General features: G+C 44.3%; 1 long non-coding RNA gene across 1 annotated transcript; it reads right to left on the reverse strand.

Annotated features, from left to right (window-relative positions):
* Nucleotides 1–5,186: 5,186 nt before the first annotated feature.
* LOC144682997 (uncharacterized) lies at nt 5,187–79,123 on the reverse strand. Its single transcript, XR_013577155.1, has 5 exons — nt 79,079–79,123; nt 32,029–32,146; nt 31,448–31,518; nt 28,356–28,525; nt 5,187–7,763 (listed from the first exon to the last, which is right to left on the reverse strand). It is a non-coding gene; the product is annotated as an uncharacterized LOC144682997 (long non-coding RNA).
* Nucleotides 79,124–144,179: the final 65,056 nt, after the last annotated feature.

Below are 144,179 nucleotides of genomic sequence, written 5' to 3' on the forward strand. Positions count from 1 at the left end.
GATTACAATCTGAGCCATCAGCAAATTAGCATAGGATAAATAAGGTTAGTGAATTGAATGCATGGTTCAAAGATTGGTGTAGGAAAAATGAGTTTTGATTCTTGGGGCACTGGCACCAACACTGGAGAAAGAGGGAGCTACCATTTGGGCAGCCTTCACCTAAATCATGCTGGGACCACTGTACTGGTAAATCGTACGACTAGAGCTGCAGAGAGGGTTTTAACTAAATAGTCGGAGGGAGGGGGGGGATTCACGTGAGGAGAGATTTCAAATGCTAAAGGGAAAGGATAAAGCAATTGTGAAGGATAGAGATGTGCGTATTGATAAGCAAAATGTGACAGGTGGGGACAGAGCATACACGCATAAGAGTGCGCCAGCAAATAAGGTCACAGTGGAGAAAATGGTAAAAAGACAAAATTAAAGGCTATTTATATGAATGCAAGTGTCATCCATAATGAGATGGATGAATGGATAGAACAAAGAGAAATAAGTGAATATGATATGATAGCCATAACAGTGACATGGTTGCAAAGTGGTCGCGGCTTAGACCTGAATATTCAAGGATATTTGACATTTCAGGAAGACAGGAAGAAAGGAAAAGAGGTGGGGTAGCTTGGTTAATAAAGGATGAGATCAAGACAATAGTGAGAAATGATCTTGGTTTGGTAGATCAAAATGTAGAATCAGTTTGGCCAGAGATAAGAAATATTAAAGGAAAGAAGTCACCGGTGGGAATGATTTATAGGCCCCCTTACAGTAGCTACACTTTAGGACAGAGTATAAGTCAAAAAACATAATGGGAGGCTTGTAAGGAAGGTGTTGTAATAATCATGGAAGATTTTAATTTCATATTGATTAGACGCATAAAATTGGCAAAAGTAGCCTTGAGTTTGAGTTCTGAGTGTGTACTCAGAACAGTTTCTTAGAACAATATGTTCTGGGACCAAACAGGGAAAAGCTATTTTAGACCTAGTAATGTGTAATTAGACAGGATTAATTAATGACCTCATTGTAAAGGATCCTCTATATACGAGTGATCATAACATGATAAAATTTCACATTAAGTTTGAGGGTGTGAAATTTGGGTCTGAAACTAGTGTCTTAAACTTAAGTAAAATAATTAATGGTATGAAGATAGAGTTGACTAAAATGGAATGGAAAATAGGCTAAAAGGTATTATAGCAGAGCAGTGGCAGACATTTAAGGAGATATTTCATCCTAACAAAGATATATTCCATTGAGAAAAAATACATTATGGGCGGGTTTTCCAGCCCCACCCACCGCCAGGATCGTCTTGTCCCGCCAAAACTCGATGGACTTTTGGCTGGGTTGCCGAACCTCCCGCGGCAGGTCCTGCCATGACAGGGCCGGAAAATCTCAGCCTATGAGAAGGATGCGCAATCCATGACTAACTAAGGAAGTTAAGGATGGTAACAAATTAAAAGAAAAAGTACACAATTAAATGGCTGCAGAAATAATGGATGCATTGGTTGTAATCTTGCAAAATTTCCAAGACTCTGGAAGGTCCTACCAGATTGGAAAACCGCAAAAAGCAGGTAGACAGAAAGCAGGATGCTTTCTACCATCTGTCATTGGGAAAATGCTCAAATCCATTATTTAGGAGGTAGTAGCAGAACACTGAGAATCATAATACAATCAGGCAGATTCACCATGGTTTTGTGAAAGGGAAATCATGTTTGACAAATTTGTTAGTGTTCTTTGAGGATGTAACAAACAGGGTGGATAAAGAGGAACCAGTAGATGTAGTGTATTTCGATTTCCAAAAGGCATTCGATAAAGTGGCACATAAAAGGTTACTGCACAAGGTAAGAGCTCATGATGTTGGGGGTAATATATTAGTATGGATAGAGGATTGGCTAACAAACAGGTAACAGCAAGTGGGGATAAATGTGTCTTTTTCAGGTTGGCAAACTGTAACGAGTGGAGTGTCACAGGGATCAGTGATGGAGCCTTAATTATTTACAATCTATGTTAATGATTTAGGTAAAGGCTGTATTGTAGCCACATTTGCTGATGATAACAAGATAGGTAGGAAAGCAAATTGTGAGGAGGATACAAAGAGCCTGCAAAGGGATATAGAGAGGTAAGTGAGTGGGCAAAAAATTGGCTGATGGAGTACAATGTGGGAAAATGTCAGGCTGTCCATTTTGGCAGGAAGAATAGAGAAGCAGAACACTATTTAAATGGAGGGAGACTGCAGAATGCTGCTGTACAGAGGGAATTGGGTATCCTTGTACATGAATCACAAGAAGTTAGCATGCAGGTACAGCAAGTAATTAGGAAGACAAATGGAATGTTCATCTTTATTTCAAGGGGGGTGGAGTACAAAAGTAGGAAAGTCTCGCTGCAGTTGTATGGGGCATTGATGGGGCCATACCAGGAGTACTGTATACAGTTTTAGTCTCCTTATTAAGGAGGGATATTGGAAGCAGTTCAGAGAAGTGTCACTAGGCTGGTTCTTGGGATGAGGGGTTTGAAGTTCTGAGGAAGGATTGAACAAATTGGGCCTATACTCATTGGAATTTAGAAGAATGAACAGATCTTATTGAAACACCAGATGCAATATGTTGCAATGTCAAAAATATTGCCTTTCTCGTGAGACATAAGACCAAGGCTATATCTGCCCCCTCAGGTAGATGTGAAAGATCCTATGGCACTACTTCAACAACCAGCGTCACTAAAACAGATTATCTGGTCGCTATCACATTGCAGATTTTGAGTATTTGCTATGTGAAAATTGGCTTCCGGGTTTCAGCAGTGAATACATTGCATAAGCATTTCATTGGCTGTAAAGTGTTTTGAGATTTCCTGAGGCCATAAAAAATGCTATGCAAAACCATTCTTTCTTATTCCAAATGTGTTATTTGTATTTGTTTTAATATCAACAGAAATGAATTCCTGATCTGTGGCTTAGCACATTCCAATGTGTTTACTCATGAAGCTCCTCATGTCCTAGTGGGTGAATGCAAAACCTCTACGATTCTGAGCCATGAAGATCAGGGAGGATGCGGGTTTGATCCCCAGTACATGCTGCAATAGCTGATTACAGCCAATACAATGGTGGGGCCGCAAAGATGGGCTTCAGCTCCCTCAGGTCAGCGAGGGAAAAAAAAGTCACCCAGGATCCCTGCTCTTGATTGTTATCCCATGACCTCTGCTGGAAAGATGTGTGTGGGGATGATTGGCTGTGACACATTCCAGTAGCCTGCTGAAACGAGTGCCTCGGCCTACACAAAGAATGGTCACTTTGACAAGGCACTGGAGTGCTGCCAGCACCGTGCAACTGTGCGCCTTCATAAGGAGAGAAGGGGAAGAAAATAAAACTGTCAACTCCCAGTTATATAACACTTTGTGAATGCCAACCTCTTTGTACAGAAGCTAAGTTCTCAGAGCAGATGAGGTATTCCCTCGATATTCAAGGACCTGAGCCCATTCTGGGAACATTGTCCCTTTAAGCTGCAGCTCATAAAAACCCACATAAAAATATTAGAAGTTTTTTCTTTAACAATGAAGAGTTTTAAAATAACAAAGTTTGCTGCATGCTCCAAGCGACTGACTTCAGTGCCTTCTGAAGCACACAGCACTGCTGGATTTGGAGGATTTCAGGGTCCATTTTGAAAACTGTGTTCATCTTGTGCCAAAATGGACTCAGTGTGCTAAAATCAACCATAGCAGCACAACCTTTTGTTCATTCATGATGACGCAATCTCTTCACGCATGTGGGGGGGCTCAGTGCAGAAAGGACATAATTCAGAGGTTTGGAGGAAGCGGTAGTGTGACGCATGATGTAATTCAGCAGGCATTTTGTTCAAGAGTTTCTCACAATCAATCAAGTCCAGATTAAATCTTGACAGGCACCAATAAAAGAAAAAGAACTGAAAAGCTTAAACCCTTATTATGAAGGTTGAGGTTGAAGTAGGTTAGTGTGAAAATTTAAACAGCAACAGCAAAGAAGGTTTTCCTTTGTTTTGTTTGCTGTAAGCTTTATTTTTGGTTACGATCAAACACCTGTGCAGCCCTGAGATTTAGGTTCCACCCAATTACGTGCTGACATTCAGTGCACGCTGTAACCCTAGCTACTCACCTCTTGAGCCCCCATCAGCCAGTCAATCGGCCGTAATTGTGAGTTGCGAGCTTTGGAGAAGTGGCAGGTGGCGGCAATCAGTCTGATGGGGATAAAGTTGTTGCAGAAACAGAGCCCAGTGTCCAGGTACCCAGGTGGCCTCTGAATGCCTGCTGGGCTTTTGTTCATTCGAGCACCAGGCTACATCTGTTTGGGAGGTGAAGGTTGTCCTATTTTTTTTTTGAATAGAAAGGCAAACTGAGTAAATCTGTGTTAAAATATACTTCAGAGGTCACGAGTATCTTGCAAAAGTAAAGCCTAATTACTTGATTGCATTTCCTCCCTCTGCTCTGATGTATTTGAGTGGAGGAAGATTCCCTAGCGTTTAACACCTGGATGTGTATAATAATCAGTCTGTAATTATCCATACAACAACAAATTGTGTAATTCCATTCTAATTTATAAGGGCTAATTAAAAATAATTGGCAAAGGGAAAGCAGAGCACATTTTTAAAAATCCTTCTTTTAATGCATCCCCTTCCAGCCTCTTTTTCTAGGGATATCAGTGACAGAATTCGATGTAACCTTACGTCACTATAAGGACCAGAAAGTAGGTCAGCCGCTGAATAATATGGCAAGTCCAAATGAAAGGGCTCCGTGGTGCTATGTAAGGTGCAGAGCCCTGCCTTCATCCTTCAAAGCCAGTGGTACTTGCGGGGGGCATGGGGTGAGAGACCATTCCACTTTCCCAGCTTTCCATGTGGAGGATCATGGACTTGGCCCCCAGAGATTTTAAGGTCACGAATTACTCTATTTGTAAAGGTGAGGGGCCTATTGAAGTATCTCACTGGGGGTGGGGGTTAGGGGTGAAATTTTGCAGGGCCTGGAATGGAAATCTCAGCTGAATAATCCAAATTGCACCTTGGCCTTGCAGCTTTTTAACCCCAGTGAATATTAATCAAAATCCTCAGGATATGTTCTGAAACTTTAAAATATCCTGAAACTTTTGATTTTTTATCAGGATCTTTGAAGAGTAAAGGTGTAGCTTTATATAGTACTGGTCTAGCAGTGTGAAGCTTAATTCGAATAATCTAAAACGTTATACTTTAGAATCTTTATTTTGTGCATAAACATCGTCCCAACTGACAAATTAAAGGGTGTAATTAAACCTACACAATGTCTTGAGAGGAGGCAGTTAAAGATAATTTAAGCCAAACATCACCCTTTCCAGACACAGTAAAGAAGCAGGTACCAGCATTACCGAGAGAGAAGAAAATGGTGTTTATGTTACCTGTAGAGTATAGTTTACTGCTGTCCTTTAAAGCAATGTGGTATCCTTCAGTGGTTTTTTCCATTAAAATGTCTTTACATTCAGTGCACACTGGTAAGGCAAATTGGCTTTCCAATGGCAACGGACAGGTCTAAGTTTCAGGTTACCACAAATCCTGTCCCTGCTTCTGACAAAAAGACAGCAGTGGTGTAAACTAACTGATAAAAAAGTCTGACAAAACCACAGAGAATATAAAAATCTATTGAGCTCCATACAGATTTAATGATAGATGTGTCTCTTCCTTCGAACAAGAGAAAATAATTCATCTTCTTCCCATAAGAGTACTTAAAAGGCTGTAATATGAAAAAGACCCTGGTTTGCTCTGTGCTAATTAACATGACTCCCCAAAGAATGCTTTTGCAGAAATATTACTGTGTTTAAAAAATGGTGAGCGGACTGCAGTTACAGTGTAATTTGATTAATGAGCACATATAATCAGGCATCGTTTTTTTTTAGTTAAATAACAGAGGGGCCCTGTTCCCACTGATTTTTTTTAAGGAGTACTTAGCGAATCTGGTCTCAAATAGGAAGCAAATAACAAGAGAAGAGACAGGTGGGGTTAGGAGACAGGTGAAGATTGCTCTGTTTGATATGCCAGTGCTTGGGTATGGCTGTGACACAGTGCCTGGGACATCACCTATTGGCTCCCCTTCCACTTTTCCCTTGAATCAACACATGACATGCAAGCTTCATGTTACTGCTATAATAGCATGTTTTGTAATAATTCTGATTTTACAAGGAACATAACTCTGAATGGATTTGCAGCAAGGGGAAGATTGGAGTAAAGACGTGCACTTTACAGATAAACTAGTTATCCTGTTCATATGGAATTATTGCAGTCGTCAATAGGCTTTAGATAAATTAACCTCGTAGTTCTGCAAATGGCACAGTGCTTCATTGAGGTAATTAGATTACCTGTCGATGTGCTCCGCTAATGTTGAATGGGGAATCCCCACAAAAGCAGCTCAGCAGCAGAGCATCACGATTCGTAGGCCCCTTGCCTGTGACTGCCAGTCAGTCACTGCTGGTTCATGGTTGATGGATAAAATTTACTGGTTAAGAACTAGGCTGCATTGGGTCACTGTGACTGGCATCAGTGAAGGTTGTACTCATGGACCCAAGATTAAAGCCCTTGAGAGATTACTAAATTATTCTGCTGACCAAGAAACTGAAGAAATGAGTTGGAGCCTTTAAGCAAGTGTACAACTGTGGGTTTTTTAAATTTTAATTCTGCCATTATGGAGGTACAGAAACCCAAATTTATACCAATATCCTGTAAGCAAGTTAGTCAAAGTAAGGTTTGACTGTGTATTGTAGCAGACTCAATTTACCTCTGTGTGCATCCCTCATTTCCTTTACTCAACCATCGCGGCCATACATTCAGCTGCCTAGACCCTAAGCTCTCCCTCTTAAATCTCACTACTTCCCTAACTCTCTCACCCCTTTTAAAAAACTGCTTAAAGCAGAATGCTTTGACCAAGCTTTTAGTCACCAGGGGCTGGATTTTCCAGTCCTGAAATTTCTGCCTGAAGTCAATGGGCCTTTTGCTGGTCCCGTTAAATTTACCATCACTCCTGCGATGATTCCTGCAACAGGCAGGACTGGAAAGTTTAAGCCCATGTCTCCATATATAGCCCAGTGTTAAATTCTGTTTGATAATGCTCCTGCGAAGAACCTTGGGACCTTTTACTGCATTAAAGGCCCTAAATAAATACAAATTGTGATAGTATTTTTCAATAGAGATTCTTAACCCTAAGAGGATCCTTTAAAACCACCTATAATTGATTTCAAAGGAATAATGGAGAGCTGGAAGAGATGATACTGGAATAAAGTCATAAAAAATAAAACCCTACGTTGTGGTGATTAACCAGCAAGTTTCATTAATGCAGTTTGAAAAAATACATTTAGATATGACATAATTGTCAGCTGCTTTTTCAGCATTCCATTTCTTAACAAGAAAATACCAAAAGCAGTAAAGTCGTCATCAACCTTTTATACCTTTCAGTACTTTAACACAGATCCAAGTAGTGAAGAAATCTGAAAAGGCTGCATTGAAAACATTGTTACACTGCATAGTAATGCAGTTAAATGTATTGCAATTGATAGGCGTTGGGAGAACACAGCTCAGTTACTCTGGAGACCCAAATGCATGCAGGAAAAGGCTTAGCCATTGATTGATACAGACAGTCAATTAGTACTTCAAAGGGAACCTGGTTTCTTGTTTTTCCACACAGAAGATAGGATAAAGGATTCTGGTTTGATGTCTTGTAATCCCTGTTGCTTCTGTAGTCACTGAGACAGCATGATATCAGCAGATTTCTGGGTAGTTGAAAGAACCCCGCATTGCTTCCTAATGGATAGGAAGCATTCAAACATTGATACTCCTCTTGGATTTGTAACATACTATTACACTAGGCTGTCCTCAGAGACCAGGACATCATTCGGCTTTATCAAAGAAGGCCTCTATGAAAGGAATAATCTATGGTATTTCAGCTTAAGCACATTTTATTCAATCAATGTATTTTGAAATAAAGCTTTGAAAAAATTGATGGCTGCAGACTATATCATAGCTTCTGATTAAATATCTGTAGACACTGACTTTATCACTATACTCTTTGAGTGCTGAGTGTGGATTCCAATACCAAACAGCAAATAAAGCACAGATTTTTCTCTTGGTTGTTTTGAGAGTTTTAGTTAGTAAGCAACGGCTACTGTATAAAATGATTTTCACATTACTTCATTGTCAAATGAGTGAAATAGTTGTTCAGACTTGCCCACTTCCATGGAAAGATCAGCTAACATGGACTGGAACTTGATCTTATTTCTGCAGTTTTGTTTTAAATTTTTGGAACATCTAACCCCCTCTTTTAAAACACAACTTGGAGGTGCGGGGCTGCATAATTTTGGGAGCATTTAGCGGCTCTTTGGCTGGATCACCTCCTCGCACTTGGCCATTGCTGCCTGTGAACCGACGGTGGTATATTCTCATCACAAACTGTCGCAAAGCGCCAAAGGGCAGTCATTCCCGGGTATTAATCTGGCAGGTCCCACCTTTAGCAGAAAACACAGGAAGTATATCTAAGCCAGAGAATGTAATGTGCTTGCTTATACCGGGAATCCTGTAAATGTGAACTTCAGCCAATTCTAATTTACAATAACAAGAAATGAATTCATGTGGAAAAGAATCCTAGTATAAAAGGACAGACGCTAATCACAACCTGTTCTTTCCAATGTGAGTAATAGCAACTACAATATAGAAGAAGAACCCGTTGTGATTATCACAATCATACTGAAAGCTCAAATTTTTGCCATTCCACTCAGTACAGGGAGTCCAGTCATGTTTTACAAATTCTTCTGTAAATGGAAGACTTCTTTGGTAGGCAATAGCTGGCTTCTCAGTTCAGTTCAATATTGTTTCCAAGCTGGCATTGACATGGTGATTTAAATATATAGATATCCAGGAACCATTAGTTATTGCGGAAGACTTTTTTCCCTTCAATTCTTGCTGGCAGAGTAGAAGATGGAAAGCCTGGGCCAGTTTTGAAATTTGAAAGGAATTCTGGCCTTCAAGGATTCCAGTCAAAACATATGGCTGGAGGCCTAGTCCTTAAGAGCACAATGCCAATGTTTTTAATAGACAAGGCACTATGATTCATATTTCATAACCTTAATATAAGCTATCTGCCTCCTCCAATATAACTTTGAGACTGACAGGTCCAAGCAGCGATCTCAAATCTTCAGTCCCGTAGCAGTCTCTGAAGTCCAACTTAAATTCTCCCTCTTCATTGTCTAGTGCCTTTATCACTCTTGCTGTTTCTGATCTTACTTTATTTTTTCAATGCCACGTTCTCCATTATCATGTCTTTCCTCTCCCTAACTGACCCCATGTTTGCATATGGATATCCGTGCTGCTATTCTGTGATTGTTTGCACCCCATCCTCAATTACTACAAGTGCAACATACACACAAGCCGGCAGTTGATCAATTGGTCACAAGTTATAACCTTAAAATACAATTCTATTATGCGTAATGAGGTATTTTTGCTCATGAAGCATTCCATGAGTTATGAACAGATTTGTTGCTTTTCAGGTTTCAGGCAGGCTTGACGTGTGCAGAAAAGAAAATCAAAGTTCATATTCAGACCTGTTATTTACTCCGTATCTTCTCTTTAAACTACCAGAGAATGAGGTTTGGGAAAAGGCAAGCTTGCAACTCATCGTGTTCTGTCCATTAATTTAATAGAGAGTCATGGGCCACAAGCTTGCGATTTACTAATTTTCACAGCCTAGCTTTACTCCATGCTGGCAAAACCTAGTGGATGATTTTACATTATGTAGCACACACCTGAGGGATAAGTTCACCACAAACATATTGGCCCAAATTAAAGAAGCTATCTAGAAGCTAGCATAGAAATCCACAGCAAAAGATCCTGTGATCCTGTAAACTGTGGTTAAGAGCCTGCCTGTTATAGTATTCAGCTCTCAGACACCAATCTCAACAATGGGTAAAGCAATTGTAAATTCAAGTTATGATGCAATGGGGGCAGGTTGACTTCATTGGAACATGGCTTCCACCTTTCCGTTAGGGTCCCTCTTGACTGGTTGGGGTTGAATGGGAAGGGCCAGGAAGGGTGCGGAAACTGGCCTTGGACATAATTTTAACCTCCCACCCACCCAGATCCTGCCAGGTGTTCAGGTTCAAACCTGTCCATTCAAAATGTTCCATTTCCTTCTAACACCTCTAACTTTGATGAGTGCAAAAAAAATCACCCAATAGTATATCATTAACAAGGTCAAATGAAAAGAGCCATCTGTGAAGTCAACAAGCATACAGCAATGCTGTTATAATGTTCCTCGTGCTACGCTAAGCAGGTCCTCAGTATTACCAAGATATACCAGTCAGGATTGCCTTAACCCTGTTTATTTTTTAGCAGTGCAACTTTACTAGAGTGATTCCTCTCAACGTTACTGATTTAGAAACTTTTCCATTTCTTTCCTACACATAAGCTGAGGGATTTTGAACAATATTTTAATTTCTCTTGGAAAGCTTAAACCAACTCATGACTGCGAACTATATCACTGTTCCTTCACTGTTGCTGGGTCAAAATCCTGGAATTCCCTCCCTATCAACACTGAGTGTACAGCACACGAGCTGTATCAATGCTCACCACCACCTTTTCAAGACAATTAAGGATGGGCAATGAAAGCTGGCCTTGCCAATCACACCCAAAATTTTAACGAATAATTTTTTAAAATGTCCTTGTTCTCTTCAAGAAAGTCACCTCACATGACTGATCACTGCAAAGGTTGAATTTGACTCCAGCACCGTTCATACCAAATAATTCTTTAAAACAACCAATATATTTAATTGTTGCATGCAGCCAGATAATGAACTGAGATGATTTACATGTGAAAACATAATGCTAATTTCTGGGCCTTGGTGTGCAGCCTTGAAACCTTTGCTTTCTTTGCCTCAGGTTACCAAGAGTTAAGGAAAAGGACCATAGACTTTGATAACCTAGAAATATTTTTACTGATTAATAGCTTTTAATATATACACAGATACCTTAATGATCGCAAAAAAAACCTTCTATTAGCAAGGTACAGTCAGCTAACCACCAACAACAAAAGCTTGCATTTATATACCACCTTTAACATAGTATTATATTCCATTGTAGTTCACAAGAGCGTTAGAAAATAAAATTTGACATTGAGCCACATAGGAGATATTAAGGTAGATGACTGAAGGTTTGATCAAAGAGGTAGGTTTTAAAGGAAGAAAATGGTTTAGGGAATTCCAAATATAGGGCCTTGGAAACTCAAGGCTTGCCCAGCAGTGATGGGTTGATTAAAATGCTTCAGAGGCCAGGATTGGATAAGTGCAGATGTCTCGGAGAGTTGAGGAATTGGAGGAGATTACAGGGATAGGGAGGGATGAGGCCATGGACAGATTTGGAGACAAGGGTAACAAGTTTCAAATCGAGACATTGTTTAACTGGGGGCTAGTGCAAACCAGCATGCACAAGGATGAGAGGTGAATGGGACTTGGTGCGAGTTAGGATAGAGGCGGCAGAACTTTGGATAACATCAAATTTATGGAGGGTGGAGGATGGATGCCAGTCTGAAGTGCATTGGAATTAATCAGGTCTAGAGGTAAGGAATACATGGGGCGGAATTATGCCAGATTTGCACTAAGTGCAGTAATGGGCGGGTAAAATTACGTTTTACCCGCTGGCCGCAGTGGCGGCTTTTCACGGCGTATCGTTCCAAGCCTGCCTCATTAATTATGTATTGCTGGGAAACATGCTGTTTCCATGGCGGGCGGGCTCTCATTCGCCCGCCACGCCATCACCTCGCTGCTTCATTGTGCTGGACGCCATATTTAAAGTTCAGCCACTCGAACACCTCTCAGCGCTTCCAGCCCACGACTGCTGCACAGATGACAATTTGGCCCCGAAAGGCAAAAAGACTGCAGCCCTCAGGTTTAGCAACGCATCCCTCGAGCGCCTTTTGGTTGTTGTGGAGGCCTGTCATGATGTCTTTTACCCCCACTTTGGCCGCAGGAGGGACAGCGGCATCACCAATCCAGCATGAGAGGCAGTGGCAGCGGTGGTCAGCGCCAAAGCCCTGCAAAAGAGGACAGCCACCCAGTGCCGCTACAGGATGAATGGTCTCATCCGTTCTGCCAGGGTAACTCACTCTTCTCATCACTCTAATCTCACACACTCACAAACCCATCACACATCCTCAGGGATCCCACAACTCAAGGGACAACACTCCTAACTCTCACACACGCCCTCACATTTCTGTCAGGCTCATATCTTGTCGAGCTCGCATCCTCATTCCGTCCATGTCTCCGCTCACCACACAAACATTCCACATGGTGCCATGTGTCCTGCTCACACTCTCTCCATCTGTTTCCATGCAGAAGAAGCCTGCTCACATCAGCAGGGAAAGGTCCCAGACCAGGGGTGGAGTGGCCCACATTAGGCCTCTCACTCTCTTTGAGGACCGTGCCATCATGCTGACTGGCGAGGACGTGGGCCGTGCCTGCGGTGACAGTGAGGCCAGCGGCAAACACCCTCATAAGGATTCTGCTCCACATCATCCCTCTCTCAATGCAAATGTGAGCGCTCTCTCCCCTGCTTTTGATTCTGCTGCCATGCACGAATTATCTCTACTTTGGTTCACAGGGAGTTTTGTCAAGATCACTTTGCTGGCACTTTTATTCCCCCCCTCCCCACCTCACCCCCACGACACTTCTTCCTCTCCCAGTCAATCCTGGACCTTCCTCTCCACCCCCTCGACCATTATCCGTTGTGAGCGGTGACTTTCAACGATGACTTTCCGACTTCCGTGAGCTGCTTTGCAGCAGATCCATGTCCATGAGAATCCACCCAGCATGCCATGGGTGTTCCTCCAGTGTGCCATTGCTGTCAGGCTCCAGCATCTTCTGCTCCTCGGAAGTCTGCAAGGTGAGCAAGGCCCTGGCAGTAAGTCCCAACTTCTGCATGTCACGGTTGTCAAGACGCGTTCTGCGCCAGCTTGTTTTCCTGCCAACGTGGGCGGACAATCCAGTGGCGGGGTAGCGGGGGAGGGTGATTCTGGTGGGCTGGCCTTATAATGATATGCTGATGTATTACAATGAGGTTCCCGACGTCCGATAGCAGGGAACCCGGCCCTCCATCAATGGGCTGAGCAGACGATCGCAAACTGGTTTCACGATGTTGTGAAACCAATTTTTGGCCCTCTTGCCATGTTGTCCGCTCACTCTGCCGAACACACTCAACGCCAGTGGGCACGGACGATTCCGCCCATGGATGAGGGTTTCAGCAATAGATGAGCTAAGGCAAGGGTGAAGTTGGGCTATGTTACAGAGATAGAAATAGGCAGACTTTGTGATCCTTCACATATGTGGTTGGAAGCTTATCGCAGAATCAGATATGACATCAAGGTTCCGAACAGTCTGATTTAGCCTCATAATTTCCAGGGAGCGGGATGAATAGGGAACAGAGTTTGTAACGGGGACAGAAGACAATGGCTTCAGTCCAGTGCAGTGCTTTGAGAGTTCTGCACTGTTGGAGGTACCATCTTTTGTACGAGACATTAACTTGAGGCCCATCTGCCTCTCAGGTGGAAGTAAAAGGCAGTATTTCAAAGAAGAGTAGATTTATATCCCCAGGGTCCTGCCAATATTTATTCCTCAATCAGCATCACGAAAACAGATTACCTGGTCATTATCACATTGCACTTTGTGGGAGTTTGCTGTCTGCAAATTGGCTGTTGTATTTCCTACATTACAACAGTAACTACACTTCATTGGCTGTATAGCACTTTGAGATGTCCAGTGGTTGTGAAAAGTGCTACATAAATACAAATCTTTCTTTCTCTTCCAAATATTTGGTGACAGGAAATTTCTGCTTATCCAGTACTGGATGTTGGACAGGCAGCTTTACAATTTAGCAACAGTAGATGGGACGAAAGAGCTAGATGTCATTGAAGAATAAGAGGTGACTTGATCGAAACCTTTAAGATCCTGAGGGGTCTTGACAGGGTGGATGTAGAGAGGATGTTACCTCTTGTGAGAGAATCTAGAACTAGGGCTCACGGTTCAAAAATAAGGGGGTTGCTCATTTAAGACAGAGATGAGGAGAAATGTTTCCTCTCAGAGGGTCATGAGTCTTTGGAACCCTCTTCCTCAAAAGACAGTGGAAGCAGGGTCTTTGAATATTTTTAAGGCAGTGCTAGATGTATTCTTGACTAACAAGGGGGTGAAAGGTTATCGGGGGTAGACGGGAAGTTACAATCAGATCAGCCATGATCTTACTGAATCGCCGAGCAGGCTTGAAGGGCTGAGTGGCCTACTCCTGCTCCTAGTTTGCATGCTCATATGTATCAGTGAGTTATGGAACTTGATGCTGTGTTTTCAGATGATATTATTGAGTAGGAGCCCTTGGGGGACACCAGAAGTTACGGTGTAGGAGCAGGAGTAGGAGCAGATGTCATTGCAGATGATGGTCTGGCTAACATTAGATAGATAAGAATAGGACCAGTTGAGTGCAGTCCCATACAGCTGGATGAAACTCTTTCGAGTTATCAACAGTCACAGATTGCAACTCTTTCGAGTACAATCACAGTTCTTGGTTTCCAGGAGTGGGACATGAACCCACAACCCTCTGATTCAAAGGCGAGGGTGCTATGAACTGAGCCACAGAGGTGGAAAGGCATTGGAGGAGGATAATGTGATCAAAGGTATGACAGTAATACAAGAAATAAAAAAAAGTTAAAGTTACCTATTGAAGCTTAATGCCCAGATCAACAATAGTGTAAAAGACATAAGATCAGAATAAATAAAATATATGAAACTATGTGAAACAATTTGCAGTGACAGAGGCTATTACCTTCTTTCCTTTATGACAGGCAATGAGTACCTGGGTATATTAATTGACATATAATACATCAATGTCACACTGAAATAAAATCCTATTTGAAAATATGACCTGCTAGCATTTCATCCATCTGCAATTTTGTCAATTTAGGTTGCGGTCATTTACTATTCTACAGGAACTTAAAAGATTAATTTGTTACCGTTCTTGAAAAATAATTTGGGAGATATATGGCTAACATCTGGAACATGTTTAACAGATGCAATAGCATATTCATTTTAGTCACGTTAACCCAACGCATAAGAGACAAAGGTAGTAATGGCCGGTTATCTGGGCTGTTATAAGTTTTATGTTACATTGCATCCAACCCAGTGATAAATGGTTTATTTAGATTCAGTTGCAGTGTGGGTGACAAATGGACTGCACTGCAAATATTATAACTTGTTTTAAGCATTTGAAAATCATGAGCTAAGTGTAATGCGTCTTATCGAAATGGGTACATGTTGAAAGAGAATTTAACTATGGCATGAATTACTGCGTGATGTTGAACCAGAATTTTCAAATTAGGGAAGAGCAGCTTAGTTACTGCAAGTGCTCTGTTGAATGTAAAATTCAGAATGGGAGAACATTAGTCTTAGTTAGAAAGTAATTAGCTCTCTCTTCAAATCCATCATTCTATCTATTCTTCCTGTGACGTGGGGCAGAATTTTCCCGTTGGTGTGCGGGGACGGGCCCCACACGCACACACGTAAAATGATGCGCGGTGACATATGGCGAGTGTCCCGACATCACCGCGCACCATTGCGATATTTCGTTGGGCAGGCGCGCAATGCGCTCTGATGTGCACCCGCCATTAATTAACGGGCCACTTAAGGCTCTTGAGGCACCAATCGATCGTGATTTTTTGGCGCCCGTGCAATAATCGAGTTGGTGCACAGGCGCAACGGGCAGGCGGGTAGGACACGTTTGTATAAACCTCATCTACGGGCGGGATAAGAGGGCTCAGTGGGGTCACGAGTATGCACTGTCAAGTATTGATTTTTCAAAATTACTGATACTTGCCTGTGTGATCTGCAATACTTCAAAATGCATACCAGCTGCTTGGTCTGAACTCACCACCTTCAGGTCAGCACTCTGCAACAAGGAATCTTTTCTGGGCCTGCAGGTTTCAGGAAGCCTTCCCTTAGCCTGGGAATGGGAGGTGAACTCTCCACTGGAGACACCTCCCCTGAGGAGGAAGAGAGGGCTAAAAGGGGGAGGAGGCCAGGAGTGCACATTCAGCCTCTAGGGGAGCCACCTTTGGGAAGTCAGGTGCAGGCACAAGGGGCGCAGGACCGGAAGGTAGTCCTAGGTGGAAGGGGCCACAGAAGAAGCCACTATCCTGCTGCCAGGGCATACAGGCGGCGAAGCAGCTACCTCAATATGTCTGAGGTGCAGTGCCGAAGGAGGGTCTGTCTCTCAAGGGAGACAGTCAACTCTATCTGTAAGGTGATTGAGCCTGAGATCTCCGCTAACTGTGTGAGTGGACACCCCATGCCAGTGGCTCTAAAGGTCACAGTTGCCCTCAACTTCTATGCCTCTGGCTCCTTCCAGGGGTCAGTGGGTGAGCTTTGCAGTGTCTCCCAATCAGCTGTCCACACTTGTGTCAAGCAGGTTACAAATGCTCTGTTCAGGTGTGCATTGACCTTCATCCACTACCGCTGGGACCAGGCAAGCCAGACACAGCAAACCAGAGGCTTTGCGGCCATTGCTGACTTCCCCCATGTCCAGGGTGCAATAGACTGTACACATGTGGCCATCAAGGCACCAGCAGGTGAGCCCGGTGCCTTCGTCAACAGGAAGGGCTTCCACTCCATGAACGTGCAGATAGTGTGTGATCACAGGATGCTGATTCTATGAAGTCTGTGCAAGGTACCCAGGCAGCTCCCACAATGCCTACATCCTCAGACACTCCCAGGTGCCGGGGCTCTTCAGTGCTCCAGCCCGGCTGGATGGATGGCTGCTGGGTGACAAGGGCTATCCCCTCAAAAGGTGGCTCATGACACCTCTCTGCCATCCAAGAACAGAAGCTGAGCAGTGGTACAATAGGAGCCACGCCTCCATAAGGGCTGTGATAGAGAGAACCATTGTTCTTCTCAAGATGCACTTCTGATGCCTAGACCGCTCAGGGGGCGCACTCCAGTAACCCCCAGATTGTGTGTCACTGATAAAGGTTGCATGCTGCGCTGTCCACAATCTTGTACTGGAAAGGGGGTACGCTGTGGATGAGGAAGGCATAGACGCATTGGCTGCAGCTGCACACGATAAGTCCAGCAGTGAGTCCGAGGATGAGCATGCACAGGGAAACACTGAGAGGGTAGACACTGACCCAGGCATACTGCAGTGAGGCAGGGACACCTGGGATGCTTTAATCCAATGAACCTTCAGCTAGTACACCACATATGGACCTCCAGGACAAGCCTGGACTGTATGCTCCATATTTGAGACCTAAGTGCAAAATCTGCCTGATTAGGAACATTAACTAATGGTCCTTGTTAATAAAGCTGAATGTCCCACAAATCACTCATTACGTTATTGGAAACCATCTGCCTGCAGAACATAAGGGTCACCCTCAGCCATGGTGACATGTCTGAATTTAATATTGTAACCAAAGAAACTGAATGAAACAAAATGAAAAAGGTGTTAAAATTCACACCAACTCATAAAGACCTCATTGCGGTCCAACACAAAAGCATCAGTGATGAACCCGCGGTCTGCCTAAGGTGCCTTATGTTTACGTTTCCGGGTGCTACATCTTGGTGCTGCCCCATCCCTTGGAGTGGCATCTGAGACAGCCTGCTCACTGCGCTGTCCTGTTGACCTCGATGAACTTGGCGGTCGTGCTGTGGCCCGTGGAGCCAGTGCTGGGAGGGAGCTGCCAGTTCCACAGCTGGCATCTCCCCAGTCATCGCAGCCTCATCGGATGCTACGGTCACTGGGAGAGGGATGGAGAAGCTGCCGCCCTCATCCGGAGTGCCCTGAGAGGAGCTCGCAGAGATGACAGGCAGCTGCTACGCCAACATGAGGTCACTTGGGACCTCCCTGCTCGCCCTGGATGGATGGGCAATGAGCTGGGAAGCTTGGTGCCCAGACTATCTCCCACACTGGCACTGGCCATCTGTGGTCAATGCCGATGTGAGGGCTTGCTGGTCCGAGTGCATCCCCAGGAAGCCCTGATGGGTCTCCTGGAGGAGCCTCTCCACGAGAGTCGCCACTCTCTCCATGGAGGACACATGGCGCTCGGCCATGAGGCTCGTTGCTTCGGGGATAGTCCGCGTAGACTCCTCCACCATGGAACCAAGCCAAGCATAGCCTCATGCATCTCCCCCAGATGCTCCCACACACCCGGCCGCATTTCCTGCATTTGCTGCATCGCGGACGACTCCAGAGGGACATCATCAGACACCGACTGAGCATGTGCCTGGTCCCCTGTAGTCCTCCGACTGCTAGCGCCAGCTCCTCCAACGACTGTGAAGTGCCCTCACCTCACCTGGGACACTAGCCGACATTCGATTTCCCATCGAGGTGCTAATATCTGCGCTGGTGCCTGCCTGGCAGAGATGGTGTGACGCTGGTGAGACTTCAGGGGCCTCAGGTGTGAGAGGGGGTCTCTGCCACTTGTCCTGGCTCTGTGCAGCTGATGCTGAAAGCAAGAAGGACATTGGATCAGTTAACGTGAGACAATGTCAATGTGCATCCCTGTCCCCCGGATCATGACGCACTCATCCTTCCATAAGTAATGGTCAAGCCATGTTGCAAACTTCAATCACTGAACATTCTGCACTGCCATGGCTGTTGGGAGAACAATGGTGACCTCACTGCTGGGCAAACATACCTGCCCGAGGCACCCCAGCCTCACTGACACTGGCGGACCTGGGTGCATGGAGCCTCTCCAAATCTAGGGCCTCCTGCTTGACATGGCTGAGAATCGCTAACTGTGCTAGCCGTCCGCCAGACCTCACCTGCTCCATTACATTATGTGCATATTCTTCTCCTGAAAAGGAGAGAAGCGCATTGATTAGTGCAAATTGTACCTGGACTCTCTTCACAGATGGCCCACCCCAACCAGAATGGGACATTGCAGGGATCCAGTGTCTTCTCACCCCGCTGCTGCCGAACACTCACACAAAGATGCTAGGCCTGTTTGGGGGGGTGGGGGGGGGGGGGGGGGGGGGAGAGGGGTGTTGTGGCGGGGGCAGGGGTGTCACCAGGGGGGAAAGCTGACCTGCTGGGTTCAGTGACCGATGCCAACATTGTCCTCACCCTTCCTGAGCGCAACAGGTTGTCGAAGCACTTGTGACACTGGACCCTGGTGTGTTGCACCACGTCGCGGGAGCTCACCACCTCCACCACCTCCTCCCAGACACGTTTGGTCATGCTGGGGGGTGGTGGGGGGGGGGGTGGTGGTGGGGGGGGGCTTCTCCCGTCCTGGGGTACTAGCACCTCCCACTGTGCTGCCACCCCCTCGAGGAGGGCAGCAAGGCAATCATCGGAAAAATGAGGGGCACAGTGCCCCCCTGCCCTACTCTCCTGCCTGGCCTGCTCACCAGCAACGCTCTGGGGAACCCTTCCACTGACAATTATTCACAGCCTTTGAAAGGCTGCAGCAGCTTTTTTAAAACAGGCCGTCGGGTCACCACTGGACCCACTGGTCATTGCAGACCCACCACCGCCCACCCACTCCCGCTGTCCTCGGGAGCCGCGATTCACACTGGGTGGGCCTTAATTGGCCCGCCTATGTAAAATGGCAGTGCGGACCTGATCGCGGGCGACGTTCAGGTCCGCGCCCGCACATGCCCACTCCCACTCCGCCCCCCCCACCAGCCAGAAAATTCAGCCCATTATTTTGTACATTGCTGTAAACTACAAATCATTTTGTCATTCTGAACTAATTATATAATAAGGAATAATAGATATCTAATATATGAATAGAAATCACAGGTGGCACATACTTTCACACCACACAAGTGCCAGGCAATGACCATCTCCAATAAGAGAGAACCTAGCCATCTCCCCTTGACATTCAATGGCATTCCCATCGCTGACCCCACCATCAACATCCTGGTGGCTGGAATGACCAGAAACTGAACTGGACTAGCCATATCAACACCGTGGCTACAAGAGTAGGTCAGAGGCTAGGAATCCTGTGGTGAGTAACTCACCTCCTGACTCCCCAAAGCCTCTCCACCAACTACAAGGCACAAGTCAGAAGTGTGATGGAATATTCACCACTTGACTGGATTAGTGCAGCTCCAACAACACTCAGGAAGCTGGACACCATCCAGGACAAAGCAGCCTGCTTAACTGGAACCCCATCCACCACCTTAAACATTCACTCCTTCCACCACAGATGCATAGAAGCAGCAGTGTGTAACATCGACAAGATACACTGCATCAGCTCACCTAGGCCTCTTCGGCAGCACCTCCCCAAATCCACAACCTCTATTGCCTAGAAGGACAAGGGCAGCAGATGCATGGGAACGCCACCACCTGCAAGCTCCATACCATCGTAATTTGGAACTATATTGCTGCTCTATATCGCCATTCCTTCTCCGTCATTGGGCCAAAATCCTAGAACTCTCTTCCTGACAGCACCATGGGTGTACCTACACCACATGGAATGCAACCATTCACCGCCACTTTCCCAAGGGCAATTTGGATGACCATAAGACCATAAGACATAGGAGGCCATTTGACCCATTAAGTCTGCTCCGCCATTCAATGACATTATGGCTGATAACCCTCAACTCCTCTTTCCTGCCTTTTCCCCATAACCCTTGATTCCCTTACTGATTAAAAATCTATCTATCTCAGCCTTGAATATATTCAATGACCCAACCTCTACAGCCCTCTGCGGTAAAGAATTCAACAGATACACTACCCTCTGAGAGAAGAAATCCCTCCTCACCTCTGTCTTAAATGGGCGACCCCTTACTTTGAGATTATGCCCTCTGGTCCTAGACTCTCCCACAAGGCGAAACAATCTCTCGGCATCTACCCTGTCAAGCCCCCTAAGAATCTTATGTTTCAATAAGGTCGCCGCTCATGGATGGGCAATAAATGCTGGTCTAGTCAGCGATGCCCACGTCCCGTGAAAGAATTTGAAAGAACTTTGTAATCTGTTTCAAAGAAGTAACACATCCAAGAGTTGAGATGATCTCATGAACATCACCACCTGGAAGTTCCCCTCCAAGTCACACACCATCCTGACTTGGAAATATATCGCTGTTCCTTCACTGTCGCTGGGCCTAAATCCTGGAACTCCCTTCCTAACAGCACTGTGGGTGTACCTACACCGCATGGACTGCAGTGGTTCAAGAAGGCAGCTCACCACCACCTTCTCAAGGGGCAACTAGGGATGGACAATAAATGCTGGCCCAGCCAGTGAAGCCCATATCCCGTGGATGAACAATAAAAAAAGAACTGTGAGCATGAAGCCTTAGCAATTTATCAACTTTGTTTCAACCTGACAGACTTTGCTCCCTAGAAAACTCTCTAGATTATAAAAAGGAGCTTGCATCGAATTAACATTATTCACCTTTCTTTACCAGTATATTGATTCTTGCAGGGAAAAGGCTGGCAGGGATATATGGACAATGCCCACAATTAAATTGTAACTTGAACAGAAGAGATATTATATGATGTGATGTCAATGGAAGTCATACTGAGATTTACTTTGCAGGCACTTTTACAATACAACAGCCTTCATGCACTATACAAAGAAAGACAGAACTGAAATTCTGCTCCTTTACACTGCAAGGGCCACACACACAGAGTGGAAGGAATGGAATTCCATTTCTATGCTGAGCTTTGCATTGAATCTGTACAGAGGATGCATCACCGCATGGCATAACTCTGTTCAAAGTTTACATTAGGGGTGTATGCCAGAGTGCCCAATCAGTTGCAGAAATGACCATTTTTACATCATTGGCGCTGTGCCGTTTCGGATCACCAAACGCTGAAACAGAAGATTGGCATGGCATTACTGTGACCGTGGAATCTCTAAAAAGAATGAAAGAATGGTCTTTGCATCCAACTGTGATGAGCTTGTTGCCAATTCTTTGTTGCGCCAGGTTTTATTTCCTGCAATTTTTCTGCTTGTGAACACTTTTTATTAATGTATAGACGGGTAACCATTTATGGAGAAATGTTTGGGAACTTGACTTTCTCACCTCAAAGCATTCAGCCACCTTGACTGGTCAAAACACCTCTGTAAAGATTCCGCAAACTGTTTTTTGAGATGCAAGATGAGGCAGTAATGTACCAACAGCAAAACGACTGGGCTGCAGATCACTCAGAACCGGAGACTCAACAAGTAGGCAAAGCAGTAAAACCCCCATGGCTTGAGGCAATAATTAATCCAAACCCACGTCACCTCCAAGAACTTAAAAAATTTCCTGGATCAGATCTTCCCGGTCAAACACACCAAGACAATCTCTGTTGAACCCCTGAGTCCCCAGCAGTGAGCAAGTTGGGATATAAAGCAATATTGCCATGCTCCAGTATATGATGGACTTTCAGTCACTAGTTAACATTTTTAAAAACTATACAGAAGGCTGCACAAGATGGCCACCGAGGGACGCCTGACTTCTTTTGTGGATGAAACCATTCCCATCTCAAGAGGGAACAAAAGGAGCCTTCCAGACTGATGTTGTATCGGTGGGCAGAATCATCCCAGATTTGCAAAAAGTGCAGTAGCAGACGGGATAAAGGACGTTTTACCCACCGGCCGCAATGGCGACTTTTCGCAAGGTATTGTCCCATTCCTGGCACATCCTATCTCATTAATAATGCATTCTCGGGAAACAAACTGGATCACTGGCAGGGCAGCCTCTGATTCGCCCACCCCGCTGTCATCCTAGGCCTTCAGTAATCTGAGCACCATGTATAAAGTGCGCCCCTGTACAGACCTGACACTCTCTAAGGGATCGGAAGCTGCTGCAAAGTCATGGCTGCCAAAGGGAGGAGACACACTGCCCCCAAATTTAGCGATGCCTGTCTCAGACACCTATTGGACACAGTGAAGGCCTGCCATGAAGTCCTCTACCCCCACTGTGGCCGAAGACCAGCAAGTAAGGTCACCAATCCAGCATGGGAGGCAGTGGCAGCGGTGGTCAGTGCCAACGCCCTGCTAAAGAGGACAGCCACCCAGTGCCAAAAGAGGACAAATGAACTCCTCCATTCCACCAAGGTGAGTCACTCTTCTCATCACTCTCCACTCACAAACCCATCACACATCCTCAGGGATCTCACTCACTGCCAGTTCAAGGGCCATCACCATTTACTCTCTCACACACGCCTTCATCTGCCCTGCGGATCATGTCCTCATCCCGTCCATGACACCACTCACAACTCACACATGCCAGGCATCCTTCTCATCTGGCCTGGCAGGCTTCCTGCTTACAGTTTATTCACCTGTAGTCATGCAGGTCAAGCTGGCACACAACAAAAGTGAGAGATCACAGACTGATGGAGGAATGCCTGAAATCAAGGTCCTCACAAACTTTGAAAATAGAGTCATCCAGCTGGCTGGTGATCATCTGGCGAGTTCCCCTGTTCCGCAGCCCACTGCCATGCACTAGTTATCTCTTCTTGCTTTCGCAGGCATAGCTGCTAAGCAGCCGAGGGGGTCCACGAGCCAAGTCCTTGACTCAAGCCCAGGAGACACCTCGGAAGAAGAATTTGCTGACATCCTAATTGAAGTCCTATCACAGCGCTCACCCACACCCTCTACCAGTGCAGAGACACACACCTTGGTGGGACCTAGTTCTGGAGTAGCCTCGGGGTCGCAATCTGGTGAGCACATCGCACTGTCTGATCCACAGCAGGCTACAGCAGGTTATTCCCAAGTTTCCGCCATTTGGAGGACTGCTGAAGGCCAGAAATCTGCTGAGTCTGAATTAGATGAGGAGCCTCTGGATTTGGTCATACCTCAGTTGCTGGAGCTGCAAAGGCAAGCTCGGGAACATCAGGAAGGGAAGTCAGGTGTTCTCCTCAGATTGTAAGCACGCCTTCAGTCTGAGGTGATAGCATCAGCGTGCCAATGCACCAAGGTCAACACTGGAAGGAGGGCAGCCGCCATGGAGACCTTGGTCCAGAACATCAGTCTTGCACTGCTGCATGGGCTGAACTCCATCACTGATGCCATAGTTAGCCTCCAACATGTAAACGGGAGAGGGGTGTGGGCCAGCTCGATCTCACTCCAGCTTCCCCTTCTCCTCAAGGAGTCAGCCAGGGGTCCTTGGGCAGCCATAGGGAGGAGGATCAGCAGGTGCACACCCTGGGGCCATCCATCCAGGCGACTCCGAGAGTGTCTGGCACGTCTGAATCCCCACTTCCTGTAAACCCCAGCAGATCCAGCTCCATAGATCGAGGAGGGTGCCACTGCCACACAGCAAGGCCCCGAAAGCAGGCCGGGGCCCTCCGAGTCTCAGTCCTCCAAGGTCATCATAGACTTGGCATAGCAGTCAGCAGGCTGGCACCACCTCCACTGTGGATGTCGGGGGAGTGCCAAGCTGAAGCGGCAGTGTTAGGAAGGTTAAGAAGACGTAGTTGCACAGCCTTGGCACAGGTGTTAATCACTTGCACACACAATGTTCATTATTGTAAATAAACTCCCAAGAATGTCTCCTTGCCTATGGCTTCTTGTTATTACGAGCAGTGTTCATGTCACTCAGCTGTGAAACCTTGCTTCCTGCACAAGATAAGGGCAGATATCTCAGTCCACTTCCCTGTGCAGTAACCTTCGGACCAAAGTGATGGTCTGGTTTCCCATTCACTGCACACATTACTGATGTTTGCACCTTGAGGTGCTTGTCATTGCGGCCAGAATGTCATGGGCAGGTGTCACAGAGTTCCGTCACTCTCCCTGTGTGCTCTCAGCACCATTGTGGTGGGGCTGAGACCCCTTCCCCCCCACCCCCGCCACCTCTCCAGTATCTGTGACCGGTGACTGTGCTCATGAAGGGGTCAGATGCTGAAGACTGACAAAGGATCAGGCACATTTAAAGTTTCACGTCTGTATATACTTGATATGATCCTGATCACAGAGTGCAAGCGAGCTGCCCTCAGCCAGACAGGAGTCAAACATTCACAGAGCATATGTGAAGATCTATGGAGTGTCCTCAATGTATGTCGTCATCATCTCCCTGAAATCTAGTGACTATTAGGACATTTGCTGTGTTTCCATGATATGAGTATGATCACTGAGGGTATGTGCACTGCCATCAACCACACAGGAGTCAAACGTTCATAGATGCAAAGTGAGGATGTCAGGACTGTCCTCACTGCATCTCCTCATCACTCCCCATGAATGTTGCAGCTATTTGACCTCCTGAGCACGCCTGCCCTGTTTGGCCAGTGCGATGGCCTCATCACCGGCATTCTCACCTTCGAGGACCTCATCACCTACATCCCCTTCAATGTCCTCCTCATTGGAGGAGACGTGCAGCTCTTCCATCTCCTCCTCAGCCAGTTTCTCCCCACATTGCAGTGCCAGATTGTGTAGCGTGCAGCAAGTGACAATGATACTTGACCCCCTTGGTGGATTGCATTGCAGCGCTCCAGCAGACTTGTCAAGGCACTGGAACCTCATTTTCAAAATGCCTATCACTTGCTCCACCAAAATCTGGATCACGGCATGAGCCTTGTTATACTGTCGCTTCGCTGCAGTCTGAGGCTGCCACGTGGGTGCCATCAGCCACATCCTCTGTGGGTAGCCCCTGTTCCCGAGGAGCCAACCCTGCAGTCTCTGTGCACCCTGGAAGATGTCAGCGATCTGAGACCTGCTAAGGATGTAGGAGTCGTGGACAGTCCCTGGGAAATGTGCACCGACCTGTAGGGTGTGTTTGTGGTGGTCGCAAACCAGCTGAACATTCAGTGAGTGGAAGCCCTTCTGGTTGATATAGTTGACTGCTTGTTGTCATGGAGATCTAAGCACCACATGAGTGCAGTTGAAGGCACCCTGACCCTGTGGAAAAACCAGAGATCTGCGCAAATCCCAGCGCGCTTGATTCCTGGCTTCCCTGATCCCGGGCGAAATGCACAATGTTTTGAGCCTTCATGAAGAAGGAGTCCGTGACCTCTGGATATACTTGTGTGTGGAGGCTTGCAAGATCCTGAACAGGTCACCTGTGGAGCCCTGGAAGAAACCGCTGGTATAAAAATTGAGCACCACGGTCACTTTCATGGCCACTGGCAGTGGATGCCCTCCGTGTCCCCATGGCGCCAAATCCTGCAACAGGTGGCACATGTGACCAATTACTTCCCTAGACATGCGCAGTCTTCAGCAACACTGGTTCTCTGTCATCTGCAGGAATGACAGGTGCTTTCTATAGACTCTTGTTCTAGCGAGGCACTTACCAGTGACAGCTCTCTGTAGATCTTCAGCTGTGTGCACAGCAGACTCTGCAGCCTCTTCATCTTGAGGGAGGTGCTCCTCCCTTTGCCAAGCCAGGTGCCTCCGCCACTCTCTTCTCTACGTCTACAGGTTTACAAGAATGCTGCCAGGGTTAGAAAAGTGTAGCTACGATGAGAGATTGGATAGGTTGGGGTTATTTTCCTTGGAACAAAGAAGGCTGAAAGGTGACTTGATTGAGGTGTACAAAATCATGAGGGGAATAGATAGAGTGGACAGGATAAAATTGTTTACCTTGATGGAGAATTCTAGAACCAGGGGACATAGATTCAAGATAAGTGGCAGAAGGTGTAGGCGGGACATGAGGAAGAACTTTTTTATGCAGAGGGTAGTGGGTGTCTGGGATTCGCTGCCCAAGTTGGTGGTAGAGGCAGAAACTTTAAACTTCTTTAAAAAACACCTGGATCTGCACCTAAAGTGCTGTAAACTGCAGGGCTATAGGCCGGGTGCAGGGAGGTGGGATTAGAAAGGGCACCTGGGTATCCTTGGGCTGGCATGGACAAGATGGGCTGAATGGCTTCCTTCTGTGTTGTTACTTTTCTATGGTTCTATGATTCTGTGGGTCTCTGCTCTCTGTAAGCCATGAGACATACCGCAAAATCACTAGCCTCCATTATCCTGATGTTCTCTTCCTGCAGGGTCAAAGAGAGAGACACATGGGTTAGCATACGTATCCTAAGAACATCTCTTGGGTAAGCCTGAAGGCCCCTTCAAGCATGCCAGAGAGTGCTGGTCGTCATTTGGATGGCGAGTGTGTAGTGTGCTCATTGGCTGTCTGAAACCCCACCCACCTCCACCCCACTCCATCTTACCAATTAGCGACAGCTTCGGCCATTGGACTACATGCTGTGCTCTCAGCTCAGGTGCAGGCATTCTCCTAACCCGCACTGCAAGGCTGTGCTGTTAGCTTGAACCATGGTGGATACTGGTCCAAACCTTAATAAAGACATTGCAAGGGGCTGTGAGCAGCCTCACCAGAGACTGCACCTTGGCCACCTTTCGCAAGGGGATTCTACAATTTGCCCAGTCGGCCAATTGTGCTGCTGCCTCCTAAAACACACATTGATTTGCAGTCTGTGCCCGAGGGGTGAAAAGTTCTGGAGCATTTGATGGCACTCTCATACTTTTGCATTGCTTTGAGTGGGCAGAAATGCTTCAGAGGCCCGACTCCAAGCATGTCAATGGAGCTGCTGCTGAACATCCTCAGCTGCGGAAGAATGCTCACCTTTGACAAGCTTTTCCAAGTGCTTGGCCACTTCCCTCACCCGCTCCACCCCATCCCCCCCCACCCCGACATACGCTTGTGTACTTCCTTCAGTCTGCACTGCCTAGCCTCTACCTCCCGGCCTGAACCGCACTGGAGCCCTTGCCCTGGCACCGCACTGAAAGCCAGCTAGGAAAATGTGCCCCCCGAGTGCGTGGTGCCTCTTCTTTGATGTTCTATGGGCGATGCTTGTGAGCGCTGCGCAAGGTTGTGTGCACTCAACTCCGAGTTCCCCTCAAAGCTCAGCTCGTCAGATGCGTGTCACTTATGTGCAGTTGTGAAACACATCAGCGTGATTCCTGGATGATCCAGCATGGAGTGGGTGGGGGGATGATTCCGGCGAGCAGGGCTTATAATTAGATGTGAATGTATTAAAGTGACATTCCTGACCTGTAGCGGCGTGAAACATGGCCCACCATTGACGGGTGGAGTGGATGATCGCAAGTTGGTTTCACGATGGAGTATAACTGATTTTTGGCTTTCTCGCTACATTGCCCCTCCCACCCGCCCGCCATGACACCCGACGCCAACAGAACCGGAAAATTCCAGCTGATGCCTTTTCCTGAAACTAATTTAAAAGGGTAATTTCAAACATAGAGACAATGGTTGTCTCAAACTCTCAAGTTGTCAAATAACAACACGGATGATCGGAATAAACAGACACATCAGATATGAGAAAAAGGACTTTGAACTTGTGGAAGCTAGATGATGAGGAAATCATTTCGAGCTTCTGCTTTAAAATCAGCAGAAACTGATGGCAGGAAGATAGAAAATCCCACCGAAAGCCATCAAACCAGCTGCAGGTCAGTTAAGCAGCCAAGATGATAAACAGCAATACCTTGAAAGTGGGGGATGGACTCCCTGCAACATGTTCCGAGTCCGAGTTCACGTGAGAACCAACCACATGGGAATTCGGCCACAAGAAACTTCACAGCTCAGGGAGGATCCTTTGTTTTACCAGATTTTCACTTCAACTAAAGCATCACCATCATCTAAGAAACTATAGGCCTGTCACAAAAGAGATTGAGATAATTATAAGTCATAAACGTATTGTTTTACCTTCATCTATATCTAATCGTTGTGTGTGAGAATGTTTGTGGGATGAGTGAGTGAATGTTGGGACAAGCAGCATGCAAAAGCCTGGTAAGGGAGTATTTAGTAGACTCCTTAAAAGCACCTTCCAAACCAGTGACGTCTACTATCTAGAAGAACAAGGCAGCAGCTAAAACCTGCAACTTCCCCTCTAAGTCACACACCATCCTGACTTGGGAATATATTACGGTTCCTAATTTGTCACAAAATCCTGAACATCCTGCCTAACAGCAATGTGGGTGTACCTACACCATAAGGTTCAAGAAGGTGGCTGTGCACCACCTTCTCAAGGGCAATTAAGGATGGACAATAAATGTTGGCCTTGCCATTGATGCCCACATCCTATGAATATATAATAATTATATTGCAGACCACTGCAAACAGATAAATAAAAGACCTATGTGTTTTGGTAAGTTTTTATTTACATTTTCTTTGCCATCGAGAAGGCTGACCTTTTAATTTCAGAGATTACATTCACATGCGCCCCCCACTCCCCAATACTTCTTTCTAAAGAATCATCAATGCTTTTTGTTGAAGGTGGCATGCCTCCGTGCTTGCACCTTGCCCAACATGATTTCTAAGTTTTGCTTAGCAAAGCAGCAATCCTGCCTACACAAGATAGTGTTAAATACATTGAGTGTGATGTTTAATGCCCTCTGAGATTATAGGGATATTGAAGTAGGCCATTTGTCCTTCAAACCCATTCTGCCATTCAATGGCTGATCTCAATCCAACTTCATTACCCTCTTTTTCCCAATATCACTGAATACAAATCCTTATTGCTGGTTTCAACATACTTCAGAGTGCCTTATTCTTTATAATACCACACAAACTTTATGTAACATTTATTTGGATTTCCAGTTTTGTTTGCATATCAAATTGAACCTTACCATTGGCAACAGTAGACGGAAGACTCTCCTACGTGGACCACGTGATTCATTAATTTATGCTACTATAGCATCTGGCCAGCAACTGCAACAGAATTTGTGTGATGGCTCAAAAATTGGTGGTGATGACACAAAAATTGGTGGGGTGGTAAATAATGAGGAGGATAGCCTTAGATTACAGGAGGATATAGATGGGCTGGTCAAACGGGCTGATCAGTGGCAAATGGAATTTAATCCGGATAAGTGTGAGGTGATGCACTTGGGCAGGACAAACAAGGCACGGGAATACACGATGAATGGTAGGACTCTGGGAAGTACCGAGGATCAGGGGGACCTTGGTGTGCATGTCCACCGGTCCCTTAAGGTAGTGGGACAGGTAGATAAGGTGGTTGAGAAGGCATATGGGATACTTGCCTTTATTAGCCGAGGCATAGAATATAAGAGCACGGAGGTTATGCTGGAACTGTATAAAACGTTGGTTAGGCCACAGCTAGAGTGTTGCACGCAGTTCTGGAATCTGCATCATAGGAAGGATGTGATTGCACCAGAGAGAGTGCAGAGGAGATTTACCAGGATGTTGCCTGGGCTGGACAGTTTTAGTTATGAGGAGAGATTGGATCGACTGGAGTTATTTTCCCTAGAGCAGAGGAGATTGAAGGGGGACATGATTGAGGTGTATAAAATCATGAGGGGCATAGATAGGTTAGACAGAGAGGAACTTTTCCCTTTGGTGGAGGGATCAATAACCAGGGGACATAGATTTAAGGTAAGGGGCAGGAGGTTTAGAGGGGATGTGAGGAAGAATTTTTTCACCCAGAGGGTGGTGGGAATCTGGAACTCACTGCCTGAAAGGGTGGTAGAGGCAGAAACCCTCATAACATTTAAGAAGTATTTGGATGTGCACTTGCGATTCTGTGGCACACAAGGCTATGGGCCTAGTGCTGGAAAATGGGATTAGAATAGTTAGGTACTTGTTTGACCAGTGCAGACTCAATGGGCTGAAGGGCCTTTTCCTGTGCTGTAGACCTCTATATCTAATTTGTTTCACTACATGTCACTGGGGAGTTTTGTATCTTGTAATATTCTTTAAGTGATTCTTGAAATTCAGATATTAATGTAGGACTCAAACTTGGCTTCCTTGATGGCTTTGAAATGTATGTAGATGCCCAGCATTGTGGGATACGGAGCCATGTAGACCATAAAGTCCCATGGTTGCTCCTCAGTCTGCTTGAGTTAGCTGATCTCAGCCAGCACAGAAGTTTGGATACTTCCAAACAAAAAGTAACTAGATTGCCATCCAGTGACTCTTGCAGGAAAGCGTGTGTGCATGGGCATCAGGTAAGGGCACAACTAGAATTGGTTGTTGTATCATCAGTAATCAAATAGCTTGTACTCACAGTCTCGACTCACATGCAGTGAATCATCAATTGGATTAGGTGTTTGAGGGAATGTGACCCAATTTGAATATTACCCCAGAGGAATCAAAATCTCCTTGAAAGGAGGGAGAACATGAGAGAAAACTACACTTGTTTGAATGTCGTTTAAAGACCAAGCTGAGATTACAACTTTAAAGTCACTTCATAGTGCAAAGCCTATAAGATACTGTCAATGAATACTTTACAAGCCCTTATGGCCTTTTCTCTATCTGCTTTACAATTGGAATTGTTCATCCTTTGTAAGTCTTCATTAAAATAGTGGACAGAGGAATAGTATACCTGTGCTTTATGCTTCTGTCTGATAATATCATTCATGGCAATTTCTAAGTTAAATGTTCTTTTTAGACTACAATCTTTACAAAGTTACTTCATTCAATTTTGGGTCAGTTCTTTCTGCTTTCAGTAGCTTTCAGTGACTGTGCTCAGTGATGCTTAATGTGTGAAATACCCAGTGAAATATTGGTTAAATAATAATACCAAGATCATCCGTGCTGATTTTGGTTCCATTGGCTTACCTTTACCTGTGCCCTTAATCCAAGGTTTACAGCTGGTAATATTATTGATGAAAATCGGTGACAAAACTAGTCTGCAAATCAAAAGCACAAAAATAGCATCGGCAACGCAGAGGAGAGGTTTTGATTCCATTCTCTGGTGAGAGTAAATCACTGTGAACTGCATGGAGGACACAGTTCGAGCTGAAAAGTTGCTGGAAATGCTAATTTGCTTCAGCCATAAGGAGGACCACGGTCTTTAGAAATTTTCTGCAGCATTCAGAGACACCATCTGTAGAGCCCAGTACTTGTCACTTTGCAACTCCTTTGGGTAATATGTAAGTGCCATTATTTCCCTTGACTGTAGTCATTGTTTCAAGAATATAACGCTGGCCATGGCGCACATTTAAATATCTTAACTGTGTCTCACAGCATTAAATAAATTTTGATGTAGAACAAAACAGAAGTGTGAAATTTCTCACCAGATTAACATTCAAGTTATCAGACATAATCCCTTCTCAAACAACAGGTTTATTGATTATTGGGTCCCCAGCAGCGCTCTTGCCAATGTCTGTCATTCCACAAAGAGGGAAAAAAATACTAACTTGGAAATTTGCCATCTTTACTTTAAGAGTTTTCAGTCAGCAAGTTGTCTAGGCAACTGAGGTCCTTCTTGCTGTCTAGTAGAAGGCAGCTTACTTTGGTTCAATTGCAAATGTGCAGCTGAATGAAGGAAGAGCAAGACATGAAATAAAACATAATGTTCCTTTATTTGTATGTTTTCAATTGACCTGTATTGGAACAGAACAACAGGCCTGAGACACTTTATCCTTCAGTGCCAATTCAAACCTTTAATGATTCTATTTCAATATGTTAATTACCTATCACTTCATGCAAATGCTGATGGCCAAATCTGATATCTTCATTCACTTGTGATATTTTGACAAAGTTTTGGCATTTACAAGCAAGTACAAAATTCCTACTGCAGCAAGAACTGAATCTTCGCAGCTACCGACTTATTTGAAATGTGTCTTTAAGCCTTAGTAGGATTTACATTCTTGATCATTTGTCAGTTCAAACTCATGCTGTCACAGACAATTTTAAGGTGTTACATTTTATTTCCTGTGATCAAATATATTTGTGTGTGGATGTTTGTATTTTCTTACCCCTGGAGTGATTGTCAATTTAAGTGATCAAGCAGCAAGCTTTTGTATTTTTAAAAATGAAGAAAGTTACTTTATTTCTCACACACACTTGCCCTGAAGGTTAAACAATCGGATTGGCTGGCAGATCTTGAAGGTAGGGCCTCTTCCCACTGAGGGGTGGAAATCCCACTCTCTGGCTGTTTTGCCTGCTGGCAGCGTGTTATGGCTGCAAGGCTGGTTCTTTTTAAGTGGGTCGGCTGCTGTCCGACTCTTGCAATGGGGGGAGCGAGCAATATGCTACCCGCCCCGTGAAATCCAGCCCATTATGGGTATATTCAATGGACATTAGAATACAATGGAATCGAGGTCAAGACTGTGCTTTTCTGTCTCAGAATTCTTGGTATATTCATAGACTCATAGGATTATATAGCACCGAAAGAGACCATTCAACCCATTGAGCCTGTTCTAGCTCTTTGAAAGAGCTATTCAATCAGTCCGAATCACCTGCTCTTTCCCCATAGCCTTGCAATATTTTTTCCCTTCAAGTATTTGTCCAATTCCCTCTTGAAAGGTATAATTGAATTTGCCTTTCACCACCCTCTTAGGCAGTGCATTCCAGATCACAACAACTCAAATGGTTTCCCACATCATTACCTCTTGTTCTTTTGCCATTCATTAAAAACAGTAGGGTGGAAATAAAGAGGTAGGTTTTCCAAGCACACACCTGCAGTATAAAAGTGGCAATGTAATTCTGCAGCGGTGTGAGACTTCCTCAGAGAGGCCATTTCAAACTACTTAGGCTTGGTACCATATGGAATATAACTCTGGTGCAACTGCCACTGTCATTTCAGAGTATATAGGGGGATTTTTTGAGCATTTCTACAAAAGCTTTTTTGCAGCTGTTGGTACAACATGCTAATTTTCAACTTTTCAGATCATTCAACTTTGCAGTTAATTGCTTCGTGCACCTTTCAACTTTAAAACAATAGACTGAGTTTTACTTAGATAAGTGTAGACTAGAGATTTACTTCATAGAATCACAGAATCACAGAATTTTAATGGCACAGAAGGAGGCCATTCAGTCCATCGTGTCTGCACCGGGTCTCCAAGTGAGCATTATGACCTAGTGCCATTGCCCTGCCTTTTCCTCATACCCCTGCACATTGTTTCTATTCAAAGAATCATCTCATGCCCTCTTGAAAGCCTCGATTGATCCTGCCTCCACCACACTTCCAGGCAGTGCATTCCAGATCCGAACCACTCAGTGTGTGAAAAAGTTTTTTTCCCACGTCATATTTGCTTCTTTTGCAAATCACTTTAAGTCTTTGCCCTCTCGTTCTTGATCCTTTTACAAGCGAGAACAGCTTCTCCCTTATCTGCTCTGTCAAGACCTCTCATGATTTTGAACACCTCTATCAAATCTCCTCTTAGCCTTCCCACCAAGGAGAACAGTACCAACTTCTCCAATCTATCTTCGTAACTGATGTTTCTCATCCCTGAAATGTGAAAACACAATAGATAGTAAAGCCTGATATCCATATAGCTTTCTTTCCATTATTGACGAACTTGCCACCTTTAATTAAAATTGCTGGATGAAATATCATGAAGTGCATGCCTGAATTCTTGATAGCACGTGCCTGGTGGGCAAGGCTCAGCATCGGGATGTTATGGAGGAAGATCAAACCTTTATCTTATTATTTCTTGGGATGGCCAGTATTTATTGCCCTTTCCTAGTTCCCCTATGAAGGTGATGTTTTTCTTAAGCTTGAACTGCTGTAGTCCATGTGGTGAAGACACTGCTACAAAACTGTTTGTTATTGTTCTTTGTAGATGACTGATGCCAGTGAGTTGGCCATTTCAGAGGTCAGTTTAAGAATCAGCCGCATTGGCGTGGGACTGGAGTCATACCTAGACGAGGCCAAGTAAAGACAGCAGATTTACTTTCCTAAGGGACATTAGTGAGCCAGTTGGGTTTGTAAGGCAATCCAGCAGTTTCATTGTCAGTCCACCCATGCCAGCTTGTTATTTTGAGGTTTTGTGTTGTAGAATTCAAGTCAAATTTTCAACGGCCATGGTGGGATTTGAACTCATGGGCCGTGATTTTAGAGAGCACCTGGTGATGGTGGGCTTTACAAATCGTGGTACCGGAATCACGGCGGCATCCTGAGGACTCCAGGACAGTTTCAAATTTACAATGGGCTGGCAGTGGAGAGGGAGCAGGGAAGTCACTTGCCTCCAATTAACGACCACTTAAGCTCCTTAAGGAACTTGTTAAGAGGCCTGTCCAGAACGGAATTACATTTCCAACATTTTTTCCTGGCAAGCCCGAGCAGTCTAGTGCACGTCAGTGCAAGCTGTTGAGTTCACTGCGGGGCCTGAATAAATTTCTTTGGAAATGGTATTGAGAGGCATTTGTGTGGCCAACTAGCACTGCGACAAGCCCTGGCCCTTACCTTGTCATGCGAGGCCGATATCCACGTCGTTTGACCTCCTGGCCTTCTGAGGAGCTGCCTGCTTAAGTTGGCAAAGCAGCGGCAACCATCGACAAGGCTGAGGCCTGCCTTTCCTGCTGGTGCCGGTTAGGCAGTGCCTGCCTCTCAAGGTGCTTGACACCGAGCTTGCCTCCTGGCCAATTGGGCCATTTGAATTTGAAGATCCGGTCACGAGCACAGCACAGCTTGGGCGCGGAGTCGAGACCTGGAATTCACATGTGTGTCAAGTTCTGACCCTACAATGAAAATCCAGTCCGTGTTCTCTGGTTATTAGCAGCATAGCCTCCAAAGCTTCTTGATCTAATAAAGCAGCTCTCACTCATTCTCTTTCTCTAGCTATTTTATTACTCCTTTATAAGTAGGCCAGCTTTCAGGGCAACTGAAGGCCCTTTAAAAGTTGCTGGTGCTGGGTAACCCATTTCCTGCCCCCTGTTCCCAAGTGCGTCATGCACTGACAATTTTTTAAGTGAGTTGATGATGTTTTATAATTGTACTATTCGGCGTGTGGAACACCCAAGCAGTGGAGCTTCTTTGGTTAATACGCCAATAATCAGCCCCTACATCACAGACTGTGACATGCTGCCTCTGACTTTCTGATCATAGCCTATTGTCCTTGGGTAATGCACACAGTTTTATCTCTGTCAGCGATAATAAAATTAAATGACTGTTGTGTAAAGCAAAAACAGCTCGCAAAACTAAATAAGAAGTGCTTAAAGTTTTTGTGGTTACCCTGCAGATAATAAACAAAACTGATGCGGTAATGATACAGACCTTCACCTATACTGGTGATTCTGGAAATGCCAGAGTTGTGGATCCATTCACTGTGAGGAAAATTCTGCAGTACAGGTGCAGTGTCTCAAAACCAACAGCCTCGGGACTGGGTCTGTGCCGGATCTCAGACCTTGCCGGTTTTCGATCGGGCGGTTCGGGCCAGGTTGGGTGGGGTCAAGGGTTGCTCGGACCACTTGGAGCACAGGAAAAGACAGACATGCGAAGCCAATAACTAGCCAGCGTGTCACCGCGCCAATGCAGCACCTAACCGAACAAGCTGGTAAGTTATTTACTCATCCAATAATAATTAGAATTCATGCATGGCAGCTTAAAAAGTTGTCCAGTTTTCAGATATTGTCAGTTTTTGGATAGTCTGATCTGAGACACTGCACCTGTACTATGCAAGCCGTAGTATTTTCTGGCTGTGGGTCTGTGTGTATGGTGGTAAAGATCCCAATTGTTCAGCAAGAAGGAAATGCGTTTCTGGGCATTAGGGGGGAAATGTAGCATTGAGCATGTTTGCTTTCAGACAACATGGCAGTCAGCACTACGTAAGCTGCTTTTCCTCTGAGGTTCCTGATATAGGGGTTAAAAAAATGTCTTAAAGAGGAACTCCAGTTCTCATCAATATTCACTGATTTAGTTTGCTTGCAGCCGTGATTCCAAAGCTGCCACTCTTTGGCCTTGTAGTACTATAAATTAAATGTGGCTTAGGCCTGACTTAAGGTGTCACGTATACCTTAAGTACACATGCAGCTAAAGCAGGCAGAGTACTTTCTTCAACCTTGATTGCTGTCCACCAATGCCCTCTACAAGAGTGCAGGTATGGACATTGTGCAAGGATAGGGCTGGGTTCAGTTGTGAAATGCATCATTAACTGTCAGGCTCCCATAACAACGGTATTCTGGTGAGATGCCAGAGGGTGATTGCCACCCATACAGCCAAGCCCAGGCAATAACACCTTCAGGAGAGAAGGACAAACAAGAAAATTAACAGAAAAGGAGGAAAGTAAAATAAACAATCGCTTCACTATTTTTCATTTTTGGGATGTGAGCATGTGATCATCATTTATTGTTCATCCCTCGATGCCCTACAGAAGGTGTTGTTGATATTTGTGCTTCTTGAACCACTGCAGTCCATATGTTGAAGGTGTTCCCACAATGTTGTTAGCTAGAGAGTGTCAATATTTTTACCAAGTGACAGTGAAGGCAGAACTTCTTACTGATATAAAATCTGTACTTACAATAAGTTAACACAGTTCATGGGTTAAAGAATTGGCAATGGTTGGTGATTAATGGCACGGTACTGAGCTATACAGGCTAAGAAACTGATGGCTTTAATCCCTGCTGTGTGCAGTTAGATGATCTCAGCTAATTAAGGCAATGGCAGTGAAACTAAAATCGGCCTCTGGCCCTGGACTCAGTCGGAGAAAAAATTGGCACTGGTTTGCCATCCTTGATCAGCTAGCCGGTGACCTCTACAAGGAGGGTCTATGGGATGCAAGATGAAAACATAACTTCAGTGGTAGCGCTCTCAGCTCTAACTCAGATGATTGTTGATTCAAGCCACACTTGAAAGAAACTTGAAAGCACAATCTAAGCTGAAACTCTGGTGCAAGACAGGTGGAGAGCTGCATGGTTGGAAGTACCGATTTTTGATTAAAAACTGAGGCCCTATCTGCTCTCTCAATTGTGACCCTGGTTCTGCGGAATTATTCAAATAGGAATAATGGAGTTCTCCGAGCCAGGTTTATCCCTCAACCAATATCATTAAGTTAGATTATCTGGTTATCTCTTATTGCAGTTTGTGGTTCTTTGCAGTGTGCTGTTTGTCGCATTTCACTGCATTGCAACATCGACTGCACTTCAAAAGTGCTCCATTGATTGTGAAATACTGTGAGACAGCCTGAGGTCACGATAGGCAGCTTTTCAAAATTCTGTCATGCTATGTGGCCTCGCTGGCAAGGTCAGCATTTGTTAACCATCCCTAAATGCCTATGAGAAGGTGGTTGTGAGCCGCCTTCTTGATGCGCTGGAGCCCATCTAGTGTAGGTACACCCAGTGTTGGTTAGGAGGGGAGTTCCAGGATTTTGATTCAGTAACAAGAAAAGGAACAGCAATATAGTTCCAAGTCAGGATGTGTGTGGCTTGGAGGGGATCTTGCAGGTTTCCAGGGTTCTTTACTATCTATCAGGTTTAATTATGACGGTTCCATAGTCAGATTGCCTACAGACACTGAACAGATTTACACAGGAAGGATTGCTACATGAGAACTGCTGTCAACAATGGAACTGGATCCCACTATGAGCTCAATAAGGATAAATAAAAGGATAAATGTTTTTAAAAGTGTATTTAAAAAAATAAAATATGCATACATGCCAACTTACTGGAAAGGGTGTGTGGCGTTGCAAGAGGGAAATTGTTACTAGCGTGTAATTTTCTCTTTCTTACTAATAACATTACCTCACCATATAAACAGAACTACAAAGTCGTTTTCCACCATCTGTAATCTTCTGTATAAATGGCAGAGTCATGGGGATGCCATAAGTGGACTGACCTAATACCTCTCAAGTGGCAAATTAATGGTCAGTGATTCAAGTGGGCCTTCACTGATTTTTGTCATACACTTTGTTTGCATTGCACACCAATTAAAGAACTAATATTAAAATGATAAGAATTGAAAGCAGACACATTGATTTTCAAAGGGGAGTTAATATTGCCATGCAGATTCCAGTGATCTCACTGTGAACCATTTGTTCTGACAGTACTCCTTGTTCTCAGAATGAAATGCTTCATGGAGATGTCACAATAACATGTGGTCTAAAATTAACAGCATGTGGGTAACATCCCAATAATAAAAGAGCAGTTTACTTAACTTTATGTCATTGCACAGTAATGTTGTTGATTAAAATTCGACTTTTTACAACATTCTGATACTGGGATAAAGATGTTTTTACAGTTGTAGGATACATAACTCTGAAAGTGATCACCTCAGGTTATATTCTGAGAAAACCGGAGAGCATTTATGGGACAGAATTTTTTTTTGCTTGGTGTGAAAAATTGCCTGGGAGGCTGTGACGGCCTTTGACCCAGAAGCAGTACAGTAAGTAAAATTTGTAATTTCTTTAAAATGTCCATGGTGAGCATCAGTTGTAAAGGGATCAATTGAAATTTTCTGGGATAATAAGAAATACTGGTCTATGTGACCTGTTGACCCTTGACCTGGAAACAGTACCAACAGAAAGAAAGTTAATATACAAAAGCCATGTGGCCAGGCACAAAGTAGAGCTGCAGAAGGAGAGTCACATCATAGGGAAGAACAAAGAGGGCACATTTACAAGGAACTGTGTATGTGTAATACAGTTAATTGGGACAGAAAGCCAAAAACAGGGTTAAACAAGGATTGTGAATTAGAAAATTTTACTGCTACTGCTTCAGTTATGCCAGAGTTAACCAAACAGTTTCATGGGGTTTTTAAAGGGTTTGGTGAAGGAGTCTCTGGGGATTCTGTGCTATCAACACTGTCGTGAATCCAGCTAAGGAGATTCTGCAGGAGTGTGCTGTTCAGCTGACCTAAAATGGAATATGGCTGCCAGTGAATGGGACTCAAGCGCCAAATTGATTGAGGGGAAAGTGAGAGATCCTATCTACCAGAGGCCAAGTTAGAGAACTTTAGAACTGCACAAGGTGCCAAATGTCAGTGGGGAGTGATGCTCGCGCTTGAGGCTGTGTAAAATGTATTTTTATTGTACCGACTATTTAAGTGAAATTTACCTTTTTTTAAACCAAGTATCATATGCCTGTTAATTCATGGTTAGTTTATGTTGGTTCTGATTCATGTTAAAGTGAAAGTTACAAAAGGTTAAATCTTGTTGGTAATTTCTTCATTTGGAGGTTGTTTGGCAAATTTAGTTATTTTGGTTTACAGTTTCCCCACTGGGATCACAAAAGTAGAAATAGTAGAGAATTAGGCTGCGTCCATGCAGGAGTGTGAATCACTCGCCCTGGATCTCTTATGCACAACAAGGTTTGAGCACCCAACCCAGTAGAGGAAATTCTACCTAAAGATCATAGGAAATTTGCTTTTTAATATGATGAAGTTCTGTTAACAAGGAATTCTAAATGAATAATTTGGTTAATGATTCATTTTTATCATTTTTGAAGTACGGCTTCCACAATGCTTGAATGGATTAAATGCATTTCCTGGTGTGGTTCTAAACCACCTAGACAGTAAGGTCTCAAGGTTTAATCCCTGCACCAGCCTATTAACTGATCTCAGTTGGGAGATGAATGGCCTTTGGAGCAGTGGCAATTTTCATCACTCCTCCGTTGGCGGCTGTGCCTTCAGCTGCCAAGGGCCTAAGGGTCTGTAATTTTTTTTCTGTGACCCTCCCTCCTCTCTCTCTTCTTCTAAGTTAGACCTTAAAACCTACCTCTTTGACCAGTGTCCTGGCCATCGGCCTTAGCATCTCCTTATGTGGCTCAGTGTCAAATCTTGTTTGACTACACTCCTGTGAGGCCCCATCGTAAAGGCACTATATAAATCCAAGTTGGTGTAGTTGGTAAAAATGACAGCTACTCAATATTCAGTGTCATGGAACAAGATTATTGAAAAAATGTCCACAAGTTTCACTGCATTCAGCTCAGCAGTTCAGCTGTATACTTTTCCATTGATTTCACTGCCTTGCAGCCATTAAACTGCACTGTTGTTTTCTGAATTGATTCCACTGCCTCAGCCGCACTAAGACCAGGCCACTTTTGGCTTTCATCTGACTGAGCAATTTCCCAGTTTGACACACTAGATTTGGAGTTTAGTCAATAAAAGCTTTGCCGTGTCCTTTTCGCTCCCAGTATTCACAAAGGAGAACTAAATTCAATTCATCCTTTCTCTAGTCTCTGTAGACTTCAGCAATACAACCCCTACTTGGCCAAGGACATGCCAAAAACTTGGCAGGAACACTGTCAAAGGAATTTTCTATTCCCATGGCTACTGCCTTGCTTCCATGAAGGGTGCATGTGAATTTACTACACTTTAACTATTTCCCTTTCAGTTTATTTTCTATTTTTTGAAAAAGAACAATGATATTTTTGTATCTATGAAATATGCTAGCCTCTTGCTTATATAGTTTTGCCCTTTCTCTGTCTTAAACTGTAACAGACTGAGCAGGGTATAAAGCAGAGTTTGATGAAGAATCTTAAGCATATTTAATTATGTAGATTTGTGTGAAACAAACAGCAGGGATGCATTGGGTGAATTACAATGGTCTCATTACTTCTACAAATGAGGCGTTCAACTTCAATGCTGAAAGAAAAGTAAACAGGCATCTGGCCAAGGATCGCCTCATTCCCTCAGCAGTGTGAAAACTAAAACCTCGAGAAATGCTGCTTCAGGCATATCATTTCATTTCAAATTGCAGAATTGTTTTAGTTAACAACATAAAACAACATGGGGCATTTAAGAAGAACTGAATTGATTACCCAAAGATCTCGAACTTGGATGCCACATTATCAGGGGGAGCTTTCATTCCTGAACCTGAATTGGTTTTGAATCAAGATGATTAATGCACAAAGAGGAGGGGGGGGGGGGGGGGAAAGGTTTGGTACTTTGTGCCAATGCAGTTAAGTTTCTGTGCCTTCAAATTGCCAGACATGCCAATGGTATAACTAAGGAGTTTAGACTTTGTGAGTTATTTTTAACAAATGTGTTCACATGTTCAGCTAAAATTTGGTTAAGTTGCTCTAGCCTTTTAATTTTAAGTCAGCTAACGGCCTTGTTAAAACAGCCACCACAAGCATTTTATTTAAGCATTTCACCCATTTGTTAAAAATAGCAGACAAAGCAACTTCAGCCCAAAACAGTTTGTAACCTGTTTTGGTAGATGTGCAATGCAATGCTAGATTTCAGCAAAGATCAGGACATGTTCATGCTGTTTGTTTCTGCCTATAGTGGCAATAAAGGAATGACTGACAAAAAACTCCTATGTTTTATTTTGTAGACTGCCAGCACAGAGCCACATGAGGCATGAGCACAGGATGCCGAGTCACAGCTACAATGTTGTAGCCCTATCTCAAGTCCATACTCACATTTAATGATGCTACGTGCATGTGGCATAGGTTCATGATTTCTGCACTGAATATGCTTTGGCTCCAAAATTCCTTGGTTATGATCCTATCTGTCAGTGCCCTGCAGATAGCGTTGACCCCAATGGAGTGTGCAGAGTCAATGGGGGAGACCCCACATTTGCATGGGGTCAGGTGGGTTCAATGACTGCAACAGGCACATCTTTGGCATCTACTTGCCTCATATTAATAAAAACTGTCTGAGTGAGCTGCTGCCATAGACGTGTTTGTGCTCTCCTGCAGTTTATTCATGGTCTGGGGGATTCATTCTGCCTTGGCTAGCTATGTTTTAGTCTGGACTATTAGAGAGCTTTTAAATGCTTCCTAACTGAGTTGAACAGAAAATAGAGCATTTTTCCATATATCCGTTACCTGGAAGCAATTTTTTTTTCTGTAGCGTGTAGAATTTCAACACCAAATGGCATAGTTTTAACAGAAGAAAAACTAGAACATTGTGATGTTGAGTACCTATACTGTTGTTGCACTTTGAGTGCCAGCACTATATCTCATTGAAGACTGAAGCCCCAGGCCTGCTGAACACCTTTTGTGCGTAATGCTGGATAACATGATCGTTCTGTACCCATGACACTGAGAAGTTGCACATCTGCTGATTTCTATATTCATTAAGGGCTACAAAAAGTTTTAATGAGATCGTAGTCCCACCATCTAGTCTGACCACTTAAATGGCAGTTCGGTTTGAAATGGCCACTGGTTACCATGCTAGTCCCTCTCTCATGATGTCCCCACATTCTTTTCACTTCTAGTTGCTCCATTTCTTTCCATCTATTTAAGTGTTCCTTTGCACTTTTTTGTAAACATAACCTTCTTAAAGTTACACCCATCTGCAATCCGGGTTTGTTTCCTGATGAACTGTTATTGCATATAGTGGCTTTGGATATTCCTGGACATCTGGAGATTGCAAAGTCCGGTTTTCAGATAAGAGAGTCAGACTCAATAATGATGGTTCCTGTGTAGAAACAATGACGCCTCAGGGTGTCATTGGATCTGAATTTCATGTTCCATCATGAACTCATTTCCTCATCATCCAACTTCCTTTGTTGGCTGTCAAACAGCCTGATGGTATAACTGGTTCCCGTTCATGTACTGTCGCTTTCTTTTTCAAAGTAACCATTATTAACCCCTCATCAAAGATCCCTCCCTTGATCCCTCTGTATTTGCAAAGCTCTGCTCTACCTCCATCCCTCTTTCCCTCCTAAATCCTTGAATGTGTCATCGCCTCCCAATCCCATGACTATGTTTGATCTCTCCACTCTGGCATCTGCTATTGTCCCTGCACTGAAACAGCCTTAATCACAGCCATGCATGGCAGCTCCTGTGACTGCACTCAGGATGTATTTTCCCTTCTCATCATCACTCTGCAGACTTTGACATGAGCAATCATTCTTACGTTCAACGATGTCTTTCTTCCTTTGTTCAAGAGGTGTCAGCTGTGGCTCAGTTCATAGCACCCTCGCCTTTGAATCAGAGGGTTGTGGGTTCATGTCCCACTCCCGGAAACCAAGAACTGTGATTGTACTCGAAAGAGTTGCAATCTGTGACTGTTGATAACTCGAAAGAGTTTCCTTTGTTCAGCTCAGTGGGATTGCCTTTGTTTGGTTCCACTCTGACTACTGACTATCCAATCATAGCCAATGCATCACTAGCAATTACCTCAATTTACTAGTGATGAGGTAAATTCTGTGCCTGTGCCATGACCACTGAAGTCCCCCAAGTCTTCCTCTTCTATAAGCTGCTCCTTGGATGTAGTCAGCTTCCATGACTATGTTGGTAACACCCAGTTCTACTTTCTCAATACCTCTCCTGACCCCTCAACGTGTCACTGTGCTTTTCCAAAATCCAAGCTTGGATAAGCTGCAATTACTTCTAATTAAACATTGGCAAGACCAAAGCCATTCTATTCTGCACCCACAATGAAAATCCATGGGCACTGATTCCATTCCCCTCTATTACCTCTGGTTGAATCGGATTGTTCGGAACCTCAGCGTTCTATACAGCCTCGTACTGATCTTCCAGCCAATGTTGTCATCAAGCTGCACAGGCCCGTGCAATATTCTGCAAGATACTGCCCAGGCTTTGCCCTGCTATAAATAACACACATGCGGTTTAAAGGGACCACGCATTAAAAATAAGCCAGTCACAGCAATTAAATTTGGAAGCAAACATTGTTTCCACCACACATCGTCTTCAATACAATGACCATCTCTTTCATTTCTGTGACTTTGCTGTCTGCAGAAACTCTTATATCCATGCCTTCATAATCACTGCTATACTCATCTATTCTTAATCTTCTGTTCAGCTTCACTCCATAAACTTGAGCTCATCCAGAAATCACTGCTGGTATACTGCACTGCACCAGGTCCTACTCACCCATCCTTTCTGTTCTTGCTGACCTACATTGATTCCCAGTCCACCAACATTTCCAACTTAAATTTCTCATTCCTGATTTTATGGTTATCATTTTATGGCATTATCCTTTCCTGTCTCTGTAATCACTTGCAGTTCTTAAACCTCAGAACTCTCTGTTCCTCCAACTTTGGCCTCTTGTGTACCCACTTGACTCCATCATAGTTGGCTGTGCCTTCCAACTAATTAAACCTCATGCTCTGTAATTCCCTATTTAAACCACTCCACCTCTTCACTTCCCCCTCCTTCTTTAAGAGACTCCCTGCCTCCTAACATCTCTTTCTTTGGCAAAGCAACTATTTTTGCCTGATGACATCTCTGGAGTGTGCAGGATATTTTTCTACATTGAAGACACTGTATAAATGTTGGCTCTTGCTGTTATTCAGGTAGATTGAGAGGGAGGATTTTGTAAGTTTATACCGCATTTATCTTGAAGTGCTGCCACCAATGACAGCTGTAGCTTTGCCTGTGGTATAAAGCAAGTCAAATACTGTTTCTGATGGCACCAAGATCTAATTGAAGAAAAGGAGAGACTGTTAATACAGACCAGCAATGCAATTTTCTGTTCATTGATCTATATGGATTTTGCTTAGCATCACAGGAAGAAGAAATAATTTGTATTTCTCTAGCACCTTTCCTTACCTCAGGATGTCAGAAAGTGTTTCACAGTCCATGAAATATTGCTGAAATGTAATCACTTTTTCAACACAACACAGCAGCCAATTTGCACAGCATGGTCTCATGAACAGCAATGAGATAATGATCAGATAATCTGTTATGGTGATGTTAATTGAGGGATAATTATTGGCTAGGGCACCAGGGAGAGCTCCCTACTCTTCTTCAAAATAGCACCATGTGATCTTTGGCGTTCACCTGAGAAGACAGATGGGGCCTCAGTTTTTGTTATCCAAAAGACATAGCACTCCTCAGTACTGCACTAGCACCTCAGCCATGATTTTGTGCTCAAGATTCTGTAATGGGATTTGAAGCCACAACCTTTTGAACCAAAAGTGAAAGTGCTACACACTGAGTGACAGATGGTTCAACCCATGGTTCCTCTTTCGACTTTTCCCATGATACATGGGGTTGTCCACAATGCTTCATATCAACCATAAATTTTGGATTTGGCAGGTGGGTTTACCATTGGATGGCCTTCCCGCTGCTAACTCTCCCCATACACTCCTGGTGTATCTCATTTTCATGTTTTGCTTTCAGACATCGCTGACCTTTATTCTGCTATTAACACCTACTCTTGACCAATGCTTTGTTCTTTTATTACTACTGTTCCCACTTTCTTCGACTTTTGTTCCATGAGATTTTTGTGATTTAATCTCCCTGACCTTACTTTTTGCTCCACCTGACCCTCCCCTCCACTTTTTCAACAGCATATGACACACCACATTTCTGCCTTTATAGTTCTAAAGAAGAGCCATATTGGTCTCAAAATGTTAACCCTATTTCTCTCTCCTACAATGCTGCCAGAGCTCCTGAGTTTTTCCAGCACTTTCTGCTTCTATGCCAGGAATTTCCTCAAGGCTGCTCTCAGTTGATCATTATAACTTCAGCAAAAGATCGATGGGAATCTCAGTGAAGCTGGATTCAGGAGTCATTGTTGATTTTCAGCCAAAGTTACAGCAGTCCATTGGAACAAGCCCTGAGGACACCTACGTAGGCCACTGACTAAACAAGAATGATAATGTTTGATTCAATGGAATTAAGGGAAAACAAGTGGAAAAAGAGTAGGAATTTGAATCAGATTGTTGTGGAGATGTAGATTGACGTAGCCCTGCTGGCATTGGTCTGTTAACTGCAAAAAAGCTCTTTGTGTGTTCTTAACGAACCCAAGTTCACTGCAAAGACATTTAGTTGGGTGATTGTGGTCAGATTAATAACTACACTGCCCACGGCAGATGTGCACAAAGCACATCAAGAAAATAAGCTTTTACCTAAAAGAGCAAGCTTTAGAGGACCATGCTTTCAGTTGTGATGTTAGGCCAAGTAGATGATTAATTCTTTTAGAAGTCCCACAAGCTTTCTCAAGAGGGTAGGATTTTTTTCTGTACTAAAACAGTGAATGTGCATGAATATTTACGTGTTGTATTTGTCTATTTTTATACATATTTAAACCTCTTTGATTTTTCATCGATTCTTAGTCAAAAAAAAGAGACACCGATGTAGCCACGGGATGAAAACCAGCCATTTTGTATTGCATGGAATATCATTGTCTCAGCTCTTCAGCCAAAATTTCTAAGCACCAAATTACCTGCCAGGAAAGCTGCATTTTGTTATTTGTATGAAAAACGCATCACATTTGGAAGATGGGATATTTTCAAAATTAATTTTCCTTTGTCTATCTTAAATCTCTGGGAGAGGTAGTTAACTGTACAATTGGAAAGGGAAGCAATTCTTCCGTATACTTTTGAGACAGAACGGAAATGATCTTAGACTTTCTCAGAGGAACAAGACATTCCTGTCAAAGATATTCCAAGCACTTTCCTTGCTGGCTCCTAAACATGCCTTGAGGAAAACAGTAAGGTTCTGATTTCTGCTTCCTGAACGTTTTGGCAAGATCAGGGACAAAAGTAGCCAGAATTGTTGGTTCCATTCAATGCATTTTCTCCCTGCTGAAGCCCTATCAGCAGATAAACAGCTATTTTTTCTTCAAGTTGGTCTATTCATTCCATCAGTCGCTTTTGAGACCCTTCTCTATCTACAATGTACAGTCCAATACGCATTTTTCCTAGCAAATGCGTTTGTGGTTATTCATTTGTCATCATTTGAACACGGCTACAGAGCAAAGCAAAATGTTCTTTTTGGAATATTATTGTTGAATTATTCACTGTATGACTGCTGAGTTATTGAAGGAAGCTGCAAATCACCAGTCTCAAATATCAAAAAGACTGGCTATGTGTATATTGAACAAGCAGACAACCACGGCCCTCTAATAGAGGCCTGGAACGTAGAGATAAAGCTAAAGCTTGAAAATAGACACATCTCCCTCAAAGGGCAAAGTGACATTGCACTGAGTCAGAGGGCAATTTCACACTCTGCATCTGCTTGTTGCCTTTTTCTCTTATTCTCCTCATCCTGTCCAATTTTCCCCTTCTAATACCAGTGTCAATTCAATTTATGAACTGGATGCTACAAGGTGCATGGGACTAACTCAGGTTAACTATTTTCTTCCTAACATTCTTTAACATGCACCCATGCTTCAATCAGTAAGCCCATGGCGAGCATGAAATCTTTGATACAATGCATGAAGAATCATTTTTTCCAAAAGTATACCTTATTCATAAAATTTGTAAAAGCACATAACAACAATTCAAATTTGACAATGCATCAAGATCATTTTCTTTCAACACGATACATGAGGTGCCTCACTATACTTTCCTTCACATGTTATATTTACAGTGCACATTTACATTTCGTGTTAAATATTCCACAGCCCAAGGGGTTTTACCAGGGCCCCAGGGGAGGGGGTGCGCACGGTGCTAATCACTGGGGCCCCCTCTCTGCTGTGGCCACCTCATGTTTCAGTGTGCTCGCGCACAAGGTGGGTGCTCTGCTCTGGGAGAACGCTCCAGTGCTCGAGATCTGATTGTCCTGGAGTGAGAGCGTGAGTCAGTGTGGCCATTTGTTTAGACAGGGTGCTCCCTCCCCCTTTATCCAGGGTCTGAATTTTTCGGATGGCAGAGTCTCACTTCCCACCATCCGAAGAGTCAGTGGGGAACACATCCCACCGACTCCAAGTATCCCGTAGCCATTTCATGCTCGAATGAGCGTTAAGTGGCTGCAGGTGGGACTTCCGCCCCTCACTCAGGAGGAAGTCCCACCTTAGAAAGCTGCTGGCCAATCTGATTGGCCGGCAGCTCTCCGATCCCTGCAGCGACAGCACTGCAGTGGACTGAAGAGGAACTGCATGAGGATGTCTGAGAATAAGTGCAGAATTTTGACTTTGGCGGGCAGGCTTGACGGGGGCGGGCGGTGGTGGTCAGGAAACTGACCACTGGCCACAATCGAGGCCGGAAGGCGATTTCCATGCTGGTGGGCCAATTAAGGCCCGTTCAGCGTGAAAGCCGGCTGGAGAAAACTCCGAGAAGGGGCAGGTGGGGGCCTGTTGTCCACCGAGTCCAATGGCTCCCCAGCAGTGCATCAATGACCTGCTACGCTCAGGAAGGGTGAGTACTGTGTTGGCATGGACCAGTATGATGAAGTGTTTTGGTCTGGCCATCCCCCATGGAACTGAGGGCATTAGAGTCTGAGTGCCAACTGTCAATGACGCCAGAGATGGCCAAGGGGTTGAGCCCTGGCTGCTTGGACTGAGTGCCTTATGGCTCAAGGGCCATGACTTGGATGTGCCCTGTGAGGTGCTCCTCAGCTGGGATTGGCCAGGCTGCAATGGTGCTGCGGATAGCGATTGGACTAATCGGTGCTCCTCTATCCTTTCAGGAAAAGACATCCCATAACAGTATTGAGAGATAGCGAACTGGTGGAGGACCTCCACACCACCTCATCCTCTCCCACTATGAGCAGGAAGCTTTGGAGCTTGAGAGGCACCATGCACCTTGGTCAACCGGCCGCAGTGAGGTTGGGACGTCAGACGAAGGTAAGAGGACAGTGCACTGAGGTGAGAATTTCAGCTTGTGCAACCATTCTAGTGTACTTTCTTCATTGATGTGAGCCTCAAGCCTGGAGTCCCCATTGATAATCGAATGCCGAGGACACCATGATGCAGATCTCCGTTGTCTCACCAGGGTGCCTGGCATGCACAGTGACAGTGTGATGACTTAAACTAATGACATGTTCCTGTTCTCCCTTTTAGGTTCACCAGCAGGCATTAGCTTTCAAGACCCTGAAGAGCCACCCCTGACCCTGGAGGACTACTATGCTCCCCACCCATCTGCATCACACCCACTCTCTGAAGCAGGCACCAACGAAGATACCAACGCCTTGGTAGGCATTAGTTTGCCGTTTAGTATCTTGGTGCACCTTGGTGAGGACACTTCACACCCGCTTGAGGCGCAGGTGGAGGCAGAGAGTGCCCAGGGCGCCAGCAGTTGGAGGGCTGCTGATGACCAAGATGATACTCAGTCAAAGGCTGATGATGGGCCCCTGGAATTGTCCATTAGGCAACAGATACTGGACACCCAGCGGGGTGTGCTGGAAGATCTGGTGGAGATCCATGAGCGTATGCGTGCCTCCGATTTGGAGGAGTCCCTGGGAGCATGAGCACTGCGTTGACCCTCATGTCCGAAAGCACTGCCTCCTCTATGGAGACAGTGGCGAGTCTTATGGAAAGGCTGCTTCAGGAACAGAATCAGGGGTCCCTGGGCTTGTGCTCGGACCTGAAAGCCGTCACACAGGCAATGATCTCAGCTGGTCACTGTCAGTGTGGGGATGGATGAGGTGCCCAGTATCCCAGCTCAGTGCCCATCCATCAATGTTGAGCAGGGAGGTCCAGAGCGATCTCACGCTGGCACACGAGCTGCTTGTTGTCTCCGCGGGCTCCTCTCAAGGCGCTCTGGATGATGGCAGCAGCTCCTCCGCCCCTCTGCCAGTGACCATGGCATCTGATGAGGCTGCGGCAGCCGTGGCACTGGCCGCTCCCTCCCTGGCGGGGCCAGCACAGGCTCCACGGGCCAGAGGACAACTGCCAAGGTCATCAAGGCCAACAAGACAGCAAAGTCAGCAGGTTGTCCCCAATGCCGGTGCCAGCAAGTGGGGGAGCACCTAGTAAACATAAGTTTAAAGCACTTTAAGCACAAGAGGGGCTGGTAATGGGTGATCTTTTGTTCCCCCATTTAGCTTTTCATTTTTTAGTGGTGTGACTACCAACATCGGATATTGTTCAGTTCAAGAAACTGTGAGTTCCAACATTAAATGACATTTGATTTTGTGTTATTGGCCTGAGTATGCTTAATTTGTTCTGTAGGTGCAGGGTAGGCCAGTATTTAATGCTGGATGTGGGTCTCTTGAAACTTCATTGTACAGGCACTATGTATATCTTGAGGGCCAAGGATAGGGTCCTTTCTGGGATCTAGGATGGAGGCGGCAGCCCTGGCATGAGGTGGTACTTCTTATTTGGTCGCCTAGCTGGAGGAGCATTGGATCAATGAGTCCCTGGTGTCCGTGCCTCCCTGAAGGTTAATGAGGTATGGCTCCACGCCCTCAGCATTCTCCTCACCATGCTCCTCTTCAGATTCACTACTGGACTCATCATCTGTTGCCTGTGGAGTTGTGTCAATATCCTCTTCCTCCATGGTTACCCCCCTTGCCAGTGCCAGATTGTGGAGAGCGCAGCATGCAACCACTATCAGTGACACCCACTCTTGGTGGTATTGCAGTGCACCCCCTAAACGGTCCAGGCGATGGAAGCGCATCTTGAGAAAACCGATGTTCCTCTCTAATACCGCCCTTGTGGAGGCATGGCTCCTGTTATACCGTTGCTCCGCCTCTGTTCTTGGGCGGTGGAGAGTCGTCATGAGCCACCTTTTCAACAGATAGCCCTTGTCACCCAGCAGCCATCCATCCAGTCAGACTGGAGCACTGAAGAGCCTTGGGACCTGGGAGTGTCTCAGGATGTAAGCGTCATGGGAACTGCCAGGGTACTTTGCAGGGACTTGCAGAATCTGCATCCTGTGATCACACACTATCTGCATGTTCATGGAGTGGAATCCCCCCCTATTGATGAAGGCACCGAGCTCACCCGCTGGTGTCTTGATGGCCACATGTGTGCAGCTGTTGATGCCCTGGGGGAACACAGCAATCGCTGCAAAGCCTCAGCCTGGCTGGCCTCGTCCGAGTGGAAATGAATGAAAGTCAATGCACACCTGAACAGAGCTTCTGTCACTAGCTTGATGCAACTGTGGACAGCTGATTGGGTGATTCCACACAGAATCCCCCACTGAGCCCTGGAAGGTGCCGGAGGCATAGAGGTTGAGGGCCGCTGTGACCTTCAGAGCCACTTGCATGGGGTGTCCACCCACACAGCCGGAGCTGATCTTAGGCCCAATCATCTGACAAATGGCATTAATGGTGTCCCTGGAGAGGCGGAGCCTTCTTCGACATTGCACCTCAGATATATTGAGGTAGCTGCGTCGCCACCTGTAATCCCTGGTGGCAGGATAGTGCCGTCTACTGTGGCCCCTTCCACCTTGGACTTCCTGCTGGCCCTGCACCCCTTGTGCCTGTACCTCTCCTCCCACAGGTCCCTCCCCTGGAGGCTGCATTAGGACATCTGGCCTCCTCTCCCTTCTGCCCCTCTGTTCCTGGACACAGGTGGTTCCTCCAGCGGAGACCACAATTCTCATTACCAGGGTAATGGAAGGCTGTCTGATACCTGCCGGGGCCCACACAGTCTGAATCCCCCAGGGGCCTGGAAGACACCAATGAGTCCTGAAATTAAGCCTAGAGATGCTCAGAGTGAAGCTCAGAACCAAGATGAAGATGTTTAGTTCAAATCAGCAACCAGCAACACAGGATCTCCAAAACTCCTCATTGCTCATGTTGACAATGCTGCTGACCCTTCTTATCCCGCCCGTGGATGAGCGTTTGCAAATTGTGGGCTGCCTGCCTGCCTGTTTTGCCCATGAGACGGGTGAGGAATCACACGGGCAACGTAAAATCGCCGACAATTGGGATGTCAAGGGCCTTAACTGGCCTCTTGATTAATGGCGGGTGTGGCTCTGTCTCCAGCGCGCGCCTGCCGACCAAAGTATTATGCAAATGCGTGTTGACATCGGGATGCTTGCCTGACGTCAACATGCGTCATTTAACGCATGAGTGGGTTGGGTGCGCGCCCGCCCGCTGAGGTCAAAATTCTACCCTAAGCCTGGGCACAGGAGGCCTAAGTAAGTTTAACAGTACCAGGGTGGGGACGGTAGGGAAGGCCTGGGGATGCAAAGGGGGTGATTGGGGTTCCAGGGGAGAGGCTGGTGGTGGAGGGAGGTCTGGAGGCCATTGGACCTTGAAGTTGGGTGGGGGGTGCCCAAATTCAGAAGGGGGCTTCTGAATGAGGCACACCCCCCAACCCTTCCCATCTGAGATCTAAATCCATTGATTTTCAAGCTTCCCCCATGCAGGTCAATCCTCCTGCCAGCTTAAAAATTGAGGCTGGGCAGAAAACGGGCCTTAAGTGGCCAATAATTGGCCACTTGAGGGCCTTAGTTGGAGCAACGGTGGGCTTCCTGCCCGAGGCCTTGCCCGCCCCAGCAGAAAATCGCTGCTTGGTCAAGGCAGGCGGGAACCCAGAGGGAATCCCATTTCTTCAATCTCACGCTCCCCGCCACCCACCTAAAAACTCGCCAGCGGGGGAGCATAAAATTCAGGCCTGAAGGCTTGTACATTGTGTCCTTGCAGACGTGGTCCATTTTTAATCGCCAGATAAAGTGGGAGATGGTTCGTGTGACTGCCATGGAGCAAGAGAGGTGTATGGGTCAGACCTGCGCCAAGTAGAACAATGAGAGCGCCTCACCCCGATGACCAGGTTCTTACTTGCACTGGAGAGGGAATATTGTTCCCATGTGCAAATTAGTGGTGCAAAACTGCTTCCTACCACTCTATGGCAGTAGATGCTGAGTCCAAATGCACTATACTATGCCCTATTCTGAACCTTTAAGATGCAGTGCAATTCAATTGTGGCAAATTTGGAAATCGGGCCAAGTAAGGAATCCTTCAGAGTCACTGCTTGTTTCTCTCATTACATATTCTAAGATCACAATGCAGATATTCCTTTGAATATAATTTTCATATTGAAAGACTTTTTAAAATCCACTTTATTCCATGGGTAGTGAAAAACTGAGAGGATGGATTTCAGTGGACGTTCTCCCACTTCAGCAGTGTAACTGGAGAGGAAAATCCTTTGAAATTGTGGAATAACACTTAACACAAAGATGTCCACAAACCTTGGCATCAGGAACGGTAAGATTTTCCTCATAAGAGGGGTAAATCAGGCTTTATGTATTACCTTCTTATTCTATTTAAATAACGGATATTTGACTAAACAATAAATGATGCAAGATTTCTTTATACTTATAATGTTCTCCATGCTAGCCGCATGGGTGTACAGAATTGCCATTAAATTATATACTTGAAGGCATATATCTCATTATAGTCCCATTCGTCTTTGGTTCCCTGATTTTGGATTGTTTCACATGGTAGTATTGTCGGTCACCAAAGACTTGAACGCACTATACTGCCGCCAATCAATGCAAAACTGGCCAACACAGGTTAATCGTTCAAACTCACTATTTGTTTCGCTAATCGCATCTGCCTACTCTCGATATTTTATTTAGTCATGGTGCACAGTTGGGCTGCTATAAGATAAATTCATTGTGGCAGCTTCCAGTGTTCGCAAGACATTGACCTTGGTGAATAAGGCATCAATGTCCTGAAGTGTGCAGAGGTGCACTGTAGTTGTCATGAAAGGCAGATTGAAAGGGGCCAGCTGGGTAGAATTTCAAGACAGCAGTGACTTTGACTGGCATGAGCAGAATTGCCCCAAACCTGGATTAATTTTGCAGGTCAGAGTGAAACTGACAGGAAAGTTCTGAAACTGCCTCCCAGGCAAAACCTAAGTGGAATAGGCAGTTCGCGTCAGTCAGAGCCATAGCTTGGTAACACTGGCAGGGTTTTATAGACCTTGATAACAATGTAGCCGGTCACTAGATCTCCAATGCAGACAGATATTCCCCGGTGTGCTCCTGTGGAAGAGTTGCTTGCCCTCCAGTTCCCTGAGGGCACAAATTACCAGAGAAAAGTCCAATCTACAATAGAGGTTGTTTGAACTGAAAGTTAAATCTTCCTTCAATTATGTTAGGTATAAAATGATTGAAACACAAACGAGTTTCTCACACAGCAAGATCCACAAGCAGAAATGTGATAATGAGCAGATAATCTATTTTAGCAATGTTGGTTCTTGGGCAAAAGTTGACAATGAGACAAGGGAAAACTCAGCTGCTCTTCTTTGAATAATAGCAGATGATCTTTCTCACCCACTTGCGAGGGGAGACAGGGCCTTGATTGAACATCTAATCCAAAAGACCAACGGCCAAGGAATTTTCATGCCCGCCCGCCTTTGGATGTAAGGGACCTCATTATAATACATCAGCATGTCATTATAAGGCCAGCCCGCCAGACTCATTCCACCCTCTGGATGCGGGGTTACTGCACTTAGTCCAAATCTGGGGCGATTCCGCCCATGGACTTTCACAGGGGTGAAATTGTGGCTGTTTTTCCCGCTATAACCAAGAAAGCTCAGGTCGATTGTAGCAATCTTAGTATTGCCCCGGCTCACATCAGCTAACTTAATACATATCCAGTATTCAGCACCTGGCACCCCTATGGTTTCCATGGCTAAGCTGCTCACTATGGTAGCTGAATAGGGTTGCCAACTGTGATTGAATGTATTCCTGGAGGTTTCATCACATGACTTGCCCCCATGCTCCAGCCATCAGTCGTCCAACACATCCATCCTTGTGACACATTGCCTTCCCAAGCCAATTAGAAAGCAAAAAGACTCATTGTCCAATTGGATGAGGCTTGACTGTCAGCCAAACAGCCATTTCCCCCCCCATTTTCAACATTTTTAGACTTAGCATAGAAAAATGTTCAAAGAAAATAAATTAATGTCCCTATAGTATTTCTCTACAGCAGTGTCCTGGAGATTGATTATCAAATTCCTGGAGACTCCAGGACGATCCTGGAGAGTTAGCAACCCTATCATTGAACCACTAGGGGATCTGATTAGGTGACAATGCTCTTGGATGCCTGAATTGATCTAGTCATTACTATCAATATTCAAACCTAATTCAACATGGTTATATTATGAGTAGCTGAGCCAAGCAGAACAGGAAGATCCCAAGTCTAATTCTTGATCTGTGCTGAGACACTTAATTCCAGCTATGGTGTCGACAGAGGTTTTACAATCAACCTCAAACCTCCCCCACCCACCCCAACCCCAGGTTTAAGTTATGCAGAGGAAACTTGGCAAAGATTCCCGGTTTCATCCAGCAGCCTAGGCTGTGGATTGGACATGTATGGGGTTTGCAGGAGTATAAGATCATGCTTAGATATGCATTGCCACACTGTTAAATAGATTGCTGCCATTGATTATCAACTCATGCACAAGAATCATGGCCACTTGGGTGACATGCTGGGAGATAGCCTACACCCAAGGAACTATCTCAAAGGAGTCAATAACTTCAGGGGGGGAAGAAAATTGACAAGAAAAGAATAATGACCACCTGAATGCGGCTGTTCAAACCGGTTTTGTTGCCTTGTGTCGCCCGTCAAGATTTTGTTTTCAAATGTTCTGGTTTTAATTGTGCTCTGTAAAAAAAAACTTGAAGAAGTGCCTGGAAATTTTGATGCTGTGTAATTCGACTGGCATGTGCAATTTCTTTTGATTTGTTAAATTAATTATCATAAACCCCTGCTTATTATGCTTTGGGGGAAATTGAAAGGAAGCAGCCTGATAGTCTGAAAAGTGGTGAATGTTCGTGTGGGGGTAATTGCTCCTGCATTTCTATGCCAGGGGAAAAGTATTGTTTGGATCGGAGCAGAAGTGGGGAGACGTTGTGAGGCTAGCTCACGTGAGGAGCACACTGGCTTTTCAGGAATCTGTCTTCAATAACGGAATAAAAGTATAGGGGAGATTTTCCTCTCCCAGCACTGAATTGTGTCCATCAGAACCAAGAACTGAGTAATGAAGCTTCTATAGCCTGACCAACTACAGCTGCGTGCCAGGAAAGTGAAAATAGAGGCAGTATTTTTAACTCTGGGCTAACTCACCTGCTTCCTCACAATTGAGACCCATGGTACTTTACCCCCCTCACTTCTTTATAAAGGCACTTATATATAAATGTATTTATATATAAATATATTAAAATTTATCTTTTTTTAAATTTGTTCATGGGATGTGGGTGTTGCTGGACAGACCAGCATTTATTGTCCATCCCAAATTGCCCTCATTCAGAGGGCGTTTAAGAGTCAACCACATTGCTGTGGTTCTGGAGTCACATGTAGGCCAGGCCAGGTCAGGACAACAGATTTCCTTCCTGAAAGGACATTAGTGAACCAGATGGGTTTTTAATGACAATCAGCAATCATTTTGTGGTCATCATCAGACTTTTAATTCCAGATTTTTATTGAACTCAAATTTTGTCGCATTACTTTGACCTGCTCTTGCAGTCACAGTATTTATATGGCTAGTCCAGTTCACTTTCTGGTCAATGATAACCCCCAGGATGTTGATAGTGGGGGATTCAGCGATGGTAATGCTATTGAATGTTAAGGGGTGATGGATAGATTCTCCCCTGTTGGAGATGGTCATTATCTAGCACTTGTGTGGCACGAATGTTACTTGCCACTTGTCAGCCCAAGCCTGGATGTCGCCTAGGCCTTGCTGCATTTGGACATGGACTGCCTGAGTATCTGAGGAGTTGTGAATGGTGCTGAACATTGTGCAATCAAGGTGAAATAATAGAAATAATGGATGTCCAAAGAACTTGGGTGTTGAGGTACATAAATCATTAAATTGTTATGAACAGATACCATAAACAATCAGAAATGTCAATGAAGTGCTCGGTTTTAAATCCAGCAGACTAGACCGCAAGGGGTAGAAGTCATGCTTCAGTCCTGGTTAGGCCACACTTGGAATACTGTGGGCAGGTCATGGTACCACACCTGAGAAAGGATATATTGGCCTTGGAGTGAGTACAACATAGATTCACCAGAATGATACCTGAGGCTGAATTTTTGCCCCTCCACCACCAATAATTGGGAGATGGGTTGGTGCTCGAAAATACCAGTGCCTGCCGACCTGTCAGCTTCAGGATGCCTGTCCTAGTGACAGCAATCTTCACCAGGTTGGTGATGGTTGCACAGGGGTGTTGCTGTCTTCCCAACTGAGGTCAATTTAAGTAGTTTAAAAGCTCGTTATGAGCCTGTTGGAGTATAAGGATGGTAATGTCACCGGACTAATAATCCAGAGACACAGGCTAATGCTATGGAAACACCAGTTCAGATCTCACCATGGCAGCTGGTTGAATTTGAATTCAATTAATAAAATCTGGAATTTTGAAGGGGTTGCTCAGGAGATCTCAGTTTCTAGATCCACTGAAGAAAGACAGGAACTGAATGGGGTGCCAGTCAATTCTTCCTTGCCCACTCTGTACAAGGAACATTGGGGAAAAAAGGGACTGTGCACTTGTTAAGGAGGTGCCCTTGGTGGTGTGTAGGTGGCAGGAAGAGTGAGTACTCAGTGCCGGGACATTGAATGAGGTAGTCAATCTCTGGGGGCAGAAGAGCAGGTTGTCAATCATAATAGGATAGTACCCTGTCCGAAAGGAAGTCTGCAGCTGGCAATGGAGGTACAACCATGTTGGATCCAATGCCCTGGTTTGTTGAGGCTAAAGGATCCAGGTTGCAAGCACGCTTGTTTTGTGGTGACTGAGTTGGTACCAATACAGAGAAGATCCGTAGACCGTTCTTAGCAGAAACACATTCTGTTTATTTACAAAAGGAACTCGGCAGCTACACTTGTGTGCTTACAACTCAAGACTCTGGCTTTACTCTTCACACTCTAACTCAAGACTACTGACTACAGAGGTAGCCCACGGTACTCTGCTATTGGGTACCAAGATCATGTGGTCTCACATTACAACATTCGTCTTAAAGGTACGTTACACGTCAGATTACTCCATCCCTCCCCCTTTACTCAGAAATACACTTTACAATTGTTCTCAAAATAGCAAATTATTCACACAGATAAATAATTTACAAAGTCAGTCTTTCTGGAGGTTTTCTTATGCATGTAGAATGTCAAAACTCCACAGCTTCTAATGCTCCCTCACTGTAGTCATCTGAGCATCTGGTTCTTCAGTAGCTACCTGCAAATCTGTTCAGGTACAGTCTGCCCTTCAGACACATCTGTCCACAGTTAAGTTCTTTCAACAGGAGACGTTGATTCAGTCACCAACACTGGTGGAATCATTTCTGGGTATTTCGTTTCTCCTCTTCTTATATCTTGTCTCCATATGACTCAATCTTCCATTTTCACGTGGTAGGACATTTTCACGTGCACTTATTTCACCAAACAACCATGTTGGTCCTCCTCTAAAATTCTTCACAAATACTTTCTCTCCTACGTTAAACGTCCTGTCATGACTGTGACAGTCATGTCCAATTTTCTGACTTCCCTGACTCCTTTCCACCTTCCCCCAAGTTTTGGCATAATTAGGCTCAGTCTCGATCGGAGACGGCGCTTCATCAACTATTCCGCAGGTGTGACACCTGTCGTCGTATGAGGGGTGGTTCAATAATGAAAAAGAAAGTGTGCTAATTTAGTCACTATAGAATCTCTAGGCAATTTCTTTCATACCAGATTTAAATATCTGAACTGCTTTCTCGACCAGTCCATTTGAAGAAGGGTGGTATGGTGGAGTAATACCATTGAGGCTGAGAAATCGGTGAAATTCAGCACTCATAAATACTGTTCCATTGTCTGATACAACCACCTCAGGTAGTCCGTTGATTGCAAAACTTTGCCGTAGCTTGTCTATTGTAGCAGGAGATTTCGGCGACCTCACTTCATATATATCCATCCATTTTGAGTGTGCATCGACGATAAGTATGAACATTGTCACCATAAAAGGTCCCACATAGTCGATGTGTACTCGCACCCATGCAAGTAAAAGGTGAGGATGTTCCAATTCCAAGATGAGGATGTTCCAAATATAATGGAGCTGTTGCAGGTAATTTTTGCACTTGCTGACACTACATACAACTTCTCACTAAGGTTTCCATTTCTCCATCCATCCCAGGCCACCATAGATAGCTCTGTGCTATTGCCTTCAGACTGTAAATTCGGGATGTGCACTGTGAAGTTCAGACGACAATGGCTTTCATCCTTTTGGAGGAACAATCACTCTTGCTCACCACAATAAAATACATTCCTGGCTGTTTATTTTGTATCTTCTCTGGAAATACAGTTTAATTTAATCAGATTCTTGTTCTTGTGACCAACCATGAAGAACTTGATCTCGCATTTTGGATAAGGCTGAGTCACGATTTGTCTAATCTTTAATCTGTCTAGTACATATCGGTGATGAGTCCAGGAAGTTCAATAATAAAACGAATTCTTGAGGAATTGGAACATCCTCATCTTATACTTGCATTGGCAAACGACTGAGTGCAATTTGCAATTTGACTTCCGGGTCTATGGATGAACGTATCCATACGCTGCCAAGATCAATGGTAGTATTTGTGCTTCTGTGTCTTCTTTCAATGGGCATTCTTCTTTCTGACACTGACTTTATTCTCGGCCTTCTTTTCAGCTTCCATATTTGCCAGACTGATCTCAGGTGTAAACTCGACTTGAGTGAACTCAGTGGTTGAGTTTTCCAGAATTTCATCATCTGTCTGCTTCTTAGAAAATTCTGCAGCTTTTACCTGCATCGCCTTTTTGGCTACACGTAGCTGATTTTTCATCTCTTTTTTGCACCAGTGTACTGCTTCCTGGAAAATTAAGCATTGTTGTGTCTGCTCTGCCAACTCATCCTTCATTTTACTCAGAGAAGTGCAGAACTCTCTCTGTTTCTCTTCATACCTTTCCAGAGGTCCATACTTAGACAGGAGAAAAACTGGCACTGTGTGAAGGTCTTTCAGCAGGTTTCCACTTTTCTTCTGGAATCTCTGTGACAAATCCAGGTTGATTTCTTTCAACTAGTTTTGTCCTGGTATGCTTGGTCTCTGCCTGCTACCACCATCAAGGGTAATTTCACTGTTTGACCTCCGTAGTGTACTGTGACTTTACATACGCCCTTGACTTGCATGTCTTCTCCCGTGTAAGTTTTCAATTTGGCATCAGTTTCTTCCAAATTTAGTTTATGTCCCCCATGATTCAGGTATTTAAAAGTATGCTCACCTATCACCATAGTGGCTGCTCCAGTATCCACCTCCATTTTGATAGGCCTCTCATAGTTACACAGATAGATTCTGTTCTTCCTACCTTTAAATTTTATAACGAATAAACATCTGAATCTATTACTTCAGGATTTTCAATGCTGTTAATCTCATTGGGTTTTTGCTTTTGTCTGAAAGTCTGCCTGATTCTTTATTACAATGTCTCATGAGGTATCCATTTCGATGACAGAAAAAACATTCGATCTTTTTAAACTGTGATTCATTACAAGGTTGTCTGCTTCCACCTCTGTTACCGTTATTCCATGTTTTTCCTGCAAAGTTGTTTCTTTTAATTTGTCTGCTAGTGGTGGCTGCTTTCTGCTTCTGAGTAAAGCTTTGCACTTTCACGCTCTTTTTGCCTGAGGCTCCCCCCACAATGTGGAGTACGGCACCATTTTGCACTTTCTGTATGGCTTTTGAGTCTCGCACTGCACCGTCCATTGCCAGAGCGATATCCAATGCCTTCTGAAAATCTAAATTAGTTTCAGACAGTAATCTCTTCTGAATCGCATCTTCATTTATACCGCACACCAAACAATCTTTAAGCATATCATTGATAGATGTACCAAACTCGCAATATTCAGTTAATTGTTTCAGACTTGCCACATAACAAGCAACTGTCTCCCTCGTGGCTCTATCCCTTGAGTTAAATTTGAACTGTTGCATCGTCACAGACGGCTTGGGCTGGTAATGATTCTTTACGAGGTTCACTAAGTCATCAAAACCTTTTGAATCTGGGGCACTGGGTGCCAACAAATTTTGAATTATATCGATATGTCTTACTCCCACTTGTGGATTAGAGGATTGCGTGCTTCTCTTCCCCCCCTCCCCGCCCCCGGCGATGTCGTTCACCTGGAAGAAGAATGCGAGGTGTTCAACATAGTGAGACCAGTCGTCCGAGGTTGGATTGAAAGGCTCCACTCTCCCAAATTGTTGTATTCTCTGAGGGGATTGCTTTGACAATCATGAAGGAAATTTTTCTTTACTTACAACTATCGTGCGAGATATGGCTCGATTTCGATTCTTCTGATTTCCTTCGTTCTTTTTTGATTTTTACCTCGTCGTTTTGAGCCTTTTCTTGCTTTTTACTCTCGTCGCCAGTTTGTTGGATCCAGTGCCCTGGTTTCTTGGGGCTCAAGGATCCGGGTTGCACACTTGTTTTGGGGTGACCGAGTCGGTACCAAGACAGAGAAGGTCTATAGACTGTTCTTACAAGAAATACACACTGTTTATTTACAAAAGGAACCCAGCAGCTACACGTGTGTGCTTAAAACTCAAAACTCTGTCTTTACTCTTCACACTCTAACTCAAGACTACTGGCTACAGGGATAGCCTGCGCTACTCTGCTATTGGGTACCAAGATCACATGATCTTACATTACAACATTTGTCTTAAAGGTATGTTACACGTTGGATTACTACAAACCCTCAGATTTTGGGCCCAGTGGTGATATCAGTAAACATCCTCCACAGGAAGAGCAGACGTAAGCATGACAAGGGCATAGGAGAAGAAGAGGGGCAGGAAGGCAACAGAAGTCACACCCTCAACACAGGATCTATCATCCAAAGTGCAGCTACCTGGAGATGACCAAGACCCAGAGCCGAAGGAGACTGCGACTCTCCGGTTGTAGAAATCTGTGACCTTGTCGACGAAGACTTCGCACCTCACAGCGATTGTTGCCATGCCCTGTCAATAGGCACCAAAGCTACTTGATCATCTTCACTTCTGGCTCCTTTGAAGGATCATCTGCGGAACTTGGTGGCATCTCACAAAGGACTGCACATCACTCCATCTACAGGCCACTGATGCCCTCTTTTTCAGAGCTGGGCAGTTCATTCAATTCCAGATAGGCACTGCATCACAGGGACAGAGTTAATTGGGTCTCGCTGCCATTATTGCATTCCCCCAGGTTCAGAGCATCATCAAATGCACTCATGTGACCTTCAAGGGTCGCAGCAACTGGCTGGTGTGATGCATCAACAGGAAGGGATTCCACTCCTGGGTCCACAAACACAAGAAGAGCTTTCCCCATGTGTGCACTTGCTTTTTTGTCAGCTGCCATGATTCCTTCATCCTCTGACAGTGTAGACTGTATAAGGTCTGTGAGGAGAAATTTCACAAAGTAACGTTATGTTCTCTGGGATTTGGAACGTTGAGAGGTGATTTGATTGAAGTCATTAAGATATTAAAGGGAACAAATAGAGAGAAACTATTTCCACTGGTCGGGAAGCTTCAGGAGGCAATCAGCCATATTCTTAACAAATGATGGAACAGAGTTGTGAAGTGAAATGCACTACCCCTGTTACTATGTTTCTATGTTCCCTGATCGATCTGTTCAAACCACCCCCCCACCCCCATATTTGCACTGACTGATCACTAGGGGCTAAACCCCTTTCCGCAACCCCCCCCACTACCCCGTCCTCGCCACTAATGTCACAGCTAACTCACAATCTCTCCCTCCATCCCTCTTCTCCGTTCCCCGGCTATGCCCTGGTGTTGCAGGCGTGCTCGCCTACAAACTCGCCGGTCTCTCAGTCTGGCTGGCTGTGGCTGAGGAACAGGGTTCAAAAGTTTAAATTTGGTCCTGCCATTAAAGTTAGCAGGACCTCCAGGAAACCTGCATTTCCGGGTTTACCAGCTGGACCTCCCCTTGCTCCCGCCCCATAAATATCAGGCCCCTACTTTCTTGCTTAACGACGACTAATATCAAAACTTACAATGTAGTATAATTACGTTCTTCCAAATCTGCCTTCCTGTGCAGTCACTTCCTCTCCCTGGTCTGTCTTTAATGACTCCGTATTCAGCTGTGTTAGTTGAACACTATAACTACACTCTGAAACTCTGTCTCTAAATAGAATCATAAGATGGCTACATCACAGAAAGATGCCTGTTCTGTCTGTGCTGGCTCTCTGTAACAGCTACTCAGTTCGTCCCACTCTTCAGCTTTTCCCCATAGCCCTGCAAATTTTATTCTCTTCAGATAATTATTCAATTCCCCTTTGAAAGCCACAACTGAACCTCCACCACACTTTCAGGCGGTTCATCCCAGATCCCTCACGCTCCCTAATTCTCTCCTCACCAACTGTTTCAAAACTGACCTCATAGACCAAGGTTTTGGTTGCCTCCCCTAAATCTTCTCCTTTTACTTGGCATTTGCAAGCTCTAGCCATTGTAATGGGTAACTGGAATGGGGTTTAAGGCATTAATCTAAGCCTGGGCTCAGACGGGGCTCCTGAACGAGCCAAAGTTCATTCTGGATTTATGATGTCATGGTAACCGCTCAATTATCTTACATTGCAGATTAATTTACAAGGCCTGAAAGAAAGAACAAGGGCAATTTCATTATCAAGCTGCCCGTTCAGAGCTATAGTGACTGCAAGTTTACTTCTGCCCCCTTTCTGCTATTACCATTTAACCCCTTTACAAAGTTGCAGTCTGTGTTATATAATCCAACCAGACAGCATTAAATGGTAATATATATGTAAGGAGTAACTTCCTTGTATTTGATATGGTTTTATCATCATAAAAATTATTCAGCTAGACTATCAAAACTCATTGCTGACATTTTCTGGAACATTTGGTTCCTGTAACCAAAGAAAACAATTGCACCGAGGTTCAACAATATTTATTATTTACAACCTTTGTACAATTAAGTGCCACAGAGGGAAGCTGTTGACCTTAGGGTTACAAAAGCAACTGGGAATTGGTGGTAATTCCCAAAGCTAAAGGCTGTGGAACTTATTGTAACCTGATGGACAATGGTTAGCTTACAGTCCTAAGATTGCAGTTAACAAAAGTTTGTTATACACTATCATTAAAAAATTTATAAAGGTCAATCAGCCACTTATGTGCACCTATACACTTTGTCTGAGAACCATTTTTCCTATAGATGCTAATTCCTACTGGGGTTTGTGCCCACAGGTATAAGTGTCTATATTTGAACATAAGAATATGACAGGCAGAAAAAGACTAGCTCATTCCATCAAGCCTGCCATGCACTCATTATGCCTGGAGCAATACAACTGCGCACTTGCTAAACCCCCATCAGCCATGTAATCTAAAAATCAGATGAAGCACTGGATGTGTAGCGGGATAAAAAAAAAACTCTGAGAAATTCCTCTCTGACCCTCTCAGGCAATCAAGACCACTCCAGGAGATCACATTGACCATGTGTATATTCAATATTAATCCACTTACCTTCTATATGATGTGACCTCTGTCCCAGTGAAGACCTGCCTAGTTCCAGTACCTCCCCTATACACCTCACCTTCATAAATCCTCTGGATGCTATGTTCTACCAATGTCATCAAAAGATTTAAGAGGGTTTCCTCTGTCTGATGTTTCCAGTTGAATGTACATAGGATTTTGCCCAAAACAGGAGATTTTTTCACAAATGTGCTTACAATGTTGCTGCATATAGCAGCCAAAAGAACTCTCATTGCTTGCAGTTAACATCTGCATTTTTAGCACAGGTCACTGCATAGTATGAGAACCCTAACCAGTTTCTTTGCCCCTCTTCCTGCCTGAGACCAATTGAAATGCGTATCTATTCCATAGAACCAAGCTTTTATAGTTTCATTCCTACCTGTCTCAACATTCCTATCACTCCTACCTGGGCCAGCAGATCTCTGGCTTAATTTCATATCTGCTGGTCACCTCAAGCAAGCCTCAATGTTCCAACCTTGCCCCCCTCCACCCACCCCAACCCGCTTAATGTTCCAAATATATGGTTTGTTATGGAAAAATTATCCATTAGCACAGGATCAATTTCCAAATAACATCAATAATATCCGGTTATACCTCTTCAACATAACACATGACTCTGCAACTCTACTAGACTGTTTGATACTCCATTGCAGCATCTGTGCAGCTAGGGACTAAATTAAAAAGCAGAACCACTAAGGTAATAATCTCTGGATCATGACCTGAGCCACGAGAAAATTGGCATAGAGAAGATAAGATCAAAGAGTTAAATGCACCTTTCAAAGATTGGTGTGGGAAAAATGGGTTTCAGTTCATGGGGCACTGGCTCTAGTACTGGGGAAAGAGGAAGCTGCACCATTGGGATGGCCTCCACCTGAACCATGCAGGGACAAGTATCCTGGTGAATCATACCGACAGGGCTATAGAGAGGGCTGTAGACTAAATAGGGTGGGGGGTTGGGGGGCGGTGGGTTTGCATGATGGGAAATTTGGAAACTTGAAGAGAAAGGAAAAGGCAATTGTGCAGGGTAGTGATAGAAGTAATGATAATCAGAGTGTGGCAGAGCGTACAGACATTAGAGTGCACTAGCAAATAATTTCAGAACAAGGAAAAATGGTAAAAATGTCCATTAGTAGTAGTTACATTACAGGACAGAGTATAAATCAAGAAATAATGGAAGCCTGTAAGAAGGGTACTGTAATAATTATGGGTGATTTTAATCTTCATATAGATTAGATTAACCAAATTGGCAGAGGCAGCCTGGAGGATGAGTTCAGAGAAATTATTCAGGGCAGTTTCTTAGAATAATACGTTCTCGAACCAACCAGAGAACTGGCTAGTTTAGACTTGGCAATGTGTAAAGAGGCAGGATTATTCATTGGAATGTGGAATTCAAAGTAAAGGATCCTCATGGCAATAATAATTATAACGTGATAAAATTTCACATTTAGTTTGAAGGTCAGAAAAGTGGGTCTGAAACTAGAGTTTTAAACATAAATAAAGGCACTTACAAGGGTATGAAGACAGTGTTGGCTAAAAAATAGGTTAAAAGGTAAGACGATTGATGGAGCTGTGTCAGACATTTACGGGGATATTCCACCACCCGTGGCTAACTCAGGATGTTAAGGATAGTATCAACTCTACTTTCCTGCCCGCACCCCACTCCACCAACCCTTGACTCCCCTGTAGAACAAAAATATGTCTAGTTCACCCTTGAGAATATTTAATGACCAGAATTTATGCTCCCCCACCGGCGGGTTTTTAGGGGTGGAATCCCACCCACACCGACCACACAGCAATTTTAAACTGGGGCAGGCAACGCCTCAGATGGGAAGCCTACCCTACCATCTGAAAAGCTTAGACCAATGACTCAGCTTCCACTGCTCTCTGGGATATAAAATTCCAAAGATAAACAACACTCTGAGAGCAGAAATTCCTCCTCATTTTTGTCTTAAACAGGAGGCTTGTTATCCTGAAACTGTGCCCCCTAGTTTTAGATTCTCCCACAAGGGGAATCGTTCTCTCAGTATTTACCTTGTTAAGCTCCCTCAGAATCTTAGAGATGTTACATTTATTACATTTGTATTTTTGCAGCTTCTCGTAAGACCTTAGGGTGCAGGCCAACTGGTCTAGGGGACTTGTCAGCCTTTAGTCCCATTAGCTTTCCTAGAATATTTTTTCTAGTGATCGTGATTGCTTTCAGTTCCTCCCTCTGCTTTGCCCTTTTATTTTCTACTATTCTTGGGATGACTTTTGTGTTTTCTATCATGAGGACAGATACAAGATACTTGTTTAAAGTCTCTGCCATTTCCTTGTCTCCCTGTCTCATCCTCTAAGGGACGAATGTTCCCTGTAGCTACTCTTTACCTTTTTATATATTTGTAGAAGGTCTCACTGTCTGTTTTTGTACTTCTTGCTAGTTTAATCTCATGTTATAATTTCTCCCTCTTTATTATTTTAGTCATCCTTTGCTGGTTTCTAAAAGTTTCTCAAACTTCTGACTTATCACAAATCTTCACAGCATTATAAGTCTTTTCATTCAATTTGATACCATCCTTAACATCCTTGGTTAGCCACAGATATAGTGCATCCTTCTCATAGATTTTTTTCTCAATGGAATATATCTTTGTTGCGAGTTATGAAATACCTCCTTAAATGTCTGCCACTGCTTATCTACCATCTTAACTTTTGACCTTTTTTCCCAAACCACTGTAGCTAACTCTGCCTTCATATCTTTGTAATTGCCTTTATTTAGGTTTAAGACGCTTGTTTCAGACCCATGTTTCTCACCCTCAATCTGAATGTGAAATTCTATAATGTTATGATAACCCTTGCCTAAAGGATCCTTTACTAAGTGATCATTAACTAATCCTGTCTAATTACACGTTACCAGATCTAAAATAGTTTGTTCCATGGCTGTTTCAAGAGCATATTGTTCTCTGAAACTGTCCTGAATGCACTCTATGAACTCATCCTCAAGGCTGTTTTGTCCATTTAATTCATCAATCTATCTGGAATTTAAAATTGCCTATGATTATTGCAGAAAATGCTTTTTTTGTATATATAAAATTGATGTATCTAACTTCTTATCCTGTATAATATTTCACTTTACTGTTAGGATGTGGTGCTTCTTCTTTGACATAAACATCCACAGAATTACACAGTTTATGAAGTAATCTTACTCTGTTTTGTTGTGGATTGGCTCTCTAAGCACCTGGTGAGTGACACTGCCCAGGGTCCTGATCTGTAACATGTCACCCTTTTGGGAGAATACCTCTGCCTCGGTTTCTATTGAATGTGTAAGGAATGCTTCTTCTCTTTGTCTGTTCATTGGAATGTCACTGCTTCACATCATGTCCCTCAGCCTGAGGGTTTCTGAAGTGTTGCTACTCGGGGTTTTGTTCTGTGGAATGTCACCACTGCAAACTCTGTCACCATGTTGTTTCTCTGGGCCTTTTCTGGGTTGCTGTACTGTGGAGTCCCTCAACCCAGAGCCCGTTTCTCCTTGGGTTCTGCAGCTCAGGATCCATCAAATACCATTCTTCTGCAATATGTGATGCCGCCAAAAGAAACCTTTCCAGCGCTCTTTCAGCTGTTCTTTCTGGTTCCGTACTCTTTTTGTAATCTTTGTTCTAGAGTGTTTACTTTTAATTTATGTGGCATTTGCATTTTTACTACTTTGTTTTCCTTGTTTAATGGACCTTTGTATTTCTTCTGCAGTTTGTTTTGTTTGGAATCCGCAGATATTGTTTGCATTTTGTTGTGCTATAGTTTAAGAGCTTTGACCACAAAGTTCTAGGATTTTCCACAAAAACCTTGCAGAAAATATTGGGAGGATTGCCCTGGTAATTCCAATAGCATGGCAGATAGCAAATAGTAAAGGATGCATTTTGGATTCTTTGCACATTAGAAGCACACATCACACACATCTCCTTCAGCACTCCTTGTAGGGCAGCATGAGCAGGAGTGCTTGACCCAGCCTATCAAGGAAGCCTTCAGCCTCCTCCAGTCCTACTTGCCAGAGTCCCACCAAACCTTCCCCTCCACACAAGCAGCTCTTCCGATTACTGACTTCCCTCCCCCTGACCACAGACTCCCTCCCCACTCTTAATTGCATCCTCTCTGCCATCCCAATTGCTGGGGACTGCTCCCAAGGGTCTCCAGGAGTGACATCCCGCTGCTGGCATTCCTTTCCACCTACCAACTGTTCAGTTGACTATTAGTGAACAGGAAAAGGGGGTAAAAATTAATGAGGTTCCACCAATAGGTCCAGCAAAGCCTCCACACCCTCATTGGGTTCTTTACCACTTTCAGCCTCCCCACCTCCCCATAAATAGCATGGCCCAAGGGTTTGAAAATTAAACTGATTAATAACTTTGCAATTAGACAGTAAAACAGAATCCAAAGATCAGGATGTGAACAGAATAAGACATGGAAGCAAATGTACGTAGAGAATGTCCGTAATGGGCCAATTATGTTTCGTAACAAAGGATGCTGGAAATCTGAAATTAAAACAGAAAATGTTGGGAATACTGAGCAGGTCAGGCAGAATCTGTGGAGCGAAAATAGATTTTGTTTCAGGCCAATGAACGGTCATCCACCTGAAAGGCGAACCCTGTTTCTCCCTCCAAAGATACTGCCTGACGTATATTTTATAATAATGGTTCAGGATTCAGTAGTAGAGTCTGTATTTCACTGAAAAAGCATTGTATTCCGTATGACAAATTCAGTGCCTCTTGCAAACCTTTTGGATGTGTTTATCTCCCAAGCAAAGAGTGAAAATTGGGCCCCTCTTCCAATCACCGCATTTGGAAAGAGCTCATGTATTGGTTGAATTGCTTCCTTTTAATACTTGGGCATCAAAACCAACAATTTTGTTAATTAATCAATGAAGAATTTCACAGATAACAATAATATTATACTCATTTTATATATATATATATATGTATATATATATATAATATATAACAATAGTACACATATGTAGTACAAACAATAGTCTACATCCAGGAAGGTGTGAACTCTTTGCAAGTCTTGACCAACGTACAAATCTCTACAGTGGAACAGACAACTTATTTTTGCTTCATTAAAATAATGTTGCAGACTAAATCAACCACACATACTAACATGATCCCATTAAATCAGAAAGAACTATTGAAACCTTGCTAGTTAGCTATCAAACCAACACAGCATTGTTCTATAACATTACTTCCAAAGCCATTAGGGCTTTGGAAATTATTTTTTTTTTTCCAGATTTCCTTGTCTTTCTTCTCCAAAGGCTCCAACTCCTGCTGATCATCTGGTATCTCATCCAAGTTGCTCTTATTTCTGCGCAAAGCTTGACAGGAAATGTTGGCAGGCTGTTCAATTCTGGATCATCTCGCAGCCAAACTGAATCCTGTCCTCATATGACATTAACACCTGCCAATTTTCCTGCAGTGGTTAATTGATATTAATTAAGTAGACAGGCCCTTAGTGATTTTTCTCCCTCATTTAATTAGCCAAAAAGAATTAAAACCAATTATAGGAGCCCTCAGCTGATAGCACTCTCACCTCTGAATCAGAAGATTATAGATTCAAGTTCCACTCCAGAGATTTGAGCACATGACCGGTGCTCAAATTCCTGTGGAGTACGGATGGAGTGTTGAAGTACCCCTCACCCACCACCCTGTGGTGGGTTCTCCCAGGGAAGGGCCAATGAATCATTGAAATCTCCATTCACAGCAGCGGGAAGATCCCACTGGCGTGATGGGTGGGAAAGTTCTGGCCATAGTTTCACTGCCTTTTGACTTTAACTATTTCTGAGCAATCCGGATTAATTGGGGGAGGGCCGGCTTCAGTAGGGTGAAAACATATCTTGCCCAGGTAAATAGATTGGCAGGCAAAACTGTAATGGAAAAATGGGCTGCCTTTAAAGAGGAGATGGTGAGGTGGTAAATAGTGAGGAGGATAGCCTTAGATTACGGGAGGATATAGACGGGCTGGTCAGATGGACTGATCAGTGGCAAACGGAATTTAATCCAGATAAGTGTGAGGTGATGCACTTGGGCAGGACAAACAAGGCACGGGAATGGTAGGACCCTGGGAAGTACCGAGGATCAGAGGGACCTTGGTGTGCATGTCCACCAGTCCCTTAAGGTAGCGGGACATGTAGATAAGGAGGTTAAGAAGGCATATGAGATACTTGCCTTTATTAGCCAAGGCATAGAATATAAGAGCACGGAGGTTATGCTGGAACTGTATAAAACGCTGGTTAGGCCACAGCTAGAGTATTGCGTGCAGTTCTAGAATCCACATTATAGGAAGGATGTGATTGCACTAGAGAGAGTGCAGAGGAGATTTACCAGGATGTTGCCTAGGCTGGAGTGTTTTAGTTATGAGGAGAGATTGGATAGACTGGGGTTATTTTCCTTGGAGCAGAGGCGATTGAGGGGGGACATGATTGAGGTGTATAAAATTATGAGGGGCATAGATCGGGTAGACAGGAAGGAACTTTTCCCCTTGGTGGAGGGTTCAATAACCAGGGGGCATAGATTTAAGGTAAGGGGCAGGAGGTTTAGAGGGGATGTGAGGAAGAATTTTTTCACCCAGAGGTTGGTGGGAATCTGGAACTCACTGCCTGAAAGGGCGGTAAAGGCAGAAACCCTCATAACATTTAAGAAGTATTTGGATGTGCATTTGCGATGCCATGGCATGCAAGGCTATGGGCCTAGTGCTGGAAAATGAGATTAGAATAGTTAGGTACTTGTTTGACCGGTGCAGACTCGATGGGCCAAAGGGCCTTTTTCTGTGCTGTAGACCCCTATGACTCGATGACTCTATGGTGTGGTATAGTCAAGGAACATTCCCAGTAGGGGAAAGGTATAACAAACAAAGCCAGAGTTCCTTGGTTAATGAAAGAGATGGAGAGTAATGTGAAACAGAAAAAAAAGGGGGGGTGGCATTTGACAGATGTCAGGTTGATAATACGAATGAAAAGATGGCTGGACATAGAAAATTCAGAGGGGAAATGAAAAAAGGAATAAGAGAAGCAAAGACAGAGTATGAGAAGAAACTGGCGGTTAACATAAAATTGAATCTAAAAGTCTTCTACAGGCTTATGAATAGTAAAAGGATAGTAAAAGGAGGCATGGGACCAAATGAAGGATTAACACATGCAGACAGAGGGCATGCTGAGGTACTAAAAGAAGTGGCTGCCAAAGCCACAGTGAAAGAGGAAGTGTTTAAGACACTGGATGGGCTAAAAGCGATGAAGAGAATGTATTAGAAAGGCTGGCTGTACTTCAAGTTGACAGTCACCAAGACCGGATGTGATACATCTAAGGATAATAAGGAAAGTAAGGGTGGAGAGACACTGGCCATCATTTTTCAATCCTCCTTAGGTACAGGGGAGGTATCAGAGTACTGGAGAATTACAAATGTTACATACACCCTTGTTTAAGAAGGGTATAAGGATAAGTCCAGCAACCACAGGCCAGTCAGTTTAACCAAAATGATGGGAAAGCTTTTGGAAACAATAATCTAGGAAAGCCAGAATGGATTTGTTAAAGGCAAATCGTGTTTAACTAGCTTGTCTGAGAGTTTGATGAAGTAACAGAGAGGGCTGATGAGGGCAATGTGGTTGATGTGGTGCATGTAAAATTCTAAAAGGTGTTTCATAAAATGCCACATAACAGACTTGTCAGCAAAACTAAAGCTCATGGAATAAAAGAGACAGTGGAAGCATGCATACAAAGTTGCTGGAGTGACACAAAACGGAGCGTAGTGGTGAATGGTTGTTTTTCAGACTGGAGGAAGATATCCTGTGGGGCTCCCCTGGGGTTGGCACTAGGACCACTGCTTTTCTTGATCTATGCTAATGACTTAGAAATGTGTGTTCGGGCCACAACTTTGAAATCTGCAATATGACACAAAACTTGGAAGTATTGTAAACAGTGAGAAGGATAGTGATAGACCTCAAGAGGACATAGCCAAATCTGATGGAATGGGTTGGAGACATGTGGCAGATGAAATTTAATGCAGAGAAATGTAAAGTGATATATTTTGGTATGAAGTGAGCAGAGAGGTAATAGAAAATAAAGGACACAGTTCTAAAGGATGTGGAGGAGCAGAGGAACCTGGGGGTATATGTGCACAAATTGTTAAAAGTGACAGGGCAAGTTGAGAAAGTGGTTAATAAGGCATACAGGATCCTGGGATTTATAAATAGAGGCATGGAGTATAAAAACAAGTAAGTTATGGTGAACCTTTAGAAAACAACTGGTTCGGCCTCAAGTGGAGTATTATGACCAATTGTGGGCACCTCACTTGAGGAAGGATGTGAAGGTATTAGAAAGGGTGCAGAGAAGTTTTATGAGAATGGTTCCAGGGATGAGGAACTTCAGTTAGGGTAGAGAGCTGGAGCTGTTCTCCTTCAAAGGTTGAGAGGAGATTTGATTGAGGTGCTCAAAATCATGAGGGGTCTGGACAGAGTAGATATGGAGAAACTGTTCCCATTGGCAGAAAGGTTGAGAACCCGGGGACGCTGATTTATGTAAATGGAAAAAGAAACAAAAGCAACATTTTGAAAAACATTTTCACACAGCATGTGGCTCAGGTCTGGAATGTACTGCCTGACAGTCTGGTGGAGGCAAAGTCAATCATAGCTTTCAAAAGGGAATTGGATTATTTTCCAAAGAGAGAAAAATTGCAGGGCTACGGGAAAAGGGTTGGGGCAATTAGGGAGGGTAATAAATGCTGGCCTAGCCAGCATTGTCCACATCACATGAAAAAATATAAGGAAGAATTTTCCCCCCATTGTGGGGAGGAAGTGCAGGACTGGGCGTGGGCAGGTGCACCTCTGATTGGCGCCCCCAATCAGGGGCGCACCACCATTTTAAGTGGGCGGGCCAATTAAGGCCAGCCCAGCGTGACATCCACCAGGAAGTGCTATGCGCTCCCTGTGCGGATGGAGGGGGTATTCCCTCAGCCAGGAGTGCGCTCTTTCATGCATGTGCACGAAAGAGCACACTGATCTCCCTGAGGCTAAGTGCAGCCTCAGGGAGATCAGCTCAGAATTAAAACTTTGAAGGTAAATGTTGAAAAAGTTTCCCTGACACTGTCACATGAGTTGGGACGTGTCCATCACTTTAACTCAAACATTTATTAAATTTTTAAAAACCCTCATGAAACCTCATCCCGCCCGCGGATGAGGTTTCCTGCTTTTTCTGAAGCCCGCCAGGGCTCCCGGCCTGCCCACCAACCCTAAGGTTGGACAGGCAGGTCCATTAATTAGGTTAGTGACTTTTTAAATGGCCTCAATAGGCAGTTGACAGGTCGGCGGGCACACAGCTGATTCGGCTGTGCCCCTGCCGACCTGAAAATAGAGATGACGCGGGGTAACTTCAGGAGTTCTGCCCGATGTCATCCCGCGTCATTTTACGCGTCGGCGAGCGGGCCCCGCCCACCCGCTCGCCAGCCTAAAGATCCTGCCCATAAAAAAGAGTGGGACCAGCTAAAATGCACCTGCTGAGAGGTGGCAGGAACACAAGAAGCTGAATGGCCTCCTTCTGCACTGTAACTATCCTATGATTCTATGATAAAGTGAAACCCCATCTGCCCTCTCAGGTGGCTGTGAAAGATCCCATGTGTTATTTGAAGAACAGCAAAGGGGCTCTCCTGGTGTCCTTGGTCAATATTTATCTTTCAGCTAACATCCAAAACAGATTATCTAGTTAAGTTTATTGCTGTTTGTGGGACCTTGCCATGTGTAGATTGGCTGCTTGCATATCCTTACACTAGAGCAGGGATTACACTTCAAAGGTACTTAATTGGCTGTCAAATGCTTTGGGATGTCCTGAGGTTGGGAAAGGCTGTATGTGAATGCAAGCCTTTCTTTCTATTACACTATGTGAGACTGAAGAATTACCTTACCATGATATTTACCCAGAATAAATGCTTTCTTTTAATTATCCATTAGGAGTTTCACTTGCCATGAGTGCGTAAGTGCTCTCCATTCATTTTAGTAATATGCATTAATATTGTTTGGTTTGGTGGGGAATTATGAGAGAGTGAAAGCATGCAATACTGCCAGTGGGGAGCAGTGCTTGTAGGAAGTGCATCTTAGGAAACGGCAAGCATATAGTCTGTAATTTCTGTCCATTTGAATTAATGGATGGATAATCACAGAGGGTGCACCCATGTCCCAAGATGTGCTTCAAATCACTTATGCCAGACCTGGTAAGCAAATTCCCCCAAGCGAAAAATATTGTGCAAATGCAGATCAGTTTAAACCTGTTTCAAACTTAAGTTTCTAATCCCTTTTTTTTAAAAAAAAACATGAGATAATGCATAAACTGAGGACTAAAAAATAAATAATTGTTCGGCTTCTAATACAGTGTATGCAGGAACACATTTCATTTAACCTCACCGGTCTTCCTATACATTTTCTTTGCCCCAATTTGCAGAGATTTTGTTTGGTAGATCTGTTCTTTTTTTCTCCTTCCTCTAAGGTGGAATCTTCTGCCAACGAATATTTCCATCAAAGATTTAAGTCTGAGCCAAGTCAAGTATTTGGGTTGAATGTTAAAACACTCAAACTGCTTCAAAACAGGAAGTGTCTACATTAAGTGACAGATAGCTTGCTTTCCTCAAGGGCATACCACTTTGCCTCCAAGTCATACATGGCTCAGTTAAGCACAGGCTGCCTCGGCTCGTATTGAGTTCATGTAGTCTGAGGATTCAGGCTATTTTTCCCCCTCCACTCCCCTCTGCCCTCTTTCTTTCCTGTGCATTTGATTGAGTGTGGAAATCTCTGTCTGCTGGGAAAATAGACAGTTCCTACTTTTTGCTGCCTGGAATTCAGTAACAAATCTAACATCTGCAAAAATCTGCTGTCTATTATTGCCACATCTATGTAGGATTTCACATTTACTAAACCATACCATAAATGACCACTGTTCACATTTGAATCTTGTCAGTGGAGTAATTTGTTAGATGAATTCCCTCGCACTGTGACAGGAGTGTTAACTTTTTTTGGCACAATAAACCTAAAGACAAATCTGAAAATTAACTTTAGTGATCATTCAAACCTACAGCAAAATAGATCAGTGGTTACTGCTGTGGGTGATGTCAGTCAGGATTAGCTGAAGGCAATCAAGTAGCAATGGCAGCAGAAGTTTCAATTCCCGATATTAAAAAAAGGATCTGGATCTGAGCTGATATCTGAACTTCCATATGTTTATGAGCCAAGTTTTTTGAGTTCTGGCCATGCCTTCAGCTAGACAGCAGAGTAGCTCTCCACCTTGCAGCTGGGGCAGGGAGCAGGGGGAGGTTTGATTGCCTCCTCGCTTACTTTCTCCACCTCCTTTAATTTCCTTCCTTCCTCTTCTCAAACAATGACACATTGTTGGAGTACGTTTCCACACACGCCTGCCACACTTTGGCAGCCATTGTTGACACATGAAATGAAGCTATTGCCAGTCTATTGAGCAATTGAGCAGCAGAGACATCACAATTGAACCCAATCATATCCTTGTTGAACATATGGAGCCAGATCACTGTACAGGGATTATGAGTAGGAACCCTGAGGGATTTCCACCACTACCCCTCCTCCCCAGGACTCTGATGTCAATTATATATGTCAGCACCAACACAACCTGGATCTTTCTATTCTGTACAGCCCAGAGCCAAATCCGCATTTTCTCTTTAACTGTCCAAATGCATACAAACAGTACAAATTTGTTCTTGTGTTTCATGCCAGCATAATGGCACATTCTACCCTTGAATAGGTTACTTTGGCACCTGAGTCAATTAAGTGCAAAGGATCACCTCTTCCCACACAATTTTCAGCATCCCACTCCTTCCCAATCTCCCATCTATATCTACTCTAACCCCTCAAAATAGACTGTAGCCTCTCACCTACCTTTCTCTAGCTTTATTAGATTCATCTCGACCATGAGATTCACCACCATGAATAATCTTGATTCCCTCCCAATTTAGTGTCTGACTTCCCTTCCGCCCAATGCTGCAGGCTACAGGATGAAAAGAAAATCCTTTTACCAAAAGGTAAAGACGGAATGTGGATTAGCAATAGAAGCACTTGAGCACTCTGACTCTCTGAATGAGAGACCAACAACACTTGGATTGTGTCAGGTTGCAAACTATAAATCAAAATAATTAAAAAGCAAAACTAAGTAGATCCAACAGCAAAAAGAACTGATTTCACTACATACAAAATCATCTGGGTATCAAAATAATCAAAGATGTCATAGACAAAAGGACAAAGGGGTGTTGACAGTGATGATATTAGCTAAAGGATGTGCTAATTCTACATTAAGGGTAGAAAGCAGGACGAACAAGTGACAGATAGCCCTAGTGGGGGTGGGGTGGGGGGAAGGGATCGAAATGGGCCAAAAGGCGGAGATAAAACAATGGATGGAAATAAATTTTAAAATTATTATAGAAATAGGTGGGAAAAGAAAAATATATTTAAATATATATATATATAAATTATTAGAAAAAAGGGGGATTGGAAAGGGGGTGGGGATACAGGCTAGTTCATGGTCTGAAGTTGCTGAACTCAATGTTAAGTCCGGCAGGCTATAAAGTGCCTAGTCGGAAGATGAGGTGCTGTTCCTCCAGTTTGCATTGAGCTTCACTGGAACATTGCAGCAGGCCAAGGATGGACATGTGGGCATGAGAGCCTGGTGGTGTGTTGAAATGGCAAGCGACAAGGAGGTCTGGGTAATGCTTGCGGACAGACCAAAGGTGTGCCGCAAAGCGGCCACCTAGTCTGCATTTGGTCTCTCCAATGTTGAGGAGACCGCATTGGGAGCAGCGAATGCAGTAGGCTAAATTGAGAGAAGTGCAAGTGAAATGCTGCTTCACTTGAAAGGAGTGTTTGGGCCCTTGGACGGTGGGGAGAGGGGAAGTAAATGGGCAGGTGTTGCACCTTCTGCGTTTGCATGGGAAGGTGCCGTGGGAGGGGGTTGAGGTGTAGGGGGTGATGGAGGAGTGGACCAGGGTGTCCCGGAGGGAATGGTCTCTACGGAATGCCGACAGGGGCTGAAAGGGAGATGTGTTTGGTGGTGGCATCATGCTGGAGTTGGCGGAAATGGTGGACGATGATCCTTTGAATGCGGAGGCTGGTGGGGTGATAAGTGAGGACAAGGGGGACCATATCATGGCTTTAGGAGATGGAGGAAGGTGTGAGGGTGGATGCGCAGGAGATGGGCCAGACACGGTTGAGGGCCTTGTCAACCACTGTGGGTGGGAAACCTCGGTTAAGGAAGAAGGAAGACATGTCAGAAGAACTGTTTTGGAAAGTGGCATCATTAGAACAGATGCGACGGAGGCAAAGGAACTGAGAGAATGGGATGGAGTCCTTACAGGAAGCAGGGTGTGAGGAGCTGTAGTCGAGGCAGCTGTGGGAGTCGGTAGGCTTGTAATGAATATTGGTGGACAGTCTATCACCAGAAATTGAGACAGAGAGGTCAAGGAAGGGAAGGAAATTTATTTCCATCCATTGTTTTATCTCCACCTTTTAGCCCATTTCGATCCCTTCCCCTACTCCACCCCTACTAGGGCCATCTGTCACTTGCTCGTCCTGCTTTCTACCCTTAATGTCACCATTAGCACATCATTTAGCTAATATCACCACCGTCAACACCCCTTTGTCCTTTTGTCTATGACATCTTTGGCAATCTCTTCTTTGCCTCCACCTATCACTGGCCCTCTTTCCAGCTCCACCTGTCCCACCCCACTCAAACAGCTTATATTTCACCTCACTTCTATTTTTCTTTAGTTCTGATGAAGAGTCATACGGACTCGAAACGGTAACGCTGCCTTCCTCTCCACAGATGTTGTCAGACATGCTGAGCTTTTCCAGCCATTTTTGTTTTTATTTCAGATTTCCAGAATCCGCAGTATTTTGTTTTTATCAAAATAATCGATATGTCTTGATGCTCTCGCTTTTATCCGTATTATTGTAATTTTACTTTAGACCAAAATGCAAAACATCATAAGTGAAACTCCCATAGAGTCTTTTGTTAAACTGCCTGAATCATTATACAGCACAAGGTAATGAAAGAACGGCAGCTATTGTCCTATTTCAGAACCTTCCCCAACTTTTGATGTCTATGCTGTGAAAAAGGATGGTCAAAAATGTCTTTCACAATTTGGCACAACTTTCAATCAGAAAGAAATTTCAAGGCCATCAGGCTAGTCTCCTAGAAAGCTGCCTCAAGCTGCACATCACCTTTCAGGGAGAAGCCAAGCTCTGAGAACCCACTTAGGATAACACAAAGACAAAAGGCAGATGAAAATAACTGATGGCCCAGTGACCAATTTTAATTATTCCTATCATCTGAATGAACATTACATTGAACAGTCATTAGACAATCTACTCAAACAGGCATGATTCATCCACTTCGAAGTGGCATTTGCAAGACAGAAACTTGGACTCTTCAATGACCTCAAACCTTGGAACTTCTCCTAGTCCACCCCACCCCACCATAACCTCTGCCACATTCCGTTTAGTGTTAAGTCCTGTTTACCTACCATCCACGTCCTCAGCAAGCTCCATTAATTTCCATCCGCCATCAAATTAGTTTGAAAATTTTAGTTCTCATTTATGAATCACTCTGTGTGCCCTGGAACCCTTCCAGAACTATATTTAGCTCACACTCTAGCAACTTGAGTTCCCTGTGCATCTAGCCGCTTTCTCCACTGCACTATTAATGACAGATCTTGCAGAAAGCAAATCAATTCCTGTACTTTGGAATTCTCTTCCTAAGCCTCCCTATGCTACTAGTGCTCCTCATTTTCAGAAGCCTACTTCAAGCATACAACTTTTAACCAGACTTTTCATCAGCTGCTGTCTTACCCCAGGCCCTACAGAGTATCCATTTCTCCCTCCATCATGGAACACTTTGAGATGGGGCTCGATGTTATTCGCGCTATATAATTGTGAGTAGCTGCTATTGGTGTGTAGGAACTGAAGCTTCTGTTTTTGTTCACTTGGTTTGATTATAATATTGTGACAGCATTTATGTGATTGTTTTCCTAATGATGTGAGTAAAGTCTTCCACATCAAAACTTCCCTGATTCCTTCACACATGGCACATTGACCTCCACTGTGCTGTAATGTTCTATGACAGTTAATTGACATAAATTGAACAAAAAAAATGCACCTGCAGTGAGGAAAAGCGAGAGGGGGGGAATTTCTAGATTTTAGGTTCAGATTCAGGAAATCATTACTTCGAAGTTGGATTCGAACTCCAAATAATTATGTGTACTCCCCTGATACATAGTGAAACTCCTGTGAACTGAATGGGCTCCAAATAAAATCAGACAGTAGAAGGCAGATGGTAGCTTGCTGAACCTGAATTATGCCGGTCCATTCCTGAGCTAGGTAATTTAACAGGAATTAAACTGTTTTTGCAATTAAAAATAAGCATATTTCCCACCATTTTCTAATTATAGTAAATAAAGCAGATGCAAGCCAATATGAAAATCTGTTTCTTTCTCTAAGTATAATGCTACAGTTAATATATACCTTAAGTGTTAACTTTATTCCTTGTGCTATACCAATACCTGTGGTATTGAAGTTAAGGATCACTACCTGCTCACAATTGGACCTTTGGAGAGAAGAGGGCATTTTCAGAGTGCCATACATAAAGATAGTTTTGAGGTGTTCAGCAAAGGCTAGTTTTACAAATCCTGATCCTTGGCGTTGTCTGCCAGCAGCCCTGTTGGAAGCTTGAGTGTGAGTTGCTTGCGATTTTCCATCCATTATAAAGGTGCAGAGCTGAGAGATACAGCAAAGACACAGAAATTTATAACAAAAACAGAATTACCTGGAAAAACTCAGCAGGTCTGGCAGCATCGGTGGAGAAGAAATCAGTTAACGTTTCGAGCCTTCACGGCCCTTCGTCAGAACTGAAGCATAGTTAGGAGAGGGGTGAAATATAAGCTGGTTTAAGGTGGGGGGGGTGGCGGGGGGGGAGAAAGAAGTTGAGGGTGTGGTGATTGTGGAGATAAGCAGTGATAGGAGCAGATAATCAAAAGATGTCACAGACAAAAGGATCAAAGAGGTGTTGAAGGTGGTGATATTTGTCTAAGAAAAGTGCTAATTAAGAATGGAAGACAGGACACTCAAAGTACAGCTCTAGTGAGGGTGGGGTGGAAAAGACTAACAAGGTTTTAGTTTTAGATTTAAAAATAATGGAAATAGGTGGGGAAAGAAGAATCTATATAAATTATTGAAAAAAAAAGGGGGGTAGAAACGGGGTGGGGATGGGGGGAGGGGGAGTTTAAGATCTAAAGTTGTTGAATTCAATATTCAGCCCGGAAGGCTGTAAAGTGCCTAGTCGGAAGATGAGGTGCTGTTCTTCCAGTTTGCGTTGGGCTTCACTGGAACAATGCAGCAAGCCAAGGACAGACATGTGGGCAAGAGAACAGGGTGGAGTGTTAAAATGGCAAGCGACAGGGAGGTTTGGGTCTTTCTTGCAGACAGACCGCAGGTGTTATGCAAAACGGTCGCCCAGTTTGCGTTTGGTCTCTCCAATGTAGAGGAGACCGCATTGGGAGCAACGAATGCAGTAGACTAAGTTAGGGGAAATGCAAGTGAAATGCTGCTTCACTTGAAAGGAGTGTTTGGGCCCTTGGACGGTGAGGAGAGAGGAAGTGAAGGGGCAGGTGTTGCATCTTCTGCGTGGGCATGGGGAGGTGCCATAGGTGGGGGTTTGAGGAGTAGGGGGTGATGGAGGAGTGGACCAGGGTGTCCCGGAGGGAACGATCCCTATGAAATGCCGTCGGGGGGGGGGTGAAGGGAAGATGTGTTTGGTGGTGGCATCATGCTGGAGTTGGCGGAAATGGCGGAGGATGATCCTTTGAATGCGGAGGCTGGTGGGGTGATAAGTGAGGACAAGGGGGAACCTATCATGTTTCTGGGAAGGAGGAGAAGGCGTGATTTATGATAAGGGACACTGGAGTTACTTTACCAGGGGTTGTGGTGTACAGTAGATTAGTGAGAGTAAGGGTGATGGGCAATTGGAATTTAACGAGGGAATGGGTGCATGCAGTGAAGCACTTGTTGAGTTCATGGATAGCATGGAGAGTGTTATAGTTGAGGCTGGAGATAGAAAAAGTTTCAGTGGCACTGGGGCTGAGTTAAGGATGAAAGGGGCCGTGTTACAGAGGTGGAATTAAGCAAGCCTTGTTGATGGATAGCGCCCTCTCAGGTTGTCCAATAGTTTCCTAAAAGAGCTTCAACGCTTAGATTTCTCACCACAACACCACCCCGTCTTTCCACTCCACAAATGATGGTGTTTTCAAGGATATAAGTGAGTGAGATCTTTGTAAGCCATGCCTCGCTTCTATTTGTCTGAATAAATCCTAGCAACCCAAACCATGGCTCAGTGGGCAGATGTGACACGTTACAGTGTCATTCACACCTACCCTTGCAATAGCAACACTGGTACATCCAGTACAACAGATTAAGATAGTAAGTTGGAGAAGGAGCCATTGCAGATCTGTAGCAATCCCAGGAATGGAACAGAAGTCAGCTGTTCAATATAATCTGTTCTGGTGAAGAATTATACGGATTCAAAACGTTAAGTGTATTCCTCTCCGCAGATGCTGTCAGCCCTGCTGAGTTTTTCCAGGTATTTTTGTTTTTGTTTCGAATTTCCAGCATCTGCAGTTTTTTGTTTTTGTTCAATACACCAGTTTGCATGCAGGGAGCTAGACACCGGGGGGCCCTGATGTTAAATTATTAATGCTTGCTGAACACAGATGTTTGCTCCTGTCATAGGACCAGCATGGCCAACCAATCAGCAAAAGCAGACAGCTTATATGGAGGACTCCACTATCTGAATTTTCACAATCTTGATAAATGGGTTAACAGACCACTGTGAAGCATGTGGCAATGCCACAAACTTCTGCAGAGACCCTAATATATTATTGTTTGCATCTCTAATAAACACCCAGATTGCTACTATTGAGGCCTTATCCTGCAAAATGGCGCAAGATCCCTGAGTTACAAAATGTTTTTTGGATCACATTGAAAAGAACCCTTACTCAATCCTTTACTGAATATATCAGGCCCACTATTATGTTTATCAATATGTACAATGAGGTAACAGTCGGGGAGGGGGAATGTCTGGTGTTGGGGAGGTTTGTCATGACAACAACCTACTCTTAAGCACCTCACTTCATTAAATGTACACATGCCAGTAAGCACTGAAGAACTGACAGTGGATGTGACAGTCAGTAAACTAAGCTCAAGGAGGTAAGGGGGTCACCTAAATCCCAAGTGATTCCCACCACAAAATGGTTTCCAACCATCAACCGCCAACCACTCCTGTTGCTAGAGGAGGATTTAGAAGGAGATAAGATTGGATTCTGGAGCACACATGCCATATAATGCCATTGGAAGAAAACAATGAGGATATAAACACAAGGCCTACAGACATATCACCTTTAGTCAATAAAATTTTTCTTGAAGTATAGTTCATAGGTCATGGCAACAATTTTACCACAGTTAGAAATTAGTATCTTCAAATAAATAGGTTAACCAAAGAAAAGCAAGAGTTTTCTTTTCTGAAGTCACCAAAAATCAATCATAATTCATCTTCATATCTTACATTTTTATCGGCATAGGGCCATTTAACAAATTGTAACTCCCATATGCAAAATCAAAATACTGAGGATGCTGGAAATCTGAAATAAAAATGGAAAATGCTTAAAATGCTCAGCTGGTCTGGCAGTATCTGTGGAGAGAGAAACAAAGAGAAACAAAGTTAATGGGGAGAATTTTCTCCCCGTCGGGGGATTGTGTAGGGGCGGGCGCGGGCAGGCACGGAGCCAATCAGCATCCCCGATCGGCTGGGCGCTGCCATTTAACTTGGGCAGGCCAATTAAGGTCTGCCCAGCATGACACACACCCAGAAGCGTTGAGCGCTCTCTGTGCAGGTGTGGGGGGGTTGCCTGAGTCGGGAGTGTGCTCTTTCGCGCATATATGCGAAAGACAGCAGAAGTCTCCCTGAGGCACAGAGGTGCCTCAGGGAGATTAGTTTTAAGTTTAAATAGTCTAATAAAGTGTTGTAAAATTTTCTGATGATATGTCCCCTCATGTGGAACTGTCACATGAGCTGGGGCATGTGCATTCATTTTAATAGAAATTTTTTTGAATATTTTAAATCATTCATGAAACCTCATCCCGCCCGTGGATGAGGCTCCATGAAAAATGCGAAGGCCGCCTGGGCTCCTCGCCAACCTTAAGGTTGGATGGGCAGATCAGCTGATTGCCTTAATTGCTTTTTAACAGGCCTTAATAGGCCTTTGACAGTTTGGCAGGAGCGCAGCCAAGTCGGCTGCACGCCCACCAAACTGAAAACCTAAATGACGCGGGGTGACGTCGGGACGCACGCCTGACGTCGCCCCGCGTCATTTTACACGTCGATGAGCATGCCCCGCCCCTGCATTGCCGAGCCGAAGTTTCTGCCCAATGGCCTGAATTTTCATAAAGATGGAGGCCAGAATCCGGAAATCCTGCCCCCAAACTCGGCAATTTCATTTTCACATATTAAAGTGTAGTTGCCTCAGGCAGAGCCGATTTCACTGGTGGCTTGTCCAAAACATGACTTGTGCACTTTAGACCTGGTAGGAGGAGGTCTAAAGCTGCCCGAGTTCTTTGGGGAGGTAAGGCACCCCTTTGGCTATAGCCCTGGGACACATTTGTGTCCTTTGGGAGAGGTAAAGTGCCCTTTGAGGTTGTTAAAAGTAGACATGAATATGCATAAAAGGTGCTTAAACTCATTGCATATGTCAAAAGGAACCGTGGAAAAGAACTGTCAAAAGGAGCTGTCAGCAGATCTGTCAAAAGGAGCTGTCAAGCTGTAAAGGCAGTTAAAACTCTTGCTCTTTAAAGATTTGAAAAAACTGTCTGCAGTGATAAAAAAAATCAGTGATTGCTATTTCCCTCTGTTGACATAAGCCTGAAGGTTATCAATACAGGATTAGTGCGATGTAACTGATTTCACAACCTTTCATAATTATGGTGGGGTGCCTGTTATTTAAAATTTTGATTTACATCTCCAAGTGGCAGTAAACTCTTTGAAGTGGGACTATGAATTCCAATACTTGCTTTTGTGGGGAATTAAAGGAAACTAAATGCAGTGAATGGGCTTTTATCAACAAATGTTTTTTTAATAGCGAATTCTTAAGTAAACACTTAAGAACTTTATTTTATCTCATCTCAGCATGGGTCCTGAGGTCTGCCCATGGTGGATACTGGGTGAGTTGATAGCTGGGTGGTGAAAGGGTAAAGAGTGGTGGGTGGGGGGCTAGGGTTGGCATGGAAGGTATGAGGGGCCAAAGATGGTTAGATGGGGACAGGAGGTGGCATGGGTTGGCATGAATGGGGCATGGGGAGTGTTTGAAGGTGTGAGGGAGTGTAAGGGGTGAGGGCCAGAGGACTATTCTGTATGTTATTGTTCTTTTTAAAAACTTCAAAATGATGACAGTGCACCGAGGCAGGCACGTGGGAGCCTTCACACTCGTTTCAGGGTCGCCTGCCACGACTCCCATTTTCACCCGTCCCTGAACCAAAAACCTGACCTTCTGGGGCACTTTCTCCCAGGTAGGGGTTTTGGAATTGTCCTGACCCTGCGATCCCGACCGGGGAGCAAAAATCCAAGCCAATGTTTCAGGTCGATGACCTATCTTTCATCAGTTCAGACGAAAGGTCATCAACCTGAAACGTTAGCTCTTTCTCTCTCTCCACAGATAGTGCCTGTGTTCTGAAACGTTTCCAATATTTTCTGTTTTAATTAGCCACTTTATATGGATGGGGTGTTTGCACGCTTGGGCCAGAACTTTTCGCTCGTCGGGCGACCGACCCGAACGACCGTAAAATGATGCGCGATGAGGTCGGGCGAGCATCCCAACGTCATCGCGCACTCGTGCGATATTTCCGTGGGCGGGCGCGCGGGACTCGACAGCGCCCCCTGCCGGCGATCAAAAGGCCTATTAAGACCTATTCAGGCCATTAAAGTAATTATTGAATTAGATTTTTTGCTGCCATCGCGGTTGGCGGGCAGACGAAAAGGCCAAGCGGCCTTTGGGTTTTTTAGGAAACCTCATCCACAGGCGGGATGAGGTTTCCAACAGCTGTTAAAAATTAAATTAAAACTTTAACATCCCATGAATAACATGTCCCTGCTCATGGCACAGAGTCACGTGAGGGGACACGTTTTGTAAGTTTTGAAGTTCTTTGTTTTTAATTTTTAAAATCTTCATCTCCCTGAGGCAGCTCTGTGCCTCAGGGAGCTTTTTTTGCGGGCACCCGTGTGCACCCGCGAAGTTCCCCGCTCGCCCTCCTCCACACCCCCATACAGGCAGCGTTGCAGCATGCGTTTCACGCTGGGTGGGCCTTAATCGGCCTTCCAGCGTGAAATCGCAATCGAGCCTCGATCGCAGGTGGCGGGCGGCTTCCTGCCCGTCCCTGCCCAGCCCGAGCGACAAGGGCAAAGTCCTGGCCCTGGTGTAAAATGTGGAGAGTCTGTGCACTTGCCACTTGCATATATTGAAACTGCAGATTTTTTATATAAAGCTCTCAGCTTTTCTGGGCAAAAGCCTTTGCTTTGATGTCCTTGTATCTTATGTTGGTGAGTTCTGGCAAAAGCACTCTCTCTGTTTGGAGGGGGGGGTGATGTGCGGGTGCGGGGGGGCTGGGGGTGGTCATAACTTTTTGAAATGTTGTCCTCATGTTTGAAACAATGCGGGAGCCCCTTCAAGTCCCACCATTCCACTGAACACCACTATGCCACTGTAACTCACAGTTAAAGTACATTGTACGAGATTGAGAAATTCTGCTAAATGTACCAGCATGACATTTAAGATAACATAACAATTGAGTAAAGCATACTCTTCCTGTTTAAACAAGTGTAAGCAAATGTAAGCCAAGGGTAGGGTACATTTATTAGGATATAGTGCAGATCTGCTCTGTGATAGTGTTGAAATATAATCGACGAGTGAATAAAAGAAATAGTCAACTGGACCTGAGTCATGACAGACAAAATGATAACAATGTTAAATGAAGATTAACTAGTGACTGGAAAGTCACAAACACAGTGACAAGAGCAGCTTAAAACCTTATCTTCTCTAACCCCTTCTGTAGTTGTCCCAGACAGTGAGTCACATGACCCTCCTTGAACATAATAGACAGCAAAACACCTGAAACTTGCTGGCATGATGAACATTTCCTGTGTAATTCTGTTGGACAACAGACACAAAGCTAGGCCTGTAATTATATCCCACCCAGATCTACACTTACAATCATGTAATTAATACTTCCTGTGTAGAGCAATGAATATTATTTGACGAGAAGATCTAGTTCACCTCAGTCTAAAGCAGCAGACAGAGCCGCCCAGCTGTGGGATATTTTAGCCATAGGGGAGTGCCCTTTTGTTTCCATCTGTTCAGGTACCTTTTAATTAGCTGCTTAAAGCTTTTGTGCCAACAGAGGGAAAATGATACTTCCTTCCTGTTTGGTGGGGGTGGGGAGAGGGGAAGGGAGGGATTCTAAATGGAGAACACTGCCTAGCGGGCCATACAATAGTGCTTTATGGAAAAGTCAAAACTGCTTTTTAGTTACAGCCTGACTTGTGTGAAGCTCAAGTTGTTAATGTAGGTGGAACTTTAAAAATCCCATTAATAGAACAGTGAATGCTTTTGTAGTCAACTTCGGAGGTGACATCACTGTTCACAGTGAAGAAAAAGAAGTTTTAAGATAATCTTGTTTACAATAGCATCTTTGTTAAGTTTTTTTAAACGTTTGACAGCATTAAGCCCTTGGACACCTGCTCTGCTGTTTAAATAAGGCAACATCTTCAGCTTATTCACAGGATAACCATATGAAACTTAGTAAAATTATTTACTGCCATAAGCATATATTTAGGTATTATTAATAAGGAGGCAGTAACCTTACAATTTGTAGTCTAGCAGGTTTTTGACTGTGGTAAATTGGACGGTGATACATTGGACTCTGACAAGCCAAAATGTTGCTTCATGGAGTTATTCCAACTGAGGAAAAGCCAATTTTTGATTAGGATCTGGCACTGAAGCATTTGAACCAAATTTGACTGTTAAACCTAGGACAATCCTTGCAATAAGTCAATGCTGGCTCCTTTGCTTCATACATTGCTTACAGCCTCATGGGAGACTGTTAGCAAATGATAAACGGAAAGCACAGGCAGGCTAGACAATCCGAGACAAAATAATACGCCGGGAAAAAAAAAACACAAGCAGGATTCACAGCAGAATGATATTTTTTCCAGCCTCTAAGGACACAATACTGTTAGGGAAAGAGTTAAAAACTATTCTGTGTTGTGAACTTGAATTTTCAAGACTGCTTTAAAATCTTTGAAATTATTTACTTTTTTCTAGGCATTCATTTAGAAGGGGATTAGTATGATTAGCTGATCTTTCAGAAAGTTGTGGAAAGTTGGCTTGAGGGCATGGCATTAAGAGCTGGTTAGAGTTACACTTAAGATTCCGCAGGCACTTACTGTCAGTGTTATCCTTTTAAACTTACGTTTTCATGTCAAACTAAGATACTGGATCAAGCTATGAGTAATGCACAGAAGAAGAATTTAATCCTTTTCCAACTCAGCCCAAATACATTGAAATCACTGCAGATATTTTGTTTTCATTTGACAGTAAAATGACAAAAGTATCATTGCAGAAGTCGCTTAAATAATTGGCTTTTGGGTTAAAATGCAGAAAATGTAACGATTTTGAGTAAGAACACATTTAAGAAAACACCAATATTCCTGAGAGTGCTGACTTCTCTACTATATATTGGCAGTCCAGTGGGAAAGCATTGAAAGGAAATGAAAGACTTGCATTTGTATATTACCTTCCATGTCTTTAGGATGTCCTGTTGCACTTTACAGTCAATGAAGTACTCCCAAAGTGTAGGCAGTGTTGTAATGTATGAAGTACAGCAGCCAGTTTGTGCACACCATTTTCCACAGAAAGAAATGTCCACATACTGTAATTTATTTTTTATGATGTGCATTGAGGGATAAGTATTGGCCAGAGTAACTCCCCTGCTCTTCAAAATAACGCCATGGGGTCTTTTCCATTTGCTTGAGAGGGCAGATAGGGCCTGAGTTTAAAGCCCTATCTGAAAGATGGCACCTCCAGGAGTTCAATCCTCCCTTAGCACTGCACTGGAGCATAAGCCTAAATTTTTGTGCTTAAACCCTGGAGTGGGATTTGAACCCGCAACTATCTGCCTCAGAGGCAAGTGTGCTACCAAATGAGACATCATTGACGCCATTGAGGTGATTTAGTTTTAGGGTTTGAATTTAGATTTGTCTTTAGCATTTCAAGACTGAAATCCTGCAAAACCAATGTGTGAGCATAAAAGGCACTGCACATGCCATTGACTTTTATTGGGCTTTTGAAGAACTACTTAACCTATCCTCCCACTTTGTAATTTAAGCGCCCACATATGTGTGTGTGTATGTGTGTGTGTGTGTATGACCTCTTGAATGCATGTGTATGTGAGAGTCGGAGTGTTTTTTATTGTTTTTTTTTTATTTAGACCAGGTGTTAAGTACAATAAATACTTAAATACATATAAATAAATACTATTCTCTTTTCTTTTAAAAACTTACAAGGAAACCTGTCTGTGTGTGTCTTTTACAGTCACGGAACTTAAACAGTTAAACAGTCACTGAATTGAAAATCCCATCCTTTTAAAAAAACTCTGTGATGGTCAAACAAGAAGTGAGAAGAGTGGAGAGCCATTCTACTGCTTCTCACCTGACTGTCACAACTGGTATACAGTTGCAACCATAGAAAGAGCAAGTCATAGATATCAGACTGTTAATTGCCCTGTTTTTCCTTCTGCTACTTTCCATAATCTATCTTCAGCCAGAAACAATTGTGTATGAATTCACCATTAGGCCTATGGCATTTCTTTTTTTGTACTGTGGGTAGATTCCCGGTCTTTGGTGCAAAGTTCTTAAAGGAGCTCTTATTGCACTTCAGAGATTCCTGAAATCCCGGAAAACCGCAGCGCACAAGGAGGGTAACTGGTCCATTTGGCCGGCATTGGCTCTTGGATAGAACACTTGTGCTTATAGCTTAGTTGTACAAACACCTCTTTTTGTCCCTAACTTGGCTGGCTGTGCTCCAGGCTTACACTGGCATCCTCATTCTCACAGGCCTGCCTGTTGAAACGAAGAGCTGGTAAACGCTTCTTTAGCTAAAATGATTGCATACAGTGGCTGCCATTTGCATTGTTTACCATGAGTGGTGTGGGGAAAAGTCAATTCTCATAGCAGCACTGATGCATCCCATGGAGCTTACAGCACTACCACTGAATCCGGGACAGCAGCCAGCAGTAGCCCAGTTAGAGAACTGCAGAAACAAGGGGATTGTATTGCACCAATAATCCTTGGATCAACATTTGCAGTGATTTGCATACCAAACACTTTTTTCATTTACTTCATCTTTTTCCCTACTCTTTTTTTCCTCAATTTCTTTTTCAATTCTTCTTCTTCCTCTTCTGGTAGCAGTGACTTTTTCTGAGGGACCCTTATAATGATGCTAACAACCCTGTTCTACATGTATCAACCTGGTTAGAGCAACAGTGGGATATCTGAGCATGGTGGGGTGGAGTGGAGGTATCACACAATACTCTCACACACGGTCTATCCAAGAGTGGCCATCGGAGAGTGGCAACCATAGCTAATTTTTCCTTTTCCTTAATCCAGGAGTAGTAGGATCAACAGTGGCATCATTATTGCCAAGTCAGCTGAGATCATCTAGCTTAACACAAGACCACTGGTCAAAGCTGAGAGCTTCTGTTCAGTGTAGGTCATAACTCATCACACGTTTACCCACTGAAGCATTAGGGAGTTCTGTTATCTCCTCCACCCTTTTTAATCTTGATGGTATCGTGCACCGTAGGCTTTATCCTTTCGCTTACATATCTCAATTTCAAAAAAGTAATGATCATATAAAGGAAGCTATCATGAGCTGTCATTGCACTATCAGGAAGTAGAGAGCTACACCACGACAGTTAGGTGCAGAAAATTGCGTTTCACTTGCTCTGCAGCAACTCAGCAAGGTTCCTTCGACAGCATTTTCCAATACTGCGACCTCTACCACCTAGAAAGCCAAGAGCAACAGATGCATGAGAACACCATCACCTGCAAGTTCCTCTCCAAGCCACGCACTATCCTGATTTGGAACTATAGTGGTGTTCTCTCACTGCTGCTTGGGCAAGATCCTGGAACTCCATTCCGAATGGCACTTTGGATGAACCTACACCACATGGACTGCAGCGGTTCAAGAAGGCAGCTCACCATCACCTTCTCAAGGGCAATTAGGGATGGGCAACAAATATTGGCTTTGCCAGCAATGCTTGCATTCCATGGAAGAATTAAAAAAATGGATTTCCAAAATGTCTTCAACAGGCTGAGTCACGATTAAGGTCAGAGCATGCAGGGTCAGGAGACAAGTGGCAGAATGAATAACTAGCTGACTCCAAGACAGAAGGCAGAGAGCAGGGATAAAGGGTAACTATTCAAAGTGGCAGAAGATGGAAGGTGGCATCCCAGAAGGATCAGCGTTGCTCATAATTTATATTAAAATTTAGGGGGAGACATTTGTTTGGCGCAGTTTCTAGAAATTTTCTTCATCGATATCATTGAATAACACTGAGTGCAGTAATGCCTTCATTGGTGAATTGAGATAACTCTGCATTGCACTGCTATAAGTGTTGCTACACAAGCAAAAACATCATTTCTAAATTCTAAGTAAAATTAAATTGGGAATGATATTCCATACCAAGGAAGACTGCAACAAATTACAGGACATTAATAAGCTTGCAGACTGGGCATATAATTAGCACATGAATGTCAACATAGATAAATATGAGGTATTATATTTTGGTAAGAAAAGTAAGGAGATCACATGCTCCTTATAGGAAGAAGGAAAACGAAGGTGACACTGTTGGAGTTAGCAAAGGAAAGATGGGATGTGACTTGACGGGAGCATAAACATCGGTATGAACTGGTTGTCCTGTTGCCATGCTATTTGTTCAATGTAAGATTATTGTGCAGAGAAGAGTCAATTCCTGTCTTCAAAAAAGGATATGCCATGAATTGGAATATCTCCAGGAATTTATCAATACTCATTGTATTGTGAGTCAGCAGGCAACATTTTGGATTTTTGTGATTACATTCTTTTAAAGGATTACAGTGTGGTCACTGTGACTCACAACAGTCACAGGCAGACCAGGAAGCCTGAGCTTGGGTAAGGAAATGAAGCTGTTAAGTAATTTCCATGGGATGTGGGTATCGTTGGCAAAGCTAGCATTTGTTACCCATCCCTAATTGTCCTTAAACTCAATGGCCTGCTAGGCTATTGCAGAGGGAAGTTCAAAAGAACCACATTGCTGTGAGTCTGGAGTTACTTATGTAGGCCAGACCAGGTATGGGTGGCAGATTTCCTTCCTTAAAAGACATAAATGAACCAGATGTGTTTGTAACAACAATCAATGATATTTGTCGTGGTCACCATTACTGAGGCTAGCTTCATCTTGCAGATTTATTGATCGAATTTAAGTTCCACCAAGCTGCTGTGGTGAGATTTTAATCCATATCCCCAGAGCGTTAGCCTGGGCTTCTGGGTTACTAGTCCAGTGACATTACCACCATGACCCCATCCTCAGGGAGGAGCACAGAAAGCTGAGTGACTGTGACAACTGTTTTTGCACATTCCAAATTGTGCACCAGGAAAAGACAGCCTGAATTTCATGCTCCCCCACCAGTGGGTTTTTAGGTGGGGCATGGGGGGGCAGCATGAAATAGTATGAATGGACTTTCTGCTGGGTTCCTGCCCGCCCTGACCTCTCAGTGATTTTATGCTTGAGCAGGCCTGCCCTTGCCCCGATTGAGGCCCTTAAGTGGCCAATTATTGACCACCTAAGGGCCGTTTCCTGCCCACACTCAATTTTTAGGCTGGCGGGAGGATTTCCCGGGTGTGGTGGAAGGCCAAAAATGATCAGGTTTAGGCTTCATGTGAGGGTGTGGATAGGCCTCCATCAGAAGCCCCCTTTTAACTCAGGGTGCCCCCCACTTTAAGGTTCAGTGGCCACTGGACCACCCTCCAAAACCAAATCCCCCTAGCCCCTCCCTCAACACCCCAATCCTCCACTATCCCATACCCGAGGCCTTCCCTAACCTCCCTGTCTTGAGACCCCAAAAATTCACCTTTCCGTGCACTCGTGGGAGTTAGGCGCGATGGACTTCATGAACTTCCATTTCTGTCCACTGTAGCTTCTGTCACTGCAGGGACTAGACAGCTGTCGGCCAGCAGCTAAGTCGGGAATTCCTCCAGAGTGAGGGGTGGAAGTCCCGCCTGCAGCCAATTAGTGCTCATTCGGGCGTGAAACGGCTGCGGGGCAGGCAATGTCGGTGGGAACGTGGAATGTGTCCCCTGCCGACCCTTCAGGTAGCAGAGCGGGAAAGCCCGCCATCTGAAATATTCTGGGGCAGAAAATTACATTAGGCGGGAGTGCGCGCGCACGACCTGGTCGAGCGTAAAATGACGTGCGATAACTTTGGACAAGCGTCCCGACGCCATTGCGCAGTCCTGCGATATTTCGTATGGAGGGCACGCGCCATCGTCGGCAGCACGCCCGCTGACAACTAAAAGGACTTTTTAAGGCCATTATAAAGGCAATTAAATTCAAATTTACACTGCCCGTCCAACCTAACAGTTGGCATGGAAGGCTAAAACACCAAGCGGCCTTTACATTTTTTAGGAAACTGCATCCACAGGTGGGATGAGGTCTCCTAAAGCAAATAAAAATCACATAAAAATTTTACACTTGAATTAAAAACAGAGTCATGTGAGGGGTCATGTTTCATAACATTCATAAGGCCTTTAATTGTTTTATCCAAAAGCAGTTCATATCCCAGATGCAGCTGTCTGCCTCAGGGAGAATATGAAGCGTACATTCATGCACATGCGCGAAGTTTGCACTCTCCCCACTCGCACTCCTCCCTCCGCCCGCACAGGCAGCGCTCAGCGCTGCCGCTTGTGCTTTCACGCTTGCGGGTGGGCCTTAATTGGCCCGCCAGCCTGAAATTGCCTTCCGGGCCCGATCGCACACGGCAGTTGGCATCCTGACCGCCGCCGCCCGCCCCCGCCTAGCCCGCACGTCAAGGGCAAAATTCTGCCTCTGGTCAGCCTCTCTGCATCATTGAACAGTTGTGATCGTGCATCCTGCTTTCTTTTCAATGCGGCAATAGCAATCTGTGTTACCATTCTTCAGAAACGTCAATACTCCTCCAATGGCAGGATGCTTCTAGCCACAGACACTGCCACCTTGGTGCAGATACCTGCTGCCATGTCCAATATTGACAGAGGCTTTCATTTGTCGTAGGTTCACCTCTCATTTCTGGTTTACACGCTCCCTTTAAGTAACTGGCTCACGTACTTGTAAGTTGGAATTTTGTGCACTTTTAGCGTGCAGAAATACTTTAAGAATTAGTTCTGCGATGACTCAACTGCAATGGGCCTTGCTCCATTAATATTGTGGGACAGATCCGCAACAGCTGGAATAACAGAAAAATAACTGTAAGTGTATTTATATTTTATAAAGTACTCAGCGGGTCTGGCAGCATCCGTGGAGAGAGAAGCAGGATAAATGTTTCAGGTTGAGGACCTTTCATCGGAACTGGAAAAAAAGATCCACAACGGGAAAAACGAGGCAGAGATTACAACCTGAGATTTGTTATGATCCTTGGCCAGACACAGGGCCATGGGGGGTGAGATCCGGTTAGGGACCAATAATATTGTTTAAAGTAGATGAAAGTTGAGATAAAGGCCACATTGACCGAGTGTGACATCAAGGAGCCCTAGCAAAACTGGAGCCAATGGGAATCGAGGGAAAACTCTCCGCTGGCTGGAGTCAGACCGAGCACAAAGGAAGATGGTTGTGGAGGTTGTTGGAGGTCAGTCGTCTCAGCTCCAGGAGTTCCTCAGGGTAGTGTCCTCAGCCCAAGCATCTTCAGCTGCTTCATCAATAATCTTCCTTCCGTCATAAGGTCAGAAGTGGGGATGTTCGCTGATGATTACACAATGTTCAGCACCATTCGTGACTCTTCAGATACTGAAGCAGTCCATGTCCAAATGCAGCAAGAGCTGGACAATATCCAGGCTGGAGCTGACAAGTGACAAGCATTCATGCCACTTAAGTGCCAGGCAACGACCACCTCCAACAAGAGAGAATCTAACCATCGCCCCTTGAAATTCAATGACATTATCACCTCTGACTGAATCCCCCACTATCAACATTCTGGGGGCTACCATTGACCAGAAACTGAACTGGACTAGCCATATAATTGTTGTGGCTACATGACAAGGTCAGAGGCTAGGAATCCTGCGATGAGAACTCAACACTTGACTCCCCAAAGCCTGTCCACCATCACAAGGCACAAGTTAGGAGTGTGATGGAATACTCCCCACTTGCCTGGATGAGTGCACCTCCCACAATACTCAAGAAGCTTGACACCGTCCAGGACAAAGCAGCCTGCTTGATTTGCGCCACATCCACAAACATTCACTCCCTCTACCACCGACGCACAGTAGCAACAGTGTGTACCATCTACAAGATGCACTACAGAAACTCACCAAGGCTCCTTAGAAGGCACCTTCCAAACCCACAACCACTACCATCTAGGAGGAAAAGGGCAGCAGATAGACAGGAACACCACCACCTGGAAGTTCCCCTCTGAGCCACTCACCATCCTGACTTGGAAATATATCGCCGTTCCTTCAGTGTCTTGGGTCAAAATCCTGAAACTCCCTCCCTAACAGCACAGCAGGTGTACTGACACCACATGGACTGCAGCGGTTCAAGAAGGCAGCTCGCCACCCTCTTCTCAAGGGCAACTAGGGATGGGCAATAAATGCTGGCCCAGGCAGCGAAGTCCGTGCTCTGTGAAGAAATGAAAAAAAAGATTCAAGACATTTGCTTTTGGAATAAAGCCACAAGATTCCAGGGGTTTTGAACAAACTAAAACAAAATTCACTGTGCAAATTCAGAAAGTTAGAACAATTTAGAATATGTATTTTATACTCTAACAGTCAGGGTAAGTATGAGGTACAGGTGAATTTACAGACACACTATAGTCGAACACACCACACCGCAGAGTAAATGGCAGATACAACCAAGACAGAGTCCATGGATTTCTCACGAAACCACCCAGATGTCAGTCAACAAAGCTCATTGAAACTGTCTCACGAGTGATTCCCAGCTTCACCACTGAAGATCTCGCCTTGGAATTCTTTCGAAAAGTCCCTCCTACTTGGACAGCTTTAACAATGGCCCACCTGACAGTGTTTTAATCTTGCCTTCTGAGATACCTTTTCCCCTGGATTCCCGAGTCTGCATTTCAGCCTCTACGTCCTGGCATAATTTCAGCTCTTTGCTAGACAGCTAGCTTCACTAAGCTGGCACTACCCCTGTGTTTCTCCAAACTCCTGTCTCCTGGCTGTATCCAGCTATATATGCCTCCGAGGGCTTCCTCTGAGCCCTCTTCAATTACCAGGGCTTCCTCTGAGCCCACATCTCAGCTCCTCAGGGCTCACAGCAGCATTTTGGAAGCATAACGCTTCTTTCCCCTCTTCCAGACTCTCCTAAAAGAATTGTTCATTGACCCTTGAACTGTTCTGGTGACCTATCAAAACACACCCAAAGGTGCCCACCCTTGATACTAGGCAGGAACCAATGTAACAAGCATTGGAACATCCTGCACCTTAAATATTACAATCTCCAAAGATGGTTAATTTAGCACCCATGAACACAATGAATTGAATTCATAACAGATTGCTGAACTCAATGTTGAGCCCAAAAGGGTGTAAACTACCTACTCGAAAGATAAGGTACTATTCCTTGAGCTTAAATTGCATTTCATTAGAACTGCGTAGGAGGCCAAGGATAGAGAGGTGGGAATGGGGAGGAGAATTAAAAAAACAGGCAACTGGAATCTTGGGGTTACACTTGTGCTCAAAGAGATGTTCTACACTATAATAATTTGCTTTTATATTTATTTTTGCATCTTGTTTTGAATTATGTTGCCATCAATGTCCACACTGCTTTGGAAGGTAGTGCAAAACACACAAAAATGTACAAAAAACAGAAAACTATCTGCACACAAGCTGCTTTTATGCTGCACAAGGCAGTTGCTAATGCTGTCAGCTGTCAAGAGACACTTACTCAGCAATAACCTGTTCACTGACATCCAGTTTGTGCTTCACCAGGGCCTCTCAGCTCCTGGCTTTGACATCCTTGATCCAAACATGGACAAAAGATCTGAACCCCAGAGGTGAGGTGAGAGTGACTGCCCTTGACATCAAGGCCACATTTGACTGAGTGTAGCATCAAGGAGCCCAAGCAAAACTGAAGTCAATGGGAATTAGGAGGAAAACTCTCCACTGATGAGAGTCATACCTAGCACAAAGGAAGATGGTTGTGGTTGTTGGAGGTAAATTATCTCAGTACTAGGACACACTGCAGGAGTTCCTCAAGGTAGTGTCCTAGGCCCAGCCATTTCAGTTACTTCTTCAATGACCTTCCCTCCATCATAACTGGGGATGTGGGGATGTTCGCTGATGATTGCACAATGTTCAGCACCATTCTTGACTCCTCAGATACTGAAGCAGCCCATGCCCAAATGCAGCAAGGCCCAGACAATATCCAGGCTTAGGCTGATAAGTGGCAAGCAACATTCATGTCACAAAATGCCAGGCAATGACCATCTCCCACAAGAAAGAATTTAACATCTCCCCTTGACATTTAATGGCATTACCTTCGCTTTATCCCCCATAATCAACTTCTTGGGGTTTACCATTGACCAGAAACTGAACTGGAATAGCCATATAAATACTGTGGCTACAAGAGCAGTTCAGAGGCTGGGAACTCTGTGATGAGTAACTCACTTCCTGATTCCCCAAATGCTGTCCTCCATTTACAAGGCACAAGTCAGGAGTGTTATGGAAAACTCTTCACTTGCCTGGATGAGTGCAGATCCAACAACATACAAGAAGCTCAACTCCATCCAGGACAAAGCAACCCACTTGGTAGGTACTCCATCCACCACCATCAGCAATCACTCCCTCCACCACCGACGCACACTGGCAACAGTGTGTACCATATACAAGATACACTACAGCAACTCACCAAGCTTCCTTCTATAACACCTTCCAAACCCATGACCTCTACCAGCTAGAAGGACAAGGGCAGTAGATGCACAGGGACATCTCCACCTGCAAGTTCCCCTCCAAACCACACACCATCCTGGCTTGGAACCCTGTTTCTTCACTATCGCTGAGTCAAAACTTCCTCACTACCCAAGCACTACCCAACTTGGCCTGCAGCCATTCAAGAAGGCAGATCACCACCACCTTCTGAAGAGTAATAAAGGATGGGCAACAAATGCTGACCTGGAAGTGATGACCACATCCTGTGAAAGAATTAAAAAAGAAAGCTCCTGGGGCATAAGCTCCATGCAGATTGTAGTCTGTGACTTATTAAACAGCATCATTTCAATCTCCATAGATGACTAATTTAGCACCCATGAACACAATGAATTGAATTCATAACAGATTGCTGAACTCAATGTTGAGCCCAAAAGGGTGTAAACTGCCTACACGAAAGATAAGATACTATTCCTCAAGCTTAAATTGCATTTCATTAGAACTGCGTAGGAGGAGATTGAAACAGAAACTAGGAATAACCAGGTCCTAGTCAGGTCTGCCCTGCTATCTGCCCTGGAGAAACCAAATATTGTTTAATTCATAAGGCCTGTTGTGATATGGCAAAGCTGGGTGGGGTTTAGCACAACTAATGAGCTGACATGTAAGAGGGATCACATTATTATGTTCATTTGAGAATGTTACTGCCCTCAGCAGAATAAAATTGGCCTGATTGCAAAGCTTGTGGAAAAACCCACAGCACAGCCCCTGTCAGGGTATAATCAGGTCCAACTTCTGTGCCCCCTGAAATAGGAGAAGCTCCTGTATTTGGTTGAAATGAATGGGGTACCTAACAAAACTGGCAGCACAAAAGTGGTTTGATGTGCAACACAGTTAAAGATTTGCACCAGCAACTTATGTAGCTTTTCCAATCTCCCACTTCAGTGAAAGATCAGCAGAAACTGAAATTATAGAAGATCACGGATCTCCTGTGGGAATTCTGTCCCAACCACTTTTACCACTGGTGGTAGTTTCTAAGTAGCAGGCAGATTCAATTATTCAAACAAACCACGTCCTCTTTAAATATTATTGTTTTAAACTATATTGTTAATTTTGTATCAAGACTAAAGCGCAACATAAAATTCCTGTGTGTTATATCAATCAGCGATGATAATTTAAGGACATTTTGACAGTTTTATATTGAACGCAAATGCTAAATTTCAACAATGTAACCTTTAAAAAGTTCTCGACTGCGGTTACTTTAATATGTAAACCGCCAGGGAGATGACTTAAAAAGTTTCCATGGATATAAATACCTGACAGAAATAGCCGGTGAGAATTAGCAGACGATGAAAGCAGAAATTTGCCAAGATCATGTGACAAATTAGTATGCTTTATTGTAGCCTATATTTAATTCACACTAAACTTACACTGCTTCTGTATACCATGTCAAGACGTGAAGGCCAGACTTAATCATATTAACAAGAATTTGTGATTAGATTAATTTATGTGGAAGGTAATATTGATTGTTTGGAATACACAAGGGATGCCGATTAGCTCAGTTGGCCAGATAGCTAGTGTGTAGTTCAGAATAACACCAACAACGTGGGCTAGGTTCCCCATTCTGGCTGAGATAGACTTGGGACATGTCTCCTCACCCAACCCACAAGAATGGAAGAAAATGACAAACCACCACTGACAAAAGCTGCCAAGAAAACAGCTCAGGATGAAAAATCAGCAAACAATGAGCCCAAGGGCCGGCCTTTGGGCAAAGCAGACCTGTGTTATATGCAAATAAATTGTAGGTATCAACAATAGTGTAGAGTTTTGCACCACAGGGAAGTGTATCAGCATTCCAGCATGTGGTTCAATGGATGAAATATCATGGAGAGCACACTGACTTTCATGCCTGATGTGTCTGGGGTGTAGTATTCCAAAGGTTCACAAACCTATGAGTGAAGAAATTCTTCCTCGCTTCAGTCCTAAATAATCAACCCTTATCTTCAGAATATATCCCCTAATTCTAGACTCTTCAGCCATAGAAATCAGCCTCTCAGATCATCGCAGTTATGCCCCTTAAGAATCTTAAACATTTCAATAAGATCACCTCTCATTCTTCTAAATCCAGATGATATAGGCCCATTCTACTCAACCTCATGACCTAGGACAGTGGTTTCATCCCAGGAATCAATCTAGCGAACATTTGCTTACCACCTCTAAGGCAAATATATCCTTCTTTAGATGAGGAACCCAAAACTGTGCAGTACTCCCGGCGTGTTCTCACCAAAGCCCTGTGCAATAGCAGCAAGACTTCTTTGCCCTTGTACTCTAAACGCTTTGCAATAAAGGCCAACATTCCATTTGCTTTCCTAACTGCTTTGCTATACCTGCATGCTAACTTTGCGTTTCTTGTAAAAGGACACCCAAGCTCCTCTGAACTTGAAAATTTAAAAGTTTCTTAACATTTAAAAAAAATTCTGATTTTCTATTTTTTTCTACCGACGTACAAAACCCACATTTCATAATCTTACTACCCACTGATTTAACTTGCCTATATCCATTTGCAGCCTCTTTGTGTCCTCCTCACAGGGTACTGTCCCACCTAGCTTTGTATTGTTAGCAAACTTGGATACATTAGTCTCAGTTCCTTCACCTCATTAATATAGATTGTAAATAGAGGCCCCAGTACTGATCCTTGAAGGACCCTACTAGTAATGGCCTGCTGACCTGAAAATGCCCCATTTATCCTCACTCTCTACTTTCTACTAAATAACTAATCCTCTATCTATGCTGTATTATCCCCAACTTCATGAGCCACATCCTGTTTAATATTTTTTCCCATAGTGTCTTGTTGCATACCTTTTTGAAATTCAAATATACTATGTCCTTTGGTTCTTCTTTTATCTTCCCTGTTAGTTACTTACCTCAAAACAAGAATTTCTATTTAGACAGCACCTTTATTGTAATAAAACATCCCAAGACACATCAGAGCAGCATTATGCAAAATATGATGTTGAGCCATATAAGGAGGTATTAGGGCAGATGACCAAAAGCTTGGTCAAAGAAGTAGGTTTTAAGGGCTGACTTAAAGGGTAGAGAGGCAGAGAGGATTAGATAGGGAATTCTACAGCTTAGGGCCTAGGAAACTTAAGGTATAGCCACCAATCGTGGAACAATTAAAATTACGGATGTCCAAGAGGCCAGAATTGAAGGAGCACCGATATCTCAGAGGGTTGTGGGGGTGGAGGAGATTACAGAGATAGGAACGGGCAAGGCCATGAAGGTATTTGAAAGTAGGGATGAGAATTTTAAAATCGAGTCATGGCTTAACCTGGAGTCACTGTATGTCAGTGAGCACAACAGTGCTGGGTGAACTGGATTTGGTTGAGTTTGTACACAGGCAGCAGAGGCTTTGATAACCTCAAGTTTACAGGGTGGATTGTGGGAGGCCAGTCAGAAGTGTATTGGAATAGTCAAGTCTCACGGTAAGAAAGGCATGGATGAGGGTTTCAGCAGCAGATGAGCTGAGACAGAGGCGGTATCAGGCGACGTTATGGAAGTGAACATAGATGGTGTTTGGTAATGGTGAGGATATGTGGTCATCAGCTAACATGGGAGCCAGGGAAGGAAGTTGGGTGGTCAGTAGTTTAGTAGTTTAGTGTTGAATCTAGTAAAACTCTAATAAATTTGTCAAACACAATTTCATTCGTAAAATCGTACTGACTCTACCTATAATCTTACTATGATTTTCTTAAGTTAACAGCCTTGTTAACACCTCCTTTATAATGGATTTTCCCAATGATCAATGTTAGTTGCCTGTGTTGTTTTTCTCTCCTTCCTTCCTTGAATAGTGGCGTTATGCCCTCAACCTCCCAAACTGATGGGACCATTCTAGAGCCTAGGGGACTTTGAAAGATCACGACTAATGCATCCACTATCTCTGCAGCTATCCCTATCCACTATCCCTTTTAACTCTGGATGTAGGCCATTAGGTCCAGGGAATTTGTTGGCTTTTAGTCCCAATCAATTTCTCTGGTACTTTTTAATATAATGCTTTTTCTCTGTTGCTAATAATTATTTTAAGCTCCTCACTCGCCACATTAGGCTCCCCACTATTTTTGTTGTGCTTCTCCTACCTTGAGACAAGATACAAAGTATTTATTGAACATCTCTGCCATTTATGATTCCTCATTTTATTTTCTCCCGTCTCAGCCTCTAAGGGACCAAGGTTTACTTTTGCTGCTCCCTTACATATTGTAGAAACTCTTACAATCTGTTTTTACGTTTCTTGCTTGTTTACTCTCCTATTTTGCTTATTCCCTTTGTATCAATTTTTTTGATTATCCAAAAAGATTAATTTTCCAAACACTGCTGCAAGCGACCATGGAGAAAGAGCATTGGAGAAAAAAATGTTTTCTTCATTTTTCTTTGAAGATTTTTGTTTATTTGTTCTAAAAATATTGGCGATGCTGAAGAAAGGCTTGTTTGACTGTTAGTCAAGAATTGTCCATTTGGATAATAAGGAGAGTGATACTTCAAAAAAAAATTGTTTGGTAAACTTCCTAATGCCAGGCCTGCTGTGGATTAAAATGCTCCCTTTGGAAAACAGCAGGAGTTCATCATTAATGACCTTAACAAATAGACACTGGCTTTCATACTTCCTTTTTCACAAACATTTGTTAATCCGCTTCTTGGGGGTTGGAAATTCGCAGACTCAATGCTTGAAATGAAAGCTCATCTGTTATAAATTTCCATTTCTTTCTCCTCATACCTGCTCTTTGCCAAAAAACTGGCAAAGGTGGGGAAGTCAGTCCAAACCAATGGATAGCCTGCAACGAGATAACTAAAATTCATAAGAGCTTTTCACATTAAGTGAGGGGTAGCTTGTAGAAAAAAGACAAAATAGAGGGCAGGTTATCAGTGGAGCATAAACTAAATTGCACTGTGTGAGGAAGTACAGCCTTGACAGTAATAACCCTCTAATGACTTTGCAAACTGCTCAGCTTTATTTGCCTGGGAAGCTCTTTCCCCTAAAGCACAATATTCGAGCATATCATCCAGCAGATCTTTCAAAAGACCCTCATTCTTCAGTTTGGTAAACAACAGAGTTCCCTCCTAGGCTACTTTGAGACAAGCTCTGTCACCAGCCTGTCTGCTTGCTGCTGTCTGCTGGGTGCTAGACAGGCTGGAATGCAATGCGGAAATGTGCTGTACCATAAACACCTTGTTACAGATAATTTCCTGTCACTGAAGAATTAGACACAAGAACATTAGAAATGGTGTAGTTTGCTGGTTGGTAACAAAAAGTAAAACAGATTTTTTTTAATTCATTCATGGGATGTGGGCGTTGATGGCTGGGCCAGCATTTATTGCCCATCTCCAATTGCGCTTGAGAAGGTGGTGGTGAGCTGCCTTCTTGAGCCGCTGCAGTCCATGTGCTGCAAGTACACCCACTGTGATGTTAAGGAGGGGCTTCCAGGATTTTGACCCAGTGACAAGGAAGGAATGGCCGATACATTTCCAAGTCAGGATGGTGAGTAGTTTGGAGGGTAGTTTATCTGCTGCTCTTGTCCTTCTAGATGGTAGTGGTTGTGGGTTTGGAACCTGCTGTCTAAGAAGCCTTGGTGAGTCCCTATAGTGCATCTTGTAGATGGTACACACTGCTGCTAATGTGCATCGGTGCAGACTGCTTTGTCCAAGATGTTGTCAAGCTTCTTGAGCTTGTTGGAGCTGGAGTCATCCAGGCAAGTGAAGAGTATTGCATCACACTGTCAACTTGTGCCTTGTAGATGGTGGACAGGCTTTGGAGAGTCAGGAGGTGACTTACTCATCGCAGGATTCCCAGCCTCTGGCCTGCTCTTGTAGCCACAGTATTTATATGGCTAGTCCAGTTCAGTTCCTGGTCTATGGTAACCCCCAGGAATTTGGTAGTGGGGGATTCAGTGATGGTAATGCCATTGAATGTCGAGGGGTGATAGATTCTCCCTTGTTGGAGATATCATTGCCTGGAACTTGTGTGGTGCGAATGTTAATTGCCACTTGTCAGCCCAAGCCTGGATATTGTCCAGGTCTTGCTGCATTTAGGCACAAACTGCCTCAGTATCTGAGGAGGTGTGAATGGTGCTAAACATTGTGCAATCATCAGCAAACATCCCCACTTCTGACCTTATGATGGAGGGAATGTCATTGATGAAGCAGCTGAAGATGGTTGGGCTTAAGCCCCAACCCTGAGGAGCTCCTGCAGTGATGTCCCAGGACTGAGATGATTGACCTGCAACAAACACAACCATCTTCCTTTGTGGTAGGTATGACTCCAACCAGTGGAGAGTTTTTCCCCTAATTCCCATTGACTTCAGTTTTGCTAGGGCTCCTTAATGCCACACTGGGTCAAATGCTGCCTTGATGTCGAGGGCAGTCACTCTCTCTGGAGTTCAGCTCTTTTGTCCATGTTTAAACCAAGGCTGTAATGAGGTCAGGAGGTGAGTGAACCTGGCAGAACCTAAACTGAGTGTTGGTGAGCAGATCATTGCTAAGCAAGTGCCGCTTGATAGCACTGTTGATGACCCCTTCCATCACTTTACTGATTATTGAGAGTAGGCTGTTGAAGTGGTAATTGGCTGGGTTGGATTTGTCCTGTTTTTTGTGTACAGGACATACCTAAGCAATGTTCCACATTGCCGGGTAGGTGCCAGTGTTGTAGCTGTACTGGAACAGCTTGGCTAGGTGCGCGACAAGTTCTGGAGCACTAGTCTTCAGTATTATTGCCGGAATATTGTCAGAGCCTCCTCGTCCAGTGAGTTGTTTAATTGTCCACCACCATTCACAAGTGGATGTGGAAAGACTGCAGGGCTTAGATCTGATCCCTTGGTCGTGGGATTGCTTTGCTCTGTCTATTACTTGTTGCTTACGCTGTTCGGCATGGAAGTAGTCCTATCGCCAAGCTTCATCAAGTTGAAACCTTATTTTTAGATATGATCGATGCTGCTCCTAGCATGCTTTCTTGCACTCTCCATTGAAGATAGAATGATTGTCACTATAGATACAATGGCTGTCACTATATTAGATGGCATAAAATAGTCAGCAAAGAAATATCATTCTTGTTAAATTCAAATACAATAATACAGTTTACCTTAATTTTAAAAATTGAGTAAGCTCATCTTAACGCTAACTACTATGTAGAATTCAACAAGTTTTAACTATATATTTAAGTAAACTATTGGCTGCTTTGGGAATAAGTGATTAAAAACAAAAACCTACTGTGGATGCTGGAAATCCAAAACAAAAACAGAATTACCTGGAATAATTCAGTAGGTCTGGCAGCATCGGCGGAGAAGAAAAGATTTGACATTTCGAGTCCTCATGACCCTTCAGCAGAACTGAGTAAAATTAGGAGAGGGGTGAAATATAAGCTGGTTTAAGGTGGGGGGGTGGGGGGGTTGGTGGGAGAGAAGTTGGAGGTGGGGGGTGGTTATAGGGACAAGCAAGCAGTGATAGGAGCAGATAATCAAAAGATGTCACAGACAAAAGGAACAAAGAGGTGTTGAAGGTGGTGATATTATCTAAGAGAATGTGCTAATTAAGAATGGATTGCAGGACACTCAAGGTACAGCTCTAGTGGGGGTGGGGTGGAAAGACTGACAGGGTATTACAGTTATAGATTTAAAAATAATGGAAATAGGTGGGAAAAGAAAAATCTATATAAATTATTGGAAAAAACAAAAGGGAGGGGGAAATATTGAATTCAACAACTTTAGATCTTAAACTCCCTCCCCCATCCCCAACCCCTTTCCGTTTCTTCCCCCTCCCTTTTGTTTTTTCCAATAATTTATATAGATTTTTCTTTTCCCACTTATTTCCATTATTTTTAAATCTATAACTGTAATACCCTGTCAGCCTTTCCACCCCACCCCCACAAGAGCTGTACCTTGAGTGTCCTGCCATCCATTCTTAATTAGCACATTCTCTTAGATAATAACCTTCAACACCTCTTTGTTCCTTTTGTCTGTGACATCTTTTGATTATCTGCTCCTATCACTGCTTGCTTGTCCCTACAACCACCCACCCCCCAACTTCTCTCCCCCCACCCCCCCACCCCCCTCCCACCACCTTAAACCAGCTTATATTTCACCCCTCTCCTAACTTTACTCAGTTCTGCTGAAGGGTCATGAGGACTCGAAACGTCAACTCTTTTCTTCTCCGCCGATGCTGCCAGACCTGCTGAGTTTTTCCAGGTAATTCTGTTTTTGTTTTGGCAATAAGTGAATTCACTTAAATTCAAGGCTTCTTCTTCAATGTGGCTTTATCATTGCAGCTTAACAGTATCAACTTGTTTATTCCTTATTTGGTCAGAAGCTGAATTATCCCTGGACCAGATATTACTTTTGGTTCCATCAAGATCCCCCTCATCAATAAGTGTTTGTTCCTCCCCTCACCCCCACCAATTGTTCCCCTTTCCTTATTCTTAAGACATAGGGGTAGATTTTGGCTTTTAGGTGATGAAGAGGCCCCAATAGTTTTGAGGCTTTGGCCTCATTTAGCAGGCAAGCCACAAGGCATCAAACAGGTGTCCCAATGCAGCTCACCAGGATTAGCATACAGCCATAGAAGCCACAAGGATGCTAAGTCATGGAGGTCATGTCCCAGGGCAGTGGTAGCCCAGGTTTTTCTTGTAGGCCCCGGAGCTTTACTCCTGTTTCTCAGGGTCCCATAAAAATAGTTCAAAATTTACTTTTGGTTGTTCAATCACCTGTGGAGCTGGTTGGCTTATGCATAGCACACACTCTGCCCAGGTCTTACCTTAAATGGTAACTGGGGTCCAATTGTGTCAGAGGACCCTAGTTTCCATATTATAAAGAGGCCTATGACCTGAAGCAGGTTCTTCGGACACAGGGCAGTAGGCCGCTTTTAAACTGACACCGATCACATCTCTTTCAGAATGGTATGGTTACCAATCCTAATTGGGGACCACCATGAAAGTTTGACAGCAAGCAGCAGCAGGTGAGTCTCTCCCTCGCAGTATACGCATAGGTCACTGATAACCATCAGGATTATGGGCCCTGGGCATGTATTTCTTTAATCTAGGATTACCAAGGTCAGTAACGTTCTAAAAACCACCGTGGCTGAGATCTACTTACTCCGTGTGGTTTAATATTCCTACAGCTGATGCCTTTAACCACTCACCAAAGGGTAAGACTAATAATCAATTGCTTGTCCATGTTTATTAATGTTTTTTAACAATTGGTTTTGTGCTTATATAATGCAGGAGACAAATTGATGGCCAGTGTCTCAGCATAAAGCAACTGAAAGATGAAAGTAGTTATGGTTGGGTCCTCATGCCGTTTTCATACTTATTAGCTTCTGACTAAAATCCAATCAGCTGCAGTACCTGGGATGTTTTATATTAGCATTGGTTAATTCTTGAATGGGTTTTAACTCACAGACGGAAAACCAAGGGGAACTGATGACCTTCCGACTGGCTGTCTCCATGGGAAGCCTGGGCCTAGCGGGGCCTCATTTACCTCCTGCCAGCCAGCCATCCATCTCAACTGGGTGGAAAGAGGCAGCTGTCCAGCTTCAGATGGGTCAATGTCCCAGAGCCCGGAGATGGGCTGACAGCAACAACAACTTATACTTATATAGCTCCCTTAACATAATGAAGCGCCCCCAAGGTGCTACACAAGTGTATTACAAAACAAAGTATGACACTGAGCCACATACCGAGATCTAGGTCAGATGACTAAAAGCTTAATCAGGGAGGTGGGTTTTAAGAAATGTCTTAAAGGAGGGAGGAGACATAAAGAGGCAAAGAGGCGTCAGGGGAGAATTTTACAGGTTGGGGCCTAGGCAACTGAAGGCACAGCCACTAGCGGTGGAGCAATTATGATTGGGAATGTTCAAGAATTAGAGGAGCATGGATATCTTGGAGAGTTGCAGTAAGGTTGCAGGAGTTTACAGAGAAAGGGAGGGTCAAGGCCATGGAGGAATTTGAAAGCAAGGATGAGAATTTTTCTTGACTGGGAGCCATGTTAAGTTGTAAAGGAAGAAACCAGGTCATTTCATGGATGGGAAGGGGAAAAAAGCCCAGGGCAACCAGGGCCCAAACCTTCCTTGTGGGCCTGTGAAGCATACCTGCTCCCCTTGACACCACTAAAGATTCCGGCCTACCTGAGAGGGCTTCTTTTTCTTGAGATGAGAAGTTTCTTTTACACACCGCCCAGATATTTGCATCCAATCTCACAACTGTTCAGTGATCAGGAGTTTTGAGAGCTGTGGCTGATAACATTTTTTTCCCGAATGCAGGGACATTGAATTGAGCTAAGTCAACTTCACCACTGCTGGCTAAGATGAACTAGCTCACTTGTGACTGGGATTTGAAGCTGGTGCCTTCCTGGTCTGTACAATTCAGCAATTCAGCTGCTTGGTGCATATATTCACTGAAATGAGACATCATCAGATTCAACCATTAACAGAACAGATAAGAAATGGCCAATCAAATATATCAAAGAAAAATAGGAATATATCTGAATAATTATGCAGGTTGATCAAGAGATCAATTCTATAAGAATAACTATCCAGAGGAAATGGAAGTAAAATTAGCCTGCAAAGAAATAAGATATGCAAAAGCCAACAAATCATTTGAAAGAGAGGAATGCTGTGCCTGTACAGTACTGTGTACATGACCTGCAGAATAGAAATATCTGTGCTCCTCCAATTCTGGCTTTTTGCCCATCCCTGATCTCAATTGCTCCACCATTGTTGGCTATGCCTTCAGCTGCCAAGGCCCTAAACTCCAAACTTTCCTATCTAAACATTTCCAACTCTCTTTCGTCCTATAAGAAGCTCTTAAAAACCTACCTCTGACCAAATTTTTGGTTATCTGGTCTAATTTATCCTTATGTGGATCTGTGTCAAATTTTGTTTGGCTGTGAAATGTTTGGGGATATTTTACTTTGCTAGAGGTGCTATATAAATGCAAGTTGTTGCTGTTGTTGCCAAATGAATGGAGGAAACAAAGAGGGTGAGGTTGGTCTTCACCATTAGCCGAAAAGCAAATCAGCAGCTCATTTTAAAACCTGCTTCATTTTCTTTTCCGTGAGACAGGATGTAAAGCATGCTACCGATTCACAATCACCAAAGACCAACCAACATCCCACCTCCAGAATAATCCAATACTGTACAATCATATTTACATGTACAGCCTTTGTATTCTATTCATGCTTAGGTTTAAATCCAAGTTAAATTTCTATGTGTAAAGCTGTAAGAGAAAAAAATGTGTCTGTCAATTTGACAAGCAATCAACAAAGTTTTGGGTTTCAAATTCAGTACCGGAAAGGCTCTTACTAAAGTCTCAAATGGTAACTTTAGCAAATGTGGCAATGGTAAACTGTGCCTCCTTATCTTTCCTGACCTGCATGCAGCCTATGACACTGTTGACCAAACCATCCTCCTCTAAAGCCCCTCCCTCCACTGTCATCCAGTTGGGTGGGACTGCACTTGCCCGGTTTCATTCTTATCAATTAAATCATAACAACAGTATCATTCCTTTTCTTCTCACTCCATTACCTCTGGTTTTCCCCAAGGGCCTACACTTGGCACACTTTTATTTCTCAACTAGATGCAGAAATTTCCTCCAGTTAAGTATTTGGAAGAGTAAAATCAAAGGGCTGGAATTTCACCGGAATGGGTTAGATTTGCTAACCAGCCCACCTCGGCACACACCCACCTCCATGGCCGCCTAAGATCTGCTTCAGGGCTCGGCTGGCCCAACTCAATCCTCTCCCCACCTCCCCAGAGTGAAAACTGGGTCTAATTGGGCCTTTTAAATTTCCCGACTTGAGCTAACCGCCTCGGTGGCAAAAATCCAGTCCATGGTCCACAGCCCCACTCAAAACTCTGCTGCCTGGATACTGGTCCCATCCCTCTCCCTGGGAGACGTCTGAGATTAAACCAGACTGTTTGCAGCCTTGATGTTAAATTTGACACCAAGTGGAGCTTCTGACCACATATCTGTGCCTATTTCCACCTCAGTAACATTGCCCAACTTCACTCCTGTCTTTGTTCATCTGTTGCTGAAACCCTCATTCATGTTGTTGTTACCTCTAGACTTGACTATTCCAATGCACTCTCCGCTAATCTTCAAATCCTACCCTCCTTAAACTTAAGGTCATCCAAAACTCTGCTGCCCATGACATAACCCACACCAAGCTCTGATCACCTATCCCCCTAAGTGTGCTGATCCACTTTGTCTCCCAGTCAAGAAACACTGTGATTTTTAAAATTGTCATCTATATTTCAAATCCTCCATGGCCTTGCCTCTCCCTATCCCTGTAATATCTGTAGCCCCACAGCCCTCTGAGATATCCATCATCATCTAATTCTGGCCTCTTGAACATCCTCAGCTTTAATCTCTCCACTATTGGCGACTGTGCCTTCAGTTGCTAAGGCCCAAAGCTCTGGAATGCTCTTCCTAAACCCCTCTGCCTCTCTACCTCTCTTTCTACCTCTAAGATGCTCCTTGAAACCCACTTCTTTGAACAAGCTTTTTGCCATGTGCCCTAATATCTCCTTATGTGGGGTTGCTTGCAGGCTCCCAGGAATGGTTCCTGGTTCAAAGACACTCAGTGCCTGATCGAGGGACCTGGCATCAGGAAGGGGGAGGCCCACTGAGAGCCAATCCCTGCTCATGCTGCTGATGCCCCTTCCCCAACACCCCCCAACACCCCCCCACAACTCCCACTCATGATTCCCCACTCTCACCATCACACACCCGTGGCCGTGGATCCAGCGAGAATGCTTGGCCTCAGATAGGCGTTGCACCAGCAGCAGCCATTGCCTCCCCCTGTCACTGCTGTTCGCTTGACCTGCTGGTCTCTGATTGGCCGGCAGTTCTCAGCAGGCAGGACTTCTGCCCCAATGGGTCCTCAATCCCAAGGAAGGCCTGTCACTGTCCAGTTAAGTGCCTGAGTGACACTTAACACTGTGGGCCTTCCTTAAAAGAGGCTATGCGGGGCTCTTGCCAGCTCTGCAGCCAGTGGGCGAGACTTCCTTCGCCTCCATTAAATATTGCTCAAAGAAACCGCCTCCATCAAATATCGCCCTCCACCACTGACACACAGTAGCAGCAGTGTGCACCAGCTACAAGATGCACTGCAGGAATTCACCAAGGCTCCTTTGATATCCTGACTTGGAAATATATCGCCGTTCCTTCACTGCCGCTGGGACAAAATCCTGGAACTCCCTTCCTAACGGCACTGTGGGTGTACCTACACCACATGGACTGCAGCGGTTCAAGAAGGCAGCTCACCACCAACTTCTTAAGGACAACTAGGGATGGGCAATAAATGCTGGCCCAGCCAGCGAAGCCCACATCCCATGAATGAATTAAAAAAATAATAATTTGAAACTTAACTGGCCAACATAATAAAGGGTCAAAAATAATTTTTTAATTCAAATAGAAAGAGTAAGTATCATTCACTTTCAGGCTTACAATGGGGTTTCTTTTAATGATATGTTAATTGTATTATCAAGGTTAAATGTACACAAATGAAGGGCATTTATTGATTAAGTATCTTGAATAAAGAAAGACTTCTGGAACAGCGGTACTGGCAGGTAGGAGGTAGAGATATGTAATGCTGCATTCTGTAAATAAACCTACTATCAAGAAAAGTATTTGTGTCAATTTCATACTTCAACATTTGGCTTGGGGTCCATTGAACAGTTTGCACACTGGGCTCTATATTCAACAGGAAGGCAGACGCAGATCAATCAAAATATTATTCCCAGGCTACAGCAGATCAAATTCCACAGTGAATGGGACTTTATTCAGGACTGAGGGTTACAAGGCCTTTGCTGATTTGCAACCTTATGACACCAATCCAAGTTAGCAACACTGTTAACATATATATTCAATTGGACAGGAGTTTAAAAGACAAAAAGTTCTCCTAATAATTGTTTATGTTTCTGAAGTTCATTTCAACATACTGCAGCCAAAATACTGAACTTGAACAGGAAGTAGGAAACAGACTGATGTTATTTATATAACACTTATATGTCATTGTCAAGTGGCAAATGAGGGCAGAACATGGGATTTATATATGATTCAGTTATTGAATTGCACATGATATGCAGATTGTCCTGGGATCTATTTGTTAAACATTATTATTTTTTTTGAAAAATATACTTTATTCATAAAATATCTGGCAGAACATTCCAAACCATTTCAAAATCACCATCACATAAGTACAATCAGATTCAACTTTTACACATGTATCACAAGGTGCATCAATACAATCAATGAATGTTACAATCATTTCAATATGGTCAATGCAGACAATCAGACAAAGGTATTGGAGTTATCAACATACATCATATTGCACTCTGAGGTGCTTCAATACAACTATAATACAATTAGTATTTGTTAAACATTATGCTCCGTGCAAATGCATGATTTGTCAATAAAAGATAGAATGCAATTTGCTTACATGAGTATAATGAAAAGGTAATTTGAGCGCTCATGTTCCTCCCATTCCCACTCCAGTCTCCCACTGATATCAGCCCTAACATATCAAATGTTAAAAGTTGTAAGAATCCACTCTTCTCCTGCAAAGGATCATGAGACATGTGATCAATAATAGACATTGTACATAACAGCAATTGTAGTTTGTGCTAAAAAGAGAGAAAAATATGACAAATGTATGGGAGGATTAAGTGCAAGCATGAAGGAAACAAAAAAGGGAGCAAGCATGAAGTCAAAACAAAACAAAAACAGAATTACCTGGAAAAACTCAGCAGCTCTGGCAGCATCGGTGGAGAAGAAAAGAGTCGACGTTTTGAGTCCACATGACCCTTCAACAGAACATCTGTTGAAGGGTCATGTGGACTCGAAACGTCGACTCTTTTCTTCTCCACCGATGCTGCCAGACCTGCTGAGTTTTTCCAGGTAATTCTGTTTTTGTTTTGGATTTCCAGCATCCGCGGTAGTTTTTTGTTTTAATGAAGTCAAAACATATTGACACAAACCCATTCTTAATTTAAATATTTTTAGGGAGTTTTAAAAGATAACTGGTGCAGAATGTGAGCTTACTCCAATAGATCCAGGTGATTAAAGGGGCTGTGACTAAGCAAGTTAGACAAAAATGATCCATATGCTGAAATGGAATGAAGCCAGAACAGTGTCAAAAAGAAACAACACCCAACCTCAGCCTCATCAGTACAATCAATCGTGTCTGGGTCAATGCAGCTATTGTGAGGAAACTTAATGACTATTGCATTGATGGCAGAGAAAAGACCTAGTCCTTACATTTACACAATATATTGAATTTACCACACAATAGTTGCAAAGGGCAAAATAATATGTGGCTATGTAGATAGCTTTATAAGCCACAAGTCCAAAGAATTGATACCGACACCATCTCTTGCTGCGCTATGGTTCTGCAGGGAATTTATTTGGATTTGCCCTTTATCTTCCCCTCAGTGCCTGTTAGGAATGAGAACAAAGTAACTTCCAAGGGTGATAGAGGTGTTACAAGGATATATACTTCTTTATGCTGTATCCCTTTGCATCCCCTTTACTACCTTTTATTGTATGTTTTCCGTATTTTGGATTTGTTATTACTTTTTAAGATCTATATTTAGGAGCCTCATCCTCGCCCATTAGGATAAGTTTGTTTTCAAAACACCTCAGAGGCATCACTGAGCATGGCCAACAAGTACATGGGCATGGGAGGACATATACCCATAGAGACCTGTGGCCAAGGTTATTAGCTTGAAAAGCTCTGCATTTGGCTGTTGCAGTGGTGGCTGTGCTTAATACTTATACCACAGACTCATTTCACGCAACCACAAAGAGTCCATACGATATAATCCAGTTGGCCATCAGGACATGTAAAGTTACTGATATTCCTTTTAGGAAGGCTTTGGAATTCATCCAGTGTGCCATAGCGCAGCAGCACGATAAGGCAGTCTGGTTTTGTTGTGTTGCTGGGTTCCCCTAAGTGCAATCGTTGACACCCACATTATTTCTGTGGGCCTCTATTGTTGACCCTTCAATCTTTATAAGTGCGAGGCACTACTTGCTTATTGCCCAGATGTCTCGAGCCAAATGCAAAGAATCTTTCATATGAATGCCAGTTTAGCTGCAAGTTGCCACATTGTATTCATCCTCAGTAACTCTGAACTTTTCAAAGGAGATAGTTGAATAAGTGGATGGCTTGTAGGTGGCCAAGTGTATCTTACACTGCAGAGACCTCCATGAATTGCAAGAACTGCAACTGATGATTCCACCTCTGAAGTTGGCCTGGATAGTTCAGTGTTACCTTTCATTTACTGACTGCATCAGCCTTGTCCAACCTTTTCGTTCAGGCGGCCAAATTTGCATTTTTTTCTCACTCAAGGGGCCAATGAGTAAATTTTGGAAAGAAGTATTGTTGTTGGCACAACAATAAAGTTAATTTCAAAACAGGGTTGAGGTATTAAGAAAATAAACAATTGCTAAGCAAAAGCAAAGCATTGCCAAAGCAATAAATTATTAATTAAAAAGGTGATTAATAAAAATGACCAGGATGTGAGACAGCCAGTGTACCATCTCACTCACTCTCTCACTCCCATTCACACAAACTCACTCACGCGCACACACATAAGGCAGAATTTTTCCGTTGGCGAGTTGGGGGTGGGGCCTGCTCGCCGCTGCGAAAATGACGGGGGATGATGTCGGGCGGAAACCCCTGATGTCATCCCACCCCATTTAAATATTCAGGAAGGTGGGCGGACAGCGCAATCAGCTGAGCCAATTGAGGCCATTGACAGGATCATTAAGCAAATTAAAGGCCCTGCCCGTCCAACCTTAAGGCTGGCGGGCAGGCCAGGAGCCCCAGCGGGCTTCTGAAAAAACATGAAACCTCATCCATCGGCGGAATGAGGTTTCATGTCTGTTTTAAAAAAGTTTAATAAAGTTTTAGTCAGATTTATTAACATGTCCCATCTCGTGTGACATTGTCACATGAGGGGGACATGTTAATAATTTTTTTGTTTTTCTATTTTTAAAGTTTCAAACACTGTCAGCACTCTCCCTGAGGCAGCACTTAGTCTCAGGGAGATGTGCGTGAAAGAGCGCACTCTGACAGTTGGGGAATCCCTCCCCCCCCTGCACAGGAAGCGCATTGCGTTTCCCATCGGGCATCCCTGGGCAGGACCCAGCGGGGCCCGTTTTGGCGGTGGCGATCGGCTGCCCGCCGCTGAGCCGGTGGGGCCCGCCCGCCCATCAAGGGCAAAATTCTGCCCATATACTCACTCACATGCACACATGCACACTCACTCACTCTCTCACTCCCACACAGATACACTCATTCTCTCACTCTCATACACACACTCACTCTCACACACACACTCACTCTCTCACTCCTACACACACGCACTCACTCGTTCTTTCACACACACACACACACACACACACACTGCACCTTCTCCTCCTTCTGTGCTGTAACCATTCTATGAACTTTGGCCCCTGTACATCCAGTTTCCTCCTGGAATTAAAATTAGCCCTCAAATTTTTGGTTTCCCCTACTCATATCTCCTTCATTATTAAATTGCCCATGGCTTTTTTATGTACAAGATGGCAATGGTAATAAAAATGACCAGAATGACCAAAGTTATGGACTCTATACCCAATTTTGTGACTGACTGGTCAGAGTCTATAATTAGATTATTGCAAGCAACTGTTTACATACGAAATTGTAGCAGAAAAGTGGGAAAACCTGGTGGAAATTCATCCCACAATTTCCATTCTAAATGTTTACATAAGCAGTTTTAATGCTAAATCTTGACATAAAAGCAAGACCAAAATTGATGAAAGCTAGAAGCTTGCACACACAATATTGAGTTAATTGTTTGTTATGTGAATGGTTGCCATGGGTGGACACCAGTGGAAATTAGCACTGCCTCATTACACAGCACTCTCCACTTGTCTGGATGGGTGCATCTGCAACGACACTGAAGAAGGTCGACTCCATCCAGGGCAAAGCAGTTTGCTTTCTCTGCATCAGCTACTCATCCATAAACTCAAACATTCACCCCCTCTACCGCCAGCATACCACAGCAGCAGTGCACACCATAACAACCCTCCTGGACTTCTACCTCAGTGTCTCCCAAACCCACAACCTCCACACCTAGAATGATAAGGTCAGCAGACACATGGAAAACCCATCACCTCCAAATCACACATCATGCTGCTTTGGACAGATCAGTTCCTTCAACGTTGCTGGCTCGAAACCCTGGAGCCCCCTACCTAACAGCATAGTGGAAACATCTTCACCACACAGACTGCAAGCAGTTCAAGAAGATGGCCCATCACCACTTTCTCAAGGGCAACGAGCAATGAGCAATAAATGCTGTCCTTGCTGGCAACACCTTCATCTTGAGAATGAATGATGGCAAACAAGATGACTTTAGTCATGATTATGGCGCAATCACCTCCACTTCTGAATTAATTATCAGGAAATCAAAGAGTTAGTGCTCATTCTAAAGATTGATTACTTTAAATATGGGTTTTATGATAACAAAAGCTCATACACTTATGCCCAATGTTATAATATCAGTCGGGGAACAGAACAGTCAGGAAGATTCATAGTTTATCCTATGAGTAACAAAGGATTTAATCATCAGTGAGTGACTTGGTTTTCAGTAGATGTATGATATATCAAACAGTTACTCATTCTGTGCCATTTATTTAACATACCAAGCATGGAGCTCGGTTCTGTATGTGTATCCCAGTTATATACAATCTCTATGAGTGAAATAGATCAAATCATAAAGTGTATGTAATGTAAAAAGAAGCAAATGTTCTTCCTCCTTCAAAACTAAAATATCCCTTACTGATACAATAGATGTAGTGTGACAGTACATTACTCTTCTTAAGAACCAAAATAGCTTTTCTGGCGAGGAGCCATGCATAAAATGAGAATGAATATTGTTAATGGCAGAGATTGCTGACTTTCTGCATGACAAAGGACAACCCAAACAGTCATTCCATTTAATTGACTGCTTAAATGTTTATGAAAGAAACTGGAATTGGAATTGTGTCTGAGAACCCTGCAATTTGATTAATTTCCTAATTCAGGAAACATTAGAGTACATTTCACATTTTGCTCATATTGTGTAAAACTTATAAAAAGTCGTTTAACTTTGTAATTTCCTCTACACCGTTATGGACCTGTTTTCAACTGAAGGCGAAGTGGAATCAAACAAATGCTCATTGCTACATTTCGGTATTTAACGGTAGAAATTGATGCGTGTATCTTCATAAATTACCATAATCTGCAATTATTTCTGTGGGATATATTTAGGGGCAAACATTTATTGAATGTTAATTGGAGGTAAAACTGAATAATACTTTGAAAGTTCATAAACTAATACTAATCGTCGGTTAACATTCTTATCTCCTCTTGGACTCCTGAAACGTATTCTGCTGAACACTTAGCCTTTATCCCTTACCCCTCAGCCAATGACAGCCCAGATTGCACAGACGTGCGGAAATAAGCCAAGAACTGATTCAGAATATGTGGAATGGTGATTGTGTATGGGCATTACTGCATTGACTATAGCTTGACTGTTGGAACAATTGGTTCGTTCCTAGGGTGAAATGTAACTGTAAGGCTCTTAACTAGGGGGGGTCTCACTACCCTCTCAGGTCCTCACCCTGTGCTTGGTATCAACGACACGAAACAAACAATGGATACAATTTCCACTTTATCTGGAAAACCTTTATTAACCCACTAAGCAATAGTATATACTTACAACACCAGTTGCTTAGTAAGACCCGCATGCAGGAGTTTGCTCCTGGGTGGTCGGTACGCTGATCGAATTCCTCCACACAACTTTCCATGACTGACCAAATCACACTTAGACCATAAGATTTAGGAGCAGAAATGAGGCGATTCGGCCCATCGAGTCTGCTCCGCCATTCAATCATGGCTGATAAGTTTCTCAACCCCATTGTCCCCCCTTCTCCCTATAACCTTTGATCCCCTTACCGATCAAGAACTTAAGTATCTCGGTCTTAAATACACTCAATGACCTGGCCTCCACAGCCTTCTGTGGCAATGAATTCCATAGATTCACCACTCTCTGGCTAAAGAAGTTTCTCCTCATCTCTGTTCTAAAAGGTCTTCCCTTTATTCTGAGGCTGTGCCCTTGGGTCCTAGTCTCTCCTACTAATGGAAACATCTTCCCCACATCCACTCTATCCAGGCCCCTCAGTATTCTGTAAGTTTCAATCAGATCCCCCCCTCATCCTTCTAAACTTCACCGAGTATAGACCCAGAGTCCTCAAACATTCCTAATATGTTAAGCCTTTCATTCCTGGGATCGTTCTCGTGAACCTCCTCTGGACCCCTCCAGGGCCAGCACATCCTTCCTGAGATAAAGGACCCAAAATTGCTCACAATATTCTAAATGTGGTCTGACCAGAGCCTTATAAAGCCTCAGCAGCACATCCCTGCTTTTATATTCTAGTCCTCTCGAAATAAACACTTCCTGGTTGCAGTCCCAATGCCCTTGAGAGCTCTGGCTTTATACCCCTTTCTGAGCCTGGTCTCTCAGCATATAAGGTAATGTCTTAAATCAAGCCATCTGATTGGATTATCAATCCCACCCTGGCCATGCAAAGACAGCCTGCATGTGGTCATTTCCTGCTCTCAGCAGGGGGTCCTCCTACCAGCAATGCATGTGATTTCTATATCTGGGTAAGGCAGGAAGAAAGCTATTCACACATACCCGAGAGACTATTGCCTAGGTTGGTTTCTGTAATCAGGGTGTCTGGTAGTTAGCCACCGCCCAGTGACATGTCCTGATACATCTGTGTCTTTGTATCTTTGTCCAGCCTTTATTTTTTTAAGAAGTTCCATATAAGCCTCAGAGTTGATGTCTTCAGTCAAAAATCTTCTCCCTTCATTCGATGTCCTCCGCACTCCATATTCCCACCACCCAGTTCAGAGCTCAGGGTGTTGGTCCACTTCAGAACTGGTTACATTTTGACACAAGTATAAAGATAATACATATTAAAAAGAGACAAAGGGAGGCCTTACAGCATCACAGAAACACACAAAATATCCAAATGCCTTACATAACCCAGGTGACAGAAGTCTCACCCTCCAGCGGGACAGCCTGTGAGAGCCACGCCTCACTTCCTTTGGGGACGGCCTGCCATATTAAGTGCCAATTAGGTTTCCAAGTGACCAACGATGGATCTTCCCCAGGACCAAGGACCCCGGGGGGCAGAAATCTATCCCGCTGAGAGCTGCTGACCAATCAGAGGCTGGCCGCTCTTCATTGCAGGAAGCACCACCAGTAGAGTGGTGGTAGCTGCCCGCAATGCACCCGCCAGAACTCCAGGGTCAATGAGGGACCCAGGCTACAGATGAGGGAGGGCAGGTTGGGGGTCATGGGTTGGAGTCGCGGCAGAGGGGTGGAGGTGGGTTAGAGAAAAGGGCAGGGGGTGGCTCTCAGCGACCCCCACCCCCATTCCAATGCCGGGTCCCTTGTTCAGACACACAAGGGATTCGTCCCCTGGGAGCACGCAAGCTAATACGCCAGGATTTGCTTTTCAGGCTCCCCTTGTGGCAACTGCCCATTAATTGCCCACTTAAGGCCTTCAATTAGTGGTGTGGCAGGTAGGCCATCCACGAACTTACCCACTCCTTGAGAGGGTGCAGAGGAGGTTTAGCAGATGTTATGATCCCAGCTAATACTGGACAAGTCAGATGCCAGAGTGGAATCTGGCTTGAGAGATCCTAACTTTTTGTTAGAAACCATGAATGTCAGCTGCTGAACAAATCACAGGAGTCTGCTGATAAACTTTTAACATAAAGAATAAAACATTTATTAAACAAAAAAAAATGAACTATGGGCAGAAATTTCCCCTCATCGGGGGTGTGGGGGGGCAATTCAGGAGTGGGCTCGTGTGTGCACGCACGCCTCTGATTGGCGCCACCCGATTGGGGGTGCGCCGCCATTTTACATGGGCGGGATAATTAAGGCTATGCGCTCCCTGTGCGGGAGGGGGTGGGTATTCCCTCAGCCAAGAGTGCACTCTGTCGCGCATGCGCGCAAAAGATCGCACTCATCTCCCTGAGGCTAAGTGCTGCCTCAGGGAGATTGGCACCAAATTCAAAAACGGTAAATGTAGAAAAATAAAATTTCCCTGACATATCCCCTCATGTGACACTGTCACATGAGTTGAGACATGTCCATTACTTCTAATTAAACTGTTATTAAATTTTTAAAAACCTACATGAAATCTCATCCCGCCCGTGGCCAATTCGCCCATCTGCCAACCGTAAGGTTGGATGGGCAATGAAAAATCAGAGTCCATTGCACCACTAATGGGCAGAATTGCCCTCTTATTTGTCACGGGAGCGCTTCTGAGTTTTGTGCGCACCCGGTGATCTAAATATCGCACGAGCACGGGATGAGGTCGGGACGCTCACCCGCCATCATCTCGTGCTATTGTATGCCCGATCGGGCCGGACGCATGCCCGCCTGCTAGGCATAAAATTCATCCCTATGGATTTCTCAACAACCCACTCAGACATTTGTTACGCTGTGAGCCAACCAGTTTCATTGAAAATCTGTCTTTCGCATGAAGGTTTCCAATCCCCACATCTGAAAAGCTCACCTTGAAATTCTCTCCAAAAGTCACTCCCACTCGGACGGCTTCAAAAAGAATCCAAATCCAGGGTTTCAATCTTGTCTTCTGAGATTCTTCTCCCCTGGATCTCTGAGTACACTCACTGTTCACTTTCCAAGCTCAATTTCAGATCTTCGGCCGTGCCAAGCAGAACAACCCCACTGCTCCAAAAGGGTACCTTTGCCCTTTTGGCCCGCAGCATGGAGTCACCAACCTTCGGCTGCCTTCTCAGGTCTTCAGGGCTTCTCTCAATCCCACTTTGTTTCAATTCTGCTCCCCGCAGCTTGGTCTCTTTAATTTGGAGTCAATTGCTCTGCTCCTTTCGCTCAACTTTGTTTAAAAGTATCTATTTCTGATCTCCTTCCTTGCCCTTTGCCTAAGGCTGTCTTCTGGGATCTGTTTCTGTCCTACTCCCTTGATTGGGACCTTCTTCTTGGTCTTGAACCTCTCCCTGTCCCTCTCCCAATGTCCTGCTCCCTGGGACACCCTCTCTGCAATGGCACTCCTCTTCAGGTCACCTGACCTGCTTTTTGCACTGTTTCTCTTCTTTTCCTTCAGTGCAGATGCACAAGGCCAGTTCCTGGCCTAAAGATGCAAAAGAAATGAATTGTGCATGTGCCCAGGGCCAGTTTCCAGCCTGAAGACGTGAACGACACCAAGTGCGTGTGAGCAACCATTTCCTGGTGGATACATGCACAGAAGACCCGAGGCCCACTGGGAGTTATAGTTCCCGAACTACGACTCAAATTTAAACTTAAGGTAAGTTTTTTTTCCTCTTTTTTTTGGTTCATCGCACAGAATGATTTCATTTTAACTTTAGGATTGGTTGGAGAAACTGGGATTGTTCTCCTTGGATTGAGGGGACACTTGATAGAGGTGAACAGCATTGTGACAGCTTTCAATAAGGTGAGAAGCTGTTTCCATTAGCTGATGGTACAAGGTTTAGAGGACACAGATTTAGGGTTTTGGGCAAGAGGTGCAGGGGTGGGGGGGAATGCAAGAAATAACTTTTTTTTTACTCAGTAAGTGGTAATGACCTGGAACTTGTTGGCTATGAGGGTGGTGGAAGCAGAGATAGTGAATGCTTTCCAAAGGAAATTGGATGGATACTTGAGGGTAATAAACTTAGAAGACTATATGGAGATAGGGTGGGGAATGGAACTGATAGGGTTGCTGTGTAGAGAGCTGCCATGCACTCAATGGGCCAAATGGCCTCAGTGAGCCAAAGTGGTTTGCGGCCCCCTCACCTCGGAAGACTCCCAGCAATTGGACGCCACTATCTGGGAACTGAACACTTGATAACAGACGGCAGGTACAGACTTTTAAATATACCAATGGATTTGTAGGTCATGCAGTATAAACAATCAGTCAACTTAACTTGCTCCACCTATCTTTTAATCTGCCCACTGTGTACAAGAAACAGAAAATGTTACCTCTGTTGTGTTATATTTAAAGTGTTTCATACGCATATATAATTAGAGTGTAAGTGCATTAAAACATCAATTGTATCTGCTGAGCTACGGTAACCAGATAAACTGTCAATAGGACAGAACTCAACCAACCCACAAGAATTCGCCAGGGCCTGAATTTTCAGCTCAGTGGGCAGGCACAATTGGTGGTCCCAGGATTGGTCGGGAAACGGACCATTAACTGCGATTGGCCCCCGACTGCGATTTCATGCTGGCTGGCCAATTAACAACCAGTCAGCGTGAAATGTGCACTGAAAAGCACAGCACTGCCAGGATGGGGGCGGGAGCAGGGCGGGCAATGACGTTTCCACGGGCGTGGGCGATTGCTGAGAGTAAGCTCCCCGAAGGCAGAGAGCTGCCTCAGGGAGCTGCAGAACCCGAAAACCGTGAAGTAAAGTTTTGAAAGTCAAGATAAAAATATCCAAGCGTCACGATCAGGCACCTGAACATAACGGATGATAAAAATGCTGTCCATTTGTTTTTATTTTGGTTTTATTTAATAACGGAAAGCTCATCCCACCCTTGGATGAGGTTTCATGAAAAATGCAAAGTCGGCCTGGCCGATTCGCCCATCCGCCAACCGTAAGGTTGGACGGACCACGAAAAATCGGAGTCAGCTGCACCGTTAAAGGGCTTAGTTGCCCTCTTAATTGTCGGCGGGCGCGTTTCCAATTTTTGCATGCCCGGTCGGTGCGCACAATAGTCGGAAGCGTGGCCGCCGGGTGAAATATCGCGCGAGCACGGGATGGCGTCCGGACACTCGCCCGACGTCTCTGGCGCAATTTTACACCCGACTGGGTCGGGCACGTGCCCTCTCGTGGGCCGTAAAATTCTGCCCCTGCAGGAGTCAGTTTAAACAAGGGGTTAAGGTACCAGAAGCTTCTGTTCTGTAAAATAAATTAGATTATGAGCGGCCTAACTGATAAAAGTAATAGCATAAGAAGTAAGCATAGGAAAAGTGCAGCTGCCTGACTCATTCAGCCTATTATCAAAATCTTGTTTGTTCAGCACTTGGAATTTTTGCCTTTTTTTGTCACTTTGAATTCTTTTCATTTTACCATCTCTTTTGCTTCCCTGTTGAACCACTTCTGTTTAATGAGGAAACATTTGAATATTTTATGTGCGTCCACAGTTATGACACAAGATTGAACCAGTTTCGTACAAAGCACCACACATTCACAGACCTTATTATCATTTCCCAAGAATGTTTTGCAAATTTATACCATCCTTTTATCCAGCAAGAATAGTTAATCAATTTGAAAATGTGGAGCCAGCTTTGAATCTGTTTTTACATCTTGGATACAATTTCCAAATTGCTTAATTTATTCTCAGGATGTGAGTGTCACTGGCAAGGCTGGAATTTTTTACACTGAGATGGAATTAAAACTGCTGCAATTGTAGCAGTTTGATGCACTCCAGGGAACATCAGCCACATTCATGTGGGGCTGGAGTTACATATGGAACTTTCTTAAAGGGCACTATTGACTCATTTTGGTTTTTGCAACAATCCAACAGGCTCATGATCACTTCTGCTGTTAGCAATACTTTATTGTCAGACTTTTTAAAACGGATTCAAATTCTCAAACTGCCATCATGAAGTTTGAACTCATGGCCTTCAGGGACAGCCCTGTGGATTACTACTCCAGTAACATAATGACTATCCTGCCATACTCTCATGCATTCATTAGTGCTAATACATTGTTGAACAGTACGATTACTACTTTGAGATTATATGACCCACTTTCACACTTCCTTTCCAATTTTTTTCAAGTTTCCACACTTTTTGGCCAGATCTGGCTCAATGGTCACACGCTTCACTCTGAATGAGAAGTTTGGGGATTCAAGTGTCAGACCAGAGATTTGAGCACATAGTTTGAGGCCCACATTTCAGTACAATGCTCAGGGAGTGCTGCATTGTCAGAATATACATCTTTCAGGTGTGACCAGATTGGAGCGACGTTTCATCTGCTACCTCAGAGCATGTAAAAGGATCCATGGCACTATCTTGAAGAAGAGCAGAGGAGTTCTCAGCAATGTCCTGGCCAATATTTATCCCTTAACTAACATCATTAAAAAAGCACAGATTATCTGGTTGGAATCAGCTTGTTGTTTGTGAGACATTGCTTTGTGCAAGTTGGCTGCTGTGTTTTCTAAATCACAAGGGTCAGCACTTTAAGAGTGCTTAATTGCCTGTTAAGTGCTTTGGGTTGTCCTGAGGTCATGAAAGGTACCATGTAAATGCAAGTCCTTTATTTCTCTCCTGAAGGCCTTGATTCACACTGGGGAACAATTGAGCAAGCTCATGCACTTCCGTCAGATAGTTTTCTTTATCTTTGAGCATGAACAATGAATGTTGACAATTTATTCAATCATAGGGTCCATCACAATTGAACTATCACCATTATCACTGCTCCTTCATTGCCGCTGGGTCAAAGTCCTGGAAATCCCTCCCTAACAGCAAGGTGGGTGCACCTACACCACATGGACTGCAGTGGCTCAAGAAGGCAGCTCACCACCACCTTCTCAAGGGCAATTAGGGATGAGCAATAAAAATGCTGGCCTAGCCAATACGCCCACGTCTCATGAAAGAATGGAAAATAACTCTAAGTTCTCCTAAACCAGCACCCACTCACATACAAGACAAAGGTCATCTGGTAGCAATAAGAACATTCTCACTGATTTTCCCATCCTTAACCTAGAAGTACCGATGCTGATTACAGTAACCATAGTGCAGGCTCAGCTGAGATCATCTACAGTATGAAAAGATATATTCACATTTTACTGTGAATTGCAGATTTTGGAGTAAAGAGCACTGATCTAGGAGGAATTGACTGAAATGAGTATTTTTCTTTATAATAATATAATATGCTAGCCAAAGTGCATCAAAAAGAAAGTGAAAGGCTTGGATTTAGTGCCTTTCATGGCTACCAGACACCTCAAAGCACTTCACAGCTAATGAAGTACTTTTGAAAAGTAGTTAAGAAACATTGTGGCCAAATTGCACACAGGGATGTCCCAAAATCAGCAATATGGTGACGACCAGGTAGTCTGTTTTTGTGATGTCATTGAGGGATAATTATTGACCAGGACGCCAGGGGTAACTCCCTTGCTCTGCTTCAAAATAGTGCCATGGGATCTTTTACATCCATGCTGGCAGGCAGATAGGGCCTTGGTTTAACATCTCAACTGAGTGTGATTGTAACAATTGTTAACTGGCTGAAGGCAGACCTTCCGCCCCTCGCTCGAGAGGAAGTCCCACCTCAGATCGGCCAGCAGCTCTCTAGTCCCTGCAGACCCAGAAGCTGCATTGGACAGGGCTGGGACTGCAAGCGGTCTCCAGAGTCTTAAGGGTGAAATTTTCCGATCCCGCTAATGGCGGGAACCGTGGAGGGCGGGACCAGAAAATTTGAAGTGAGGCCAAAAGTCGAAAATCTGCCGGCGGGAAAATGAGTTGCAATCTTCCCCTCAGCACTTTCATGGCGGGTCCTTGGCTGATCGCCCTTCCTGCTGGTGAACATTGGTATTATAACCTACACGTCATGAATGCTAATTAACGGGCCAAAATCTTGCCACCTCGTGAAATTATCCGCCCTGTCAGCAGGAAATCAGGCCATTCTGTTTCCTGATTTGCGAACGTGGTGTACACTCGGTGAAGGAGATCTCCTTCACTTATATGCCACGAGACGCTACCTTTACCGTTCTCACTGCTCTCCTTCTAGGTGCTGGTAGTATATTGCGCAGCAGATGGCACGCAAAGAAGGAAGGGAGAGGTTGGAACACACGAAGGAAGATTGGGAGTTGAGGTCCAACAGGGTTGGCGGGGGGGGGTCCAACGAAGGGCAACTCTGCAAAGGGGGGGAGCATGGGGTGGGGGGGTTCAGGGTGACAGAGGGAGGGGAGGCTGCGGTCCAGGGAAGGACAAGTTTGCAAGTGGGGCATCCGGAGAAGGGCAACTTTGCAAGGTGGCATGGTCAGCGTGCATTTTAAATATGGGGCGGCTGACCTCCTCCCCAACCCATCACCAGATTCTATAAGAACCTCCGGGCTGCATAATGAATTAGCTGAAGGCCGGGCGATTTGGCAGGTTTACCCACCGAGCTCTGTATTGGGAGTCCCTCCAGCTTCCCGCCTCCGCCATGGGACTTAGTCCCAGAGCAAAAAATTCTGCCCTAAGTCCTGGGAGTCCAGAACCAGGTAAGCGTGGGGGTCTCAGGGTGGGGTGGTGAGGTGAGGTATAATGGGGTGGGCAGAGGAGGGTTGGGGTGTTGGTGGAGAGACCAAGGGGGGTGATGGGAGCACTGACAGGGCCAGATCTTTTTGGGGGGGCTGCCCAATATTAAAAGGAGGCTGCAAATGGAAGCACCTTCCAACCCCCTTCTCACCCAAGGCCAGAGCAGGGTTATTTTTTGAGCTTCCCCCCCGGCCCCTGGACTCCCCCTGCAAGCCTGAAAATTGAGACTGGGTGGGAAATGGCCCTAAGTGGTCAATAGCTGGCCACTTAAGGGCCTCAATTGGGGCAAGGGCAGGCAGATTGGCCTAGGCCTCGCCGATTCCAGCGTAACATTACTGAGAGTTGGGGCAGGCGGTGGCCCGGTGCGAAGGCCATCGAGAAATTTTACGGCCATCCCCTTCCCCCCCACCAAAAATCCCGTTGGTGGGGGAACGTAAAATTCTGCCCAAGGTAGCTCTCAAAAGTTTTGTGGGACTAATAAATTTAATGCAAGAAGTTCTATTCGGTGGCTCGGTGTCACTGTACATGCGCTAAAGACTTGAAGATCTTGGAGATTTTGTTTATGTCCCCTCTTCTAGGGAACCTTTTCCAGTCGGTGCATTGCTGATCTCAAATACGTCAAGCCATTAGAGTGTGCTGGGTTGCAAAGCATAAGCAGATCCACCTACTGCACAAAGTAGGTGGGCACAATTTAACTAGTTAATCAATGTGCAGCTAAAGGACAATGCTCATTGTGTAAAATTGTAGAATGCACATAGCACAGGAGGGGGCCATTTATCCCTTTGTGTCTGTGCAGGTTCTCTGCAAAAGCAACTTAGCTCGTCCCATTCCCCCCATCCTTTCCCAATAGCTCTGGTACTTTTTTCTCTTTGGTTGCTTATTCAATTCCCTTTTGAAAGCCATGATTGAATCTGCCTCCACCACACTCCCAGGAAATGTATTCCAGATCTAACCACTTGCTGCATAATTTTTTTAATTCCTCATGACAACTTGGGTTCTTTTGCTGTTCACCTTACTTCGGGATCCTCTGGTTCTCAACCCTTCCACCAATGGGAGCACCATCCACTCTGTCACTCTGTCTAGACACCCCTCCTCACATGATTCTGAACAGCTCTATGAAATTTCCTCTCAACCTTCTCTTCTCAATGGAGACCAACGCCAGTTTCTCAAATATATAAGTAAACTTGTTGTCAGTACTTAGTGGAAATTATTGCAATAAAATGATCCCACAAATATAAAATATAGATGCATTAATACAACTACAATAGAAAGTAAACAAACTATAAACTATGGAAATAGAACATGACAAAATAAGGTTTCCGTTTTAAAGAAATGTCAGTGGTGATTTCATCATCCTATGTCCTTCGGTGCTTTGCAAAGGGATGCATGCATCTGTAACTGTGATGCACCACCAGTTAGGGCAATGATTTATTGGAAATTTATCTTCTGTAGATTGTTAGAATGAGAGGAGCCAACTTGGTATGTATTCACAGGATTATCATACCTGGCCTTAAAAGGCTAACAATGTTTTGCAATAACCTCTGGTGTTTCAAAGCACAGCAGTAATGAACACAAATGTGTGAGTTCATTTAAAACGAATATAGTTCAAACACTTGCAATGTGCCAATTAATTCTACAGCATTCTGTTCATTACTGGCTAATCAGAGAAAGTTTTTTTTGAATTGCTTTGTGATTGCGAGCATGTCCCCCAGCTGTACTTCTGGTATTTTGCCAAAGATAAGCTGATTTTATTTCTTTCTCTTGTAAAGGAAATTGTTGAAATTTGATTAGGGAAAAATGGACTCCTAATCAGCCAACTGGAGATATGACTCTGGGTTCATAAGTTCATAGACAAATGTTTCCACTAATCATGATGCCTGTTTTAATTTTGTCTAGAATTGTAGACAGAACCTCAGCCTTGTTGTGGTTCAGCTATGATTTACAATCAACACCAATTTCATGTCCTATTTGTCTACAGTAATGGAGACAAACAGAAGGGGAAAATATTCCAATACCTGTACAATGGTATGGTTTGGGTACTCTACCTGAGGGCAAGGCCTTGGCTCCTTGCCTGCTGATGCTTCATTTTTTTGGTCAGTTTTTGTCAGTGGTGGTTTACCATTGCCTTCCACTCTCAGGATTAGGGGGAGGAGGCAGGTCCCAAATCTATCTCAGCCAGAATGAAAATTGAACCTGTGCTGTTGACATTATTCTGAGCCACATGCTAGCTATCTAGCCAACTGAGCTAAAAGTCCCATGCTAACCTAAATGATGATTAAAATATAAGTATCTTGCGTCCAAAAAAAAACACATTGCAATAATATTTTAAGGCATTCCAAAGCACTTCCAGCCCTCTCCTTGGCTGACCTAGACTGTTCACAACCTTGGCCTACTTGAGCCTGAACTTCCAACCCCATATCCTCTCCATTACCAAGACCATGCAATTCCACCTTCAAAACATGGCTCGTCTCTGCCAATGCCTCAGCTCATCTGCCCTGGAAACCTTCATCCATGACTTTGTTACCTCTAGACTCAATTGTTTTAATGTTCTCCTGGCTGGCTTACATCCTCCTTAAAGTGGACTTCATCCAGTACTCTGCTGCCACTATCCTAACATGCATCAAGTCCCAATTCATCCATTACCTCTGCGCATGCTGGCCTACATTGGTTCTCAGTCCAGCAACACCTTGGTTTTAAATTCTTACCCTCGTTTTCAGATCCCTCCATGATCTCACCCCTCTCTTTTTCTGTAAGCTCCTCCAGCCTTGCAGCCCCCTACAATATTGGCTTCTTGCACATCCTCGATTTTCCTTGTTTCACCATTGGCTGCAGTCTTTCAGCTGCCTGGACCCTTGTGCTCTCAAATTCTCTCCCTAAACCTCTCTGCCTCTCTGCCTCTCTCTTCCTTTAAATCCCTCCATCAAACCTAACTCTTTGACCAAACCTCTGTTCACTTGTCCTAATATCCCTTTACATGACTCAGTGTCCAATTCTGTTTGGTAACCGCTCCTGATGCCCCTCGGGACATTTTACTTCATTAAAGATGCTATATAAATGCATTTTTGTTATTTTTGTTTCCAGCCAATCATGTACTTTTAAATTGTAGGCACTGGTGATGTAGGGAATACTAAATCAAATTTGCACACAGCAAGCTCCCACAAACAGTGATGTGATAACAACAAGATAATCTGTTTTCGTGATGGTTGAGTGATAAATATTGGCCAGGACACCAGGGAGAACTTTCCTGCTCTTCTTCAAAAAAACATTGGCATGAAACCTTTCACGCCCACCTGAGAGGGCAAGCTGATTTGAAAGATGACACCTCCAACACTGCAGGGCTCCTCCAAAACTGCACTGAAGTGTCAGCATGGAATTTGTGTTCAAAACCTTGGAGTGGGACTTGAACCCTCAATCTTCTAATTCAGAGGTTAGAGTGCTACCAATTCCAGCAGGAATACTGGAATGGCAATTAGAATCAGAAATTCCGGCTGATTTCTCCTTCCTAACACAATGTTCTAATCAACTTCAAATTTCCTTTGTATCCTGTGGGGATGTAGCTGGCCTCCATGCAGTGCCTCCCCACAATAAACAAAGCAGAAATTTCAAAATATGAACACATGAACACATCTTGCTGCCTCAAAACTTACTTTGCGTGTAGACTATTAATATTTGAATACAATGGCACAATAATCTAGATTGACATTTCAGTGCCGTAGTAATGGAGAGCTGCACTTTCAAAGGCACATTCTTTCAGACTAGCCTGTAAACTGATGTCCCATTTGGCCCCTTAGGTGAACGGAAAGTATCCCATGACATGCTACAAAGAAGAGAAGCGATTTCTCCTGGACCCCTGGCCTACATATATCTCTCAAAAAAAACACTGATTTTTTTTTCTCATTTCTATTTGTGGTACCTGGCTGTGCACAAATTGGCTGTCATGGTGCTCTGCAGTTCAAGAGTGCTTAATTGAGTGTGAAACATTTTGGGACATCCTGAGATTGTGAAAACTGCCTCATAAATTCAAGTTTTCTTTATTTCTTACAGTTACACTGAGGGTTACATTTCCAAAACTGTTGATGCTAATGAAAATCTAAAATAAATAATTATTGCAAAGAATTCGAGCAATGTCATTTATATAAATTCACTGTTTGGTCCAAAGTGCTAGATGGAGTTTTCCAACTTTTTGTCCAATTTCACAGAAATTACAATTTATTATAGTAACAATGCCTTCCATATTGAAACAATTGAGGGTAATGTTGTTGCACATCTGCATACTTCATCTGATTTTGCTTCAGATTCTGCTAGTTTTTCACTTTGGATGGAAATCTAAATTCACTGTTGGATGTGGGTGGTCCAGGAACTGAAATACAACGGGGAATTTTAACTCTCCCCAATCAGAGGGTAAAGAGCGGAGGAGGATGGAACGAACTGGGACTGTTTCCCACTCTCCATTACTGCTGATTCCTCATTTTAGCACCACTGCTTTTTGGCAATGGACGAGGACCTCACCAGATCCTGTGGGAGCCCCACCAATAGATGTAAACCATGATTCCATGGCATGTGAAGGACCCCAAAGTCATTTTAACCCACTTTTAATTTACTTCTACCAACATTTAACTATTAGTAACCATGTGCTGACATTAATACCTATCCCTGTAGTCTCAAACCCAGGTTGTATGGATTTGACTTTTTAAAGTTTTATACATTTAGTTCATTGAACTCTATAAAGCTGAACAATTTAACAAGGAGATCAGCATAAATGTTCTCATATGACAGAAGAAGGCTTTTCCTCCCTTTTGGTTTGATTTGAAGTTTGTTTTCCTTTAGTATGAATCAGGTTATTAAAAAGTATTTCACATAGTGTTTCTCTGGACTTCTCCCAGAGGAATTGCTGACTTAATTCAACACAGCCTTGAAATCTGATCTACTTTAATTTAAATATTTTTTTCAATCTAATCTCTATTTATTTAGCACTTGATTTTTTTTTCCCCTTAAAATTCAAAAACAATATTCACAGGACTGTACCTTATGATAACCAAACATGATGCCCTTGTACAGAACAGGGCAAAGTCAAGGCAAAGACAATATAAATATGGCTCTATGGACCTTCTAATCTTCTAATACTATGGGTGGGATTTTCAGCACCCGCCCGCCGCCGGGATCTTCCAATCCCACCGCAAGTCAATGGCCTTCTGGCTGGAGCGCCGCCTCACCGGCAGGTGGGTCCCACCCGTGACAGGGCCAGAAAATCCCAGCCTATAGGTAAATGAGGCCCAAGCCCAAAATTAAGGGCAACTCGCCAAGGCTCTTTTGACAGCACCTCCCAAAACCGTGACCTCTACTGCCTAAAAGAACAAGGGCAGCAGCATGGGAACACCAACACCTGAAAATTCCTTTCCAAGACACACAGCACTCTGACTTGGAAATATATAGTGTTTAGTTGGAAATATATTGCTGTTCCAATGCTGCCTCTGGTACCATCCCGGTCTCCAACCATCCCAATGGGTTTCTCCCCCCACCCTCTACTATTTTATACCATAGGGTTGTCACTGAACAGGATAATGGAAGCTTCCTATGTCAGTGCACTGGATCCATTATGTCAGAAGCTAACTGTTCTTTGCAAATGGATGACTTAGACTTGGCATCGCTATGTGGTTCTCCTTACAAGCATGGTCTTGTTTTTTTTTAATAGACCGACTGTACCAGAGTGGGAAAATCATAACGTTGCACAACAATAATACAGGAAACTTTCTCAGAAATGGGAGCATCATCAATAATTTCAATATATCATGCTTTCTCCTTTTCTAAAAAAGTTATTAAGTGTTGAGTATGCAAGTTGCATGATTTGAATTTATATTTAATTATATCTGTAAATACATATTCTCAGAAATTTAAAATTATTTTCATTCCAACAAGCGATACTTTACAATGAGAATAACATACATTCACAGTGTGTAACGGTCCTCATGCCTGAAGAAGTATCAGCATGTTGTATTATAAGAAAGAAAGCATTGGAGAAGAAGGGAAAGGTTTGGATGAGGAACTGAAGGAATAGCCAATAAGGAGGAGTTTGAAACAATGTTTGGGGAGAGGTGGCTGGGCAAAGGGAATTGGATAGAAAATGACAGAATTCAGGAACATAATCCCTGAAGCAGAGAAGTAATGTGGTGCGGATGGTGCAGTGGTAGGGGGGTGGTGGGGAGAGGAGAAGCCCAGGATCAGAAGTGGGAGGATGGCAGCCATGAAAATAATGTAGAAGGGAATTGCTATCATAGCGGCAAGGCTATTGGGAGATCTGAAAAAGGACAGAAGAATTTTAGAGTGACACACTAGTGAATGGTGGGCCTTGGAGAGCGTAAGATTGACTCAAGTGTCAGATTTCAGGGACTCAGAATTTGGGCACTTGCTTTTAACAACAAAAGGTATAGGAGAATAGAACAGGCCATTCAGCCCTTTGAGCCTGCCCTACCATTCAATAAGATCATGGCTGAACTTCAATCTCAACTCCACCTTTCTACACTTTCCCCATATCTCTTGATTCCTTTTGTATCCAATAATTTATCAATTTCTGTCTTTCATATTGCCTGGACATTAAATAAATAAGCATTCATGAAGACAAAACTCCTCCTATTCTAAAGGCAATTACTCATGTTGGGGTGAAGTTGCCAGCAACCCTCAACCAAACAATCAATCTTCATGTGGGAGCCTAATGTTGTGAAGTTTCTTGACGGTTGTTTGGGTGGGGTGTGGGGGAAGGTTTGGGCTGGAGGGCGGGTAACAAGATTGTCTCATAGATACTTCTGGCCCTCAGGCAGACAGGCAATAAGTGTTTAAACCCAACTGCAGCCAATTCCTACTGAAGTTAGTAGAATCTCAGTCATTTTAAATTTGTCACAATCAAAAAGATGCACCATGTTTTGCCATTTTGGCAAAAATCCCACATGTTTCTTCTCATTTGTTGTCTTGCAACTTTTAAAAAGGACATGTAAATATATAAAAGCAATAATGTGCATCTTTGTTTAACTTCTTATCCAGCAAGTGCTGTCAAATCTCTAGTTCTGTTAGCTGCCTATCTTTCTCTGCCAGCCCTGGTGACTCATATTTGGCTGCATTTTACTGGAAAGAGAACAACGTTTTATATTTACTAATGGAAAGAAAATTATTTGTACATTTGCAAACATAAGTTATGAATTCAATCGATCAAAACTGTCAAATAACATGTATAACTCGATTAAGAATCTAGTTCCAGAAGGAGTCTTTTTCTCCCAAATTTATTTTGTTATCGTCAATAGTCCATTGCAAATAACGGCTTGAGTCATTTTACAAATTGCAAGGAAACCAAAAAATGGTGTAAATTTTCATAATGTTATATTTTTAAACAAATTGCTTTTGCAATTCAGTAAATATTAGACACTGCAACTCCAATGAATAATCATACATTTGACTGCTCTGCTCAGTTATTGGCAGTTTACAGTTAAATACTAGCACGAACTTTCTATGTAAATTGTGGAAGGCAGTCACATTGTCAGTGCACAATGAAAAACTGTGGCTGTACTACCTATTGTATTCCATCCACAGAAAACAAGGGGCAAAAATTCATGGACAGTAACCTGCAATTCTGCAGAGACCGCTGGGCCCCGCTGTGCCTGGGAAATGTGCAGAGGTGACAAACACCAAGGCCCATATGTGAATCAGACAGCGCTAGTTTTAGCAAAGTGACATTGAAGACGACAGGAGGAATCGTCCGTGCCCGCTGGCATCCACTGTGTTTGTTGGAGTGAGCGGACAATACGGCGAGAAGGCCAAAAATCGATTGTCCGCTCAACCCGTCAATGGCGGTCCACATTTCCCACCATTGGACATTGGGAACCTGATTGTAACGCATCACTATATCATTACAAGGCTAGCCCGCCGGACTCATTTTAACCATGGCTTACAAAAGAAATTAGCGATAGTATTAGGTCCAAAGACGAGGCATATATAATTGCCAGAAAAAGCAGCAAGACTGAGGATTGGGAACAGTTTAGAATTCAACAAAAATGGACATAAAGATTGATCAAGAAGGGGAAAATGGAGTATGAGGGTAAACTTGCAAGGAACATAAAAACTGACTGTAAAAGTTTATAAAAATATGTGAAGAGAAGAAGATTAGCGAAGCCAAACAAAGGTCCCTTACCGTCAGAAACAGGGGAAATTATAATGGGGAACAAAGAAATGGCAGAAGAATTGAACACCTGTTTTGGTTCTGTCTTCATAAAAGAGGACACAAATAATTTCCCAGAAATGTAGGGAACCAAGGGCGTAGTGAGAGGGAGGAATTGAAGAAAATCAGCATTAGTAAAAAAGTGGTGCTAGAGAAATTAATGGGGTTAAAGGCTGAAAAATCCCCAGGGCCTGATAATCTACACCCCAGAATACTAAAGGAAGTGGCCCTGGAAATATTGGATGCATTGGTGGTCATCTTCCAAAGTTCTATGACTCTGGAGCAGTTCCTACAGATTGGAGAGTGGCAAATGTAACCCAACTATTTAAAAAAGGAGGGAGAGAAAAAACAGAGAATTACAGACCAGTTAGCCTAGCATCAGTAGTGGGGGAAATGCTAGGGTCTATTATAAAGGTGTGGTAACAGAACACTTGAAAAGCATTAGTGAGATTAGACAAAGTCAGCATGGGTTTACGAAAGGAAAATCATGCTTAACTAACTACTGGATTTTTTTGAGGATGTAACTAGTAGAATAGATAAGGGAAAACCAGTAGCTGTGGTGTATTTGGATTTCCAGAAGGCTTTTGATAAGGTCCCATATAAGAGGCTAGTGGGCAAAATTAAAGCACATGGGTTTGGAGGTAATATACCGGCATAGATTGAGAATTGGTTGACATACCAGAAACAGAGTGGGAATAAATGGGTCTTTTTCCAGGTGGCAGGCGGTGACTAATGGTGTACTGCAGGGATCAGTGCGTGGGCCCCAGCTATTCACAATATATATTAATGACTTGGATGAGGGAACCAAATGCAATCTTTTCAAGTTTGCTGATGACTCAAAACTGGGCAGGGTTGTGGGTTGTGAGGAGGATGCAAGGAGGCTTCAGGGCGATTTAGACAGGTTGTGTGTGTGGGCAAACACATGGCAGATGCAGTATAACGTGGATAAATGTGAAGCTATACATTTCGGTGTGAAAAACAGAAAAGCAGAGTATTATTTAAATGATGGTATATTGGGAAATGTGAATGAACAATGGGATCTGGGTGTCCTTATACACAAGTCAATGAAAGTAAACAGGCAGGTGCAGCAAGCAATTAGGAAGGCAAATGGTATGTTGGCCTTCATTGCAAGAGGATTTGAGTTCAGAAGTAGGGATGTCTCATTGCAGTTACACAGGGCCTTGGTGAGACCACACCTAGAGTATTGCGTGCAATTTTGGTCTTCCGACCTAAGAAAGGATATATTTGCCATAGAGGGAGTGCAGCGAAGGTTCACTAAGCTGATACCGGGGATGGCAGGACTGCTGTATGAGGAGAGATTGGTTAGAGTGGGTCTGTATTCATTAGCGTTTAGAAGAATGAGAGGTGATCTGATTGAAACGTATGAAATTCTAACAGGGCTAGACAGACTGGATGCAGGGACGGTGTTTCCCCTGGTTGGTGAGTCTAGAACTAGGGGCCACAGTCTCAGGATACGGGGCAGGCCATTTAGGACTAAGATGAGGAAACATTTCTTCACTCAGACGGTGGTCAACCTGTGGAACTTTCTACCACAGAAGGCTGTGGAGGCCGGGTCACTGAGTATATTCAAGAAATAGATTGATAAATTTTTGGATATTAGGGGCATCAAAGGGTATAGAGAAAGCAGGAACATGGGGTTGAAATAGAGGATCAGCCATGATCATATTAAATGGCGGAGCAGGCTTGAAGGGCCAAATGGCCTACTCCCACTCCTAGTTTCTATGGATCCTCACTTGGTAGAGCACCACTGACCTCACCGTCAGCACAGGAATGGTCCAGATCATCGCCGGCTGGCTGGATGGCTCTGTTTTCAAAGTCTGTGAAGACCTTGATTTCAGGCATTCCTCTACCAGTCTGCGGCCTCTCCCTTTTGCTGTGTGCCAGCTTTTTTGCATGAATAGAGATGGAGAGAGTGTAAGCAGGACACCTGCCAGGCCAGATAATAAGTGTGCCTAGTAGGATGAGGACAATGAAAGCATGTGTCAGAGAGTGACTGGTGATGTCCTTGAACTGGCATTAAGTGAGGCGTTTGGGTGTGTGATGGGTTTATGAGTGTGTGAATTGAGAGTGATGAGAAGAGTGACTTACTCTGGCGGAATGGAAGAGATCATTCATCCCCTTGCAACGCTGAGTGGCTGTTCTCTTTTACAGGGTATTGGCGCTGACCACTGCTGCCACCGCCTCCCAAGCCGAATTGGTGCGGGTCATCCTACGGCCAGAGTGGGGGTAGAGGACATCACGGTGAGCCTCCACTGCATCCAGAAGGCTCTCAAGGGACGCATCATTGAACCTGGGGGCTGTAGTCTTTTTGCCTGTCAGAGTCATGTCTTCTTTGCAGCCGTTGTGGGCTGGAAGCACTGAGAAGTGTGCACACGGCTGCACTGTATATATGGTGCCCAGCGTGAAGTTGCGAGATGATGGCATGGTGAACGAATGAGAGACCGCCCGCCATGGAGAACCCTCCCTAACAGCACTGTGGGTGTACCTACACCACATAGACTGCAGCTGTTCAAGGAGGCAGCTCACCACCACCTTCTCAAGGGCAATTAGGAATGTGCAATAAATGCTGGCCCAGCCAGGGATGTCCACATCCCATGAATAAATATTTAAAAACTCAGTGAAAAATTAGTTAAACCTCTACAACCAACCCCATGGCCAACAAAACCATTACAGGAGCCATTATAAGTAGAGATTTTTGGAGAAATGCAAGAAGTCCCTAGCAATTAATGTTTTTTGATGGTTCTTCATGATTTACATAGCAAATGCCCAGAAATCACTACAACAATTTCTATAACCACCATAGAAACATAGAAACATAGAAAGTAGGAGCATGAGTAGGTCATTTGGCCCATCGAACCTGCTCCATCATTCAATGTGATCATGGCTGATCCTCTATCTCAACGCTGTACCCCCGCACTCTCCCCATACCCCTTGGCACCTTTAGAGTCCAGAAATCTATCTATTTCCTTCTTAAATATATTCAGTGACTTGGCCTCCACAGCCTTCTGTGGTAGAGAATTCCTTAGGTTCACCGCCACTTCGGTCATTGACATTCTAGTTGTCTATAACATGGGGCTTGCCATTGACTATTACCACAGACAATGGGCCGCAGTTTGTCTGCAGTCAATTCAAAGAGGCCCTAGAAAGCTGCAGAATCCACCACCATCTGACATCATGGGGGAAATTTTATGGAGCCAACAAGAGCAGGAAACATGGCATGCGAGTGACTTAATTAGGCGAGATGCAAAATTTTCATTTCCCGTTGGCGGGTTGAGTTGCAGCAATAAAGTCAAGTCAGCGATTGTGTTTGCGACATGTCGAAAATTACGCTGGCCTGTGGTGGATTCATACTTGTAATACACTTGCATGTCATGAATACTTAACTTGTAACAGGTTTCAATGGACTCCTACTCTTGGGATGAAGTCAGCGGCACACGATAATCTCGTGGCACCCGATTCACGATCATTCAAAGGTGGCATGCACCACTCAGCTCTGTGATAAGGTAGGCAGGGTTCCACGTTGAACTCCGTAGCCCAAGGCGGTGGGTGTTGAAAGGTTGGTGTTCTGGTGAAGGGTGGAAGGAAGGGAGGGTAGACAGAGGTTGCTGTTTGAGTGCAGGGAAGTGCGGTGAAGGGAAGGGCCTAGATTCCTGGGTGTGGTGGGCCTGTAAGGGGCTGGGAGCGGGCGGGTCATGCAGGGATGAAGGGCCTAAACGACGGGGTCGTTACTATCAAAAGTGGGGTCCTGAGGGTTAAATTGAGGGTGCCGGCTGGCGGAGGGACCAGTCGCAGTCAAAGGGGGAAGTTGTACTTGGTAAGGTGACAGGTCCGGAGTCAGGATCAGGCATTGGAAGGTCTCATGGGATGGGTCATGGGACTGAACAAAAGCATGGAGAAGGATAACAGGTGGGTTCAGGGTTAGAGGGTGCTTTGGGATTGTCACAGGTGTAGGCACAAGGAGGGGAGATGGCATGTACAATGAAATGGTAATAGGGTCGGGGATAATGGGGGGAGGTTCATGGGTAACAGGGGCAGGAGTGTTGTGCTGCCAGAGTACACTGGACCGCCACTCCGGCACCTTCAACCAGGGCCTGGGAGGGGGAGAGGGGTACAGACGGTTTCAAACACCAGGGCATGGAGGCTAGGGAGGCCCAGGCCTGGTGTTTGAAATGAAGTTCTCACCGCCCACGCTGAGCAGCCAGAGCTTAGGGCCTGACAGACCTGGCTTAAATAAAAATCAGAACTTTCAGGCTGAGAGACCTGATTTTTTGAAGCCAGCCTGTCAGGTCCATTCCATTCGCTGCTGCGCTGCTGCTGTGGAGGTTGGGAGTGGGGAGTTGGGGAGTTTGGGGACTGGAGAAGGGGTTGTTGGGGGCGGGAGAGGGGTGGTTGTGGAGCGGAAAGTTGGGGAGGGGTGTTGGGGAGTTAGAGAGTGTTGGTTGGGAGATGAAATGCAGGGAGGGGGTTTGGGGGTTTTGGGGGAGGGTGGGGAGGAGGTTGGAGGGGGTTGGGGGTGGAGGGGGAGGTTGGGGGAAGGGGGTGGGGGCTGAGGGGTGAGTGGGGAGTTTTGGAGGGTAGGCGAGGGTGTTGGAAGGAGGGCTGAGAAAGAGGTTGGTGGCGTGGGAGGGGGGACACTAATGTTTTTTCACTTAAAAACCATAGTTTCACTGACATTAGGGGACTTATATTATTCATACATAAGAAAACAACATAGTAGTAAATTTACAAATGACATGGCCAACACATTTTTTTAGAGCCCCAGCCCCACAAAATTTGGCACTACACCCCTGAACAGAGGGGAGAGGACAGGTAATGTCGTGTGGGTGAAGGGTGATGGGGGAAAGTGTGAGGGTGACAGGGGAAGGCTAGAAGTCACAGGATCATGTTTGGAATATGACTCGCATCATTGTGGCTTTGCTGAAAATGCACATTGATTTGCAAAGATCACACATCGAAGTGGGAGAAGGGTCACTTTGGGCGGGTGGAGTTCATTTTGCACACAACCAGCTGCACCTTGGGAGCAGGAGGAGAGAATGTGAAGATGAAGAGCTCTTACTGTCCAACAACAGAGGCCTCAAGGCCAACAGGAGGTGGCACCAGTGGGGGAGGCTGGCACAGATACAGACATCCAGGGAAGGCATCGGTGAACAGGGGCACTGGAGTGTCAGAGAGGTGATGCCAGAGACATCTGAGGGTGCCCCAGGAAATGATCATCGAGATATGTTGGACTGTTCATCAACACATGCAGCCAAGGGAGGTTGGTGGGAACACCCTGCCAGTGGCCCTCAAGGTTACAGCGGCGTTCAATTTCTACAGAAGTGGTGGCTTCCAGGGTGCGACAGATGACGTATGTGGCATCTCACAGGCTGCTACACATAGGTGCATAAAGGGGGCAACCGATGTTCTGTTTAGTCGTGCCAATGATTTTATCCACTTCACCACTGATGAAGACAACCAGGTTGCAAGGTCAGCTGCGTTTGGTGTCATCACTGAGTTTCGTCAAGTGCAAGATGTTATCGACTGCACTCATGTGGCCATAAAAGCTCCCTGGGAACAGCCGACTGCATTTGTAAATCATGCAGGCTTCACTCAATGAATGTACAACTGGCGTGTGACCACAGAAGACCAATATAGGTCTGTGTTTGTTTCTCAGGGAGCTGTCATGACACATATATTTTTTGCAACTCACGGCGCCCAGGGATTTTTAAAGCACAAGTTTAGGTTGATGGATAGATCCCGGGTGACAAGGGCTATCCCCTGCGTATGTGGCTGATGATGCCAGTGAGTCATCCCCAGTATGAGGTAGAAGGGCGCGACAATCAAGCTCATGCCTCCACCAGAGCCATCATCGAGCACACCATTGGACTTCTTAAAATGTGCTTCCGCTGCCTTGACCAGTCTGGAGGGACTCTACGATACGCACTGCAGAGGGTGTCACGAATTGTAGTGGTCTGCTGAGCACTACACAACCTGGCACTGCAACACGGACAGATGTTGCAAGAGCACAAAGGCAATCAACCCTCCTAAGATCACGAGGGTTTGTCAGAGCCCGAGGTGGAGCCTATTAATTCAAATGAGCTTCTCATGGATGCCAGGGCCATGGAGAAATGCGCAAGGGATGTCAGGGACAACTGAATCTACACAAAGTTCGCACAACAATGACACTTCTACAATATGACCATCGCTCCATCGCTTGACCTGACCTCCATCACCTTCCTGTAGACCTAGCCCTGCCATCTCCCTTGTCGAGTTAACTCTAAACCTCCACCCTCTACCACCTAGAACCGACTGGGGAGCGGAGATTTGTTGCACACACTTGCTAGTGTGTGCTGGTACCAAGGACATTCATATAATAGCCTGCCTTGCTCTCTTATCCTGATCGAGCCCCATTATTGAAGTGCTTTGAATGCAACTGCACCTTTCTTATTTAGAGCTGCTAAGAGTTAAGTGGGTCAATATCCTCTGGAATGCATAGATGGGGGGCAGCTGTGCCTGCATTTAAAGCCATGTTCCATGGAATGATCATCACAGAAGTAACAATTCACACTAACATACAAGTAAAAAAATGTTCAAAACTACAACACATCTCATTCAAGAATAATGCCTGCGTCCTCCACATTCTGAGAAACATGGGGTGAGCCATGACCATTCCATCTGATACTATGACGGGCCACAAAAATTCTCGATAATTACGAACAATTAAATTATATTGTGTGGTTTTTGTCAATTCAAAACAAAATGGTAAAATCACCAATGCCACTTTAGTGCTCATATTTCTTTCAAATTTTGTTTTCTTCCACTACATCCAAGTGCAACCCCAACATCAGCAGCTGAGGTGACAGCAGTCTGCTAAGTGTCCTGCCTCTTTGTCTTGGATGACCATGGTGGGCATCCTCTGGAGGCGTGAGACCTTGAGGATTCCAGCCTACCTGGGATTTCCTACACTGGTGTAGGGGCATCCCCCTCAGCCTCACCTGCTGGAGCTGTTGGGGTCAATGGTGGAAGGAATGAGGAGACACCATTAATCCTGGGGGTGTCCTGAGGCAAAGGCCCCAGGGCAGTTGGCTTGCGCTCCACTTCCATCTGGGTGCGCGATAGCACCTTCCTGTCTCCCTGAGAGGAAGGGCTTTTGGAGGAAGGCCCACCTCTCATCCACCTCTCACCTAGCCACTGCTGCACTGAGCCAATGGCAAGAGCGATGGAATGCAGGTCAAAGTGCTTATAGATTGAATGCTCGACCTGGCTGTTCACGGTGGTTCCATCCTCTCCATAAATAAGGCCATTTGCTTAAATACTTGGGACATGACAGAACTCATGGCATGTATGGGCTCCTTCATACCCTGCGCAAAGCTGCTCACAATCCCTTGTCGTATTTTCCCCTAACCTCTACTGCATGTCCAGCAGGTTTAATGTGGCTGCGACCAGGGGTCCAACATCAGCATGGAGCTCAACAGGAGCTTGGTACCCACAAGGCCCTCCAATTCTCTGGGAACCCGGCTGTCACATCCTCCCTCAGCTGCTGGGACGTGTCTGTGGTATGTTCACCAGATTGTGCCCCAGATCTACACACAAACCCTCTGCGGACCATGTAGATGTAACTGTGCTGGATGATGAGGCAGATGGCGATGCATTCCCTGGGGCACTAGCTGCTTCACCCCCAGAGGAGGAGTCTTCTGGCTTCTGCCCAGGCTGCAGCCTGGTCCTTGGATGGCGGTGTCCTATGGTGGAGAACAAAAAGAATTCAAAGTTCATTCAACCTCTGAATCATCACAGTTTGAGTGATTCACATTTCATCACATCCATCCTTTGTGCCCATTTGTTACCAGCAGGGTGGTTGCTCGTCCTCCTTATTCTGGCTGGTCCAGTTTTGTCAAATGCCACCAATTGCACTCCCTCCTTGCCAGTGATCTCCATCACTTCCTCCTCAGCAGCTGTGAGGAGCCCCAGCTCTGGAACTCCTCCTCCTATGCATTGCCCCTCCCCAGCACTGTGGGTCTGCTTAACCTGCATGATAAAGTGCAGAGTTAGCGATATGTCAAGTGACACCTAACCCCCTTGTCTGCATACAACACTATCACATATACAGGCCTGATATTCAAATGTTGCAGCTAAGCAAACACAAAAGGCAAACTTCCAGACACTTTGGCCTCAATTGCCATGTGGCACTTAGACTGATCACACATTCACTCTTCTGGCATAGCTGCCTACTCACACATATACATTATTGATGACCACATGAGAGACTCCTGTTGACAATGTGAAACTGACACTTATCCTCGTGGATCAAAGCAGGTCGTTGACCCGTTTCCTGCTCTGGAACCAGGTTTGGCGGGTCATCCGATGGTTGCTCCCCAACGTTGCCACTTCCATCCAAGCTACCTTGGTCTGACGGGAGGGCCTTCTCAAGCAGTCTTCAGGAATGATCACCTCCTATCTTTCCATGACAGCCTGGAGGAGAACATGCAGGGAGGCAGGGGGCAGAACATGCAGGGAGAACCACGGGCCTGGTCTGTGGCGACAGTCAGACATTTCTGCAAAGATTATGCTGATCTCAACCAGTGGTGCAGCTTCCTGGTATTGATGTATATCCTCTATGTTTGATTTGGGAGCTTTCTAATTGGCCGTCCATTGTTGCTGAATTGTCAGCTGATGGCAGGTTTCACCAATGAAAAGCCTCTCCTGCTGCTAAGCTACATGTGTTACAATCAGGTGAGGAGAAGTAGAATGGCTCCTGTCTTTTCCCACTCCTCATTTTACCACAACGGGTTTATGTAAAAGGATATGTTTGCCAATTTGTTGAGTATTTAAGTGTTTACGTACTGTGACTTTAAATGACACACAGGTAGGTGTTCTTGAATTTTTTTTAAAAAGAGAAGGTAGGATTTATTGTCCTTAACTCAATTTAAGTAAAAATAATAAAAACGATCCAACTTTCATAGGCACAGATGCTTCAAGTTCACACACACCGCCAATAAGTTATAAAGTGAGGGGATAGATTAAACAGGCTTTTTAGAGTCCAATGAAAGTTAAAGATATACAGGTCTTTTAGAACGATGACTGGGATGGTTCCAGCCTAAACTTGGTGGTCTTTCTGGATCTGGCGGCAAGATGATTTAAATATATTGACTGATAATTTATCTTTTCTTCCAGAGAGAGCAGCTGCTGTGTTCAGTTTTTAAAGACCTCTGCCTGAGGCCCATGGATAATCAAACAGCAGGCAGAAATCCAAAGTACAAGTTGGATGGGGAGAGGGACAGAAAAGAAGGCCCACACATGGGTCTTGCCACTTTATGGATCTTTTCTACTTCTGTCTGTGGGCTGAGAAAACAGTTTCTTAAAACATAAAAGAGCTGGCTTGTCGCATGATTGTCTCACTCCAACTGACCAGTGACCCAAATATGGTCATGACTAGTGGATTCTAGGTGTAACTTGGTTAGATTATAGCTGTGTGAATTCCTCTCTGAAATCATTATGTCTAATGCTTGTTCCCCACCTAGTTGAGCCTGAATCTCCTGCAAATAGAGCAGGAGATGTTGCTCATTCACATTCTTCTCAGGTGATTATCTTTGATGGGTTTCTGCAGACATGCTGGCTCCACTGAGTTGCTTTGGAATTTGCCATGTTCAGTGATGCAAATGTTTAGCCATCTTAGGAGCTGCGGTGTCAAGTCACTGGAATGTTGCCTCAGTCTTCTTAAAATTAGATCAGTGGTTTTCAGCTAGTAAATAAATATATGATGTCATTTTTGATAGAAAGCATGGCTTTGC

Source organism: Cetorhinus maximus, chromosome 7 (assembly GCF_964194155.1).
Source record: "Cetorhinus maximus chromosome 7, sCetMax3.hap1.1, whole genome shotgun sequence".
Lineage (NCBI taxonomy): Eukaryota > Metazoa > Chordata > Chondrichthyes > Lamniformes > Cetorhinidae > Cetorhinus > Cetorhinus maximus.